Source organism: Anguilla anguilla, chromosome 10 (genome assembly GCF_013347855.1).
Source record: "Anguilla anguilla isolate fAngAng1 chromosome 10, fAngAng1.pri, whole genome shotgun sequence".
Classification (NCBI taxonomy): domain Eukaryota; kingdom Metazoa; phylum Chordata; class Actinopteri; order Anguilliformes; family Anguillidae; genus Anguilla; species Anguilla anguilla.
This window is the reverse complement of record NC_049210.1, coordinates 39,315,953-39,460,131: the sequence shown is the minus strand read 5'-3', so window position 1 is coordinate 39,460,131 and position 144,179 is coordinate 39,315,953. Positions and strand designations below refer to the sequence as shown.

The following is a 144,179-nucleotide window of genomic DNA, read 5'->3' as shown; positions in this document are numbered from 1 at the left end:
GTGTCACATGCTTGAAAACACTTAGAAATGCAGGTCTCCTCTTTAAATGTCCATAGGCATTTTATGTCAGCTGTTTTATGTGTGTTGGTTTCAAGAACACAGAATATTGCAGGTCACCAAAGCGCATAAAGACTGTCCAAATATCTGTCTATTCGGTGAATGACACGGAGGTGAAGAGAGACGCGCTTTGACATTTTGGGACGGCTAATCATCAAACCGGTGGAGTGGATCGGCGGCTCGGGTGGACGGCGCATCGACGCACGCAGACAAAGGCAAGCAATAACAGGCAATTTTGAAACAAAGACGATGGTCCGTTTTTGAAAAGCACCCTTATGGGCCCTTTGGTGCCGACCCTTTTCTCTGGGGTAAATTGAGTGTAAGTGGGGTTTTCATGCCTGGTCGACTACAGGGTAATCAAGGCCTGGAAATTCCGTAGAGGCCTCATTCCCTAAGTGGGCCGTCCCAGATTGGGGACACTTACCAAAAACTCAGCAGGGGAACGGAAACCTTGTCTTTCCCTCCTCCTATGCAAAACAGTTCCATTAGCAGGACCTAGTTAGGAGGAGAATTTTTTTTTTTTTTTTTTGCAGCAGAGACTGGCTGTGGTTGTGGGACAGCTCATTTAGGACACTGGCTATCTGCGTCCCCTCACTGGAACTTCAAGCTGTACCCTTTCCCTATAAGAGTCATGGCAAGGTTCTGCAATCACAGCTCTCCAGGATGGGCTGTTGTTTGATAGGTCAGCTTTTGTCCAATGATCTCAGCTCTCCTGCCAGAAGCTACAACACTGGACCCTGTATCTTAATTAAAGTTTGTGTTTTCAAATATTAAATTTCATGGGAATATTTCAGATACACATTGAAATATTGTGAATCTTCACTTCAAATAAACACATGCCTACTCGTGCGAGATTATATTGCATACAATATGTTAACACACAATGAGGCACAATTAAGTATGGGCCTGTATAGTATTGCAAATACCCAAAGCTACCTGGGAGAATTTCATTGCTCTTTGCTGAAGTTGATATATACAAAACTAAAACAACCAAACCCCAAGCAAAATACACCTGTTCCTTTTCCTTCCTTTCTAAAAAAAACGAGGCATATTGTTTATAACCGTCTTGTTTTCTGTAATAACATTTATAGGGACATTTGGTCTTACACAATTTCCAGATGTACTGTGAGCAAATGTAAAGTGTCTTGGCCAAACAATTTTCTTAGTAGGTTCCCAAAGCAATTATCGAGCAATCAAATCAATGACTGTGCAAGAGATTATGATTATGCATAGCTGAGGGCAGAGTTTAGAAGTGATTTATGATGGAATTTTAGAGAGGCAGGAGATTTGGAGCAGGAAGGATGTACGTCCTAAAATGGACACGGTATCTTAGTGCTTACAGTACAGTTGAGACGAGAAACACGTGAATCAGACAGGATTCTATTTCATATTCATAAACACAAGTGGGCAGTAAAAATGTCACAAGTGAAGAGCTGTAGAACAGGGGCTTTTATGGGGTAAAGCCGCATAAACATTGTTTTTTAAGTCTGCTCTGTCAGTTTGGGTGTGAAATATAGCTCCGTCCTTGATTTGTGCATGTGTCTGCATGGCCCTCGACTGGAAATTTTGAGAACATATGAGAATAAATTTATGCTCAGACTTTATGACTGGAGCATGCTCTGCTCTTTTAATAATAATGACTGATATGAACAGGTGATGTGGGCGGAGTTACCAGTTGGAGGCGGCTCAAACTCCGTCGGAAAATCAAGAGATTGTTCTTTGATGAATTTGGTACGGTGGTGTCAGCCAGGGAGCAAGCCTTTGGGAAGCGCCAGGCCCCAGAACGGCTCTGCGAGCTGTTGAAAAGCTTATCCCCGGCCCTGTGGAACCAAACAGTTGTTTCCCATCCAGAGCCCTTACCTCACTTCATTAATCAGGCTAGCGAAGAAGCCCTGAGCTCAACTCCGGCCTCTCCTGCGTCCTGCTGTAAACACGAGAGCCGGGAAGACGGAACTGGGGCATCCAGCACTGCGGTGCGGATACTGGAAACCACTGTGGGTGACGTCATCTTAACCCCGGCTAAACGGGCGAGAGATGGACGCGCTGATTAATTCGACGAACGCGCTGGCGATGGAAACGGCCTCGGAAAGTTATTAATATTATTCATACAGGGCAACAGAACATCTGCAGATTTATGGCCAGTGCGAACCGACCGATGACAGTGCGAAATACTGTTATTGCTCATGCTGATGTTGTTATTACTTTTCTGGGAACGGGATGAAAAATAAAAATTCATTTGTACCTGAAAGTTCTCACTGAAAATTTAATTCCTCCATGGAGTCGCTTAAGGTGATGCCAAATAATGTCTTGTGTGGCTTACTAAGACTGAGCTATAAAACCTCACCAGAACACACAGAATCAGCCCCATATGTGCAATAACTAACTGCCTTCAGTACCAGAACAACGTGGCCACTGCAGCATTGCTCTACACTGTTAGTGACTCTGGATAAGAGTGTCCACTAAATAAATGTCATGGAGACTAATGTACATTCTCCCAGTCCTCCACATTGCTCTTTGTCTAGTTTTTCTGACCTTGAGATCCTTCATCATCCTTATATTCCATCCACAAGACTTTGCATAACATCTTATCGCATGAAAATAATTAAACGGTATTACAGCAACTTAATACTCCAACATAGCAAAAGACACTAAGCAGAGAGGACCCAACGGACAAAGAAGACTCCCTGCGTTCACTACCCTCAAATTGTGCAATGTTATATGGGCTTATGTTCTGCTTTTCAACCATCCAAAAGCGCAGCTTTCCAATCTTTCCTGGTTCTTTTGGCCCTCGGGGGAAATATCTGATGGAACAGGCTCAGCACAGACACAGGCACAGAATATCTGATGGAACAGGCTCAGCACAGACACAGATTTATAGAGCTCTGCTGGTCATGTTCATGTGGAAAAGCAGAGCATGAAGATCATGAAGACCAGCCAGAGTTTACAGGACATCACATGGGCTTTGGGTACAGATACATATTATGGTATGCAAGGGACATCAGCTCTGTGTTATTAACATGATGAACGCACACAAGGAGGACTGTCCCTATACCATGGCTCCTGAACCACAGTTCTGCGAGAATTCAGTTAGGATACTGTTCCCGAATCATCTAGATCAAAACTCAGCTCTTGGGTTGGGCTGGAGTGGATTTCCCCTCTGCTAAGCTACGAGTTTCCTAGCAACATGAACGAAAACACATCAAACTGGTGAGTCATGTTTTCGGGAGAAAGTCATGTGGGAACAGTTGGTGTGGGTTGGAATATACAGTGCCTCCGATAATAATGGCAGGCGTCTTAATGATATTTATGGATGTTGTTGTTGGTTCTGTCATTTGGAAGTTAAAGACGTTGCTTTAAATTAAGTTAGCTTTTTTTCATTGTGGTTTTTAGAGTCTTTTCTCAGGCTTTGCTAATCACAGAGCGTCTTCTGTGAAACTCTTTGTTTTCAATCACACCTCCGTAAGCAGCACATCATTAAGCTGTAGCAGAACTGACATAATGTTCCAACAGCTAATGAACTCTGTAAAATGGTCTTAATGATCACTTTGGAAAAATGGCTATGAATGCCTTCTTTGTCTAAAACAGCTGTTGATGTTCATGTTTAATGGACTCTGAAAATTGCCTGTCAATCACTCGGCTACAACTAATGCAAGAAAGGAAAGGGATTAAAGATGATCCTTTGAATAATTAGATGAAATACGTATTGTTACAGATGATGAAATACAACATCAGATATTATTAAATGAACATAGTATAGGCCTACTTATGAACACATGATGGTATAGTATTTTTATTAAAGTTATTACTCAATAGAATAAATCAGTTACGATCAACGTAACAGTATTTTTGAAGTACACTAAGCAAAAAAAATAAGCTTACTCGTGGGCTGACGTTTTCTCAGATGCAGACAATGTTGAGTCATTGTTTAAGTGAGCTCATTGCAAGATAGATACAGTAGAGATGAGTGTTCTATACACAGGACACTCCTGTAGACACACAATGATCTCTTGCCTGAGTAAACAGCCAACCGCAGTATTTACAGAACAAATTCTGGCTATTCCATCCTCTTAGCAAGGCCTCACATCACGGGCAATTGCAAATCACAAAAAAAGGTTTCTTAAAACTAAAATGATAGTTTTGGCTTTCTCAGGCAATTTTGTTGTCTGTAGGTAAAACTACAGGCTCCATTTTTCATAACTGTGTGAACCCTGTTATTTTCCATAAGTACACAAGAAGGAACAGAATCAAAATGTTTATGTCTGGTTTACTGTTACGATCCAGTGTAAAAGTGGATGAAAGCGAGAGTTTTTTGTCGAGGGTTTGATTTGTCGAGCTTTGGTCTGTGTACTGCTTTTCAGTTTCATCGTGGTTTCATTACCATCCGTCAGGAATGGACTGATTGTATTTGTGATTGTCTATAAAAATCAACCAAAGCAAAGGCAACTGAAGTAATATTGGCTTGCCGCAAAATGGAAGCCCCAGGCGCTTGTAATTATAACAATGAAGTGATACTTTAAAATGTAATTGAATAAGAGTATATTGAACATTGCACGTATTTGCTTCTTTTGACCTTTCTACAAATTAACGTAAATGCCTCGGGATGGCTTATAGTCCTCGAGCTCAATAATGAGTTCTGTTTTAACCAACTGAGGAGAGGCAAACTCACCTTGATTTGGCGACGTTGGGGGTGGTGGGTGGTTGGGGGTGGGGGGTCAGACTGGAAAGACAACGATCTGAGGAGACAGACGTCTCACGGTCATTTAGGCGAGGCCCCCGAATGTTTGCGTAGGGAAGCTATGCGCTCTGATAAGATCCAGCCTCGGACGGCGAGCGGGCCGGAGATAAAACAGGCCCGGGGGGGTGTCCCCGCGGACGCACGCTCGGTAACTGTATCCAGACTCTATCAATGGCTGCATTGCACCGCCGTGCGGAGGGCGTGACCTCGGCAGCTGTCTCAAGGCCTCCGGTTACTGTGGAGCATAAGGAGAGGGCACCAGACAGACAGCTCGATGCTGGGAAGAAGGTGTGCCTCGAATACCTACTGTATGTCTGTGTGACTTATCTCTATAAAAGTCCAATGTGTGTATTTGCTGGATTAGGCTCTGGGGCTTTTCTTTATGAAGTTCATCTGGAACTCAGGGGCAGTTGCCTCATAGACTAGGGTGGGCAATTAAAATAAGCTGCTGGCCAGCTCTCTGGTGGCATTTTACACCTAAGTCACGTCCTACACCCTTCGTCCAACATGGTTCTCTTTCCATTCTCACAGTGAGGACTTGTTACCACCACATTCAAGAGCTACCTTCTTTATCTTTATCTGTTTCCGAGGAATATGTAGGCCTGGCGTTCCATCATGCTTTGCAGTTTCTTTCCCCCAGGTGAGTTTTCATTCGCTGTGAAAGCTGAGAGGGTCCGCCTCCTGGGTTCGCTTCCATTTCTCACGTGTAAACAGACCCCCTGGGCTGCAATTGACTGGGTCAGCGTGGGTCGCAACGCTGGGTTCCTGCTTCCCACACATTACACAAACAGCGCAAAGAAACATCAGCATTTAATTTGCCTTTACCTGCCCACCTCTGTTTTTCAAACAGTATTGGAGTACATCTGTCAAGAACATTAGGGTAGTGGTGGGAGGAGGTAAGCTTGGGAGAGTAGAAACATATGTCAAGTGCTGCCTGAGAAATCTGGAGATTTCTGTCCTGGCCAAGCCAGTGTCAACCAATCACAGGGTACGATCAGTCTCACTAACCAATTACTGAGCAGGAAGGTGGAGGGGAAAAGTCATTAAAAAAGCCACTGAAGAAGAATACAAAAAAATTGGATGAAATGCCTCTCTTCTACAGTTTATGCATTTACGTCTCTTCAGCACCAACACATTTTTCACCTTCAAATCCAGTTGCATAGGCATCTTTAATTAACTTTTAAAAAATAATTTTGCCATCAATTTTTTATTTCTCTTGGCTGACACTGATACAGTATGCCAAATGAATTTGCCTGTAGCATATGCTCAAAGCCACCTCCTGAGTGAGATTGGTTTATGTATAGTTTATAAGGTCAGTCAAAGTTGAATATTTAGCACTCATGCGAACACAACTTTGTTTCCAGCAGTAATCGTGGGCTATATATTTTCACATAGTGCAAATGAACACAAATTAAAATATTCCTGTCTTAACTGTAAATCACTAGCCATGTTATGAACTGCATTGTAAGCCATGTTATGTACTGTAACCCATCTCTTTTGATTATTTAATTGCTGGAGTGAATTATTCCAGATAAACCTAAAACAAAGGTTAATCTTCCCCAAGGGTAAAATAATACCAAGCATGCAACAAAAATAAAACACCAAGTTCTAATGTTCTGAAGCGACCTCGTGGGGGTCGCTTCTATTAAATAGAATAACACATTTATTCAGGGGAATTTTTTTGTGTGAAGATACAGGAATCACAGCACCAGAATACCGAGAAAGTCATTTCTACATCTTTGGATAAATAATGGACTTTCCAGAACAAAATGCACAAGATTGTCATGCCAAAAAGGTAACAGAGTGGTGTATGCTTTCGGAAACATGACCCAACTGGATTTCGACACCCCTCCCATCACCAGATTATTTCTCATCTTCTTCTTCTTCTCTCTCTCTCTCTTTTTCTTTCTCTTTCTATCTCTTTCTCTAGTGCTCTCATTCTCTCACTTTCTCTGTCTCTCTCTCCTTCCCCTTCTCATGTCTCTGTCTCTCTCCTCCCCCTCTTTCTCTCCCTCTATCTGTCCTCCCCCCCCTCTCTCTCTCTCTCCTTTGTTCTCTTTATACCTCTGTTGTTTCTCAGCATTAATTGCATTGATCAGAGGGGATGGCAGTGCAGCCCACGACAGATCCGTGTCTCAGAACACAAAGCTCACCCAGCAGCGAGCGGGCAGCCGGACTCTCAACTACCCCGGGTTGCTAAGAGATGGTTCTCTTATGTGATTGTCATGTTAAGTGATGCCTGTCTCGGTTTGATCATGACGGATGTTCCTACAGCTCACTTCAGCAGTGAACTTTCACATTCCTGATGAGCCACATGCTGTAAATGGACCCGCCTCACTCTCAGGGAATCAGTGAAACATTCATTCATCATCATTCAGGATTCCAAAGTAAAGGCCTATATCATCTATGATAACATATGTAATCTATGTGAATAAGCCACGTGTATACTGTTTTACTTTTTTGAAATAAAGCAGTCCTTGAATGTTTACCACTCCTCCCATGCCTGATCTGTCCTAACTGTGCTTGCATTACCATACTAACCATTTCTGCTGTAATTGTAGATTTCTTGGGTAATTGTACATGATTATGTAAAAAGATCTAAATTTTTCCTCTATACAAAGCCGTATATGGATAACAGCATCTTCCTGAAAAAATAATTCTGTTCACAAAGGCTATTTGATAGGAGTGTGATCTTCATTCTTGGTCCTGGTGGGCCACTGGGTCTGCTGGTTTTTGTTGTTACTCAGCATTCAGTTGATCAAACTTCATGTTTCCATGATTTTAATCAGCTTATCATTTAAATCAATGTATTCAAACACAAACTGAAAATTAAGAGACTGGTTTATAATTATTAATTAAATAATTAAAAATTAAGACATACATTTAATGAACTACATGGTGCTAGAGAAAACAGACAAGCAAAAATCTATAATAAAAATTTCCAAAGGATGGGACTAGGCTAAGCCATAATTAGGTTCTAGTCAGCAGACAAACAGAATGCAATTTTAATGATTAGCAAGAAAGCTAAGCAGTGCCCCCTGCTGGGTGTCATTGTTGTTGCCAAAACAATGTCAAAGCAGGATAATTAACAATGTTCTGAAGCAGCATCTGTGAATTATATTGTTTTGGCAGACACGATTTAGCATCTTCATGAACACACTGATTTATAATCAGCAATAGGCAGGGTCAAATTTAAGGCCAGTGCTAAAAGAGTTTGCATAAATTATGGAGCTCTATACAAAACACACAATACTTCCCTCAGTATGCCTGCACATCTGACTACACAGATAGGAGGTGAAATCCTTACATTCCATTACCTGTGTGTACACCAAACTGGGTCACCTGGAAGCACATCCATTTCGAATACGTGCTACAATGCATATTTAGCCTACAACTTTTTTCCTTTGTAGTAGTTAATTTTATATAATGAAGTTTACTGTGGGTTTAATATATGTTATGGCTGCTGGGTCTGGAACGAAACGGTGACATTCTAAAGGCCAGTAGTAAAATTTACTACTGATTTAGTGCCCGATGCAGAGATTTGGCTCTATCTTTGGAAAATCTCCCCAAGAGCTCAGGAGTATGACAAACAGCCCAACAGTAAGCCAACAGTGATGTGCGTTTACTGTGCTTTTTAAAGGTTAGCACTGAAAATTTGTCCCTGGATGACTCAGCTGAAAGCAAAAGAAAAAATAATGGATAGATTTATTCCTCAGTAAAGGAAAAGTCCAGATTTGACTTTTTATCCAAAAGATGCCATTTCCTGCAACACAGTGTCCTTGTCAGTGTACCCGAGGATTGATTAGTATTGTTTCCTTCCCGGAAAATTGATATTTGAATCCCTTTCCTTCTCACCAAAGGCTGGAAGATACAGAGTTGAGACAGTAGACCGGACTACAGACACAGTGCAGCCTGTGGCCTCCCATTAGCCTTCAGTCAGCAATGTTACATCGAAGGACCTAACAGTTAACCGCATTACACTGAAGGGCCTATTGGTCAGCAACATTACAAAGAATTACCTCACAGTTAGCAGCTTTACAGTGAAGGACCCTACAGTTAGCAACATTACCGTGAAAGAAAACAATGTTACTGTGGAGGTCACTGCAGACAGCAGTGTTACAGAGAACTACTTCACAATCACTGCCAGGGTTTTTATGGCTGAAATGCATTGTTGCAGGGACAGAGAAGTCTGCACGCAGAGGTCAGTATCTACTATTCAGATCACTTCACTGTGGCCCCTCTGCTCTTGGACTAAACAACCATGGCTAACAACACAACAGTGTTTTAAATAGAACAGCTGTGGTAGTGGTGTACTATTATAGAATGCCTTCATGCCCTTGACTATTGCTATATAATAATTAAGATGAGATATTTTTTTATTACTCTTGTAACCATGGTTATGTCTTTTTGTCTTTTTTTATTGAAGCGTTAACCACATAAAAGGGGTGGGTTGCCATCTAGTGTTGAGAAGGGCTACTACATGCTGTAGGAATGGGAGAAAAACAACTACAATACAGATGTGTTATACTATTAGCATACAAAAATTAGCACATCTCTGCAAGGATATGAGAAACAATGGAGTATTTATGTCTTTATGACAGAATACCACCATTGAAACTATGGGCAGATGTCTATGCCCCATATGAAGGGGGATGACTTCTTCATCTCTTCATGCTAAGAGTATGGGGTTCAACGCCAATACACAGTGTAATAATAAGACATAGTTAACCATTGATCTACACCCTGTTTGGAGCCAAAGTTTACATTTTGGCACTACACACTTTAGTCCTCTAACACGCACTCATTTAAACAAACATATAAATCTTTGATATTATTCAACACATAATTAGTAGCATGAAGAACAGAACTAACAAAAAATGCCTTTGGGTTGTTTGCTTTGGTTGTTGGCTGTTGTCAGTTGTTCTTGATTATGATTGATACTTTGATTGTTGTTAGTTGTTGGCTTTTGTGATTGTTGTATATGTATTATTGTTTGTAGTTGTTGGGTTTCAATGGATGTTGTATATGTGTTCTTGTTTGTGGTTGTCAGGTTCCGGTGGTTGTTGTATGTGTGTTGTTTATACTGCTTAGGTTTTGGTGGTTGCTGTATATATGGTGTTGTTTGTCATTGTTGGGTTGTTGTAATACTTCATCAGGATCTGAAAAGGATTCATGAACCTTTATCGCCTAACCCTGACCCTGACCAGTCCCCAAACTACCTAGGAGCTTCTTTAAGTGCTGGATAAGCAAACACTAAACATGCTACATATGGGACAGCAAGGGGAATATTTAAAATGCAATCATGAATCATTAATGCTGTTTGCCTTTCGACATTAAGCATAGCCTGTGAAAACTGGTTGTGGCTGCTGAGACAAATATTCTTACAGCAGCTGTTGACCAAATAATTTCTTATTGGGTACAAACAAATTTTTTGCAAATTTGTTATTAGACAGGAGAGTCAATAATTTAATTATCTGAGGTATTGTGAAATGGTCTCTTCCACGTCAGCCTCTACAGTACATACATATTTGACCTTTAAATTAATTACTGCCCTATGCAACTCCTTTAGCTTTCTATAAGGAGAGGATGTTTTCCCGTAATGGCCAATGGCAAGTCAACAAGTTTGCAAAAAAAAACTATTTAATGAAAATGAAAAAATTCTATGCAGTTGGAAGAAAGAACGTTTCAAAAGCAAGATAAGACAAATCTAGTAGATAAATTCCAGGTGAAAGTCCAGACTAGTCTGGCATGAAAGATGAAAGTAGCAGTGAACTGGAACTCGTTCCAAATACATGTACAGATCACATTCACACGCAACCCAGCAGTCAAGTTCGTTATGCAAAGTGTACAGTTATGCAAGTCTTTCTGTGCACAGAAATTATCAAAAAAAAAGTTCTGCGGCGCACTGAGTTTGGCCAACTACAGGATCTAGTTCAGAAGTGATGTTCAGCTGTTCTTTCACAGGGTTAAGCTGGTCCTGATGGTCTATTTGGTCTGAATGCCATGGAATGATCTAATGGTGATCAATGTTTCTGGTTACTGTAGTTAAGCGATGTAAACTCCGATGAGTGCTGCAACAACCATTGCAAGAGTTTGCCATTCATGTGAGGTGGGATTTCTATTTAGTCTGTCAGACTGGGCCATTAGTGTATGTAACAGGGTATTACAGAATGCCAGCTGACTGGCTATATTTTGTTATTAATGTGGACTGTCGCCAGAGCACAGCAAGCTGGTAATCCGCCATTTTCTTTTGTTAATTAAAAACCGGAGGAAATCCACTTGGACTTGACCCAGAATGTGCAACTCCTCGAAGTGTGACTCTTCAAGGCCTGTGAAGTGTTTGCAGTCGGTCAAAGGTCTCTTTTGACACAATAACAACATTGATTTAGTGTAGTGGAGTAGAGGAAAGCAGGTTTAGGTATAGGTTGGGTGTTGGACAGAAGAAATGTACCTGTTGAACTGGTTGATGTCTTCAGACTTGCACATGTACTCAGGTACTGCAGTGCCCTAGGCCAGACCAGTGTACATAAAACATGGCCCTCTCACTGCAAAACCTAAATTCAGTTTTAAGAAACAAACTGAATAGACTCAACTTAAAAACATGAATAAGCTGTTGCAACTCAAATAAAAATGGTACAACGTAACTGTTAAATAGCAGTGAAAAGGTTAACGTATTAAGTTTCCCTACTCCAAAGGTTCAAAGAAACTTGTGTCCTTAAACCATTGAAGTAAACTTGACATTTTTTTATTTTTAAATTTACAACAATTTGGCTGCCACTAAGCCAGAGTAATTTCCAAATGCAATTTCATTGCGATGATACCAAGAAAAGAAGATCAAATGTTAAATTGATATGCAGGTTATTGTTTGAAGCCCATTAAAAAATTCTGATTAATAAATGAAGCTGTGTGGAAAAAAAAAAAAAGTGCTGCTGACATGTTGGGTTCTTTCCTCCGATGTATTTTTGCTTGACTGAACGCGAGTGAGCTCATTGGGGGCCATGGGGCTTTGTGTTTGTGCTGGGGAAAAGGGCGTGCATGCAAGCAGGCCGGTGGACCCCTGAACTGTGGTCCAGCTGAAGAAGAAGGTATACGTGAAAGTAGGCCAGTGGACCCAACACGTACCTTTTCAGCAAACCAATTGACCATTACTATGTATTACACCCCACTGTATAATACATTTTTTCACAACTGGTTACTGAATGTCCAGCCAAGATTGATACATGCTAAAACATTACATTAATGAGATAAAATTATTTAACCGATAAAATTAAAGACTGAGTTGATGCAATAGGCTCCTAATCGGTATGGATACATGGCCACTAAAACTAATCTTTTGTAAGGCAATGATGAATCAAGACAAAGCAAATGATAACGAGCCAAACTTTTAATGTGTAAATATGTTTAAGGGGGAAAAAAATGATGAAGAGGACTTACACTTGTGTTTAGCAATATAATTAGGTAGCTATTTATTCATCCCAGTCTTTAATTTGATCTGTTAAACAAATTGTTACCTCTTTGTCTGTAATTTTTTTCAATATTGCACAATAAGCACAATATGAACATTGCATTTTTATTCTTTGTGGCATGCATATGTACAGTACTTATAGCATCATGTGGCTTAAATATGTAAATAATATATCTGCATGAAGCATGAAAAGCACCCAATTAAGAAACATTATCACCTTGTTAAATTTCTGGGATTGGAACTGTGGTTGGAACAAAAAACAGAATGCACAGGGTGCTCCCCAGGACCGGGTTGGGAGCCACTGCCTCAAAACACGAAAAGTGTCTAATTACGAAAAAATTAACTGGAGTTTTCCTGATAAGATCTGAATAATGATATGCATGTCAAAGTGGCACTGGATGTGTTAAGCAACGGGAGGCTTTTATTTTGATAGAGAAAGGACTGTGTAAAAGGACAGCATTAAAATTACTGAGTAGGCTACATTTCGTTTCAGTTCAGTGAGTGAGTCGCGAAGCAACTGTAAGGGTGTTTCTCCAGCTCTTCCTCTCTGTTTAATATGGCGTCAGATGGCAAGAAAAAGGTTGTAGGATTTAGGCCTAATTTTGCAGAACATTGATGTGTTTAATGATGCGTGCCTTTTCTTTACAACTGAATTCAAGAAAACCTTGGTTGCCTTCCCGTGGTATTTAAATAGCTATCGTGCAGTGTCATTGAATTCCATAACGCTAACACTTGATTTTCCGGTTTGTGAATTAGGATGTATTTATATTTGTATTATATGCTTATCTGAACCACAATTTACGCTAATTCCAAATAAGGAAAATAAGTAGAAATGAATTGATCTTCAGAAGTGCGGCTGTCAAAACAGTGACTGAAAGTACTTGTGCACGATGTTTCGACGTGAAATAATTGCAGGGAATACTGGATCGCTTGGATGCAGGTGAAGTTGTCATTGGAGATGGAGGATATGTTATGGCATTGGAGAGGAGAGGCTATGTCACGGCCGGGCACTGGACGCCAGAAGCCGCAGTTGAACACCCAGAGGCAGGTAACTGAATTAGGAGTGAAACTTGGGCTAAAAAATTTCATTCTCAGTTGGCTAATAGCAACAATAATAACAATAATGAATACAAACTCACTATAAAATGCAGAAATAATTTACTTTGGGACAAATTAGTCAATTGCCTTGCTGAAGAGTTTTCAAACAACGAATGATTGCAGTATGCATAATAACTATTATTGACTGTCTACTCGGCTAGAGGTGCCTTAAAGTCGTCATTTTTAATAAGACAAGTGCAATATATTTATTTGTGCTAGTTTCTTTAATGGTAAAGCTACAGTTGCTCGCTAGCTAGGAGCAGAAGTCTGTGACTCTCTAGTTCTCCTTCGTTACATAAGTGCCACTGTTACATAAATTGCCCGCCCCCTCCTTACGCTTGAGGGAGTACCATGCATGACCAAGACATACGGTTCTGCAAAGGGGCTGGAGTAAGTCTAAGGAGATGATTTCTTTGGTAACAATGTGTATTGACATTGTCTGAAATGTGGTTTCTGTTCATACAGTTTCTTTGCTTACGATTACGGGAAAGGAGCTCACGTGCTGTTAAAGAATACTGCATTCGCTGTTACTTTTTTCCAGTTCGGCAGCTGCACAGGGAATTCCTGAGGGCGGGCGCCGATGTCATGCAGACTTTTACATTCTACTGCAGCGATGACAAGCTGGAAATCAGCGGCAGAGTGCTGAACATCACTGTGAGTAACCTAGGAATGGACTCATTTAAAGGAGACTCTAACCAAAACCATCATGAATTATATGGTCACAACCCCCTCCCCACTGTAAATTACACCCTGGTGCCCAGCTGGGTTCAGATGAAGTGCAACATTTCTGGAGCTGCATCAATCATTCCCTCAAATACCGATTTCAAAAATAGTCTCTGATGTGACAAAAATAGACTAGTAGAAGAAATGTAAAGCCCATGCCTCATATCTGAGTTCCCATAAAGCAGTGAGACACCATTTTCTGCTCTTCAGTCTACCTCTAGTACTGTTTCATAATCGGAGAGCTGAACTTTGGAGCAGGGTTACTAACATAAAGGGTGTCTGTTCCTCTGTCCTCATTCTCGACCTTCGTCACTTGTTCAAGAATCACATTGTAATTCAACTTTGTATTTTCATGGTTTATGTGCGTACGTAATGGTATCACTCCTGTGATTGGTTAATCACATTTCAATTGACCCACAGGGGCGACAGATAAACGAGGCGGCCTGTGACCTCGCCAGGGAAGTGGCCAATGAGGGAGGCGCCTTAGTGGCGGGCGGAGTCTCCCAGACCCCCTGCTACGTCGATTCAACCAGTGAAAGTAAAGTGAAGGAAATCTTCAAGAAACAGCTGGATGTTTTCATTGAGAAGAACGTTGACTTTTTAATTGCTGAAGTAAGTGCATTTAATTTTTTTTCCACAACTACAGAACTGAATTTTGTCTTTGGAGCATTTGCGTAGTATTGTTGGTTGAAATTTAGTAGTGGTACCTATGCTATGGTTTGCATTGTATTGAAAAGGAATCAACCAGCGATGAACAATAGGCTGCTCCACAGACCTTCCAAAAGTAGTACATCAGTGTAAAATGCACCAGCTTTGCCATCTTTGAAAAGTGAATTCAGGTTCTCTGGACATAGTATCTGACTGATGGCCTAAGTTCCTCATCTATTTCCTCATTTAAACATTCTTTTTTTTGTCCAGTTCTTCCAGCACGTGGAGGAGGCAGAGTGGGCCGTCCAAGTTCTGAAGACCAGCGGGAAGCCAGTTGGGGCCACATTATGCATTGCACCAATGGGAGACAACAATGGAGTCAGCCCAGGGGACTGCGCTGTCAGATTAGTCAAGGCTGGTATGTTTCACTGTCAGAGGTATCTAGGACCACAAATGAATGCCTTTGGCATTAGTATTGCTACCGTGGTTACTTGTACTGCAAGGGATAGTTCAGTGCTTGGGATATACTCTGTAAAAACATTGTCCAGAATCGCTTGTTTGTAGTCACACCAAAATGGCTACAGGGTGGTGCATTCTGCTTGGACACTATGTTTCTGTGTGTGGTTGCCCAGTGGTATGCTATCCTGATTGAGCTTTGGAGAAGAGCTTCATGCTTCTCTGCTCTCTGATTCGGAGGATATTAATGACATGGACATGAAAATGCATCAAAACGCCACATTGGGCAGAAGGGGGAGGGGGGGGGATTAAATCTGGTTCCAAAAATGGGAATTGTGGAGTTTTAGGAAGTTTTGACATGGCTTTACTTCCCTCATTAAGGCCAGACTGGAAACTGTTGCTGGTTAAAGCAGAAAAACACAATAATTCTTCATAAGGATGGAGCCATTTTCAGAATAGCAATGCAAGCACTTGGTCATTCACTTTTGTCTTTTGAAAAAGATACAACTTTCATGGTCGTTGAAATGAACACGGAATGGACAGGAAATGAGACGCTGCCTATTTAAGTGAGTCCCTCAAATAGACAAAGTGCACTGTGGTTGGACTGAGCTTCAACATGAGGCTGTGTGGTTCAGGTGCCAAGATCGTTGGGGTCAACTGTCACTTGGACCCCGTGTGTGGCGTGAAGACTGTGAAGCTGATGAAAGAAGGTCTGGAGGCTGCTGGTCTGAAGGCCCACCTGATGCTGCAGCCCCTGGGGTTCCACACTCCGGAGTGCAATCATGGAGGGTATCTCACCCTCCCAGAATTCCCCTTCGGTAAGAAATGATTCGGGACACGTTTAATTTACAAGTGCCATTACTCTCAATGTGGAACATTTGCGTGTGTGTGATCATGCAATATCGTTCTTCTGTAGCATTGGAAGCAAGAGCCATCACTCGATGGGACATGCATAAGTATGCCAGGGAAGCGTATAACGCTGGCATCCGCTATATCGGTGGGTGCTGTGGGTTTGAGCCCTACCACATCCGTGCTTTGTCTGAGGAGCTGGCACCAGAGAGAGGCTTCCTACCCCCGGCATCAGAGAAGCATGGGCTGTGGGGTAGTACCCTGGCCACGCACGCCCAGCCCTGGATGAGAGCAAAGTAAGTATCCCACAATCCTCCACAAAGATCTTTCTTGTAACAAAGTAGATTTAAGTGAGGATTGACAATGTAGACCAGTGAGTATATTTATACCTAGAGACATGGGTCTCTTTCTCTCTCTCCCCGACCTCCCCCTACCCCCAAAATTAAAAAGTAAAATTAAAAAACGGTTTGTTTTATCATTCTTTTATTTATATATATATTATTCTTTCACAAGCCAAATCTGGGTCACCTGTATTTTATTTATTTATTTATTTATTTTTAAACTGCTCTGAAACGGGCATTTCAGAGATCCTTTACAGATAATGGATTGATTTTAGGATTATCTATTATCTATGATGATTTCAAGAACCACTGATTGAAAGTATTTTTTGTACAATGTGCCTGTTACTGTGCCTGTTGGTCTTCGTGTTCAAGAATGGGCTTTGCAAATGGGTTAGAATATGGTAAGAGTAGCATTCCATTCTTTTCACCCAGGGCTAATCGGGAATACTGGGAGAACCTGCTACCAGCATCAGGACGGCCAAAGTGTCCATCCATGGCAACTCCCCACAAATGATTTTTTTTTAAAAACTTCATTTTAATTGATTATGTTGGTTCCCTTTCTGAAGCCCTGCTGTTCTTATCGATCTAACTTATTAATTGGTTTTTTGCCCAGATATACATTTTAGCAAAAGATGTGCATTTATAAACTACCAATCTGTATGACAGAACACCAGATTGTTTTAATGTGATTATGTACCAGCTGTGGTTTTTACATGATATTGATTTAAAAAAAAATAAAATGCAAGATACAATATTGTTAGTGCAAACAAACAGAAAAAATAAATCACATTAACAGTTCAGTTATTAGTCCAGTGTTATTTTATGTTCAGTGAAAAAGGGCTACATGTGACCATTCTAACATTGTTTAATGTTCATTTACTGTTTTGACACTCATGTAATTTGTTGTAGAATGTGGCTAAAATGGTAAAAATCATGGCTAAAGTATGCCACCTAGTGGCCAAAATGGCAGCAGAAGAAGGATTTATTCGGTTCCTGCCACTGCTGACAAATGCCAAAAAACATGCCTCTTAATTGTAAAATGCAGGAACTAAATGTAACTTTACTGCCTTTAACAACCATTCTGTATGTTAAGTTTGTTCCTTGTGTATGTCTTGGAAAATGGGCATCGCATGTATTTGAAGTTTTACTTAACAATTTCTTGATCATCGATAATTGTTCCTAATCCACAATTTTTTCATAAATCTGCCAAACACATGCTATGTTAGTATTTCCATAGTAACAACTAACAAACAGGAACAAATAAAAATAATGATCATAATTATTCTTAAATGTTATATTGGCTTGTTTATTGTGTTTGATTATTTAAAACCTTTTGACTTTTTTTTCCCCCTTTCAGACTTTTCTTCTATTGTCCCCAACCACTGTAGTGGCTGCTTTCTTTGGTCGCTTTGTAGTACTTTTACAGTAAATTAAACTCCCCTCTGCTACATACTTTCCCCAAAGTATCCAACACCAGCATTCTGCCCAGAATGATCCACTGATATATATATATCCAGTTATACCAAACTGACATGATCGCTGTCCCACTTCTAGTCCCATACTTTCAACAAGTACTATTTAATTTTAATCATTGTACAAGCTCCATATGTATTCTCCCTTACAAGTGCTTTAAATAGCTCTGTGGCACATTCCTGAACCAGGGTGAACTCAGTAGGCAAATTATGTAAAGTAACATTTCACAGAGCTGCTGGAGAATCCATAACATTTAGCAAACCAAATGACACACAACTTTTATTTTTATTTTTACATAGCCCTCAGGATGAAGAAACAGTTCCAGCCAACACTTCCTCTCAATTTCCATTCGCGATGGAACACGACAGTCTACAAAAACACTATTGACCAAAACAATATTTTTTGCACTGCGTTTGTAAACAATGACTAGTCAAAGTCCTTGTCAAATGTTGAAGGTATAATTTTGCCAGTTCGATGTGCGGTCCTATATTATGACATGAATGTTCCAGTCTGCGCTACGTTCTACGTCATTACGTTCATTGCGTTGCCCCACATGCAGATGCTCAAGTCACTACGTCAGCAAAGCTCGTCAGATGAAAACATTGGAATAGAGAGATGTGGAGAGAAAAATATGACCAAGAAAAAAGAAAATTATCCGGCGATATTTCAGGAGCAAGAACTAAACAATGATGTGACAGCGTTCGCCTGAAAATTCGACCAACTATAATTTGATCGCGAAGCACGAAGGTCCTGTTATTTAAGTTTATGAAGGATTCAAGCGAGGGAGACACTGCAGTTGGAAGGGACGAAGAAAAGACAAAACATTTGACAGCAGGGCTCTCGCAAGCTGCTCACTCTGTGTCGTGTAAACAGACCCTCACACGTGACTGTAACCGTCCGCATTGTCTGGAGCCTGAAGGGTTTTAATGGCAACACAAAAGGGCCTTTGCGTTTATATCAAGTAGCCAGCTAAATAGTTTGGTTGTTAAGGCGAAGCAAGTGGGTAAGATATGGCAACTGCGATGCCAATTTAGAATATTCGTTCTGAGTTGTTAGGAGAAGGGCAAAGATGGCTGTTTTGTGGATATTTTGTGATACTGGCATGATTACCCAACTGGTTAGCAGCTATTTTACTTAATCGGGGTTGTTCACAATTGTAAAAAGCTGTAGCACCAGTTAGTTCGTCAGTTCCAGGCAACGTCAAGTTAGCAAGCTAGCTAACTAAACCATTCTGTATTCGATTTCGCTGTCGGAACAACGGGAAGACTAACATAGTTTACAAGCTTGCCAGTTTGCCGATGTGAAAAGATGTCCTTCACAATGGAAGACAATTTGGAGTCGGGATGGGTTGCCGTTAGACCAAATGTTTTTGAGGAAAAGGAAAAGCACAAATTCGTTTTTATCGTGGCTTGGAATGAGATAGAAGGGAAGTTTGCGATCACATGTCACAATAGAACCGTGCAGAGAAGGAGTATTGCCAAGGATCCAGGAGCCGAGGGAACATTAGTCTCAGTGGCCGGGGCAACCGAGTACAGAAGTTCAAAAAGTCCCGTAAAAGAAAAGGATGATGGTGGCAGTCAAAACAGAACCAAAGGTCGACAAAGCGATACAAATAGTCACACGCGAGGAGCAGCAGCGGGGGTCTCGAGCCCCGTTAAAAGTGACAGTAAGGTTGTGGGGCCAAGGGGCAAAAGCCCCACCGCAGTGCTGGACATTGAGATTCTGGATCCCACTGGTGAGCATCACACCGCAGAACTTGGCGAAGTGGCGGATTCTGAAGACTTTGAGCACAATGTCCGAGAGGACTGTAGCTGGGCTGGACTATTCTCCTTCCAGGACTTGAGGGCTGTTCATCTTCAGCTGTGCTCTGTCAATTCGGACCTGGAACCATGCTTGCCTCCTCTCCCGGAGGAACCCTCAGGGATGTGGACGGTGTTGTTTGGACCTCCGGAGGTCACTCGATCGGAGATGGATACACTTTGCTACCAGCTACAGGTCTACCTAGGTCATTCACTGGACACTTGCGGATGGAAGATTCTTTCCCAAGTGCTGTTCACCGAAAGCGACGACCCGGAGGAGTATTACGAAAGTTTGAGCGAGCTACGACAAAAGGGATACGAGGACGCGCTCCACAGAGCCAAGAAGCGCCTGCAAGAGGTAAGACAAAGCCGACGCAGAGAGCAATATATCATCACTTGGCTGAACAAAGACTCTAACTCTGTTCCAGAGTAGTGACGAATAATAAAATAAAATAAAAGCAAACAAAGCATGAAATTATTTTAGATATTTGGAGTCACATTTTGCATTTTGTTTTAATAGCTATTTTCATCTATTATGATTATGTATCTGGCCAACTAAATTCTATTTTATTCACTTGGCCACAGGTTACCTGCTCGTTGACTTGACATTGGCGCGCAAGATGAAGAATGTACAATCATTCAAACATTTATTGATGGCGTGTTATCCTGTAGTTTTTGTATACGGTAGTGGACGGTTTTTTTTTTTGTTGCTAGACTCATTGCTTGCTTATGTTCAAAGCACATTTTATTGCCTACGTGGCATTTTTTCTCTTATTTTGGAACAGTCTACCAGTATTTTAACAGTTTTAATTGGGAGTGACTGAAATGTTGTTCTTCCTTTTGTTTTGAAGATAAAACAGATGTTCAAACCAACCAAACCCCTTTAGTCAGTGAATTTAAAGCAGGATAAAAAATCAAGGTTGTCCTGATTGTTCATGTGCACTGTTGTAGTCAAATTCCTCAAGGTATTCATGAGTTAGGAAAATCATTTGAAAAGCTGACCTAGGATTGGGCTGCTCCACAATGAGGCTTTTTCCTGTTCTCACTGAGTGAGAACATGCACAGGGTGGGGGGGGGATGGGGAGGAGGCTGGCAGGTGACGTAGCTCTCCAAACACTCGAACACGTGGCCTCTGCATTTTCTTTGTTTCAAAAAAGCCCCAGAGCTGCCATCTGTTGCTTTACATTCGGAGAAAAGTGCTCTGTAGGGCAGAGGCCACTTCCTGAAACGTGTACACTGGGCTGCAGCCGGGGGTGGAGGGGGGGTTTAGGGAGGGAGGAGGGAGGCCCTGGCTCTGTGTTTGAGGTTTATCATCAGTCACTCCAGTGGTTTCCTTATAAAAGAGCTAAGGCCAAGTTGGTGAGATGCTAAAGAGTCCAGTATTCACACAGACAGACTGACTAAAGCCTTCACTCCAGCCTGCCTCCGCTCTTTATTCAGCTCTTTTTCTGCAATAATGTCAGTGCTCGTTCTACATTAGATTTTGAACACTTGAGACATTGTATCAGCCTACTTTTGGTACTTTTTATTAGCACTTTTTTGAATACATTCAAGCTAGGTTCAAGCTTATGGTATCTTTACTCATATTGTACTGGCATGCGCACCGGTGTGTTAATTCTGAGGTACTAAAAGTACTGGGACTGATTTTTGAGGGCACGTTGACCACCGCGGCTTTAACGCCACCCTCAGGGCGCCCTCCACAGACGGTGCGCGGAACTGCCGGACAGATTGCGTTTTAGCGTAGCCCTGCGCGTAGGGAGTGAGCATCCCTCGGTGAGCAGCGGGACCAACGCGGCTTTGTAATGCAAAGGACGTCGCTGAGGTCCCCCCCGGCCCACCAGATGTCCACATGACAGCCGTGTGGAAGGAGATACTGCCGCGCCTGAGAGAGGGAGAGAGAGAGAGAGAGAGCGCAATCTCCTAGTGTATTCCTCAGCATAAGCAGCACTGACTCCCACGACCCTCCTCTTAGTGCCCTTCCATTACATTTAGTGACAGGATGTAACGTGGGCTGTGCAATTGCTATATTTCTGCTGTAGGAGGTCCACGTCCAGTTAGTTGTGGTGTTAGACGCTGGGCTTGAAAACTTTAAGAAATTAAACCCACGGAAGGTGAATGTTTGAATGTACTAAGCCAAACCTGTAGGCCTGAAGAGACATTTGCTTGTTGTGTGTATCTAGCTGAACGTGTTCCCTCTGGATCCTTTTATATTAGCGGACTTTGCGCCTTAAGGGTGTAAATCTCCAGTGGAACTATAGAATTGACCCTGGGGAATTGAGAGAAAAAAAAAATCAGACTGAATTAGGTGTGAAAATGTGATCAGATGCTTTTTCCTGCTGTGTAATTTACTGCGAAGCAGCAACCTTGCTCAGCGTGGTTTAAAGTCAGCCTTGGGAAAGTGAGAATGCCCAGGCCCGTCTGGACAGCCCCGCTTACAAATCAGCAAAATGGCAGCGTTCTCAACTCGGGCAGGTTTCCAAAGACCACTTTTCCTCCTCAAAAGCTGCTTATACGCCACAGCCCAGTTCTCCAGGCTGGCACGTCTCTGAAGCTTTGTATCGATTAGCTTCTTCGCGGCTACGGCTGATGTTTTTGCTCCAGGTAGGTTTGGGGCCTTTCCTGCCGCGCTGCTTGTTTTCTTTTTCAGGAAAAGGGTGTGCTTCCTCATCCCGATTCCTCCGGGTTTTTTTCTGCACGGGCAGAGCTTCCTCTGCTTCGGAAAGAATGCCCGCCTGTGTCTCAGAGTCCAGAGTTTGCCCCTCCGTGCAGGTTTCAGGACCGCTAAGCAGAGGAGGGTTGCATTAAAGACCTTTGAACCGCAGTAAAAAAAAAAAAAACAAAAGGAAAGATGTCATGACCCCTCATGTATAATTAACGTGGCGTAATGCCCACGGCGACTAGCGGACGGGTTTAGCGTTTGTCTGGGCGTTACTCGAGCCGAGGGTGCCATTCTGGAAGAGAGCGAATTACATCTGCCGACACCGTCTGCCGGACCTCGCCCAGGGCTTGGGCCGGGTGCACTGCTGGAGCCCGAGAGCTGGGAGGGTTTGGTGTGGGGGTTGCGCGATGTGGAGGAATTCCACACAGGCACGTTTACAGGAACGGAAAATGTGTTCCACGTGCAACCCGGAGAACAAGATTCCCATTGTATCCGTGTCCCAGTGCACAGAGGGGTGTTGACTTTCTGGTACATCGTTTTTGATACATACTTTAACATGAATTCTGTAATGAAGTAAATAATCAAAACTAAATGAAATGTTATGTTAGAGTTGCTGTTGGTGGAGGTAGATGTCAAGGAACTAAAACATCCACCCACCAGAGGAACTGGTGTGTTGCATTGTGTTGGACTAAACACCTCTGAAATTCATCCTAGTTTTTGGAAATGAGTGCAGTGGATGAGACCTGTCTGAGATGCATTTGGCACTGTAGCTCGATCAAGCCATGGGCAAAGTAACAGACTGCAGGCAAGAGCTGTGCTGAGGTGGTCTTCATGTGTTCAGGTAGTGTTCAGGCACTGTGATGACTGACGCTGGGCCAACTAGCGGAGGATGGGTTCCCCCTCTAATGTCTGGGTTCCTCTTGAGATGTTAAGTGGGATTTCTTTTCTTGCCACTGTTTGGGTGTTTGTTTTTTCTTTCTTTCCACTAGGTTTTCTTTTTTTTAACTCACTTCCTGGATTTTTTGGGGGGATTTCTGGCTCGTTTTTGTCTAATTTTTTTTTCCTGTTTCCACCGAGCGTCTTGGCGACAGTGTCTCTGTTGAGCCCTGAACAAGTGAAATGGAAAGGAAGTGAAACGGAACGGTAGTTCGGTCGTTTGTTCCGTAATCCGCGTAAATCGCTCTGGATCAGAGCATCTGCTGAACGCCGGAGATGTAAGCATTCTGTCAGACATGGCGTGTGGAGATAAGGCTGTAAAATGATCTCTGGCAGCTGGTGTGGGGCGCGTTGGCAAGCCATGGGCATGCTAGGGGGTACGGGGGGGGGCTCTCTCAGGCTCTCTTCTTGTGCCAACCAGGATTAGTCGCGATTTGTTACTCCTGGCCCCCCCTCAGCTGTGCCAGGGATCAGATTTGCCCCCCCCCCACCTGGGTTAGTCCCTAAGTGGCCCCTTGGGGTACTCACTCCTGGGGTCTCCTGCCATGGTGGAAACCATGAGCTAAATCAACGGGACCCCACCCACAAGAACCCCCCCACCCCCTCACCCCCCAGTGTGACAAGGAGGGGAAATTGGTCCAGTGACTCTGTCGGCATGGAAACACTGAGTTTTACTCCAATCTGTCAGCTTGTTTGCTGTTTCCTCTAAGCTGTCTACACGTTTTAAAATATACACAATGTGTTTGTTTGAAAAGAACCTGGTAGGAAATCGCAGCCTTATCTTTTATTTATTTATAGGGGGGTAAAATATCTTTCCTTTTAAAATTATAAAAGTTTATGAATGGGTTGCAATAAGATATATGGTAGCGTCAAGTTGAAAAGCAGTCAAGTCAATAAGCCAATCAATAAACGAGGAGAGAGTTGGGTCTATCTGCGCTGTGGTAATTGGACTGAGCTAGTCATTCTGTGCTATTTTCTGGGACCCTATGGCTGTTGTAACATTTGAAGACCTGTCTCCTCAAATTTTTCCCTTTTGGTAATGTAGCCTACTTCCGAAGTTAAACAATAGCCTATCTATTTTCCTTGTAGTTTTCACATTCTCTGCTGTATGCTCTTAAATAGACGATGGCATTATTTCTGTTGATGGTACTTTCATTTCAGGTCAGGGGTCACTATTGATTCCATGGCTGGTATTTCAGTCAGTATTTTGAATATAGGCTTGCACTAATAACCCAGCATTACAGCTAATTCCAGTTTATAGTAGTCCTTTCAATGAATTACTGTTGACTAAACCGGTATAAACACGACAGCGGCTACCATGAATAACTACTGAAAACTACTGACAAGTACTGAGACCACCCCCTTCCTCCCTTCAACCCCCCCATGCAGAGTGGGAACATTATCTGATATTGCTCCAGGGGACATTTCTATTGATTAGCCTGAGAATTTGAGGATCACTGGAGAGTGGAAGGCTAGTCAGTTGTGCGACTTGTGTGTGTGTGGGGGGGTGGGGGGGTCGGGTACAGTAGTATTCCTCTCCTGTTCAGGGCTGTAACCGGATACCCGGCCGCATTATCTCCTGTCTTTTGGGGGGCTCTGGAGCGTGGGTCTCTGGGGGGGTTTCAGGTGTTTGTGTGCACTCTCAGAATTCTGAGAGAGCTGGGATTGCTCTCGTGTGTTTGAGCTCTGTAGCATACAGTGTGCGAACAATCTCCGGCACCTTCCTCTCGCTATTGGACCCCATTCAACTGGTAGCACCCAAACTAAAACAAGCTTATGAGGACTCCGTGGGCGTGACTTGAAGGACATCTCTCACAAATCATATGCTTTGCCCCCTCTAATCAATTAGCCTAACAGTTAATATGTGTTACCATCAGCACTGCGACCAAAACACAGTGAAAGAAAGGTAGCTGGGGTGCTATGAATTAGTCACTAACAGTTGTCGGCTAACAGACTGAATATGTTCACACTATTTACCAGCTAGTGTGCTTTCAAACCTTCGGGCCATATCAGTACTTATTCACTTGGTTCAACTAAATCAAATATTATAGCTCTTATTTATACAGTAGCCTACGTGTAATAATGGCAAGTAATGAACTTCCTCATTGCGCTGTAGCTAGCCGGTGAGAGAAGGAGAACAAGCTGAGTGAGAATCTGAGAACCCCGTGAGTCACTGGGATCTTGGGCACCATGAACATTTGCACACCTACAGGTGTCTTATTAGAGGGAAACCCGAGGCTGTACCCCGCAAGCCGTCCAAAACATTAAGTATCACAGCTGCCTTGGATTATTGTTTGCTCTATTACAGAACTCCGTGGATGCAGCTTAGAGAACTTCTAACAGTTCTAAAGCACAACTTTTCTGCCCATTCACATAGAATTGCTTAGTCAGCAGAGTACAGGCTCTTTGTTGAGGCTTTAAACACCGCTTGGCAGGACTGACTCCGCTTCAGTGAACACCCCCCCCCCCCGGGGAAGAGTCTCCTTACTGGTCTGCCGGTGTTGCTATGGGGATGCCTGATGCTGTCATTCGAATACACTATAATGGGGTTTTCAACTTCCATATGGACACTACCGATCAGTCATTGTGGGTGAACATGTGTTTGAATGGCCAGTTACTCTATCTGATGTGAGCAGAAAGCGAGGCTCAGCTGGTTAATACTGGTGTAAACTGGCTTCTCCCGGTGAACTGGCTCCACAGTTCAATGTCCGCCAGGAATGCAGGGCAGGTTCATTTCATTCTCATTCATAGCACTATTCTTGTGCTGCATTTAAGCACATTTCATTAGAGGATTCAGCATTGCGATAGTCTACAAAACAAGACGAGAGACAGGCAGACAGACAGACAGACAGACAGACATGGAGGAGAGAGAGCCCCACTAACCCAAAGTAGACTGTGACTTGTGGGGGAGGTCTATATATAACCCTCAGTCCAGAATCACAGGAAGCTAAAGGCATAATGCTGTGGGAATGTGCGAACGGAACGTGGAACAACTGGCTCCATTTTTCTCCTGTAACATCCACTTCACCGACAGCCAGCCAGTAATGTCAAAACAACAAGTCACTGCAGACTCTCTACAAACAGCTAGACCTGTGTCTGAAGAACACTCAGTATTAGCGAAAGCATCTCATCTTTCAGGCATCTCATCATTAAGGCTTTCGCTTGAGCTTTCAGGCAGAAGAATATGCACAGAAGTGCATTTTCAAAGTAACAACACTTTGTTTAGCTTTTTACTCAGTTACATAATGCAAAGGCTGCAATGCCAGAATGCGGACTAGGCTAGACCAAAATCGCCCAGTGTGCCTCCCTTCAAGGACACGCTCCAGGGGTGCAAACTGGACCCAAACCGTGCGACCCAGTCAGCAGACGGAGGCAGGGAGAGAAAAGGAATCCCGTCGTTTGTGTAAACTTCCTGTGGTTTTACGGAGCGGGGAGGACCGCGAGGGACTGGAGGGGATTTTCCGCTCTTTCATTCTGGGTGCGAGACGGACGTGCAGGCTCCCCGGCCCTGTTTCCGTTGGCCCGAAGCCTAGCGGGCTCTGATACCCTCGCTGCTGGAACAGCGTCGGAGCGCTTTGCGCGTAAGCTGGTGGCGCCCCGTTTCTCAGCCAGCCGGGCGTTCCCAATCGTACCTGAATTTAGCGGGTTTTGGGTTGGCTGAGCATGAAAGTGCGCAAAATCTCCCTCCTTACAACCTCTCTATGCCAGGAGGGAAGGAACCAGGCCTATAACAGAGTATGTAGGCCCCTGTAAGGGGGCCTTCACACAGACACTATAGCACTTGTCAGATCTGTTTTTTATTCCCCAAAATTTACTATTCAAATTTGTGTTTTTCTTTGTAGTTGTGTTTAGGTAGAAAGGTGTGAAAGTGGCTTTGTCATATGGATTAGGCTACACTGGCAAATTGTTGGACTTTAGTGTGTTTTAGTGTTCTTTTTCATCAATGCATTATACAGTAGCCCTTCAGTTCCAAAGAGAGTAAAAGAATTCCTCGGAATTAAGCCCGACCCTGCATAGTACAGTCCACCCCGACAGCCCAAGTGCCTTTGGCCTACATTTCCAATGAGATTTAATCTTGCTGGGGCCTCCATGCACTGCACCATTGATTACATTACATTAGTTACGGTAAGTGAGTGGTTTACAGCCTTCTGCTCCCGTCCAGGATTAGCAAATTAGCCGACAGACAGAAGCGCTCCCGCGGTCCAGCTAAGCGGCTTTTATTTTCTCACCACTGCGAAACGTGCGTTTGATTTTTCCACAGCCCTTTGATGCGTTCGGGTTCTCGTGCGCGCTCCCTTAAAGGCACAGAGCCCCCCCCCCCCCCCCCCCCCCTCTCTCTCTCTCACGCGCGCTGTGAAAATAAGCTTGTGGTTTTAGGTTCGGAAGCGAACTGTGAATTAGCGGGCTGGATGTAGCCTGCAGCTTAGTCTTCGGTAACATTATTCACGGCCATATTGTGCTGGTCTTTTCTGCTCACCTTCATTATGTTGGTTATGGTGAGTTATTAAAACCTTTTTGGGTTCCTTTGCCATGTTCAATAGGCTCCCTTTGTACTAATTAAAAACTGAAACCTAGATGTTATACAAAAAGATATAACAGGCAACATAATTAGGAATTATTTGCATGCAGCGATTCAAATGAAGGGGTATGTAATTAAACAATTATGGAAAATTGTCTCCACTTTTCACCAATGAATTTAACTAGTCTTGCAGTTGTTCCTTTTAGACAGTGCTCATTTAAATGTCTGCCAGATGGCGTTTAGGAATTAAAAAAACATTCAATTCTTGCAGAAGTTAATTTGGCCTACTTTAAGTTATAGTAGGAGTTAGCCTGAACGCTCTAAAACTGAGCTCTGCTCTTGTGTCATGGCTGACTGTATTCTGAGCACTTCTGTCAGGGCCATGCAGCCACCCAAGTCCAAATGAAAGTGTCTGCTCATTTTCCTGCTACTGTACAATCTCCTGCTCTAAGCTGGCATAGTGAGCCTATTAGCGGCCATTTTTTCTAAGTGGGCTTTCACAAAAACCTTGCCCCTACCCTTTCTGGGATTCGTAGTGCAGTACGTGGAACACAGTACCCAAACTTGTGAGGAAAGCTACCAGCCTGCATTTGAGACACAAATATTTTATTAAAAATGTAAATACAAAATTATTAAAGCGAATTCCTACAATACAGCAATTCTATGTCTGAAAGTCTTTTAGGCTAAATTGACAAAGGCATTTCAACCTTTAGTTTAAAGATTTCTTTCTTAGTTTCCACAGTTAATGCTATAAAATGTGCTCTTAGTTTTCAGGGAGATAAAGAAATAAATCAACGTTGAATGAATTGAGATCATGATTTTTAATTACAATTCCCAGGAAGGTTGGAAATAGTTTGTATGTTGTGATCCCACAGCTGAGAAACCTGATCATTCTAGCATATGATACATGTGTGAGAAAGAGATGATTGAGGACAGCTCGCTTTAAAATGGGTTATTAGCAACCAAACAGACAAGTTTTGGAGATGGAGCACATTCCTTAGAGCAAAAGGTTTGTGCAGGTTTGCTCTGATGAAAGAGTTCTCATCTCTGCTTCATCGCTAAATGCTGTTGTCCACAGCCTGGCTCCCTGTGGAACTTTGAGTGTAGTTTAGTACCCCTATCTGAGCTGGTCCTTCTTTGAGGCTTATCCTTCTGATGTGCTGGAGGGTGTGTGTGTCTCCTGTCTTGTGGGTAAGCTCAATATCCAGAGCCAGAGGTTCATTAGGGGCAGTGAGATGAGAGAAAGCGTATCGATTCTTCCCCTTTTTCATTCTCAAGCGGGGTTACTTTGCCACCGTTTGAACCTTTACAGGAACATCAGTTCCTTCTTGAAGCTGTCGTTCAACACCGTGTCTGTGATGTCACCTTGCATATTTAAGGTGGTTTCACAAGTGTTTTGAGTGTGTCATCTCTGGCACAGTTTGTACTTCTTCTGTTTCTCACCGTTAACCTCATATCTTCTGGCTGTGCACTCAGCAGTTTGGTAATTACGGCGTGAAATCGACCATGCTGTGCTTTTATTTTTCTACTGTCAGTGGGTGACATTTCGTTGCCTTTCGCTTTGGATGGTAAACAGCTTGCCAACCGGAAGCAGTAGGCTATGTAAAATCCAAGGAGAGCTTCTAGAATGGCACACAACTACAAGAGCAAACAAGAACAAGTGAGACTTGTTAGGATCGAAGACAAAACATTTGCATTCAGCAAGAAAAACGTGTAAACAGTAGGAATTCCCATATCTGAACCTTCAACAGAAATTATAGATAGGGCAGGAAAATGTTTGTGATGAAGCTGTGAGCTCATAAAGAATTGAAAAAAAAATCCAAAAGGCTCAGATGCAGTGGTATATTTGGGGCATAACAGTTCTGAAAAAGTGGCTGCTCTTAAAATAATGTTGGCTTACACGGGGTTGGGACGTTGAATGGCCTGGCAGCGCACCACGCTTCCAGAGGGGAATGCTTAGGGAAACACTCGCGTCCCAGTAGACTGTTAAAAAAAACTTTGACTCACGTGTCAAGTGGAATGCAACGGATATCTCCCCGAGCTCCCGTCTGCTTGTGGCAGCGACCGAAACAAAGCAACCATAGTTCTTGACTGGAAAATTACAACCTCTCAGCTTGTTGCCGTTTGTCCTGGAGAGGACAATCATTTAAAAACAAAGAAAGCAAGCCGAGCGTTTTTTTAATGTTCTGTTACATTTTTCAGCGCGCTGCCAAACAAAAGAACTGACAGTGAAGAATGAGGAATTCAGAAGAAGTTCGCTGTAGTCTAGTTTTGCGGCGGGGCCTTTTTGCGCTCTTATTTGCTCAGGAAATTTCACCTCGCGGAAGCCTTGTCCGCGCCCGTTGCTAGGACACCGTCGGGCGGCCGTCTGTCCGCCACGGTTTCAGTTGGATTTCCTTTTGTTTGAGTCGTACAATAGTGATGCTCTAAAACAAACTGTTTCCAGCGTTGAAGGGAACCTTGTGCTGCCGCACGACTCTTTAAGCCGGACGGATTGTTTTCTTTGCTCAGACACGCACATCGCGTCGCCCTCTCTGAAATAGGCTATGGAAATTATTAAAGAAATTACTGACAGTTATCGAAGATAAGCTCTCTAAGAACAGGATCGTATTTCCAAAATCCTTCAGCGGCAAACCTTTGATGTATTTACTTTTGAAGTGGGTTGCCTTACATTGGCCATAATGAGTTGAATAAATATGCGCATGTCTTCATATAGTAGAGAACTGCTGTTGTCAGTAACTGTATTTGATGGGAGGGTGCTGTGTGGCCTGAGGTCTAGTCTAAAGTCTAAGCAGTAGGCCTAGGCTATAAATTTAGATCTTTTGAGCCAAATTCACTCTTACTTCACTTTCAAAAATAAGCAACAAACCTGTCTGCTGATATTTCTGGCTGTTTGTGGCCTGTGAACTTCCCCTGACTTAACCAACGTTTAACAAACTGCCAAAAGTGCACGAAAGCTTGGTGTGATCTCTGAAGAGCTTTAGGGCAAGACCTGCCACTCACATCTGAGTCAGCCACCTGAAGAAACAGCAGTTGTGCCGTCTCTCCAACAGCTTGCCCCCTGGTGGAGGAAAAGTGTACTTTTCACACAAACGTACATTTTCCTCTTAACTTTAAGAATTTGTGTTTTAAGCCTGTTTAAAAGGCCTGTTTAATGTATCGCCAACTGATAGTGTTTCTAGAGACAGCGTTGTACATTCAACAGATTTTGGGAATCATTTTGTATTTAAATGTATTGTGGTAAAGTCTTAATATTTTTATGCATTCAGCTGTTACTTAAAGGTCCAGGAAACTGGATTCAAATTGTGGTGACAGTTGATTGTCTACAGGTGTTTATTTAAAGTCTTTTAACCCAGTTATAGCCATTAAATTGTAATAAACAAACACTATTAGACTATCGTGACCTCTTCAGCAGATAAGGACATTGTGGGTGTGATATCCTCTGCTCATTAATATTCATATCTGTAAGACATCTCATATGTAAACCATTCCTTATCACTAGGTTAGAGCAAGTTGTCTAGTGCAGTAACATTACACTACCCAGCAACACGAAAGAAAGCAACATAAGCTAGGTTTTACCGTCGTATAGTTAAAACGGCGGATCATTCAGTGTGTAATAAATTTGTAATACTGAACTACTGTACACTAACATTAGTGTACACTGGACTTGGCAGCAGTCTCAAACAGACATTACACCCAAATAAAAAAAGGATTTAATTCCACATATTTAAGCTTAAAAGCTATTTAATTATAGCTGGCTAGCTGTAGGCATACTTACCAATCCATCACGCATGTGTTCTGTGACCACTGGGAGTGTCACTAGTAGCAGAAGTTGGGAGGGAGCTGTAGGGAGGGAAGGCACTGCACCATGCACCAGTGCTAGCTTTTTAGCAAAGTCTTTTTAGCAAAATTTTGCGAAAACAGGGGCTACAAACATTGACTGTGGGTCTCTTCAGTTTTTGGAAAATAAAAAAAGCCCTTTCCACGTGTGCTTGTGTTGAGAGAGTGGAGTTGTGACACCTCCTCCTGCGCCTCTCTGTGTCCCTCAGCTCCTGGAGAAGCACAAGGCGGTGGACAGCATGGTGGAGCTGCTGGAGCTGTACCAGGAGGAGGACGAGGCCTACGGGGATCTGGCTGAGGCCACCACGCAGCTCTACCAGTACCTGCTGCAGCCCTTCCGCGACATGAGGGAGCTGGCCATGCTGCGCCGCCAGCATATCAAGGTGAGCCACTGACCCCGGATCAGTTCAGGCTCCGCTCACACGGGGTAAGCCTACCCTATAACAGTCATTAGGGGGAGAAACTACGGACCCTGGATCAGTTCAGGCTTCTCTCACACAGGGGCACTGACACGCGCTTCGTTGTGTATGCTGATCCTAGATCAGTCATTAGGGGGAGAAGTGTAGCAGAAAACACATAGGTGAATATTCCCGGTGTTTGGTGCTCCTGTCTGAAACAACATGCTACGTTATGTTCCCAAATCCATTTTACGTTTGTCTAACGTTTGTGTAATCCTACACTTTGTGGGTGTTGTTTCCCTGCAGTGGTTATTTTCGCGATCTCCCGGTGTGGACATCCTCCTTGGAACTCAGACACTGGGTGCAGAATTACAGTGTCTGCGTCGCTGAAAACCGCATTTCCTCCCCCACAGCACCGCCGACCGCTTTTACCGCCTCTGGCAAAAACTGCAGCCGCGCAGAGAACGTTCCAGCTCAGAACTCCCCAGGACAGGGCAAGATTAGGAGCGTACGGGGTGGGCCCTGTAATAAGCGTTTCAGTACACAAAAGAATTCTTGCATCTGTTATTATCAAGCTGTTTTTTGCCAAACGTGCTGCTATTAATAGGAACAGAAGGCTATAATCCGACAGTCTTGGCAGGGCTTTGCTAGCACAGTGCTTCTTTTGAAACATCTTTTGGACGTGTTGTTTAAATTAGGAGAGGAAGCTTGTGTGAGAATTCTGTGAGAACCCTGGTCACCCACGTCATACTTCGCAGCATACCTGCCAACACTGACTGAAGAACACAGGGGAGTTTCCTGTTCTTACAGTAAGCACCGCTAACGGTTTAGCCATCGAGCTAACGTGCTAATAGTTAACGTTGGTGAAATATAAGAGAAATAGGAGAGAATTGACAACAGGGGAGGAGGTGGGGTAATAGCTGTAAAATACGGCACTCTCATTGCGAATATGGGTGACTTAGCCGGTACGTTTACAGAGGCCTAAAATGATGAGTTCGCTCTGACAGCAGAATGTTTCAAGTAAGGCGGCTTTCACACCTCTGTTAAAATATGCACCTTTCTCTTAAATCTGCACACACACTATCAGTAATGTTTCATAGTTTTTGAAACACGCGACACCTTTTCAGGAAGGGAGACCCATCATTCAGACTCTTTAGCAGCTCATGTCTTTGATAGAACAACCTCATCTTACGGTATGCGTGTCAGACAGATGTGAAAAGGTGCACAGAATAATGTGGTTGGAGAGGCGGAGAATAAATGTGAATTTTAGAGAGAGGCGGGGCTTGTGGGTGAGGTTGCCAGGTCAGTGGTTCCCTGACAGAAGTGTGCCCAGCCCTTTGGGTATATGGAATGTCTCCAAATACAAAAAGAGTTGTTCATCTTTTATATAAATACTGACTACCTTATATAATGTGATCTTTGGTAATAGACCTATTTTTGATCACCTCATTAACAAACGAAACATTCATCAAAGAGAGTGCATACCGTACATGTACATTTGTGGCTTCTAGCCAGAATGTCTGATACAGAATGTTCACATGCACCTGCTACCTAGTTTAACTTCATACTGATCACCATTGTCAGGTGCTATTATATCAGGCTATGAATCAGGAGGCGTTCACCCCATTCACTGTGCAGGGAAAGCCCTTTTATTGGCTTGCCACACCACTGGAGCTACCATGTTTGAATAGTAGGACTCTCTTCATCCGCTGTTTTCTGAACAATCTCAGTCTCTCTTGTAAAAAGACTACCGGGGGCTAAAGCCAGTTTAATGCTGGTACTGGTGTGTAAGGGTTACAGGATCGGTGGTTACCTGCAGCGATCAGTGTGCATGAACAGTGGTTACCTGCAGTGATCAGTGTGCATGAACAGTGGTTACCTGCAGTGATCAGTGTGCATGAACAGTGGTTACCTGCAGTGATCAGTGTTCAGGATCAGTGGTTACCTGCAGTGATCAGTGCCTCTCTCCCTCCTCTATCTCCAGACGTGGGCCTCCCCAACGCCCGCAGCGCTATTAGCAGAACGTGCCACAGACATAACTGCCTCTCAGGGGAAGTTCTCATACCCCTTAAAATAGGTCCTGCTCAGAGTGTTTGTGAGGGGGTAGGCATGGCCTTTCCAACCCCCCCCCCAAGGCCCCCCCGCCCCTCGCCCCGCTTAGACAATGCAGTGCTAAGTGAGGGAGAGTGAAAGAGTGACGCTCCACATAGCGTAAGCCAGTACAAAGCAAAAAACAAGCTGTCAATCAAAAGCTGTAGACAGCAATGCCAGCTGTTTGGAGGGCGGGGGAGGTGGCACGTTTATTTGGAATTTCTAGAAAATTCATTTTCTCAGAATAGAATTTGGCTCGCATAATTTGGAACATCTTGTTCCCAGCTCCTTTCAGTAAGCAGCTACATGTTGAATACATGTGTAGGCACGTGCTGCATTCAAACGCATTACTGGATGAAACATTTTTTAATGTTTTTTTTTTTTTGTTTTTTAATGATTAAATGAGATAAATATGTGTTTAAATGTGGGTTGAATTGGGTAGGGGGGCCAAGGTCAAACCCCAGATTTTGCTTCTCTTTTATCCCTTCGAAATTCATCCCTCCATCATTCACTGCCAGAGAAACTACGACGCTGCGAGATGTGTTCAGTTAAACCAGCCCCTCCTCCATTTACTACAGGGTGAAACGACATTCAAAACCGTATGCAAACACTCGGCACAAACAGGATTTAGGACTCGAGTGCTTTATCACTTGCTGGGGGGAGGGAGCTGCGTTTGGTGTCTGGATCAGACACAGTGAAGGGAGGACAGGATATTTGTGTCTCATTTGCATACGTTGTTTTTTTTTTTTCCCCCCCTCGACGGCCAGATGTGAACAAACAGACGTGTTGAACACGAAAAACAAAAGAGTCAGTGAGTTCCCAAACTGCCGCCTCGAAGGTCTGGAGTTGGGTTTTAGTCCGTTGCGCAGAACAGAACCCCCCCCACTGCCACACCCACACGTGCTGCTGCTTCAGGATTCCACTGCCCTCAATAAAGGAAAGTTTTAAAGAGTTCTCTAAATCAAGCCTGCATTTTATGGGAAAGACAATAAATTCTGTTAATTGTTTGAAAGGAAATTTTGAACTAAAGGCTATAAGAATACTTTGGTGAGGTTTCCACGCACAAAGAAACGCAGGACTTGTAGTAATCTGTTTTAATTTACCTTGTGGGAAATATACTATATACGGTGTATGTAATTTCGTCAGACCATAGGAGCACTTAGGAGAAATGACAATAACGGCCACCAAAGGTAGTAGTTTTCTGAGTCCTTGCCCTCCTTCTCGACCTTTGACAAAAATGTTTCTGAACTCCAGTACATCCTCAAACATCAGATTTTTGAACATTTTAAACTTGCTGAATTACTGTTGTGGTTTCCATTTTCTGATTTTTATTTCCATGCAGTGATTCCAGGGTTTCCTTTTTCCCATTTTAAAACACAGATAATATTAAATATGGCAACAGTAACATTCCAGCAATTGTTATGTCTTTTTTTATTAACACACATAAATAAATGACATATTTGAAAACTTCATCACAATACCACAGTAACAAAGACAGCAGATTGCATGTCATAATCACAAACAGTTTTATTTTTTTCACTCTCTTGGCTGCTGTTCTTTGTCAGACTCACATGCTATATGTCGTTTCATCCTTTGTTCCTTACAGAATGCACAGCTTTTGAGTTCACACAAAAAATAAACCAAAAGCTCTCAGAACAAATGTAGTTTTGGAAAGTAAATTCATAGCTACGGTTTAAATGTTGAGCCACACATCGCTCTGATCTGGTATTTTGTTTGTCCGAGAAAAAAAGACAAATGATTAAATGAAGCCATCTGGGGTGTTTTTTTTCCAGCTTACTGTTGGTTAAAACTCCCAAGAAATGCTAGCCATAATTATAGACGACGAATGAGCTTGCATGTTATATTTAGGCCATGCGCCTACTAGTTATGGAGGAAGTGCTCTCTCACGTTCAGCAGAACAGCCGCTGTCTGTTGGAGTGTGTGAATCCGCTCAGAGCTTCTTCCCCTTGGATGGCCTGTGTGAGCAGACCGCGTTGATAGAGCCTTGTCTAGGTACACTGAGCAGACGCCCTCCGGCCTTAACTTCGCAACCGAAAACACATTCATCACCCCACACTTGGAACAGGGGTCGCCTCTTGAGTCCGGGAAGAGAAACCAGACCAGCCAGACCGGCCTCAGTGAATTTTCACGGCTGTTGTTTGGGTTCCTTCTCCCTTTCTAACCTGTGAGGAAGCCATCGGCTATGTACTGTCCTTGTTCCACACCAATTAGCCAGTTTAATTAGGGGATGGAGGTGGTCCATCTCTATTGCCGTAGTGAGGACCGCTACAGTAATACAGCCCTTATGGTATGTATTCACCAGAAAACCTGCACACTGACATCATCCTTGTCCTGTGCCTCTGTTTGCAAACAGGCTAGGGAAATGTAAGGATTTAGAGGGCTCGGGTCATGCCGATACCTGCCATAGAATTGAATTTTGTGGCGCCGGTGTCCGAGCGAGATGGACATCTGGGTAATTGAGTTTCGTCCGTCTGCTTCACCGCAGGGTCCACGGCACAGACCAGGCCTGAGGTAACGGGCCTGTTTAGAACAGGCATTCTGGGACACCTACTCCAGTTACACACCGCCTGGCGTTTGTTGCTCATTAGTGCTACAGCGGGAGGATGTTACGCTCTAGAGGTGCTAGAATTCCCAGACGGTTCCTGCAGACTGTACTAGTGCCTCGTACTGTTCCAGCGCGAGGTGTGTTGACACTCGACAGAGCGCTACTTTGGCATGCATGTGCGATTCATTGTGTTGCAGAGGTAGGAGGTAATGATAAGACCTCAAGGTAGTTTCCCCTTTCATTTCCTGGTCTTTCATGGAGGCGGGGTCTAATGCCACAGCTGTTATATACACTAGCCAGATGGTCAGCTCTGTCCTTCCTTCTGTGCTCTGTATCTTCTCATTCTCGCAGGTTATGGTTGCCATGAAGAGTTAGCCTGTATTTCTACAGTAGCTGGGGATGCTTTGCCTTAAACCACGCCTCCATATGAATGATGTCATAGTCACATGAATGATGTTGTAGTGTTGACTGACAGATGGAGATAGCAGTGGCTTTTTTGACAGCAATCTGTCATTAATTATTGACACAAAGCCCCTGTAAAGAGAAACGGGCATTTTAAAGTGCCGTTTCCCGAGGCAGTGGCGTGCTATCAAAGAAGACATTGTAGAAGCGCGGTTCTCACGGCACACGGCGTCGCGCTGCCCGGCCAATGAATGGGCGGAATGCGAGGGATTGTGGGATACGGCCGTGGAGGTGCGTGCCTGGATATGAATGAAACATTGTGGATGGGTCTCATTGTGGGGTTTTGAGTGAGGCTTGTGTTACAGGCAGTTTGAGAGGAACATGAATAAATCATGTGGCCTTTTCCTGCTCGTACATTTACAACCAGTACCCACTGTGCCTCTCTGCTGGGTCACTGTCTCTATAATGGAGCCAGTACACACTGCTCCTCTCTGCTGGGTCACTCTCTCTATAATGCAGCCAGTACACACTGCTCCTCTCTGCTGGGTCACTGTCTCCATAATGCAGCAAGTACACACTGCTCCTCTCTGCTGGGTCACTGTCATTATAATGCAGCCAGTACACACTGCACATCTCTGCTGGGTCACTGTCTCCATAATGCAGCCAGTACACACTGCTCCTCTCTGCTGGGTCACTGTCTCCATAATGCAGCCAGTACACACTGCTCCTCTCTGCTGGGTCACTGTCTCCATAATGCAGCCACTGTATCAAGTCTATCTGATACAAAACACATCTGTGTAGTGTCCAGGGAACTTTGACTAGCTTCCAGAAAGGTTGTGTTTGTACGGATCTTTGCTATTATACCGAATAGGACTGGAACATGGCTAGAAGCTGCATATGAATGTTTATTTGAAAATACCTTTCTTTATAGTAATGTTCTCTGCCTCTTTTGGTATTTTCATGGATTATGTTCACATTTGAATCTGAGGTCAGCTTTGAAGGAGAGCCATGTGCTGACGGTGCAGCTGAAACGTTGTCCTTAGGTACTCTTTCCAGGTTGGCACGCTGGTACGACTCCATTTGCAAATCAGAAAGTTATTGATTTACTAAACGCAGCTGTGGTTCAGAGTTACAGATTGTTGTACAAGCACTGCTGCGGTCATTTAGGAGATCCACTTCCTCAAAGGAGCGTGTAATTGAATACAGTCACTCTGTGAGCGTTAGGAAACATTTAACACTCGGGAACATTCTTAAAACCAGCTTCGGTTTATTTTTAATTAGACCAAACTGTGGAGGCATACGAAATGAGGCTTACTGCCATGCAAGCACATTAGCCTCCCTGTCTATGCCCATTAAAAGAAAAAAGCCATCAGTGGAATTAGACGTCATGATTTTTTCATGATAAAAATCTTTATTAATTTTATATAAAGTGCAGAGTTCAGGCCCTGACACTCGTTTTATCAGTAGGATCATGTTTTATTGTTGGATTGCGTCCACAGCTTGGACCCCGTAATAGCTGCCTACAGCTCATTTTTATCAGTGATGAAAATTGCAGTGCCAAGTGCGCTAGTGCTCCTTTTAGGCCAAAGGTTCAGTTCATCAAAGCAAACAGCCCTGTGTAGTGTTGATTTCTGCCCACTTCATTTTGGGCCTGGACCTGGGGTTCTTCTGAAAACTGGGCTTTTTTGCTGTTGGTTGTAAAGTGCCTTCTATTCCGTGTAATGTTACTGTATGATGTGTTTTTTTTTGTCAAAATGAGCAAATTAATTTTTTTTATTCCAAGGCCAATATGCCATCTATTTAAAGGTATTTTTATTATTAGGAAAGGCTTATCCGTATTTACTTGAGTAGAGTTCATCATTTGAACCCAAAAAATGTAAGATAAGAATAAAGTTTTTTTCTTGATAGTTAACAGTAACAGGCCAAGTGGGTAGGCCTGTGGAATAATTAGTTTGCCCCTGTGATGTTCAGGGTGAACGTACCGTGTGATTTGAATATGCTTGCATTCCTTGCTTCATTGTAGAGCGCTCGGAATGTGTGTGTGTGTGTGTGAACTAGTGAACTACACTGAAAAATAAGCTAATTCACGTTCTGGATGGGGTGACAGCAGGGGGATTTCTCTACCCTAAGTTCCCTTGATGTCTGTAAGTGGCTGTTTGCTCCTGAAACAGCTCCCCCTCGTTGTAGAAGAAAAAGAGGGGTCAATCTTTCAAGTGCCTGAGGGCAATCCCAGCTTCAACTGCAATCCCTGGAGTCAGAGTCTGAAAGGACAATCAACTTGGCATTACTGATAACGTTCTTCATCATGTGTTTCTGGTCTTTGAGAATAATAAGCTTTCAGCGCCCCCTGCTGGTCTTCTCTCTCTGAAGCTGTGGAATTCCAAGTGATAGTGTACACGTCTCCTACGTTGGACCCCATAGCTGAAGGAGGTTTTCACGTTATTTTCTGCCAGGGCAGCAGGCTCGTCTCTAGGCAGCCCTGTCTATGATTCTGTAAACCCAGTGCTGCCTGGCCTGGTTTGGGCTACGATCATATGTGACATGAATTCCTTCCTCTTGGCATAGCAAACGTAAATGATTGATTTGCATTTTCATTTTCCAAAATAGCTTGAAGGTGTTCGTCTCTCTCTCTCTCTCTCTCTCTCTCTCTCTCTCTCTCTCAGTCCCTTTCGCCCCCTAGCACAAACGGCTCTTTGTCCTCTGTCCACACAAATGAACGGTATGCCTGACTGCTAACGGTCCGGCGCGGGGTTGGGAGTTCTCCCAGCCTGGGCTCAGATTACACCAGCTGGCTTAGCCCAGGCTCTAGACCACCTTGGTGTAACGGTCCTGGGATCTGTTGGTGCACTGTACAGTTTGTTTGTCTGCATGTGCTGGGATCATAAGCATTTAACAGTCGCTCATTCACCAATGCAGCCCTTGTTGACTACTATACTTTAGCTACTGTGGCACTAGGGCTTGACTGCTGTAAGTCATTTGGCAAGCCTTAGCTTCCACACCATGCGTGTTCTTATGTAGAATCAGCCAAAGTGAAGAGTTTTAATGGATTCTGAGTTATAAATGTACACCCTGCATGTTGGTATCTGCTGACAGGAGAAGGCCGTGATTGGTCATTGGAAAGGTTTTGCTTCATACTGTTTTGTTATGAAGAGCTCACAGGGATTAAGGACCGTTCAGAAGAATAGAACCATGTCAGACCTGACCACACGCTCCGTGTTAAAGGAGAAAATCCAGTGAATTTGTAAAAATAGATGCTGTAGTCTTAAACTCTAACCGACTCTGATAATTGTCTTTCCATTGTTCCGTTAAGATGCTGCTTGCATCATGAAAATGCAAACTGCATCTTTGCACCAATTGTAGCTTTGCAGTTGTACAAAAACTGGGATTATATGGGCCAGACTGTCATTGAAGCTTTTTTTTTTGCATGTTGGTTTCCTGTTTTTAATGCAATTGCTTCAAAGTGCATCACCATAGGTGTGACCAGTTACATAAAGCCGTTCAAAACTCTCAATTTGTGTTTAATTTCTGCCACTGTTATAATTACATTTCTTTGACAGAAAATGTAAATCAGTGCAAAGCGTGTTATGAGCAGAAGATTATTGGCACGCGTTGCTGCTTTCATCACGTTTCGTAATTGGGGCACGCAAATCCACCCTTCTGGCGAGAATATCGCGTGTCTGTTTCCAGCCGACGTAAGCGAAGCGCTTTTGAGTTCCACATCCCCGTTTAAGCGTATTTTGGCCGTGACATAGCGTCTGCCGCTCGCGACTGCTTATGCTACCGCGTGGAGAGAGAGAGGACCGATTACCGTGGCGACGAGACTGTCCCGGGGATGCGGACGACGCGAGATTTGGGCGGATCGCCTAGAAACGACAAAATCAAACGATTAAAGAGAATTCGCCATCGCGTGTCTGAGAACCATATGCGTCCGCGACATCTGTTTGTGCTTTAGCGCTAATATTAGCTTGTGGGTGTGATTTCTAGAGGAACGTGAGCCCATTAAAGGCTGCTGGCTATTGAATGTCTTATTCTAGCTTTAATGCCCAAACTCTGTTAACTTTGCTTTTATTTAGCCTACTTTGTAATGTAGGTTACCTTTAGGCTGAAAATGAGTAGGTGAAATAATAGCATCTCATTCTATCCGTGGTGCGTTTCGAGCTGCCTCCTCCATTTCCGCTTAACGGCCTCGCTGTTGCGGCTCTGACTGCCTGGTTTGGTGCAGCTTCAATCCTAAGAGGGTACAAGTCCAACCCACTTAAACCTCCCTTCAGATTTTTGTTATTATATAATAGTCATAAATAGACTGTCGGAGGGAGCCTGTCTCTTAACAGATAACCGGGTGGATGGTGACATGAGTACCCCTCCAACCCTGCCCCCGCCCTCCCTTAATAACTACGCTAACTCGGGTCTGAAACCCTGGTCCTGGATTAATCACTCTGAGCAGTTGATTACACTGTTAACTCAATTCACTTGGTTATTTAGGTCTGAATTGGGTGCTGATATTAGTAGACTTGTCCCCTGTCCTAACCTGACCACGCCCTGTTTCAGATCTCCATGGAGACGGACTACCTGGGCCCGCGTCGGTTGGAGGCTCTGAGGAAGGAGGACGCCGATTGGCAGAGGAAGGCTCACGAGGCCGTGCTCTGCATCCAGGACTTCACCGTCAAGTACTTCGAGACCACCGCCCGGGCACAGAAAGGTACGCTTTGCCGCGCGCCGAGTGAATGATCTGCCGTTCCACTGCTAGCGACGCTAATGAATCTCTCAGATTAAAACACATAACTCACGGTCAACAAAGCACTTTGATTTTGAACTAGAAAAAAGCCTTCCTATTTGTTCCAATAGTGTTACCTAAACTGTAGCTTTTGTCTGACCATGCACTGCCAACCTTAGCCTTTGAGGGCCCCTAAACAGGATTTGATTTGGGGGCCCCCACAGCCCGACATTATAAATAATGTACTGTATATATTGTAGAATAATTTGGAGGCCCCCTAACAGTCGTGGGGCCCTAAACGGCCACTTATTTGGCTTATTGGGTTTGAGCTGGCTGTGACTGTGATGCTATGTGCATGATGTCGAGGATGACATCTTTCATAACAAGGGTATAAAAAAAACAATATTTTTAAATATGAGATATCCAGAAATCATTGTTGTCACATTCATAGCCTGTGCTTTGGAAAAATTAGATTAAACGAACAAAGAAAATTAAACGACTGTGGAAGCGTATAAGGGTTATAAAATGCTTATGAAACTTATACATGTTTACTGCTAATAGCAGCCCTGTCACAGTGCAGCACTGCATCAATCGACGTACGTCCCAACCCTGCTGTCTTGGTACAGATCTAAACGCAGAATGCAGGATTAGGAATTCATTTGGGGAGACATCGATTCAGGCCATTGATTTTCTATGTTCTAGTTGTTTCCTTCGGTGTTAGTTCATTCACAAACAAAGGCAAGAGAGTAATAATGATTTGAAACTAGATTACAAGCACCATTCATTGAAACAGTATGGGCATGTGCATATTTTCTGTTTCCTCAGAAGGGAAATAGTGATTTCTCAAGCACGCTGGACAGACACTGCAGTTGTACAATATGGCCAGCAGGTGTCTCTGTGTATCAGCATTGAGTTAATACATCTTGAGTAGGCGTCTTATTACCATACACACAAACCGGCATTTCAAACTAGCACCTTCCATATTAAAATATACTGTCAGTACATTATGACACGTGTGGCTCTGTACATGTGTGTGCTGCAGTAGAATCAGAGAGGGATCTGTGTGTGTGTGTGTGTGTGTGTGTGTGTGTGTACCAGCATGCACGCCATTATACTGATACATGAGAGCACAGGCTTGTGTCTATGTTTGTGAGAGCGAGATGGAGGACTGTAATTGGGTGTCTCCACACTAATGCAACCATGCGTGCGCGTTTCGCGAGCGCGTTTAGCGGGCTGACTGAACCCATGCGCCGCTGCCTCCGCAGCCGCGTACGAGCGCATGCGCGCCGACCAGAAGAGGCTGGGCAAGGCGGCCTGGGCCGCGGCGGTGCCGCGCATGGAGAAGCTGCAGCACGCCGTGTCCACGGAGACGATGCAGCTGATGAGGGCCAAGGAGATCTGCCTGGAGCAGAGGAAGCACGCGCTGAGGGAGGAGGTACCCACAATGCACCGGGACGCATATCATTTAAATAGTACACACTTGCATCATGCTGCAGCTGCGTCTAGTTTAAATCTGCTGCATTTAGAGCATGTGCTGCATTTCAGCCCTCAGTAACGACTGGGAGAAACACAGATTATGAAATCGCATCGAGCAGAAAACCATTTTGCCTTCTGTTCTGACAGGCGGTGGTGTGTTCTGTGCAGACCTGGGCCAAATACGTATTTATTTTGGATTCAAATACTTTTCTACGCTTTACTGATCTTGTCTGGTGTATTGGAACCAATGAAATACTCTCAAGAAGTGCAAACCCCACCTTCTGATCAAATTGGCAGGCTCTATTACACCAGGCAAGATCAACAGAGCTCAGAAAAGTATTTGAATCCAAAGCAAATACATATTTGACCCAGGGCTGGGGTGTACCCGTGTGTTCTGTGGTTAACGCGCACGCGTGTGTGTGTTCTGCGATTAACGCACGCGTGTGTGGCCCCTCTCTCAGATGCAGGGCCTGCAGGGCGGGGAGGACGCCATGTCACGGCTCCACCAGCTGGAGGCGCTGTACTACGAGCTGCAGCTGCAGCTGTACGAGATCCAGTTCGAGATCCTCAAGTACGAGGAGCTGCTGCTGACTGCGCAGCTGGACAGCATCCGGAGGCAGATGATGGGTGAGTGACAGGCTGTCAATCATGGGCTTCGCTCAGACTGGCTGAACATAGAAATGCAAGTTTATTCAGCGCAAGCTACTTATACGCTTGTTTATTTTGGTGATTGACAGCCATTTTTGGAGAGGGGGCCAACTATGCCTGAATTTTATTGTTATAAAGCACTGTTATTTTTAAGGAAAAATTTTAATTAAATCTTAGCTAATGAGGAGAAGAATATCAGACAGGGACTTTTAACATGCAAATCCAGTACATTCCACTAGATTTTACTTTTTAAAACTTTTGTCCCGTCCGCTCGTGTATCTGTAATAACGAGCAGACTTTACTGGCCTGTGCATGAGGACACGCAGTGACCGATCCAGAATAAGCCCGAATTCACACGCCACTTCTCAACACCCTTCCGATCGCTTTCTCTGGCTGCCCACATTCGGTTCCTGCCACTCACACTGGCACACCGAGCTGTGAATGTTACTGATAATGATCGCACCACACTCTCCAGCCAGACCTCTCTGTTCAGAGACCTCTCAATTTCACACAGTTCACAACTGCAAGAAATATGTGTGATGTTGCAAAATGAGCAAAATGAGACTTCTGCAGAGTGGGGTGAAACTGTTTTATAAGACGGTAGTGTACATAGCATACACCAGACCTGGGTCAAATACGTATTTGTTTCCGATTGAAATACTTTTCTGTGCTCTGTTGATCTTGCCTGGTGTAATTGAGCCTGCCAATATGACCATAAGGTGGGGTTTGCACTTTTTTTTGAGTATTTCATTGGCTCAAATACACCAGACAAGATCAGTGAAGTGTAGAAAATAGAAAACACGAATACGTATTTGCCCTAGGTCTGGCACACACACACATAGAAATATGTATCCATGCGAGTCATTGTCCTGTTTGTGATAATGGGAGCGATGTGATTGTTGTTGTGAAGAGAAACACAGGGGCGGGGCTTGTTGAGGAAGTGAGTCAGCACTTTTACCGTGGGTGCGAGGCCTTGGTCTCTGGCAGCTGTGCGATTGCGCTGTGTTTGATCTCTGGTGACAGCGGCCTTCTGCCAAGCTCTCTTTCTCTCTACGGCTCTCACAGCTGCGAGTGAGCGGGTGAGATCTGTCAATCACGCGTTATGTAACCATGGTGAATTTCACTGGTCAGTAAGGTTACGCGCAGACAGGTCACCCCAGGTGTAGGTTTTTCCATGATTGGTGTCGTTACGCTGTGAGGTTAAAATGCTGGTGTATCGCTTATTTCCAGGGCAGATGGCGTTGCCGAGGGTGACGCTTGACTTAAGTGCTTTGCTAACAGGTACTATGGCAACGTTCCAACCGGGATTCAAACCCGCGACCTTCCGTTTGCTCACCCTTTTGATGTTTCTCTTCCCGAGGGCAGGGTTTGAACAATGGGGCACTACTTTAGCATTGTTTTATTTTACAAGGTATTCATTTAGCAGATACTCTTCTCCTAGTTGTGAACTGCAGTACACAATATCCATTTGTACAGCTGGATATATGCTGAAGCAGTTTAGGTTAAGTATCTTGTTTAGGGGTAAAATGACAGGCCCAGGCGGGGTTCAAACCCGGAACCACAGACTCAAGCCCAGTTCCCTAACCATTACACTACACTGCCTCAAACTTGACATTAAACATCCAAATTCAGCGGAAGAACATTTGCTTCTTATCGGTGCTTGTAGGAACACAAACATGCAGGATTGACAAATGGAAAGGCAATATTTACTGATGGGTAAATAAAGTGGGCCAGACACATGAATAGCAAATGTTGTTCAAACTATTTAATGGGTTAAAGGGGTGTAGATTATATTTCGCCCATTTCTGGAATTTGACAGCAGTGCATCCAGCACAACCACATATCTAAACTGCAGTGACTGAAAGTGTGTGTGTGTGTGCGTGTGTTTGTGTCTCTGCGTGTGTGCATGTGCGCGTGCGCGTGTATATCTGCGTGTGTGTGTGTATGTTTGTATGTGCGTGTCTCTGCGTGCGTGTGTGTCTCTGCGCGCACGTGTGTGTGTGTGTCTGTATGTCTGTGCGCGCGCGTCTGTGCGTGCGTGTCCGTCCCGCAGAGAGGCAGGACGAGGTGGTGTACTACGACACGTACGAGAGCCCGGACGCCATACGGGACACGGAGGACGGCGTCCCACAGAGGGAGGAGCTGCACCGGCTGCAGCAGAGGACCCGGCAGCTGGAGGCCAGGAGGGGGCGCATCACCGCCAAAAAGGCCTACCTCAGACACAAAAAGGTACGGGGACCCCGCCTTACCCGCAGACAGTGTCACACGCACCCTAATTCTGGGACCGTGGCCCAGGTCATGGAAGTGTGTGGAATTGTGGGTGTTATTCTGGCCTGTGCAGAGGAGCACACTGCCTCGCTCCCACACACACGACTCCCGTCCATCACCGTTGGACACTCCACTGGCCTGTCTGTCAGCGCGACCGTGACGACCCACATAGCAGCGATGCGTCGCGCGTAAGGGGAACCGCGCTTCAGCGAACACGCTTCAGATCAACAGAGCGGCCTTTCTCACTGCGGCTGAAACGTGTGTGTGTGCGTGTGTGCGTGTGCGTGTGTGTGTGTGTGTGCCTGTGTGTGTGTGCGTGTGTATGTGTGCGTGTGTGTGTGTATGTGTGTGTGTGTGTGTGTGTGTGCCTGTGTGTGTGTGTGTGTGTGCGTGCGTGTATGTGTGCCTGTGTGTGTGTGCGTGTGTGTGTGTGTGTGTGCATGTATGTGGGTGCATACGCGCGCTACATCCAGTAGAAAATGGTCTTGGGTCATTAAGCTGAAGGGAACAGTAGAAGCAAGTCTGGGTTTTTTTAATACTGTCTTTGGCAGTGTAATTGTGAATAAATTGTCATTATTTTTGACAGTAGATAATAGTGTCAGTGCTTGCAGTCTTTTAGGAATCTTATTAGATTTTTTTGCAGCAATGCAGAGAATTTTTATTTATTTATTTTTTTCATAATACATCTAATAAGTAGAGAAATATTAACTTTGAATGCTTGAAACTTTTTTAAAAGAATATTTTCTTGTTGAGTGTGTTACTTATTCATCAGAATTAGAATCATTTATCCTATAATTAATATGTAATATTTTCTGGGTTGAATTACTGAAAAAAAACCAAAAACAATATAGGTCTTTTGTGTAATTATTTTTACTGAACTGAAGTTCAGGCCTTTGAATACTTGTATGCTGATGTAAAACATGTATTTCACATTAAATAGCACTTATGAATTGTTATACTGCATTATCAGGTGAAGATATGCATTGAGCACTGTGTATCATTACGACTCATTCTGTTCATCAGGAAATCTGTATTGCCAATCACAATGAGAAGATGCAGCACCGGCAGGATAACCAGGGGGACTACACAACCCAGGATGCCTTGCAACAGGTACACCTGCATGTCGTGTGAACTTCCTTATAATAAGCGTATCATCTCAGTTCCTAATGGCCATACCTAGTGTGGCTCCGTAAGAGTTTCTATTTGAAAATAGCATGCTTTTTGTGCCGTGCTCTCAGACACCGCACAGGGCTGGCCATAAGATTATTAATCATAGTGAGACCTGAAAGCACTTCCTCCCTGGGACACACTTATCTTCTAATCTGCACAAGCTCTCCTGTTGTGCGTGAGAGAGGACATTGCGCTTGTGAATGCACGAATGCGTCAGGAGCGGCAGAAAGGGCAGGGCATTTCAGGGGTCAGTGATCTAAAGGGCAGCCTGTTTTTCCAGCGGAGAGACCAGGAGGAAGAGGAGCGGAAGAACAGCGGGGTGAGCGAACGACAGAAAACACTGGATAGACTGCGCAGCTTCAAACAGGTGAGATGAGAGGAGAATGTTAGCAGCACTGTTGGTTGAGGTTGAGGTTGCAGGTTCCAATCCCTGGTGGGCGGGTACAGCCATTGTATCCTGCAAAATACTTGGATTGAACAACTGTATAAATGGATAAATATATAAAATGTGCACTATGGAAGGGACTCAAGATATAGGTATCTGCTGTGCAATTCAAAAGTAAAAGGGATGCTTAAATTCACTGTTATTGTATGTATGTTGTTTGTAAACGCTTCTGTAGCGGTACCCAGGTCAGGTGGTGCTGAAGTCCACGAGGCTCCGGATGGCGCACGCGCGGAGGAGGAGCGGCGGCGCCTCCTCCTGCGGGAGCGGCACCCCGGATCAGCCGCGGTCGCTGTGCGCCAGCGTGCAGACGGAGGAGAGCGCCGCTTCGCTGATCCCGGGTCAGCCGGGGGGGTACGCCGCCTCGCACCGCCAACTCGAAAGCGCTTCGTTACCTCCAGGGGGCGCCGCCGCCGCCTCCTCCCGCGAGGCCCCTTCGGGCGCCCCCGGCCCCGCCTCCCTACCTCTGCTGGGCTCGCCGGCCGTAACTCCGCCCCCTCCCCCGCCCCCTCCGCTGCCCCCGCCCCCCTCCTCGTCCTCGGAGGACATCGCCGGCGAGGGGCAGCCCGGCAGCCCCGCCCGCTCGCCAAAAAAGGGGGGGGAGGAAGGGTCGGCCACCGTGGCCCCCCCCGCCGCCCGATTCTTCGACAGCGGCCAGCTGCAGAACGCCAGGAGGAAGCTGAGGAAGACCAGCGCCCAGGAGGCGTCCCAGCGTAGGAGACGTGAGTACTGACTCTAAACCCTAAACCCTAAGACCTATACCCTAAACCCTAAACTCTATACCCTAAACCCTAAACCCTATACCATAAACCCTACACCCTAAACACAAACCCTAACCCTAACCCCTAAACCCTAAACCATATACCCAAAATGTCTCATTAGCCCCAGTCTTAGTGAATCATGGACCAGGATAATATCAGCTGCTTCAGTGCATTTCTCTCGCATGCTGTGTTCACAAGCCAATAACACACATTTAGATTTCAGAAGCTTAGTACAGAATTAAACCAGACAGGGACATTTTTTTTTTAGATTGTGTATTGATGATTGTGTCTGTGGTGATACGTACTGTAGAGAAGGCCTGGAAGGGTTCAATCCCTCTGCAGGACATTTCTCTCATGAATTTTTAAGGAGATGTAGCCAGATGCTACTGTTTTCCTCAGACACTGTTATGTGCAGCTTTTCCATAGCTGAGGAAAATGCGGCCATCTTTGTTAAGGAGAAGCGTACTGGTTAAGCCTGTTAGGGATGAGATCCAGTGCCGTCGGTCTGCCGAATTCGCCCCTGAGGTGGCCTCTGCCCTCCGTCCCACAGTGAGCTCCCCGATGGACGAGGTCCTGGCGTCGCTGAAGAGGGGCTGCTTCCACCTGCGCAAGGTGGAGCAGCGGGTCCCGCGGCCCGACCCGGACGAGGACGACGCCGACAACATCCTGGTGCAGATCCGCAGGGGCGTGAAGCTGAAGCAGGTGCAGCGGCGCGAGCTGCGCGACCAGCTGGGCGGCCTGCGGGACTCCGCCCACCCGCTCACCCGCAGCATCCACGAGGCGCTGCGCCGCATCAAGGAGGCCTCGCCCGAGTCCGACTCCGAGGACGAGGGCCTGCCCTGCGCCGACTGGGAGTGCTAGCGCCCGCTGGCCCCGCCCACTCAAACCAGACCCCGCCCCCTGATCCCCCCTTCTCTGACAAAGGCTAGCTCTCCCCCACAGATAGAGCTCATTGCTGTTTTTTAGTCCGTTATTTCTCTTGTTGATTTTGTAGTTATTTCTAGCTGCCCGTTTGTCCTGATAGAGCTGGAGCTATACACTGCAGATGATTTACAGGAGCACAGCAGGTCCCTTCTCCTCTTTCTTTGCGGCGTTCTTACGTGTGAAATGAGTTAGTGGGGTCTCTCCCCACCCGCCGCCCCCCCCCCACACACACACACACACACGGGCCCTCAGAAGGACCCGCCTCCCACGTGACACAACCGCTTCATTTCACTGAATTCAAATTCCTTTGCCATGGGATCAATCAGCTGTAGAACGACCTCTGACACTGTCAATTCTGACACTTGTTAATTCTTCACTGTCAATACGACCTCTGACCAATTTTGTTTCGGTCATTTGATCAGTCTCCAAGGGCCAATGGCATCCATAAAGATAGGACTCTCCTTGAAGAATCGTAAAAAAAAAAAGATTTTGAAACGATACAATTTATTTGTTGTGTCACAACCACAGAAAAGCAGCATAAAAGACAGTTTATCATAGTTATGGTGCAACAGAGTACCTTAAGGCAGTTCTGAGTATTCATTCCTCTTATGTACAGTATATGAATGCCAGTTCTGTGAGGGAATGGTATTATTGTGAAGATGCACGTTGTAGCAGAACACTACTTTGAAGGAGCTCAAACCTAGTCTGCAGGCCTATTTTTAAGAAAGACATCATGAAGGCTTGTTGTCATCGAACGTCCCGTGCTGTTTTGTGGACACAATCAAAAAAGGGGATGTGTAGCGTTTAAGTACATTTTGACACGCAAATCAGCGCTTTGAAGGAAAGGTTCGTCTTCATCATGTTTTATCGTGTTTCTCCATCATCATCGTCGTGTGGCTATTTCTTTCAATAAGACTTCAGGAAACTCAAATACTTAATATTTTTCACCTTTCATTTAACTGGTTAGTTAAATGGCTAATTTTTAATTTATTTATTTGTAGTTTTGATAACTGAAACTCTGATATTATAATTAAGACCAATCTTGACCAATGGCAAACGGTTGTTACCAATGTCCTGTTCAAAGTAAGGGCTGTCAGTTGTGAGTTTAATAATAAAAAAATATTTTTAAAGAGAAATATTAGGTGATACATGAAGTAGTATATGAAAAGAGCACCACCATTTATTAATATTATTTTAGACTTGTTGATTTTAATTTTTTAAATCCAAAAACTATTTATCACATTTATTGATATATGTCATATTTTGGTTACTGTGTGGAGGAATGTAAAGTTCTGGGCAGGGCAGTGTGTTTAGGGTAGAAGCTGAGTGCATTGTTGCAGTGACTGACTGACTCAAGCTTTGGCCACAGGACCATGGAGCCTCAGTGACTGACTGACTCAAGCTTTGGCCACAGGACCATGGAGCCTCAGTGACTGACCGACTCAAGCTTTGGCCACAGGACCATGAGGTCTCAGTGACCGACTGAGCCAAGCCTTGGCCACAGTGCAGTGACTGAATGAAGTGTGATTTTTTTTGTTGTCCTGGTTTGGAACTGACAGACGGGACCAGACTAATTGCTTTGGCAATAACTAATATTATTAATTGGCCGACCCCCTGAATGCTAAGAAGTTAAAATATATCGCTGAGCATTAGTACAGATATTAAGGTTATACTATTGGAATTTTTTGTTGGGTTGACGTGATTGCCACGCCCTGATGCTTTAAAGTCAGTGGCAAGGAACAGTCGACTCATTGAACCCCCCACAGAAGCTGATTGTGGTTGAATCTTTTAATTGTGCGCTACTTGAATGTACTGGCTGTCGCACGGAGGTGCTGCTGGAATCCATTGATCCGGAGTTGAGCACACTGTAACCAAGGCACACCCATCAGAGATAACAGTGTGGGGATCAAGATCTTACGCCTCGCGACAGCGTGTACAACACGCCAGCTGAACTCCAGGCTTCCAGCTTCAGGCCCAGTGGAAACAGCCTTCGAGGCTAAAATCTGATAGATGTGACGCCTTTCTTCATATTTTCATACTTTTAGGAGTATGGGAAATAATTGTTTGGAATACAGTAAAAAAAATAAAATAAAACTGAAGTAAAATGGATGCAGTGTTGGACAAAATTAGTAAAACTGAAATGTATTTGCAGAATGTATTTGGTTACTAAGTTCTGAGCACTGCTTGCAGGTTTACATACTGGTTATAGGCAGATTTTGTAGTGCATCCAGTGTGCTAACATTCCTGAATTAGATTTCTTCCAAGTAGCTAAACATAGGGCTGGCCCAAGGTTAGATGGGTAGATAGGTTAGCTAGCTATTTAAATGCTCCTGAAAATCATGAAATACGACATCTCCTCCAATCTGGCTATGAGAATTCATCGCTGAATTTGGGGCTCTCCGGTGGCTGATTTTGTCATTTTTGAACTGCGTATCCTAGCTTGTGAATAATGGTAATTCAGAATTGATTTAGAATCCAAAGTTGGAATTGTGCCTGGTGGGAAGGTGCCGGTGAGGATCTGACAAAACCCGCAGCAAACCCAGAGAGCTCCTCGCCACATCCCGTTGTCCCTTTTATTTTGCTGCAGTGCCGTCAATTACTGACAGAACGAGGAGGGAGAGACAGGAACCCTGGTGAATAGGCCCTGTGATGGTTTCACATGCGAGCAAAACAAAAACAGCTCTGATTGACAGACATTTCTCGCCCGTGTTATTGAGAGGGGAGAGAGCCGTTATGTTTGGTTTTCGGGAATGCGACAGTGGGATTGTTTACCGAATAAAAGCAGTGGCAGCTGACGCAGAAAGCCGGCGATCCATGGCGTGGACGTCGCTATACCTCGAGTCCGTTGGCGGAAATGGCGGGAGAGGGATGCAGGACCCTCCTTGCTGAAATTGCGGTCACCGGAGAAGTGTTTACCTCCAAAGCCCTTCCTCTCCGTGCTCGGGCCGTGCGGGGTATAAAACCCATTTGTTTTCCCAAAGCTTACGTGCCTGCCCTCCTAAAAATCTGATTTTCGCAGCGTCCGAGCTCACGCAAGGGTGGCACATCTGTTTTCGCCTTCAGAAAGACGAGAGCCCTTCACTATCGAGTGTCCTAGACGGACGTGGTTGCCAGGACACGGCTATCTCAACCCGGGTATGCCAGTGACGGGCAGGGGAGTTATTTTAATCCGAGTTTCCAGATTTCTGAGCGCCGAGGTCTTCCACTGAATGCTATACAATTACTGTAATATGTAAATTGCCCCTCTGGTAAAACTAAGGCCAGATGGAAATAATCTGTTTCAGCAGTACTGCGTTTAGGAATGGTAATCCTTTCTGGCCAGAGAGCTTTGTGAAGAGGCTTCTGCCTCGCTAAATCTTATGATGTAATCTCCTGCAGGAAATGCAGTTCATTGAAAGACGTGATTGAAATGGGGAAAAAAATATTCTTTCGGTCTAAAATTTTTGTATGATTACGCAATGTTTAACATTTATTTTGTTCTGCCCACGGTGTTGTATTTGGTTGGGACTGTGTTCATTTGAAATATCATGTCACAGGATTACAGAAGGTATTTTACTTTTATTTTTTATGATAGAAGTGAAATCAAAACATTCAGCAAAATCACAACATTCAGTTTCACAATTTAGTTTCCATAAACTCCAGTGAAGCAAGTAGTTCTTTTCTTGTTCAGGGAACCAGTGGCAAGCATTCACAACAGATTTAGGCTAGCCTTGCATTTTGGCGTGTTCTTTTTGTACCTTTATTATCATGTGTGGTGTTTTACTTAACCTGTACGTTGAGTTTTTTTGTATATGATTTGAAGTACTCTTCATACTTTTCCTTCTCCGTCTCCATGTGATGATGAGACGCGATTTGGCCTGAGATACACGATCCACTGTCTCTGTGAGTTCACCCCGGTTCAGGCCGGTGTAAGAGGTCATCTGCTTTCAATCAAATTAGTCTGCCGCGTTGTTCTGGTCTAATCTGTTCAGAGTGAGACTGTACCGCCTGGGTCTGCTTGAAAGAGCACGCTTTCCCATATGGCTCAGATAAGAGATTTTACGACTCAAGCTTACACGACAAGTTTATCGCTCTGGATTTCATGCTGAGAAACTGTGTTTGGCGCTGACTGTAGACCACACAGTACTAGAATTCAGAAAAAAATGGCTTTGTTTAGCAGGCCAAATGTTGCAGATGGGGATTTCTGAGCACGTAACAGCTTATGATTATTACAGTCATGAGTGCTCGAACAAGAGCAGGTTCTTGGTGGGCCACGATGTGGGCGGCAACATTGCCTCAGGACAGGTCCTGCGTCGGACGTGATTGGCTCCTTGTTTTTTCATCTGGTTCCAAGACGGGCGGCTAACTCCCACAGAGAATACCTCCTGCTTGAGGAAGCAAACACTCTTTCAGTGTCCAGCCCCAGCGTGGTTTCTGTTATTTTTGCTTTTCTACATCAACTCAATCTTTTTACCTTAAAATGAAATTTCCAATCTGATTTCTTTTAGTCATTACAGCTTTTAAATTGCAGTATTTTATTTGGTGGTTGCGATGTTTGTTTAGTTGGTAAAGGGATCAAAACCAATATAGTTTTATTAATACATTTTTTTTGCACTGTTAATCCTTAACTTTTAGTTGTGTTGGTGTTTTCATTTTGAACGTGCTCTCATATTATGCAGATGAAATTTCACAACAACACTGAATATGATTAGATTGCAAAGTTTGTGCTTGTGGTCAATAAACAATTGACCGTTCCAGTGAAGAAAATCCTTTTTGCAATTCATGGTTTGGCTTGTCAACACCTTTGCTTACATAATAAGGACCTGCCCAAGATTACAGCCATAGCTGGAAGAGCACCATAGGGCAATCGAGGGATGGGATATACTGTATGCGTGTGCTTTTAATAGTATTTTAACGACTTTGAGTGTGTTAGTTCTCTCCTTTCCGTTCCTTGCGTTTTTCCTTGTGAGTTCGGCGTGAGCGTTACCTCCTTTGGTTGACTATGCCAGCAAAGTGAACCCAATTGCTTTGTTTTGCGTGAAACGTCGGCGTAACGTGTGGGCAGACGGTAAGCCTTCGCGTTCGTTACCTGCTGTTGCGCCATATGGTTCTCCACGCACGCCAGAACACGCATGTGAAAAGCCTACACGCTCGAGACTCACAAAGGGAGCTTAACGATCAATTAGCCAAGCTGTGATTTTTCTTTCGTCCCATTGAGAAAAAAAATCTGCGCTGCCTCCCTCGTTTTCTCTCTCGTTTTTTATTTTATTTTTATATACCGAAGTTGTTTCTGCATCGTCTTTACGCATTTTTATTTGGCTCAGGCCTAGTTTCTTCATTATTAAGCTTGATGTGTAACCAGCTACTAATTCGAAGTCTGACTGATTTGCACTGAACATAACGACGAAGTGTAATGAAGCGAATGTCGATCTAGCGGAGGAAGCGTTTACTGATTTTCGAAAATCTTTTTTTATTTAATCCAGTCAAAGGTGGTTTGATTATTTTTTTTTATTTTTATTTTTTTGCTGCATTATTATGACATCGGTTCGGATGATAATGCAGCGCAGAGGGCAAACAGAGATATATACGGTGAGGGCGAGCGTTCGAATGCGAACGCGCTGACGGCTCGCTGGTTGCTGATCTGAAGTAAACTGAAGAACATTTTAAGGAGACAGAATCGTGCCGCTCACTGCACGAGGCTAATCTGCCACACGGCGTAGCGCATTTGCTGACCTCTCTTGAAAACTGACATACCTTCAATAAACCGTGCACCCTTGCCATTGGCACACTGCTAGTCGTTTGACTATAGATGTACTGTACTGTGTAAGTCAAGTACCTTCAGTTCTTTTTCTGTTTGTAAACTTCTCTGCTGTTTCGCTTTGATTTTTATATATTTTCCCCCAGATTTTGTCTCTGTATTATTTCCAGATTACACTACAAAGTTTGACCCAAAACATTGAATTTTACGACTTCAAATATCTGTGGTTGGCCTGCGATTCCCATAATCCACCTCCATGGGTTTCAGATTTGCCAGTCAGTAGGTATGTGCAATATTGTATTAGAAATAGAGACAAAGAAAAAAGAAACATACATTACATTTAAATGTAAATTGTATTGTACAGGAGTAGCACTGAGATATCACAACGCATTTGTTTTATTGCCTAAAACGAAAAGACTATGTATTTATTGAAAATAATTTCTAGGAAAAGAGGCAAGCATTTCTATAGCAATACCATTCAAATGTAAATGAATCGCTCAATTTTCCTTTTTACTTCTTTGCCTTTACTCCGCCTAACCTACTATTGTATTCTTTAACACTGCTTTGTATTCCACATCTACTCTTTTCTCCTCCGAGGTGTATAAACCTTGCATACCAAGTATGAAATCGACTCTTTGGTAATGTAGCACCATTTGCGCCATTTTGGTTCAGACGTAACGATCCATTGGTTTTATTCAATAAAGAATATTTATTTGATTTGATTTGATTGCGCGTGTTGTTTTTTTTTCATTATTGTCACCTTGCCTACGAGAAATAGCACATACTGTATAGCTGTGCCTGTTGTGTGTGTGTGTGTGTGTGTGTGTGCCTATGCATGTTACTATACATACACAGACACGGAGTATGAAATCGGTATTAGAAATAAAGATTCTGGGGTGAGACAAGTTCATGAGGAGGCTGATTTGAACCTGTATACAACTGTGCCGTGTCGCTGCAGGTTTGATTCTTGGCTGTGACACTTTCTGTACTGTGATCCCAGCTCTGTCTTTAACTCTCTCTGCTTTCCCATCTGAAGAAAGTGTAAAAAGCACAGAATGAGGGTGGGCTGCCTGCTCTCCTTTTGGAAGGGGGGTGGGGGTGGGGGCGGGGTTTGTATGAAAAGGTTAACGGCAGAATCGGCCAAATTTGTCTGCATTGAACAGCTTGCGTTCGTGAAACAATTCGACATTCCTTGAGGTGAATTTAAAAAGCACAATTTGTTCAGGTTTGGCCACTGTCACTGTATTTAAAAATAGAGCTGGCAGTAATGCCTTGATTGGATTCTTCCGGAACATAATGCCTTGACCCTGCCTCGGAACACAGGGTAGAGAACAGTAAGTACACACAGCCGGTCCTCTCTGCTGCTAATAATGCAGTACAAACTGCCTGTGAACTAACAGGGTGAAACTAGTTAGAAATTCCGTTTTTTTTTTAAATTTTATCTGGCAGTTATGTTTTTTTTAAATCATTTTGGTGACCCAATGTAGCATTCATTATGTCTTAGAAATGCTTACATAATATCATTTTCATAAGCATACATACGTATTTTATGTATGCCTGCAATATGAGCTCTTTTTATTATCTAAAGCTAATCACAACGCTGTGAAGATTCACTACTCAAGTAGTGTTTAACTACATTCTAATTGCACGTGTAAGAATAATGCTTACTTCAGCACACATTCTGCTAACAGCTCCATTCAATTGGTGTAAATGAACCAGAACTGCTACGAGCTCTTAAACAACCTTTCTAGAGTATGTCTTCTCTGCATAATCAGAGATTTTTGGAAGGGATAAACGGCAAACTGTGATGGAATAATCTACTTAATGATGTATTGTTGTACCAAGGGCACTTTGAGCATTATCACTGCACGGGGAATCATATTTGGGTTTTTTTTTTTGTATGAATCAATAATTGCATCACATAAATACTGAATTTCTTTGTTCAAGTGGCTGTTTTTTATTTTTGTTCAATTGATCTGATTTTAAATAGATAAAAAATATTGCCATATTTCACACCTATAAATACAATTATAATACCCAAGTATCATATTTTAGAAAAAAGAGAGAAAAAAAAAGCAAAAATCATTTGAGGTCTAAACAAAACCACCTTCATTTCAATATCTCTTACAATAATCATAATTATTATATTAATATTCAGCGAAATATCAGAAAGGTGAGGGAGTCAAGTCTACCGTTGCTCTTCCGGCAACAAATGGGAAAACATTGCAGATTCAAGTCCTGTATACAGTAGTTCAATTTTTTTTTACAAGGAGTATAAATGTGATTTATAGACATATAAAAAGAACAAATATATAGAAATGAAAGACTGCTTTATATTCACTGCTGACCAATCTCAGCACTGCACTGGAGCGGAGTTCCTTTGAAGTGAGGGTCTCGCTGTACTGTCCACTTCAGGGAGAGTAATAAAATACCTGATTGGGAGAAAGCATTGTTTCCCAGAAGCTCTGTCTCTCTCTTGTATTGCTCAGTGTATTTTCGTCTCTTCTGTACACTAAATCCACACGCGCTCCTCTCCGCAGTTGTCGTTCTGTTGAATTGTGACTTTCCTGTGTTCGTCTCATCCAGGATCTGGCAGGCAGTCACATCTGGGAGAAACAGAAGCCTTTTCGGATCGGGGGGGTGCTGGGTCCCCAGAAGCAGCAGTCCGCACAGTCGCTCCTGACGCGGCTCCTATTTTGTCAAGGAGCCGATTTGGAGGAATCCTCTAGAAAGCCAGTGGAGGGATTCTGAAGAGGACAACGTATGCAATCTCCATCGTTCCAATGTGCCGCCATAGCTCAGGTTGATGATGTCCGTCATTACACAGAAATCACAAGAGGAAAACAGAAACCAGTTGGTGAAGGTGTACCTTATTAATTGATAAATTTTAAAAGTTCTTACCTGCTTTATAGAGGCACAATACGCAGAATATACCACCTCTTGAAAATGTAAAGAAACCAAAGAAAGACCATATTGAATATTTTCTTAAAAAAGAATTCTACCAACGTAAAAAAAAAAAGTCAGTAGAAGTTTGTCGTTCGCTTTACGTTCAAATGGAAACAATGGCGCTCCTGCTGGGAAAGGCGGGAAAACGCAGGCAGGCAGGACTCCCTGGGTGGCCCCTCCTTGAGTCTGTGTGTCGTGGCGAGCACTGCGTGGGGTTACTTCGCTGAGTTGGGGGCGGGGGGGGCGGCTGTAGCTCATGTTGGTGGGAAGCTCTAGCAGATGTTTGTTGGGGGCACAAAAAGCTCTAACTGATGTTGATGGTGGTGGGGTGGGGGGGGCTCTAGCTGATGTTGGTGGGGGGAGGGAGCTCTAGCTGAAGTTTTTTGGATGGGGAATGATCTCTAACTGATGTTCGTGGGGGCACAGGAAGCTTTAGCTGATTTTGGTGTGGCGCACTGGGAACTCAAGCTGATGTTGGTGTGGGGGAGGAAGATTTAGTTGATGTTGTTTGGAAGGGGGAGCTCTAGCTGATGTTGGTGTTGGGCGGTGCTCTAGCTGCATTCAACGAGCTTGGCAAGGCTGTCCCGCAGTTCGGTGAGCTCGAAGATCTTCCCGTCCAGGATCTCCAGCAGGGTTTTGAGGTTCTTCCTGAAGGCCTCCTGCTGCAGCTGGCTGCTCTCCAGCCGGTTCTCCACCTCCCTCAGCTGGGCCTCCAGGTCCTGGTTCCTCATCTCTGTCTCCTGGAGAGAGGCACAAGTGCATTGTGGGTATACTGGCCAGGCCAGGGCAGCCTTTCATCAACAACAGCAAACCAAAGGAATCAATAATACAGCATCTTCTCAATTCAGTCTCCGCTCCTGGCATGAAAACAATGGATTATGTCCTGCTGCTACAAACTCAAAGTCACAGTTGGCTAGTGGCTACTAACACTGAAACACCACACGAGTGATACAAATGGGTCTGAATGTCTCATCTATCTCCACCCTTAATGGTTACAATATAAATGCTGGAATGAAATATAGTTTATAATCATTACTAAATGATATATTATAAATAAATTATACTCCTTGTCTGTCGAACTCCACTGATACATGATGACCATTCTGGTAGACAATGGCTGGTAGGGGAGTGCTAAGGCGATGATCCTTTTCTCTGTGAATGTATCTGATATCTGTGGAAATGAAAATTAGCGCACCTGTAGTTTCTCAGCGATTGAGTCTCTTTGGGTCTGCAGCTGGTTGGCATTCTCCACCTCATCTTTCAACCGTTCCACTTCCTGCAGCAATGCAATGCAATGCAAACTCAGTTCATCAGCTTTGCCAATACATTTCACAAGCTACTCTCAATCTACATAGACAGTATGGTGGATATTTTGACCTTATTAAATTTTAAAATGCAGCACAAAAGAAAAAATTGACTTTAATTTTTTAAAATAAAAAAAGCATTGTTGAATTCAAACTTTTGTAGCAGTCACCTATCCTATGGTACTTGCTAGTTTCTGTCCATGCATCTTTTCATTTGTGCTTGGTTTGATTATTTCCTAGTTTGATTACCTCACTCGATTTGAGATCCCTTTGACTCAGCACTTGATTATAGGGCTATGTGGATCAGCTGTTGATCAGTGCCTTGATGACTGTCAATTAATTGGTCATTAAGAGCAGCTGTGGTGTATTTTCTCTTGCCCAATGAGGGTGTGACGACGCCCTTCCTGTTGGCATTAAATGAGGCAGGAAATTACACATCCAGGTTCCTTCTCTGATCCTACCACCTCTTGACTATTTTCCCCTGATGTCAGTAGTTTTATTTTAGCTGGCAATTCAGCTGGGCTTTTAGGAACTTTTGGTTGGGATTTTCATTGCTTTTATTGTCAGCTGTAAGATAATTTGGAAGCCTTGATATTCTCAAGGTGTTCTATTCAAAAACACACCTATGCTGGGTCACCTTTGCTAGGGTGACTAGCAGATCTAGACTTGGCTAACCATTGCAAGTCTACTAGTTTAAATGATTGTCTACCCCTGCAGGCTTAATTTTTTAATTTAAAGTTATGCTCTGACAACCCTCCTATTCACAGAATTCCTTGTTATTTGCTGTTCAACAGAAAAGGCTTTATAATTTATATAAAAGTTCCCTTTATATAAATTATAAAGAGAAAGGGAGAAACTCAATTCAGTTTTCTTTTAAGCTGCAGAGGAATTTGTTTATTGTACATTGAATAGGCATTTGTTCATTAATGTATATTGAAGAGACATTTGCCATAATGTTTTTTATATGAAGTTATTCATCCTTTCCTTATTTTATGTTGGAATTAAATATTCTGACCCTTCCTGATCAGCTTGGGTTTGAGGAAAAAGATCTGACACACTTTGACAGTGTCTCTTGAATATTATTCAAATTTCATAACACTCAAAATAATGCATCTTGTGGATGATTCACTCCCCCTGGAAAAATGTCATTCACACTTGAAAATCTGAAAAAAAGATGTAGCAGGCATTGCAAGTCCAAGATGCCTGGCAGATCCAGTAGAGCAAAGACTGAAGTTCAAGCGCTGCACAGCCAAAATCAAGACAAATTCACAAGTCAAATCCTTAACCCAAAAACAAGACAAAAATACTGAAAGTAAAATGCAATACCCGCATATACATGGAACTGAAGCTTTAAATTCTTTTACAGGGGACACAGAAGTTAGTGTTCATATTATCGTTTACAATTTAAAAAGAGCATGAGCTGGATGTTGAGGAGCACCTCTTCCTTGGCTTTCAGCGTGGACTCCAGCTCCTCTATCGTGTGGTTGAGTTCTGTCTTGTGTGATTTTATCACGTTGGTCTGGCCGCTCATGCACTCCAACTCCGTTACCTACAGACAGACACAGACAGAGTAGCACGCTACGCTAAAGCAACACTGACCAATGTGCCACTGCCACCCAGGTTTAGCACAAAATCCAGCACTTTATCATTACATAATTTCCATTGCTTTGACAGGGTTCAAAAGGATGACTTCATATTTCATTGTAGCTATTCTGCAACATTAGTTTCTAATGTGAATAAGATTAATAAACTATGTTAAATGATATCTATACATTATTTGTATCAACCATGCCCATTGGCCCTTGATAGACTAGAAATGCTGGTAGCATATAGCTAGCAACTAAAGCTTTCCTTGCCCTTTATTCACTCATAAATCCATTCTGCGGGTCTTCAAAATGCAGGTAATATTGTTACGTTTGATTTGTGTCCTTGGTGTAGTAATAATAGTAATCATTTACTGGGGGGCAACTACACCAGGAGTCTCGTAGTACAACAGCCATTTGAACAATTGAAGCAGTAATTGGAAAATTTCCAGTATTAGAACAGAATAACATGACCTATTTCAACAACATGCTCACCCGTTTGTGAAGTCTCTCAGCCTCCTCCTGATAGGCTGCCAGCTGTTGCTTCCACTGTTTGACATTGGCTGTCGACTCCAGCAGCGCTGCCGTCAGCTTGGCGTTGTTGCTCTTCAGCGCCTCTAGCTCCGCCTCCCAGTGCTTGTTGATGGCAGAACTGCGGACAGCCAAACGCAAGACACAAGCCATTATGCCACACGGCGACGAGTTCGTTAAATGTCGTAGTATGAACTCCGCTAAAAAGGTCAGCTATAAATGTCTGCCTCTGTGCGCATAACTATTCATACATTTCACCGCTCTCATCAGAGAGATTTACAAATCTTACACGAGACAACAAATTTAAGGTCATGAAAAACAATTCCCCGCATGCTCTTTGGCGTGTTGACGACTTGAGGAATGGGTCCCAGGCCTGGACCGCGTTTAGAGGCCGGACCCTGACCCGTCCAGATTGACCATGAGTCTAAATTAATGTGACAGTATTGAGTTCTTTACAATGCTGACCTTAGCGCAAGCTCCGGGCTGCTTAAATGCAGTTTGACTTCCTAAAGATCTGAAGACGCCGTTCTGCTGTAGTTAATTTTGGTGACAAATGGTACCATTCCGCAGTCAGTGGTTCAAATAAACTTTTAAAAAAGGGGGGGGGGGGGGGGCAGGCGGGTACCAGCAGACAAATGCACACTGAGGAACAGCTGCAGTAGGTATCCAGGGTGGGTTTGCAATGAAGTGCAGAGGAGAACAGGTCAAATTCCAACCATAGAATGTTCCATTCTAAACGTTTCCCAGACAAGGTACATGCATATATAATTTTATTTCTTTTATTTTTCTTTTATTTGCTGGCAGTAGGACTATATCACAACGATAATTATCGAATGCAATCCGGATCATCACAACCATGTAGTGCATTTCCTTTCTTTTTGTCTTTTTTAAAATCATACCTAATAAACACAAGTACACCCTGGAGATTTATCTATCCATCCATCCAAACTTCAGAGGCCTCAGAAATGCACCACTAACCTCTAATGAGTGTTGATACGACTGCCAATCAGCAACAAGGCCTTTCAGCATCGATGTGACTGACAAAAACACATCACATGATCACATGGAAGCTGTACGACCTTGCTGCCGGATTGGCTGTCTTATCAACCTTAAAAATCGTCTGTCATATCAATCTAATCTTAATAGCAGTGTTTCTGGAATTTTAAAAAGAAAATGGTTTAGAGCTGTGCAACATGATATGAAAATAAAGAAGCTAAAATGATATTTATGCAAAATCATGTCTTTTCAATAGCTTATGAAGCATGTTCTTTTTGTGCATATGGACATAAATGAATAAACAATGTGACATTTGCAATCAACAGAAGGCTGGAGGTGCAAGCGCAGACACTATGGTACATATGACTCACCAAATGACATCATCAAACGCAGGCTGCCTAACATCTGTCATGTGAACATTTTGTAACAAAGACAATATTCAACATATTGAGTATCTTTGCATAACAACACTGTGCCATCTATCTCCTCCAGTGGCTTTTGACGTGCCACTTTCCACCCCTCGAAAGAGAAAAAGAAAAAAATTATGATGGATAGATATGGGAATGAACATTCTCTGAGGGATCAAGTGAATTCTCAAAAAAGGATTAATTTAATTGGTGATTATAAGTTCCATTACCGCTGGATGTTAACTATAATTATCTCCCAGTGTAAGAGATGGTTAATCATGACTCATAGAAGCGTGAGTCCAAGCCAAGGCACAGGACTGATAGCCTGTCCATCTCAGACAAAAAAAAAAGAATCTCTGTAGCCAACACAACTAAGAGGGGTTTTGGTGGTTTCAAAAATGCACTCACCTAAAAAAACAAACAGAATTTAAACAATTTTAGGGAAATAATATTTACCCAGAGTCTCTGTGTCAATCACTACTAATAAACACAAGTACACCCTGGAGATTTATCTATCCATCCATCCATTATCTATACCCACTTATCCTGGGCAGGGTTGTGGGGGGTGCTGGAGCCTATCCCAGCATGCATTCGGAGAAAGGCACCCTGTAGGGTTAATTAAATACTTTTAAAAAAGTGAAATAATAGGTGAGATCCGACACTCAATATTGCAACAAAAAAAGTATTTTCAACTGGAATATTATTTCAAAAATAAAACTAAATCTCTCATTTCCACTGTGGATTGAGCACACCAGAGAGAGACAACCACTAAAGCCAGGGTCAAATACTAAACATTTAAGAAAGATGATGAGAAGCGTGGGACAGCGAGCCCCTAAAAAGTATCAGTGCCAAAGGACCAATGCCAATGCATCAAGGGATTAGGGTCTCTTTGTTCCAGGTATGAATACACTGCACATAAACCTAAACAGCCCAGGGAGGCTTCAGTCAATCATTTATGCGTGAATGCATTTCCTGTTCTTCATATCATATCACGCCACAAAGATTAGCGTTAGATCTGAGCAGGCTTTCAGAGTGCGAACGTGTCGCTACGCCCGCTAGCTGGCTTGCCAGGGTTCTGTATCCGCTGGCTGAGCCTGAGCAGGATTCTCCTGAGTTAGCCTGAATGACTTCAGACATGAAAGACTGTTTCCCCCACTCACTCTCGCTCTCTCTCTCTCTCTCTCTCTCCGGGGCCCACTCTCTGCCGGAGGGCACAAGTTCTGAATAATGACGATTTTTGAGGGCTCAGCGGTCCCCGCTTCCGTTCCCCCGGCGACAGCGCCCTCGCCGCTCCGTCCGCCCCCTCCCCGGCTCCGCGAGAGGGAGAGAGCGAGGCGCTAATTCGCGCGGACCCACGTCACCCTCGAGGCGCTTACGCAACGTCGCCGCCCCCTCCGCGCCTCCTCCCCCGCCTGACGCAAGCGCCCGGGACGACACCTCTTCCCACGGATCCCCCCCCCCCCCACCTCCCCCCTCCCCTCCCGCGGAGAAAACCCGCCGCGGCCACGTGGACCCGCGCTGGTTTAAAAAGCCCAGCGTCTTCGAGGGCCGCGAGAAGAGCAGTCAAGAACTCTCCGGCTCCAGCTTTTAGAGGACGCGCTTCAGCCGACCGCAAACAAGCTCCACGCCGGAGCGGGATCGAACCAGGGACACCGGCTGAGAGCGCGCGATGCTGTCTCTTACGATCTCTCGTCTTTTTCAGGACGCAGTCGAGAAGCGGTGATCGCGGTATTACCGGAATACAAGAGGGAATCGCTTCGGTAAGTGAAGCCTAATCACATTTTCACACTTTTTTCTCTTTTGCTCTCCCGTCTCGATCGGCACAATGACTCCTGAGTGCTGCTTCTCCTCGGTGACATGATCTGCTTCGACCCGATTGAAACGCGGATTTTGAAATTGATGTTGCTCGCCAAAGGTGCGTTCTAAGAGTCACTGCTAAATGATTGAACTTAATTTGTTATTACTCACAGAACTGGAATTGCATTTTACATGTTCCGCTGAAAATGTGATAATGCTTATGTAGCTAAGATCCACGGACATGGGGGAAATGGGGAATGAATCTTTCAAATTCCCACTTAAAGCAGCAAAGAAGGTGGGTTGTTCTCTTGCATTATTGCGAAATTAAGAATTTATTTTTATTTGGAAATAAGTCTGTATAAATAAAATGTACTTCCTTTAACATGCTATCAATGTTCCACAGCATGAGACTGCATCTCCATCATTTTCCAGTTATATACATGTTTTAATAACATCAACTGAAATAAATGCTAAATACAAAATATTGTTTTCCTTTTCAATGTTTTACTGTTTTGGTTTAATAAAGATCTACTGCACAAATAAATCATTTATTCATTTGCTCAGGTAAGTTGTCCAAGGAAATTTGCATATTTTGCAGGTGATTTAAATGGATCTGATTCAACATCAGACATGAACATAAAGAGGCAGCAAATCTACCATGTTATAGAGTACATCGATCCCCTGACTAAAACTGATACTAAGACACTCAATGGCACTACAAACCAGAAGCTCATGCACTCAGCATCAAGGGTACTAATCAATTACTCAACAAGTGATACTGGTGAGATTATCCAGGTACGCAACGTAACATACTTGCCAAGTATGCATATATTAAAAAACTATTACATTGACCAGACATTGAACATAACTGACGCAACTGAGACGCTTACATATTCATCATCACTGATATGAATCAGATACTGAGTTATTCATCCTCACTGATATGAAGCAGATGCTCAGATACTCATCATCACTGATATGAATCAGATCCTCAGATACTCAGGAACACATCATCATCAAGACAATCAGAGGCTCTCATATTGAACACCATGGCCACTAATCAGATGTTCATGTTTTAAAGAGAACACAAATGGAATAGCGGATAACAAAGTATCTGTTAATTAATATGAAATCCAGAAAATCTTGACAACAGAGCAAGCAGCCAGTAAAAGATTCAGATTCAATGTTTCTTCCCATTCAGAACACGGACATAAACTCCATCCTACATCAGCCAACACCTCCGGATCGGAATACATACACACAGACTGCTGATGCCAACACAAAAAATCAAAAGAAAAAGTCAAAAGGAGAATCGTGTCAGGCTCTTATAAGTGGAGGAGAGGGGGCTTACAGACACCTACATGCGCACCTGAAACAAGCTGTGAAGATCAAAGAGAACACAATCCAGGGACTGACTTATACAATGAGACTTTAGTCCATTAGCTCTTTAAGTTGTGAGGTCAGAAATACGTGATTAGAATGTCCTTCACTGAAAATTGTAATGCTGATGTAACAATCACTACCGGTAACCGAAAACAATGAAGTTCTAGAACACTGAATTTTGAATAAAAAACATTCTAAAAATCTACTCATCAAAGGGTTAAGGAAGGAAGAACCCTATGAAGAGAACATAATCAGCACTGTTTTGTTATTAAGACAATTTAAAAAAACAAAAACAATAAAAAGCTGAATGTTGATATAAATGAGGCATTGTCAATGGACACGCCCACAGCCAACAGTTAAAAGGTCAGCCTTAGGAGCACACAGAACGCTTGATTGACAGCTCTCTACGGGAGTTTTTCACAGTCCCACACATACATCGTAGCAGCACACAGAGCGCATGACTGACACCCCTCTACAGGAAACATCCCAAAGGGCCACAGAGCAATGAAAACAAAGCTGAACCATGCCAGAGTCATGGTCTCAATTCAATTACCCACAATGCCTTAATATTTCTGCACTGTGAGGCTTTAAATGTCCAAGGGATGAAGGGGACAAGTGGCCTCCCTGATATTGGATCCCAGATCCCAGATGATGTATAGAAAACTCAGGTGGATTCCCTGAACCACCCCCCCCCCCCTCCCTCCACACAAAGCAAACTGAGCATGCTCAGTGGAGAAGTTAGTGAGTGGAGAACAATCCCCTGCCCACCACCCCCTTATTTCACTCCCACATATAAAAATGTCAAAATGCCATGAAAACCTTGTGGCTTATTTTATAAAGACACTGTGCTTCTCTGATTGCATCTACCCATCTTCAATATCACAGGTGTCACAATCCAGTCCAAAAAATACATTTTAAAACACATCACATTTTGTGTGTGTGTGTGTTTTATTTTTATTAAGACAGATACAAAGCAGAGAGGGTAAGAGATAGAGAAAGGATCACAGCTCAATAGGTAACATGGCCGGGATCAAACCCATGCCCACACGCATATGGCTCATGAGGCCACCACCCTACAGACTGCACAGACGTCTACATTGGCTGTACCGATCCTTAACACTCCTCCTCTGCAGGGATCCTTAACACAATCAAAACCGTCTCCTCAAATAACTGCTGCAGAGCAAAGCCTGCAGCCGCATGAGCATGCAGCAAAGTGTCCAGTGTTCATTCAACTCTAACAGTGTTAAATCAACTCTACCAGATAACATTTATATTCCCCATTGGGTTGAGTTAACACTGGACATTTTACCGTGCAGCTTCCCGGAATAGCCTGTTATGTGGGAGCAGAGCGTTGCACTGGTGCCACTGTGACATTTCCACAGAGCGTGTGCGATGGCGCAGTCACACGGCCACAGGCGCCACTGTGACATTTCCACGCAGCAGTCACACGGCACTCAAGCATCCCACTCGCTGGGGGAGCGCAGGCGTGACGGGATTGAGCCGCCCGCCCACCCGTCAGACGAAAATAGGACCGGCTTCCGGAACCTTCCGAAGTTTCAGCGCATTGAGGAACGTTTACAAATCAATGTGCCCACACTGTCTGCTAGAGCAACTCTAATGCTAAACCATTTCCTTACAGAATTACTCTGAAGAAGAGTTTACAGGCGTATCAGTGACTCTGGGCTCCAGGTCTTATATAGCATTAATGAGTGAATTACAGTTTTGTTACTATTTTGTAATAATAATAATAATAACAATAATAATAATAATAATAATAACAACAACAATAATAATAATAATAATAATAATACAAAAAAGTGGATGAAAAAATATCTAATTATTATTCAGATGATTATTATGTCATTAGTCTAGCGGTATATACTGCAGTGACTCACAGTGGTGTCTACTCTCCAGCACATTCCCCCTCTCCACCTCCCACATATACAATTATGTAAGTCATTACATAAGACCAACAATATCACAAAACCCCAATAAGGTGAGAACTGCAGCAGATTTGTGAACAGTCCAGGAAACACATTTAATAAATGCACAAAGTCTGATGTTCCACATGTTCTCCTAAGGCAGACTTAACGTCTGACCCCAGCACCGGCATTAAAATACAGAACAGAAAGTGCGACTACATACAAACATGAGAATACAAATAATAGAAATATTTGATATAAACAGTACAACTTCAAGTGAAATAATATGCCCAAAATAATCCCAATTTCGATACATAATTTCTAAAAAGACTTCTAAATCTCATTTTGAAAGGTAAAGAGAAGAAACTGACATGATTTAATATACTTCTGGATAAGAATATATAAAATTGCAATAACAAGTTCTAGTTGATCTACTTCATTCTGATGATAACGATAATAACGATAAACAACAGAGAAATACTTAAAACACTTCACTATCCATAATCACTGACCTTCATGTCATAGTGAAATATTTAAAATGTTTACATATTTGCATTTAAAATAAAACCAACAGATTGAAGTAACAGTAAAAGGAATGTATTCAAATTTGCCAAGACATCAGAAAAAGTTGAGGATGAAATTCAGTTATAGTAACATCTTCTACCCTTGACGAATGGCACCTCCATTCTAGATCTGTGTCTAGAATGAGAAGACTCAATATGTTTTTAACTCTTGTCTGAAAAACAAAACATGACAGATTGATTTTTAAAGTAAGAATCGGAACATAACAAAAAAGTCACAAAAACTGCATTTTCTGTATCTCAAAAATAACAGATAGAAAGCATATCATTGACAGAAGTGAATTTTCTGTCAATTTGTTGGATGACAGAATGTTTTGTATAAATATACAGAGAGAAGATTATGTCAGGAAAAATCACCACAGAGGACCATGTGATTGGCCCATGAAATAGACAATAACCAATCATGGTCAGTAAACAAAATATCTACATAAACCTTCTTAGCAGATGACTCCATCTTGCACTGTGTACTGTATATTTTACACATTTGTGAGAGTGAAAAGTATTTTCATCAGTGAATAGAAAAGCTCCAAAGACCAATCAGGCTCTTTTCCTGAGTTATGAGGATGCTGTTATTACAGTCGCTGGGCAGATATTTATCTCAAACCTCCCACCACTCCAAAAGTCACCACCACATCAACTCCCTCGAAAGGAGCAATATGTCAGATTTTTTTTTGCTAAGTGCAGTACTTTGATGTGCCTCACATATGTTGCTTAGTTTTCTACTTTGAGAACAAGGGCACATTTTATTCCTTTAGCTGTACATAAATAAATAAATTATAAATCTTACTAACAAAGTGATTTGGGCATGAATGGTCAGGAAGTGCTTTTTAAATGTGGCAGTCAAGTCAAATATGAAAGATTTATAGTCAAGATATGTCTCAACAGAAACTCTTAAGAGCAAACAAACCAAAATTAAATCAAGCGCATTTCCACACATTTTGCTTGGTTAAATGTAATACGTTGATGGTTGAAAAATATTAACAACATAGTGGTGTATGAATTTGGTTTTCTAGTCCTTGGTATCATTTTATAGGCAACTGAAGCCTTTCATTACTGAAATAAAATAATTCTGAAGCTGATTTGTCTTCTTCGAGTAAATTAAATGCATTTTCATGTGCTACAAAGTGTATCAGTGTTGAAGCAGTTAGCATTACAAAAGAGATGACTTATCATCTCCTACAGGGGTCGGTCTTCATTAGCCATGTGCACTGGACAATGTTAGGCTTTTTTCGATTTTTGATGTGATTTCAATAATTTCATTAAAACTAATGAAAGGATGAATGGATCGAGCACCAGACTAAATTCATTATGACTAAATTCATTATTCATTAAGGAGTCTGCAGCCTCGGAACTGGAGGGTTTGCTGAAGGGTTTGCTGGCTTTTGTTTTCACCATAAAATAAACGACCAATTCAGACCCAAGTAACCAGGTGAGGTGAGTTAACTGGAACAAACTGCTTTTTTAAATTAATCAATTAAATGCTGTGTAACAAAAAAAAAAAAAAAAAAAACAGCAGGCCCCTTAGACCTGCAATATTAACAACGACAAAACGACGACGTTTCCTAGCCTTGGCCTGTTTGTTCCTCAGATCACATGGAGGCGGAGCTACTTCTGAGAATGCCGGAAAAACGGCCCACCGTGGTCCCTCCCCCTCTCCCCGGTCTCCCTTCCCACTCTAAAAGATCGTTTTGCTCTCCTGGGCCGTTACCTGTGTGGGAACGGCAGCGCGTTCTGCGTGGGCTCCGGCCGAGGCTCAGAGTTGGGGCTGGCGTCCGGGGTGACCCTCTCGTCGTCCGTGCCGTTGATGCTCTCGGGGGTGAGCGGCGACTGAAGGTCCCCGGCTGCTGATTCCTGTACGGGGACGCAAAGAAGGCGGGGCCTGGGTCATGTCCTCTCATTCAGACAAATCAGCACATTACATCACAGATGAACCAACAAAATCAGAACTACACAACATCCTAGGCATGACATAACAATACTGTAACTGCATTGCAGTAGTGACAGGCGACCTTTGACATGTTTTTCTTTCTGTACTGTTTTCTTGAATCTGTTGCCTGCGTTTAAGGCTGTTTTTTGAGCTATGTGAATTAATCATTTATTTGTCTTCTTTCAAAACTACTCATTGCTAAAAAATAAAAATAAAAAAAAAACTTAAAAAACACTGAACTGATATCATTTCAACACATTTAAAACAAAATCATCAGAGGATGTGTATTTTTGAGAGTGTAACCCCGAGGGATTGCAGGGCATTTGATATGGGTTAGCTAGCATGAGAAAACACTATTTGCAATTTCAACAGCAAAAAATGTTGCTGCATAAATCTTTCTGTCACTTTTCTCCCAGGTTTCAGGAGCTCAGGGGATATTTTTTTTTCCCTGTGTATTCAGTGAAAGAAAATCTGATGACCTTTAACCCCTGTACATTTATTATACGGCTCTGAAGCACTGTGCACGGTATGGAAACTGTACCCAGAATGGGCTGCTCACAACTAAGCATCAGCAGTAAATTTAGTTATTGATTTAGACTTCCTGCGGGTACATCCTTGCTTTTAGTCCTCATACAGTTGCTAGTTGTTTGAAGGAAATTACACTTGCCCAAAAATACTCTTACTGTAAGACACAGGGCCACTGTAGCTATATGTTCTAATTTAACAATGTAGTTTCAGAACATATTGACAGTATTTAATATTCTTTATTTTTACTTATTTCATTTATTTTTCTTGTTGGTTCTTGAAAGTATTTGTCCTGATGGGGAGATGGGCGGGGGGTAATACCTGAGAAGGGGTGCTGGTCAGCTCCATCTTCTCCTGGGATTTCTCCTTCGCTAACCGCGCGGCCTCCTTGAACTCCGCAAATTTCTCCGCAAACTGTGAAGATGGAAACAACACTGGTGCTCAGACGGGTGGCGGAAACGACAGGACTGAGAAGCCAAGCGATGGCCAGGACATTTAAACTGCAAATCAAAGACATAAATTGGCAAGCCAAATTAACCAGAAGGCTGAAGATTTCAGCCCCAGGAAATACCAGGCATTTGGGCCGTTCAAAAAACCAGGCTGCACTGATCTCAGGTGTGATACATGAATTTCAACTTCATCGTCATCGCAAATCCATTGAGCTGCTCGATAATCTTAGGAGATACTGTACGATGCAAACATGAAGGAGCAGTCAGAGGGGGGCTGAACATGCCTGTAAATGGTGAGTGCTATTTCGGTGCAGGGCTACTGCTAGTAGCCTTGCCCTGCGTAAGCGAGCTAAGAGATCAAGTGCTGCTTGCACCCCCCCCCCCCTTTCCGTCCCCTCCACCCCCAGGCTTTTTTAGCACCCGTGTGACATCAGCACCGGCAGATTCCGATTTCAAGTCAAGCGGCGGTCGATACGGTTTAATCGCGGCCCTGGAGCGCGGGAGGACTGCGCGGATGGTGCGGCGGGGCCATCGCCCCCCCTCCGTAGTTTCTCATTCGTACTCGACGAGATATTTGACGAGAAGACGCAGCCGTTCCTGTGAGGTGCATGCTGGGAAAAGAGGGCAGGCGGGCACGGGGATGGGATAGGCCTGATAAGACCTTTCGCGCTGAGATCCGCTGTGACGTTCTGACAGTTATTACACACTCGTTAGTTATTAGACAGCTGAACCGGTTCACGCTGATGCGTTGTGTTACAGGGTCTTGTCGAGTGCTCATTTTCCTGGTAGTGAAATTACTGCCTTAATGAGTGTGACTGAAAGGCCGTTTAGATTTGAGGCACTTTTAATTTTCTAGAAACCCTCACAAGAGAGAGACTAGCAGTTATTAAAGTCCTCAGCATTAAAATTAAGCCAATGAGACTCCGGTGTTCGGTTACATTGCCCAGAATGTGTGTAAGCATTTTTGTGTACAGCATTTGTGTTTTGAGTCTGAGTGAGATAAAGAAAATAAATATATATATTTATATAGCGATTCAGGGCTGGGGAGGGCCTCAGGATTACGTGGTGAACAGATGCAAAAATAGGGGTTGGCTTGCTGCCTTTTATTAAGTACACAAACAAAGAAATACCAAATATCTTAAAACACAAAACAAGGAAAAGCAACAAGCTATCCCATGGGGCAGGCCGGAGGGGCAGGTGAGACAGAAACTGTTCATACAGTAGGTAGCCTTGTTGAGGAGTGACACCAGGCATGAAACAGCACAAATGAAAAACCCTGGTGGGTTAGCACCAACCCTGTGGGTGATAGTAGGGGAGGGGTCTGAGGGGCATGTGCTTTGCATATGAGCCTGGACTGGAGTGGATGTACACCATCTCGCAAAGTGATTGGCCTTCTGACACCGTCTGCATGTCTGGCCACATGCTGGCCAATCAGGTGCTCCCGAGGAGCGTCAGCTGGAACCGCAGTCACCGCACCGATGGCCGAGTGTCAGCTCGCAGTAACAGTCTGTGTGCTTGGGCTCCAGTACAACTTGAATACTACATGTGCATGAGTGGGCCTGCATGCATAATGCCTCCTGTGTGAGTGTGTGTGTGTACCTGTGAGTGTGTGACCACTGCTTGTGTGAGCATATGTAGGTGTGAGCGTGTGCATGACGCACAGTCTAAGGGAGGTGTGTGTGTGTGTGTGTGTGTGTGTGTGTATGTGTGTGTGAGTGCGTGCGCCTGTATGACGCACAGTGTGTGGGAGGCATGTGTGTGTATGTGCATGTGTGTGTATGTGGGAGGTGTGTTTGTGTGTGTGTGTTTGTATGCGTGTGTGTATGTGTATGTGGGAGGTATGTGTGTGTATGTGCATGTGTGTGTACGTGGGAGGTGTGTTTGTGTGTGTGTGTGTTTGTATGCGTGTGTGTATGTGTATGTGGGAGGTATGTGTGTGCATGTTTGTGTATGTGGGAGGTGTGTGCGTGTGTGTGTGTGTGGGAGATTTCCAGTTGCGTGTGTGTGTATGTGTGTGCGGGAGGTATGCGTGTGTGTATGTGTGTGTGGGAGGTGTGCATGTGTGTGTGTGTGTGTGTGTCTGTGTATGTGTGTGTGGGAGGTGTGCATGTGTGTGTGTGTGTGTGTGTGTCTGTGTATGTGGGAGGTGTGCATGTGTGTGTGTGTGTGTGTGTGTCTGTGTATGTGGGAGGTGTGCATGTGTGTGTGCGTGTGTGTGTATGTGGGAGGTGTGCATGTGTGTGTGTGTGTGTGTGTCTGTGTATGTGGGAGGTGTGCATGTGCGTGTGTGTGTGTGTGTGTATGTGTATGTGGGAGGTGTGCATGTGCGTGTGCGTGTGTGTGTGTGTGTCTGCCTGCCTGCGCTGGCTGCAGTCTCCCTCCCGCTCTCCCCGCAGCAGTTAATCATGGAGCGGGGGATGAGTGTCCCGCGGCCCGGTGAACACGCTCCGCTGTGGCGGTGAGTAGGAGTTCCCCTGACGCAGGCACGGGCCGCCACCCACCTTCATCAGATGGTGTTCCGAGGAGAAGCCCAGCCCGTACACCGTGTTGGCCCGGCTGTCCGCCCACTGCCCGAACTTCTGCGACGTCTTGGTGAATGTCATGTTGGGGGTGATGGTGCTATTTATTATTGCCTGTGGATCCAAACACCAACAAACATATTAGCTATTATCCTTGTAAAAACTATCAGTATTAAACTTGTACTGCAGCAGAAATTGAAAGATTTATAATGCACCACATGCCAATTTTATATATACTTTCAAAAGGGTATAAGAATAATGAGTGCTTAACTAATTAACTGTATTATACACTCAGTCGGTTCAATCCAATCACACAAGGGTTTGTTCTTAAATGTGGGTTGAAAATCTTCTAGCTACAAATTTTCCACTAACCTGAGCAACCACCGAAATGGTGACATTGTAACAAGTAAAGGTCACAATTAAAGTGACAATTTAGCCCACAATACAATAGGACTCATGGTTGGCTTAGTTTTAATGTCCCCTTTCTCACTCATCATTTGACTGCATAATACTTCCAATATTTCCCCTCTAGCAGGCTGCTAGACTCTTATTAAATCATCCATCTCTCCTTCTCCTCGTTCACTATATAACTCCACTGTCCCTCAGATATGTTCATACCTTACCTTTGTACCTTACTGAACCCGTGTTTAGCAGTTGTCTACGACCATGAAATGCACTTTTTTGTACGTCGCTTTGGATAAAAGCGTCTGCCAAATGAATGTAATGTAATGTAATGTAATGTAATGTAATACCCTCATTATACCAAGACCATGTGCACACGTGTGCATGCAGTTCAGCTGAGCGCAATCACCATCATCATCATCATTGTCACTGTAAAAATACATTTATTAAATAAGCGCCTTGTACAGCACATCATAAAATACAACATCAAAAAGAGCAGATAGAAAGATTGGAGAAAAGCAGGAGCCCCTTTAAAAAAATAAGCTCACGTCCAGTTAGAATAAGCCCAGCCAAAATTGAGCCTCAATAAACTATTTATTCCAAGTTTTGATTTCTCTCGGACACACACTGTGAGTCAGGTTTTGTTCTGATGCATATGTGGGTATCAGGAGATTACAAAAGGTAATCAAGCGCAGCACTGTGCACATTACGATCTGTAGTAAAAAGCTACGGCAGAAACTAGCGACTATGAATGCAACAAAACATTTGAGACAGACCTCAGAATTGGCCAATGATTCACTTATTTGAACCAAACTGAAGGTGATATTATTAAGGCATATAAACAACTGGAGCTGCTCAAATGTGAGTCGAATAAGTACTCGCCACATTCTGTCATAACCCTAATTTCATATCCTTGTGCCGGCACCCCAGATGCATGACTAACGCCCCCTACACCCTCCGTCAGACACCCCCCCCCCCCCTCCCCCCCCCGTCACGTGGAGAGGGGCGGGCACCACACGTAGAGGGTCTGAGTAGAGGGAGCTGGCTTCACCTCAAACGCCCCTGTGTGACTGTGAGAGTCTCTGCTGCCCAAAGCCACTCATTTTCACCCACTCAGTCTCCACGCCAGGAAAAAGAGAGAACACCCCCCCCCCCCCCCCCGCACCACCACCCACACACTCAAATACAATCCTTCACACAGTACAACGCAGCACAAATCTCTGTTCCCTTCCAGGCTGGAAATGTGCCATACCAGATAGTCACAAATGAGTGTGTGCACACTAACCAGCACAGAGAGTTTCAGACCTGTTATTGTATGAGTGACGATCATGCCACGTCATTTGGCCGATAGCCAGCACATAGCCTATCGTGGATTGAAATCAGTATAGCGCAGTTGCTGTGATGCCCTATGTAGCTGTTGGTCTGTAAACAGGAAAGAGTGGCTGAAGACAGAGCTCCACCTGTGGTACTGGTGAGGCAAGCGGACCAGGAGTAGGGGGATGTGGCCCATCGTCTACGGACTCAAACAGGATGGAATATAAACCCACAGTGGGAATATTTCTCTCTCTTTAAAGGGCAAACCGACCAAAGGTCACTACCACTAATGGGCCAACCTTATCCACAATACTGAATCGTTCAACTTGTTTGTGTGTGTGTGTGTGTGTGTGTGTGTGTGTGTGTATGCATCCATGTGTGATTTTAAAGAATATATATTTTAAAAGAATACAATACTTAGTGCAGGCATTCCAAAAACACAAGGCTGTGAATGGTAGACCAGTGGCTTTAACGTAAAACATTATGGCAATATTCTGACTTGCTGAAGCTCTATGGATTTATATATGACACACGCCATGGCATGCCTGAGAGAGAGGGGGGGGGGGAGAGAGAGAGAGAGAGAGAGAGAGACTGAGAGAGAGAGAGAGAGAGACAGAGAGAGAGAGAGAGAGACGGAGAGAGAGAGAGAGAGAGAGAGAGGGAGAAAGAGAGAGAGAGCTGACCCCTGTCATAACCTGCCCTCACCCCTAAACTCAATCACGGCCACCATTCTCAGTGTGCTCATACTGCACGTGCCTGCTCAGCTGATCAATCGTTTGGTAAAGGGAGGCACGCAGTCCTTTTCGATATTAACGATTTTTTTTTTTAAACCCTCGCTGTTCCATTTTCCCCATCCCTGAGTACAGCTGCGCGAATCTCATCAAAGCCCCTGCGGGGATCCGCTCGCGCTGTCTAATATCCTCCCCTCCGCGCTCTCTCCGCCCGCGCAGGGCAGAGCAATCGCTCTCATTAGACGCCAGCTAATACAGACGCATGGACTCGGGGAACCGTTGTGCGTTTGTCACAACCACGCGGAAGGGGGGGGCGGGGGGGGGGGGGCGAGAGCTGCGGCCTGCGCGCTCTGACGCATCGCTAACCGACGCATCGCTAACCGACGGCTCATTCTGTATTCCTCAGGCTCCGCGAGGGAGCCGACGACCACGCGTCCGCGCGTGGGCTACGGAAGCGCGCCATGTATGGAAATGTAATTCAGGAGATTAAGCCCACCTCGAATCTGATGTCTTACTCCAGTCTTCCCAGTCTATTGTTTTTGTATTTGTAATGAAATCCTGTGGTATATTAAGTGAATTTACATTTTTTTTCCATACTGGCAAATGCAAGAGGGGTTTAAAAGGCATGCGATGTGTAAAACTGGAGTATGATGGTGCGGAGGAAGGAGACGATTTTTCATGACTACGTCTGACGCAGCCAGGAGGCAGGCAGTAGCTGTAAAAAAAAAAACACGCGACGTTGTTAAAACGCACACGACCGAGCTAGCGGCGAGTTCAAGCCCGTTAGCATTCCTGCGCGTACAGCGCGACGCAGGCAGAATGCTAAGCGCCGCCTCGGCCCGGAATTTTCTGAACCCGTCTATATCGCAAAGCCGCGCTGCAGCAGTGGCCTGTTTTCGAACCCGTGTAAATCACACTCGCGCGTGCACTGTAATCACATCAGAGTGTGAGCATAGGGCTCCCAACATGGAGGCATGTGTACAGGGGCATTGCCAGGGATTTTGGGCCCCATGAAAAGATCCCAAAAGATCTCAAAACTAACCAGGCTGTAGCATTCTAGAGATAAATTGGCATTTTTATTATTCTTTGATGACAGCTAAACAAGGATGAGTATCTGGATCTGTCACCTGAAAGTTGCAAGTTTGAGTCCCTGGCTAGACACTGCTCCTGCTGCACTGGATCGATGGACGGCATGTTAAAATATATGCTTTATAGGCCTACATAACCCTGCTTAATGCACCCGCTATGCTAATAAGCAATATATATTCAGTAATAATATAGCAATAATATATTAAAGGTGATGTGGTGTATTGTTGTGCATGAGGAGCACTGTGTTGAGTAATAAAATTATATTGAGGCTCAGGAGGTTCTGTGGCACATTATTTATGTCCCTGAAAGCCAGAGTTGGGCGATGCAGGATCTCTTTACAGCAGGGCAGAGCATAGGCACTATTTTAACCACTCTCCGCTCACAGGAAGTGGGAAGAAATAGGAGGAGTGTGGAGGTGCCAGAAGTCTGAAGCATCTCTCTATAGCACACAGAAAATAGCCCTCTATAGTTCTTCAACAGCCTCGGTCTTGAGCTCGATGGGTGTTAAGAGCAAAGCATTCCATTACATTTTTAACAACGGACATCACTGCTGTGCAGTGTGCTAGCTGCTAATCTGCTAATGCACATTAACAGCTATGAAAAGTACCAGCCATGTAATGGATGAAGAGTAAAAATGTGCACCTGCTTTAATGCACTGTTATAATGAATGGCACCCATTATTTAAAACTTCTCTGTGATTTTAATTTCCAATCACTCAAACAAATTAACACCTCTTATAATGGGGCTGCAAAGACACAGTAACTTTCATAAGAAGATGCAGTAAGTCTCTAACATGTTGTCATACAGCAGGCTTCTAGAAACTTCCAGGTGTGAGTGACTGCTTTTTGTGAAGTTTCCATATCCTGGCCATTGGACACACATGAAATCTCAATCACAGTCAACGTGCTGCCCTGGACTTCGCTGCCTATTTAAATCTGCTGGGGCCATTTAGGCAGGAAATCTGCTCCCTGTGCTGACGGTGCCGGGGACGCACACCGAAGACCGAAGTGACGTTTGGGGGCTCAGCAAAAAAAGCGACATATCGGATCGCATCAGAAGTGAAATACTAACCTCGGTAAGCATCACTTTGCGTTAGGATGTGGCGGAGGGATTTTAATAGGGACTTGGCCAGAGCATAGCATCAGGCCTGTTGCACTACCCCACCCCTGTTTTAGACACTATTACCACCAAAAAGCATGGCACAATTTGAGAACAAAGCACACACGTCATCTATGGACATTTTTAGTTATAAGTGGCTTGCACATTTGAATGGAAGCACATATATCTTCAGGTCAGAACTGAACTCACGTGGCTTTCAGTCCAAAGGCATAGAAGCTTTTCTTACTGTTCCCAACGCAAAGCCAGCTAGGCCAACCAACAGCTTTAGCCCCATTAGCCAGCGGTAACAAGCACATCAGGTTGACAGAGACCCCACAGATGGCAGGAGAGCAGAGAGCGGAGAAGGGCCGGCTCACCTTGGTCCCGTCCAGGCTGATGATCCGGTAGACGTTGCGGGTGCTGTCGTAGAAGTAGGAGACGGTGACGGCGTGCTTGCTGGTGGGCACCCAGTTCTTCTTGGTGTTGGGGTCGATCTGGAAGACGTGGGCCCGGGTGCTGTAGATGGGCTGCTCCCTGAAGGGCAGGAAGAAGAAGTGGTGAACCTCCTTGTACCGCAGGGTCGTGGTTTCCCCTACCGCCTGGGGTGACTGGGCCCTCCCCGGCAGCCGGATCACCAGCTCGCCCCCTTGCATCGCGGGTCGAACCCGGCCAAGCACCCCAAATTTACACGCAATCCAACCGGAGCCGGTCCGCACTCCCCAAAAAAAAAAAAAAAACTGAGTTGCACCTTGCAGAGCTCTGAACGACAGTACTAGATCTTCTGGGCTCTGAAGGGAATGCCAGCTGTTTGGTCTGAGAAGGGCTAGCTAGCTAAATTTAGCACCCTGGCTACACTAATCTGTCAGAGCTCCACCCCCCTGGTGGATCATCCCATAGACACACTGCCCCCCATGCCTGTACAGAGGCACAGAACCCAGAGTTAATCACACATGCCAAACCCCCTGACAGACAAGACAGTCAGCTCCTATGCCAACAGTAAGCTTTATTTACTTATGATTGGGGTAAGGGACAAGAAATAAGAGGACATTGTTGCATGGTTTAATTACCAGGAGTGTCCTTCTCAGAAGTTCAAGAGGAACGTACTGTGTCTACATTTCTCTATATCACCATTTTGTAAAGGGCTAGGTTTTCTGGAGCAATTTGAGCAACTCCAGTGGCCTGTTCTGTGCAGAGCAGAGCCTTGACCAGGTTACCTAATCACCTAATTTGGTCAGATGTCCATTGGTCTAATTGCTAAATGCTTAATGCACCATTGTTGAAATGCCCGGTGGAACAATGGGCTAATCAGGTGCCTCAGCTACAGTCACATGGCTGTGAGAGTCTGTTTATGACTATCAGAGCACTTTAACAAAATAATGCCAATGACACACACAGACTCTCTCTTTCTCTCTATCTCTCTCTCTCAAACACACACACACACACACACATTTGCATACACACCGACACAGCGGAAACTCCTACTGACAGCACGCACTGCTCTAAAAGGTATCCACAGACACACAAAAGGACACCAGCAGCCCTGTCCTTACATGCCCATTGCTTTTTCCACACCAGCTCCACCAGTTTAGCGCTATGCTATCAGTAAATGGGCAGGAGAGGCAGTGAGATTTACTGACTGAGCGAAACGCTTTGCTACTCAAAGGTTGCAGAGTTCATATCCAGGCAAACTGTACTCTCGAGAACAGTGCTAATACTAGACTCCTTTATTAGCATAATTAGCTCTCCTATATGTATGCAGATTTGACTCGACAAATTCATGTGACTAGCCGTTCCATTGTACAGGAAAAACATAACATTTACTTGTGAAGTTAGAGACAAGCATTTGATTCAATTCAGGAGCAAGCAACATGCAGTACGGCAACAGCACTCCAGCCAAACCATTAAATTTGTTTCAGTTCTTTGCCTGGCAGATGCTAAGCTCTTAAATTTCACACATGTGTAATCCTTATATATGGGTGGTTTTTATTGGGCCAATTACAGTAATCCTTATATATGGGCCGATTTTATTGGACCAATGACAGCGAAGGACCTTGCTCAAGGACACAACCAGCAGATCCCCACCTGGGATTAATACCCAGTGCCCCCCAGTGCTGTCATCATACACCACATTTTCCAGGCCAAAAACGATTCCGTAAAGAATGTCTGGATTAACATCGCGTGGCGTGCATTGTCCAATCGGCTGTGGCGTGGCTGCTCTGACCGACGGATGCCAGGGGTGGGTGTGGTTGCTGGCATGTACTAATCAAATTCGGCATTGTTAGTCCCAGGACTGAACTAATAGCCATATTCAATTCCATTACCACGGTTCTAATCAGCTGCCATCGCCCTGATGTATGCACGGCAGGAGAGGAGCAAGGGATTGTGGGAAGGGGAATGCGCGGGGCATGCCAGAAAGGGAAGAGCTTACGCTGCACTGGGGGGCTGACGGTCTCTGAGCAACATCAAAGGTGCCCTGCATAATCACAATTAGCATTCACCAGTGATCACTGCGCTTGGAAAAGAAACAAATGAATCACACCAAAGTGTGTTGGGCCTTAGCTCTGAGAATTTTTAAAAAACATTTTTATGCAAAATATCAAAAACCCTGCAGGGGAAATGTTTTTGCAATTGGGAATGTAGGCCAAACACCATTTATGCGGTTTTGTGTGGAATTTCCATGTCTTTCAATATCAAATATACCGATCCTTTTAAGCATCTCTTCCCAGGACCAATACAATGCAGGATGTGTGTGACATGTCCAGGGGTACAGTGGAAAAAATCCAGGCTAGATGGCTTGCGAGCAGTGCTCAGACACTGGTTTAAAATATGGTTCAATTTACACATCTACTGTAAGTTTCCATATCCCAAAACCACACTCTTACTCTGTTGCATGTAGCTGTCATCTTTGATTTTTTTCACCATATTGTGGAAAAAAATATTGATCTCCTCTAGTTGCAACTCCTCTATTCTCTCCTTAACATTACTTGCTAGTAGAATTAATCCTTAATGAATGAATTACCATAGAGAAAATATTAAAACTTCTGCTTAAATTATAATATACAGTCCCTGGAATCTCTGGACAGCCATGGTAATTAATAATAAATCCCGAACAGTTCCTCACACAGTCATATATTGTATCCCGTGGGCATTTGATTTTAAGATGATTGCAGCTGCTTATTTCACATTTGTAATAATTTCCTCAATTAGCTGACAGAAATAGCATGGATAAGCAACTAAACAAGATGATGCATGAGGTCTTACTTTAATTTTCTATTTTCTTTTTCATAATTTTTGCAAATGGGAAATGAATAATGCATTGGGAATTGCAGGGGGTTTGAATATGACCTGGAATTTGAGAAAGCAAAACATATCCCTTTTCTTCTTCTGCTTTTTCCAATTTCCAAATTTAGAATGTTTTATATTATATATATTTTTAACAGCACTAGCTGCTGCAACATCTGCAATTGATCTGGAATACACAGACAAGCCTGTGCTCTCCTCTACAGTAAAGCACATGATGTGGTCGCTGCTTTTTATATTGCAGTTTCTAATATGCGTTATGGGAAGACACAAATCAGAGGAAGACACTTTGCCTGCAGTTCAAAGGGCAGGCTATCAGATCGACCAGCAGGGGGTGATAGTGAGCAGTGAGATGCTGTAATCCCAGCCCACTGAACCCCCCCCCCCCCATCACTGGAACACTATAACCAGCTGAACGTCATCTTGCGTGGCTGCCAGCCACAGTTGGCGCAGTCATGGTCCAGATTTGGGCATGGGGCCCATCCATGCACTAGAACAGTGCCTTAGCAGGATGATGCAAAACATATCTTGAAAAATATTCAGCGATTAATTTATAATCTTTTCTCTTTAAAGACGAAAAAAATCAGTCTATACTGCAGTCTATTCACTGTCCATATATTTGAAGCAAAGTGTGAAATTGCACCTCTCCTGTTACCAACACTTCAGAGGAATTCTGATGTTGTGTTGCATTCTGGGTGTTGATTGACAGCAAAGGTACATTGAAAATTACCATATTAAAATGCCATGACCTGTGTTCCTTCATTGCCAGAGGCCTTTTATGGTAGAAGAATGGATGTTAACCTTTCTTCAAATTAACTGGGTTCTTCTATAAAACCTATAAAGAAGATTTTACCGTGATATTAATGAGAGACAACCCCCCAATTTTGAAATGGGTTTGCAGTTTATGATCAGAGAGCAATTACATTATTCATTTCGCTGTTCAATCTGGCCTGTTGGGTCATCAGGCAGGACTTTTGAAGGACAAAAGAATCATTAAACACCATTTCTGTCTTCCTGACCCATGAACGGAAATTACTGGTTAAGCGTGAACATAAACCATAAAATGATTAGATCCAGACTAAACCAGTTGTTAGAGAGATTGTCAACAAGACCTAACCCCATCACAATGGACCACAATGCAACACAATAGGAATTAAAATACATTTATAAATGTATTCATTTTCGGGGTGTCTCCCAAATGTCACCTAACAAGGAATACTTAATTATAATCAATTATTGAAAGTTATCATTATATTTGGCAGACATTTAGTATTTTCTAGAAGATTCCTTCATTTACTGCACCGTGACTAAATCGAACCAAAAAGTTTTGTAGCATCAGAAATGTTTCTTGGGCACATTTGAATGACGCACACATCCCACATGTCACACTTAGATCAGCAATGTCACTCGAGGCAAGAAAGATGGAAAGCATTAAAAATTAAACGCCTTGAAAGGCATGTTCCCAAAAAAAGCTACTTTACCTTTTTACCAAACACGTAAAGTGCATTAAAGACTGCATGGCTAACTGGAAATGGCAGAAGGGGAGATGGAGATGTTCTGGAACGTTCCGTGAACAGGACAGCCCTGCTGTGAGCTGTCAGCCAGTACTGAGTGTACTCCTCTCTGCTTGTTTCTTAGGCCAGAGGGAGACCACCCCCCCCACTCTGTTTTACCCAGGGTAGCTCTGGCTTAAAGTCTGCGGAACATCCAAGCAGCCAGCCAGTGCCCCCCTTTTCACTTGTGCCTATTAGCCTGTGGGAAACGACACAAAAGCCACATTACATGACTTATTTATTCACTCGCTGGAGTAAATTTGGGCTGACTCTAGTTTTACCTCCAGCATGCGCTGAGCCATGTGTCAAAGTTCTTTCTTTCAAACTTTGAGTTAAAGTACTGAAGGTCCATTTTCAACTTGTTCAAAAAGTGGTCCTGTGTACAAGTGCAATGGATGACACACTTAGTGTAGAGTGACGACTTCACTCAGGTTCTGTTCAAGTTCTTCTTTCGGATTTTCACAGACTGAGATGTTTTATGTGCATCTGACTGCTCTAGCTGACCCACATCTCTTATGGGACTGCTATACATTCCCCTCCGCATTTCATACGCCCCAATTCCACACTGGTCAGGTCCAGGCAGCGGTAGAACATGCTGGACAGATTGCAGAACTATTAAATAAAATGTGACACTAAAAGATGGTTGATCATTGCTGTCATCGTAGGTGATTATAATGTCAATCACTCGGTGTCAATAATCTGCTATTTCTCATGAATGAACAAGTGTAGTTCAAAATGTTCACACTAAATATAATGCACCACAACACATGTAATCCCTTGAACTGGCCTACAACCGACTATGTACAGAGATTAGGCATTTTTACTTTGAAATGTTTGTGAACAAGCATTCATAATCTGGTTCATCCCGAATACCGACATTCAGTAAATCAGTTCAGTGAAAAAGTACTTTTTAAACCAGGAGCAGAACAACATCCAGTCGTATTTTCTAGATAGGAAATGGAAGCCTTTTGAAAGTGCTACCTCAGTTGACTGTAACAATGTTCAATCTTCAGCTTTTCCAAAGACCACATACTAACAGATACATCACCCGAAGGAGAGCATTCAACTCTAATGGGTGACAATACATGGACAAAATGAAAAGGACGCGATTTTCCACATCGTCAGTCTTTTTAAGGCGACGTGCAAGTTCTGCTTCGTCGCCTCCCCTCTTGATTGCACGGCTTTTAATTAGAGTGTCTAATGATTCCACCTCCCTGAACACGTCCTGTAAGACAATGGCAGACGTGTCCAAAACGCGGCGCTGTCTGTAGCTGCCTGCGCCGTTCCTTTGTTAAGGGACGCCCGTAAACCCGAACGGAGGCGTGAGTCATGGCGTAGCGTGCTAATCGGGCCCAATTAAGCGCAGCGGTGTGACGTCCCTTATCAGCCGCTCCGCCTCCGCCTCTCTGACATTGAAACAATCTGATGTGATTTTGGAAGGCAAACAGGAACCCAGCCAAGGGGAAAATAACATTACCCAATTTAACATTCCACGCAGAATGGCCAGTACGTGGCCGGGAACACAATCCATTTTCCGTTTTTATTTTTTAAGGAAAGCGGACAGTCCACCCTCCTAATGTTTTTTTCCCCCACTTTATTCGGAAAGGAGGAAAGTAAATTGTGATAAGACCGGAGCAGACAGGGTGCTGTGGTGGTGAATCGAACCCCTAACCCTACAGGGGTGTTTGCACACATGAGCCACCCTACGGGCTGCATTCTCTCCAAGCTCATTTTAAAGACATCAACAAACAATAATTTTTAAAGAGTCTAGATTTGCAGGAGGAAGACAGCAAATAACAGCAACAGTTAAATTACAGCAACAGGGTTGTTACTTCTGACCAAAGTGGAAAAGCTTGCTATATTTAGGATACTGTCTATCTAATGTATGGAAGATGATCAGATAATGGAGTCAAAGCATGATTGATTTTTGAGAGCAAGGCCTATTTGTTCCTTTAAAATTGTATGTGGAATTACACTGGTAAGTAAGATAGATACGAGATACATTTTTAATTAGCCTGAGAAACACTTTAAGCATCTCAGACTGTACCTCTGTACCTGCAATATGAAATCAGTAAGAGAATGCATAGCAGGGTGGTATTCATTATACAATGTGTTGAAGTGCACATTAACTCAACCTGAAAAAAAACATGCAGGATCGCTCAGAAGCTGTGGGTCAGGGGTCATTTCATTTCATTGGATATTCGGGTGAATGACTCAGAATTGCACTGCTCATCCTAACACATTAGTATCTGTTACCCGCCCCCACAATCTCCAACACTCCGGTCTCATTGCTATGTTACAAAGCCCTTGGCTGAAATGGTCACTTACACAACAGCACTGCTTATTGTTGGCGATGTAAAAGGCTAGTTAGCCGTCCTGGTGGAAAATGGCGCATGTTAGCGATGTACGGGCAGTTTTCAGCTCCCCAGTTTGGATTAATGGGTTTAGCACCTTGGCCCAAAGTCATGGCTTCCTGATTGATGAGATTTGGTTGTACTCTGAATCCACAGTTCATATATAAGTGAAAGGAATGCTCTGCTGAGAAACACACGGGTGTTTGCTGGTGGGACTAGAGAGAGATTGAGAGAGAGAAAGCGAGAGAGACAGATAGCGATAGAGAGAGCAAGACAGAGAGAGAGGGAGTGAGAGAGAGACAGAGATAGAGAAAGAGATAGAGAAAGAGAGAGAACGATAATGAGAGCGAGAAAGAGAAAGAAATGTAATTCCTGTCCCTAACAGCTGATATTCCTTTTTTGTCCCGCAGGTCTCGGACAAAACCGCAAGGTCAGAGTTCACAAATTTGGCGGTCGAAAGGAATCCTGGCGGACGGGAGCGCAGCCCCGCGGAGCAGTTAGCACGCTAACGGGGGGAGCAAGCGGAGGATTTAGCACGCGGGCAATGAGGCGTGGTGGGGGAGCAGGTGACAGAGTGTGAATATATTAGCTCTGCGGAGAAAGGCCATTACTCCTAATGTGTTTATCTCCCTCACGCAGAGCCGGCCATTGGGTTGCGTTAGGGCCTGGTGCGCTCGACCGCGGCGAGGGGGGCGGGCCGGCCAGATTCGCTCCGCGTCCGCACGCCCGCGCGGCGGCGGCGTCGACGGAGGCCGCGGTACGCCTCGTACGTTATTATTACCTCAGCTGCTAAACCCGCTAGCTCAATTTAGATTTACGGCGAGGTATCAGCAGGGAATCCGCTATGTCAACTCATAATAATAGCAAAGAGAAAAGCAAAAAAAAATAAAAAAATAGCCCTGGTGTAGATGGATTGAAATACATCATATTTTGCTGTCGGTCGTTGGTTCAGATTTAATTTTGTTATTGAGACAATAGAGCCTGTTGCCACAGCCGTTATTAGACTTTAATTACTGCCCATTATGCCCTTCATAATTCAATCCCATGGAAACTATCAAGAGAACTAGCATTTTCCCTAATGAAGGCAGTTACACCTATTGCAGTGTTGCAGAACACCTATATTTACATTCAGGCATTTAGAAGGAGCTCTTATCCAGACCGAATTACATGGGTTACAATCCTAACATGCAAGGTAGGGGTCACAGTGCCCTGTGCTACCTGCATGGCTATTAAATGTGAAATGCAACATTCATGTTTAATGCTAGTAAATCAATGTTTTTCTCTATGCAAATAAATAACTTCATGTTTCCTCATAATGCCAAAGTTATATCTGTTTTGAGTGTATATCTCAAGTCTACACAGTACACACCACAGAAAAAATATATAGATCCAATTATGTAGCGTCAGTATGAAAACATCTCTACTCTCTGACTCTATTTTGACAAGAAATGCGAAAAGCTAGCCAAAAGTCCAAAGCTTTGGCAGATATTATTAATCTTGTTGAATGCCATATGGGATCTCAAACTATACATTTGAAATACTAAAAATATAAAATGAACATACGAGAAAAACTGGCAGGGAGTGTGCATTTTCAGAGCACAGTCAGTGTATTACCACAAGACACAGTGTTGGTTCTGTGTTGCCGTGACCCCGCTGTAAAGCATTAATGGTGCTCAATCTTCGTGTTAGCGTCACAGCCAAGGAAAAAATGCCAGTCAATACTGCTCGGTTCCTGAGAGGATGTCCTCATTACAGGTCAAAGACAAGGCACCCCCCCCCCCCCAAAGGTCTTGTTGTGTGAAAACAACAAAAAAACAAGCTGTTCTCTCAACAGCGCAGTTGCTGTGTAATGCACAAAGGCCTACAATGCACCTAAAAAGGGGGAGAAAAACAAGCCAGTTTTAGCACCGTGGTTATTTTTAGGAAGTGCACAAAAAGTGCTTGTGTGCTGCACTCCATTCAGTCCTCATGATCAATACACATACAGAGGAGAGGCGAGGAGAAGAGGGAGGAAAGAAGAGGGGGAGATGAGAGGAGAGGAGAGGAGAGGAAAGGACAGGAGAGGAGAGGAAATGGTGGGTTGAAGAGGAGAGGAGAGGGGGAGATGAGACAAGAGAAAAGGATGTGAGAGAGAATTTCTCCATCACATTACACAGCCTCTACTCTGAGTTCAGACACCCTGATTGTACATTGAGGGCCAGTTAGAGGGCACCTACCGCAGGGCAGTTCCCTGAATAAGCATCTACACCTTACAATGATCCATTTCATATGCAAGCCTCATTGGAACTGAAGACTCGTTTGAAGTTTCCGGAAAGTGCATATCCAGCATAGACCAGCTCCGTGGGCCACACAATGCTGATTTATACATGCTTTGTACATCCTGCCAAAAGCTTGCCCTGAGTTTTATTTTGTCACAGAACCCACACTGGCACCTTTTTAAATCATAAGTCTGTAAAAGAAATGCAGACTGACTGTTTCTTCTTGTACCCTGCCTCAAACCATAAATTTAAAAAAAAACTAAATTAATAGCATTGGTTTGGAGGGAAAGAACATAACAGCCTCAACGATTCAAGAAAAGGCAAGTACTATTCCAAGAAGACATTCTCATTACAGGAATACTGCTTAGCATAAAATGGAACAATTCTACTAATGGATATTTCAGCAAATTGCCAATTGAAGATAAAATAATAGTTCTTTTATATGTCCAACATTCTGTCAGAGTTCTTTCCCAGAAATACATCTAAAAAGTTTGTTACCTTAAATAGATTTATAAAATATACAGTATGTGTCAAATGTGTTATGACTGATCAACCTGGAAAACCTTGATCAACAGTAGGACCCATATTTCAACAAGACCTCTATTTAACTCCTTATATGCTGCTCTAATGGACACTAGCTGAAGAAGGAAGAATTATTGCCTTTGAATTACACACTTAGCGCTCATATTAGAATTTTGAACATGCACAGTAAAGCAGACAATATGGAATGGACATTGGCTTTATGATGGTAATCTTTTGAACATGTGTAGGTAATGCGATATTTCACTTAGCTGTACTAGCTGTCTTGTTCACCTTAAATTACAGCACTAGCCACTACCATTTTGTAGCCAGGTATTTTTCAGATCAGTTCATATTCCATACCATCGGGTCTGAGAGTAGATGCGCATATGTAAATATTGACAGAATGGAACATGAACAGGTCAGCGAAATGCCTGGCTGTCTGGCCTTGTATCCTTATGTGTTGCAGTGTGTCAGTTCAGAGAGGTTAACAGCTCAACGTTAACGCTTAATTTTGACTGACTGAGCATCGCTCCACCAAATCACATGATCAAGAACGAAAGGTTTTCAGCCCCCTAGCATTATGACACGTGTTCTCCAGGGACTCAGGCAACACCCATCAGCCCAGAAGCACTGACTACCAATGAGCTAAAACCAATGAGTCAATATCCAACAGATATGTTCCTCATTCACCCCAACATCCAGCAAAAACAGGGGAGCCCTCATTTCAAAATCACCAATGTGGCTTCGCAGGATTTTGTTAAAGTGCATTCTTCTCCTGAGTGTATTTTTATGAGCGTCTACGGTACACCCCACAGAGAGCCATAGCAAGCTCCTTGGAGACAGAAAAGCAACATGTAGACCCAAGGGGAAATAACATCATGGATCAGTGCTGTCTATTCATCCCTCTGGAGTGCATCATAGCAGAATATGATCAAAGAATTACCATGTAAAGTCCCTGAAATGCTATGCTGTATCTGTGCACGTGTTTGTTAGGTACGTACCGTTTTATACACGATGGTAACGGTGGTTTCATTCATTTTACAAAGCTAGGAATTATCCTGTCACTACTGTGTTACAGCAATGATAAACAACGGCTCTGATACACATGATGATGAACACAATAACAAGCTAATTAAAGCGTGAGCGTGAGCACGCAGAGATGACGCTCATCGCTGATGTACAGCACAGGATATTCACAATGCATGCCGCTTAATGTTCAGATTTAGCACTCCTCACAGGAAAAGTGCTTTATCAAAGCCTGTAATTTTTGTGTGTATCCAGCAGAGGGCAGAAGTTGTTCAACAGCAAACACAGCCCAATTCTCATGAATATGTATGTTTTTAGAAAAAGGAGGTAGGAGTGGGCGGGGCTGTGGGGTCTGATTTTACACTTTACATGCGTTTTCATTCACAGGAATTCACTGACCAGAAGAGGGATGTACCAGAAGCATGCACAGACCTCCAGGTTTTATGCTGAAGAACACTTGAAGAGTTAACTGTCGCACAACAGCCTGTGTAGTTTCTTATTTTTTTCTGTTTAAAACCCTCAACCCACAAGACTAAGAAATAGTAATGAAAATTCTTGAAGATACATGAGCTGTTCCCTGGAACTCCACTAGTCTAAAATCACAAATGAATAATGCATGATGTCATCTTCAATACATTTCTCATCATTGCCCTCGTGGATGAAATGGTGGTATAAAGGTGTGCACAGTCTTTTTTATCATCTGCAGATTGTAAGATTCTGTTTTTTTTTTGAGCTACATTCATGACCCAGAAGTTGGGAAGGTGCCACCAGAAATTCTCCCTGTTTTCTGAGGTTTGTCAAACCAGAAGAGGATCAAACGCTATTTTCTACACACAACATTCAACCAAGATCCCTACCGCGGTTTACAATGAATTAATGAAACAAAAACACATTTCTGGTAGCAGAGTGCATGCATTGATTTACTCTCTTCAACATACATCTATATATAATTATGCTGTCTTTTTACAAATTCCCAACAATAGTCTCCTAACCCTTAAAATGATTATACATTAAATCAGTAAAATGCATTTATATTATTTTCATAAAGCATTTCTGTCTAAATAAATTCTAGGTAAATACTATCCATTTAATGAGATTATGTGTGTGAACTTTATAGATGCAGTCGTCAATCATGGTTTTTTCCACAAAGGTACAGCAAGCTTTTCTTGATTCTATATGGTTTTCTCCAAGCATGTATGGCTCTAACACATCTCTGTAGAGATCCAGCATATTTAAATAAATAAATGTTTATTAAAGCTAAACTATCTAACAGATGTAGGTACAGCTAAAGGCAAGAAGCTCCCGTGTCAGCTGTTCAGATCGGACGGAAACGTACTGATGTATTTGACAAAATGATTGGCTTCAGCCACTGTGAACATTAACTCCTCCCCTTCTCTCATTTGTGAGGTAAAGCCGGGCAGCAAGGACGTAAAGGTTTCCCGCATCTCAAACCTAAAGCGGCCATTTTAACTTCTTCCCACCCCTCTAGAAGAACTGAGTTAAGCCTATTGTATGAAATAGTTGCTTTTTTTAATAGAGATCCATTAAGCACTTTATTGATCCATAACCAAACATGCAGTGCCAGCCTAGAATGAATTGGATCCAGGCTTCATGAGGAGAAACGCTGATAGCGTGAGTGGAATTTTAAGTTGATTGCACTCCGGGCGAAGCCAGGTCAGTTATGCAATATGCAGTGTCTCTGCTCTCTTTCAAGGGCTTACTGCCTGCCAAGCCAAAGTGATGAAGACTAGATTTCCAAAAGTATGTGGACACCCCTTTAAATTTGTGGTTTTGGCTATTTCAGCCACACCCATTGTTAACAGGAGCATGAAATCAAACACATCCATGCCAGTGACAACTAATTATTTAACATTAACATGGTGATCTAGAGTTAGCCATTAGTAAGGACCATTCAGTATTGTATCAACAGAATTGGCTTGCATATAGACATGGACCAGGGGTGGGCAAGAAGGGCCATATCTACTTCTTGATTTCACGCCAACTTCTGCTCTTGATGATTTAATTAGCCCAATTGCATGCGATTTGATATTTTTGATAAATGTATTGATAAGCCCATGAACGACAGCTGATGAACATCCCTACTAAATGTTTCACTTTTTTATAATCTACGAGTGAAGTAAGATTGGTATACAGAACTAATTGGGTAATTTAATTGGGCAATAATTTAAGGGTAATAAAAAAATGTATGCACAAAAGCCCTTCAAGAGTAGAATTACCCTCCCCTGTCCTAGACCTTGCTCTTATTTAGACAAGGGACAAATGCCATTGTAAATAACTTATTAGACTGGCAGTCTTTCCAAGGGTGACAAAGTACTTGGGCCGTGTAAAACCATCGTAAACCTTGTGCACTGCCCCCTTGTCAACTCGGTGAATGTGTGATCCACAGGAAAAAACACATTACAGAGACGTCAAAGTGGAATGGATTAGCTTAGTCAGAGAAGTGAAGAAATATGACCCATTTACTGAGTTATAAACATTCCATGTCGTGTCATTTCTGTGATGATGATGGGACTCTATAACGGCACACAACTGGATTTATATTTAGCTTGTCTGTAAGCAGTACCATTACCATGATTTCAGGAACTGAACCCACAAACCCCTGAAACTCAATACTTGAATGCTAATTCTATGAACAACACTCAACACACCTTAATAGACTCCAAAGCGGAAAGGTTAAGCGGCTAACCTTATCGATATTGCAGCTACAAATCCGGATGAAAATTATATTAACATCAAATTCACGGAGAACAAGAAGCATTACTGGGGATTCAAAACAGAACCCTTTACCAGAGGATCCCTGGATTAGTCCTGATGTATTGCCATTAATACAGAGCTTGCACACATCCACAGAGGTCACAACCTTCATGATAATGGTTATGACAACAGTGGACAAAACATTATGTTAAGAGCACAACTCCTTTTGACTGCCGCAGACAGCAGTAGAGCGCACGTCCTTTACAAGTGAAATCATGTTAAGCAAGCTGGGGAAAACTATTGTGTTGGCAAAATGCAACCTGATTATGGGAAAACAGAAGAATAAATAGAAGGTGAGGTGCATTGTGGGAAGGATAATGCAGTTCCTCAGACATTGACCCCAGGTTAAAGGAGTTAGACGCCAACCTTTGGGCTTGAGCGCTTATGTAATATAAGAATATCATGAAAAGGACTAAAATGAAGAATGTGGTATGTGGCCGAGGTGGGTAAGTGCAGAGAGAGAGAGAGTGAAAGAGACAGAAAGAGAGAGAGAGATAGAGTGAGTGAGGGATGGGTGGGAGGGAAAGCGCAGAGAGGGAGAGAGGGAGAGAGGGATGGGTGGCTGGAAGCATAAGCGCAGAGAGAGAGGGATGGGAGGAGCAGAAAGACAGGATGTGGGGGATGAGTGAGAGCAAGTGAGAAAGCTCTGTTCTTCCAGCCTCCCTCTATCCTTCTGTGTGGGTGATGAGAGATGACAAAGCCAGATTTCTGCATTTTAAACAGGGAGAAAGGGGAGTCAGGAGATTTTCAGCACTATTTTTAAGACAAAACACAACGTTAAAACCACTCAAACTAATTTTTTAGACCCTTTTTTGGATGGAGAGAAGTAGGGGATCCTCTTTAAAAGTACATACAAAAGTACAAAATGGATACAGTTTAGAAAATAAAATACATATATTTGCTTATTCATTGTTTTTTACCTAAGAGAAGAGAAAAGACTGCCATATACAGTAAGCAAACTAATAAATGTAGAAATGGGATAAATTTCTAGTGTGTCTCTAGCTGAAATGAAGGCTATTCTCTAAATTTCAGGGTCATTTGGACACACCACAAAACAAATAAAATCCATTTGCTCTTCAAAATCATCTGGGGAAAATGCGAAAGCTGGCAAATTCAGAAATGAGCGGCTTTAGGGGAAGTCAAAGTGCAGTATAATTGAATGCCTAAATGTCCTCATTATTGCAGCTTTTAAACTCTCACGAAACCGAATAGTCTAGGCTTTGGCTAACCTTTGTGCGAATGGCGACTGTGTTCAATAAATAAATAAATTCTGAAAGTGACCTTATCTCCAACTGCTTACAAATCCCCCGGCTCAAAAAACCCTGTCATGACTGAGGAAGTTCAGAATGCTGGTTAATCCTCTCTCCTGTTGTTCCACTTAACATGGAGACAAACGCAACTTAAAAGCTTCTTTCTGAAAAGCGTCACATATTTTTGTTGCAGCTGAGTTGTGCTGCATTATTCATAGGTTTTATAACAGGCTCCCATAATGCACACATTTGAGAGAGACAACCGCTGAATATGCATCTCTGCCATCGTTAAGGGACTGCACCTAGCTAGCTCAGTGGGGCTGGCCCAGTGCAAATAGCATGGCAGCTGACTTCTGACATGCCAGTGCCTAGATAGTGACAGTGTTAGTGCCAGTGTCATTGGCAGTTACAGTGTTAGTGCCTATATCAGTGTTAGTGGCAGTGCCAGTGTTAGGGCCTGCGTCAGTGGCAGTGTTAGTGCCAGTCAGTGCCAGTGTCAGTGTTAGCGGCAGTGCCAATGTGACACGAGGAGCTGTGCCGTTGCCATTGAGGGACTAAGCAGCCAATCGGGGGCTGACAGATAAAACCTACACTTACAAGGCACGTCACAATAGTGCTACTGATTGGTGCCAGACTGCGGGTCCTACCGAACTGAACCAGGCCAAAGCAGTGCCGGGACGGTTCGGGTCTGCAGCTACGGCTGAAAATTCAAAACTGAAGAGACAAGGGAGATAAGGTCCCAGAAAAGCAACACACCGGCCACAAGACAGCCTGCACGGTCTCTCACCGCTGAAGCTATTTTGGTTATTGCTGCTTTAGCAGCTTCGCTCTATTAATCTCTTACTTGCTCGCTCACGTTCTTTAGCGGGTCAAGACTGCTCAGCTCTTCAGCGACCACAGAGATACACGGCCTGCCAAAGCTTTTACTGTTTGGCCCAATGGCAGAATCAGCTGTTTAGTCCTACGAGGTCACCGCCAGGAGCACAGAAGGTTTGAGTCAGAGTACGCTAATGTATACACGAAGAAGCTGATAATCCTCCACACCTGGAATATCTGACACAGCAGGAAGAGCTGCAGTAAACATACCTTGCAAGCTCTTAATCAGGGTATGGCAATTTCATTCCAGCAGGGCTGGTGTGTATGAGGGTTTTTGTTGCCACCAATTACACTGGTCTAATTAGCTAATTAGCGGACTACACTTGTGCTGCTTTAACTGTAGACTAGACCTAGAGTTTCATGTTCTAGTTTCAATATCAATTTCTAAATGATTGGGCTAATTAAATCATTAAGAGCAGAAGTTGGAATGAAATCTAGAAACAGATATGGCCCTTTCTTACCCACCCCTGCTCTGAATGAAAAGTGACCAAAATAATGGATCATTGATAAGGGGATGGACCAATAAAAAGCAACATTTGCGTGGAAAGTGGTGAGTACTAACACAACCTGACTAGAACAGGTCAGTGCTCGACTAAACGGACGTTTCTGCTAATCAACAGACTGTCCCTAAAGTTATGAGAGAAAGAGAGGGCTGGAGAGAGACAGAAGGCGATGGGGGAAGGAAAGTAAAAGGAGGGAGGCGTATTGGTAGAACAGCTCTCCTGTGATTCACATCGCCACAGCACCCTTTTTTAAAACATGCAGCGTCTCCTGATATTCTGTTTCATCCCCTGTCTACCCCAAAAAAAAAAGCAAGTTCACCATCAGCATACAAAAATCTTCCTCTTTTATATCGCTACAGTGAGAAAGCATCACAGGAGGTGAGGCTTGTCAGGGAAAGCATAATTAGCCTGAATTATGGATGAGACCTACGATGTTATACCTATCAGAGCTCATTCTTCACAGTAGTTATGAAGAATTAAACAATGTTGCACTTATTACAGTAATTATTTTACATGGAACTACACTGTCCACAAATTAGCCCGTTGAAAATTATATTTATTATGCTAGATATATATGAGAAAAAAATGAAAAATACGACGTGGGTTATTCCAAGGGAGAGATATCCACACCTGCAGGTGGTTTGCATGAAAAAAAATTTTTTTGACATTCAAAAAAAGACGTGCGCAAGCAAAACATTTTTGGGGACAGAATAAAAGGAAAAGGGGATGCATTCATTCGGGGAACTTGCTGCCGGTGTACCTGCTATGTCCCCATAAACCTACATCCATCTAACTTCCCAGAATGCCGTGGGCATCCCTCCGCTGTTCCACACATCAAAGCCTGCTGCAACCCCTAAGCCCCCAAGTGGAGACACTGCTCTGTGCCTCAGAAAAGGAACCGTGTATTCTCTTCCAAAGTAAACCCAGATAATCTGTTTGGTTGGCCGATAAATCAGTCCTGTCATGACCAGTATATTGGTTGTGGTGCGGGATGGGTACACCCAACTCCCTGCTGGAGACTCACAGAAATGTCATTTCAGGTTCAGAGTGGACTTGCATTCAGAACAGAAACTGAATGGTACACAGGTTTATGCTACAAGAGAGCACCTTTGGGAGGTTTCGACTTTCCAATCACAAGAAACATGAATTACTGCAGCGTCTATGTTCTCACCTTGTATCTGGGAATAACCAGTTTTAAGTAACCCAGGAGAAGGAATCTATATTTTCTAAATCACAGTTAATGCTTTTCTTCAATTTTTTTTTTCTTCTTCTTTCGAGCATCTATATGGTCACTGGGGGGCTTTTGAATATATCCCATACATTGTCCAAGTCATCTATGCTGTCACGGGTATTCAGATATGCATGGTAAAACATATGCAAATGCCAAAGTATGATATGTTTTTGTGTTGAAATACAGCCCAGAAAAGGCTGCAGTGCATAGAGACTGAATTGAGCAAGCGGGAGAACAGTGCAAATTGAAAGACCAAATCAACCTGAAAAAACCTACACTACTCGCTATACTGTATGTATTTAACATACACATTTATCCATATTGCGAAAAAAGTTGATGTGCGCATCCTACGTGCAATGAACAAACCATAATCACTAATAGTCTCAGTTCTCTCAAGTCTGTGTTCCTCAGAAGTGATGTAGTCACTGAGACTGCGTAAATGTAATCTGAATGTGACGACAGCTCAGCTCTATACCATATGCAAGAAGAGATCAAGTAATTCTGTTCAAAGATTTTGATGTATTATGTGTTCAGACTTTTCTGTTATATTTTACAATGTCGTTCATAAGTACAATATGGAAATATTAATCTATAATGTAGGGGTGTCAAACTAAATTCCCAGCGGGTCTCAGTGTATGAGGGTATTTGTGGTTTTCTTTTCAGTCAGCTGCCAATTAAGGCCTTGAGAACAAGGTGTGTGGATTGCTTAGTCAATAAATGACTTAACTGAACTACTGGTGCTACGAACACCCAGAAAACCAGCAGACACTGCCGCCCTCCAGGACTACAGTTTGACACTTGCGCTGTAGTGGAACAAAAATGATCTAATTTCAGTCAGGACAACTCACATATTTAGATGAAATATATTACTGAATATGCAAAGTAATTATTTTTGGTTTGGCATTGAATGGATCTGCTTTAGATACATCTGCAAACACCAGCGTGCAATAACCTCAAAATGGGAGAAATAAGAACCCCCACCCCCCCGTACGTACAGGATCCAGACAACAGGTGGAAGCTGGGGTGGTGGAGGCTGAGCACAATTCTGTGAGCTGCAGCAAGCAAAGCCAGCAAAAAATCAGCGCTCCACAGCACTCCATTAGCGATGTGTGCACGTCATAGGCTATGGGTATGAGAACATGTAGTGATGTGTGTATGCGATTGGTTGAGCATGAAGACATGTAAGGGTGTGTGTATGTGTGATTGGTTGAGTGTGAGAACATGTGGTTTTCCTGACCGAGCTTGCTCTGTGCATTCCATGCGCAATGCTCATTTATATCAAAATGGCAATATATGTGATAATGATTAGACTACAATAGATTATCTGAATGGTCTGCTCTCATGATCAGACATTCTTATGTATTTATAGAATGCAGACAAGTGATCCTGGTTTCTCTACTCAGTTTGCAAGCTGAAATGATTATTTCATGAAATATCTCAGTGCATTCCTAATGATCACAGATGAAAGCATTCATCTTGGGGACTCGCAGGCAAACAGTAAGGTGCTGAAGCAACATGAAGTCACGTGTTTTAGACACATGATGTGTTGATAAAGGAGGCAAAGAAAATCATACAAAATTTTATGGTATCAGCCTATTTATTCTAATAACCTGCAAAATATAATACAAAAACACAAGAAGACATGATGTTCCTCACCCACCAGCTGAATGCATAAAAATATATTTTAAATTACAATTGATGTCATTTGCAAAAAGAAAGCATAACATCCATTATTTTTTTCCCTGGCGTATAAAAATGGAAAATAGAAACATTTGTCTTAATTATCTAGGCTTAGGGTTAGCAGCTGAAACGCAACTATTATGACTGAATTTTAAAAAGCAATCAGGGAAGGCTATAACTGTGACAATCCGTATTTATGAGATCTATAAATAAACAGAAATAAACAACCGGAATGACAGAATTTGGAGCAGAAATAATGGCCGTATTCTCCATACGTACTGTCTCACAGTGAAGGTCGGTGATTCCAAGGTCATTTACAATTAGAAATGAGACAGGATATTTGTGAATTATGCTGCACAACCTCATACCCATGCTAAGGCCCATGGGCTTCCTGTTTTTAACCCTGGCCTTATTTAGAAGTCTATAATCCATATCCTGGAGTCCCTCATTGTGCTTACAAAAGAGCTCATACTGTTTTTGGATATTAAAACACACACATCTACAAATTCAACATAAATCTTGAATTTTCTGTTGCTAGGATACAGTTGCTAGCTTAGATATTTTAGATATCTGGGTTTCTTTCCGAGAGACTAAAATATATACACGTTAAGTTCTTACCAGTCAAAGAATAGTTGATTTCTTCCCCGTAAAATCTGCTACACCAACTTCCGTAATATAGCCTGTTTCTGTTGATTGGACATAGAGGCTAGCTTAGAATTGTTCGATATCTATGCATATAAACTGTGTTAATATTAGTAAAGTATCATACATGATGCCAGCAAATATTACATTGTTTTTGTTTAAAAATATAGAGATAAATGTAGTAGTGCTTAGAAAACCAATTGGATGAATATAGATGTTTAATCTATCCACAACTCTACACAAAAACCATAAACTTTTTTTTTTTTTTTTAATATATATATATATATATATATACAACAACGTCTTTAGAAAACTCTGGCCATGGAAAAATATTCACTGAAAAATAGTACGTTCACATGAGATTGGTAAAGTCACATGAAGCTTGTTAAAAAATTCATCGCACTAGGGAATACTGCAGAAGTGAACCGGTGGGACTTCACAGCAGGCTGATGGCCATTTCAGTCACAGAATCACCATTTTACAATATGAGTCTTTTTGAAAAAGACACTGGGCAATGCACACTGCAGATCCACATTTGATACTGAGAAATATTTTGACAAAACAAACAGTAAAGAAAAGTAACAGATCCACTATACTAAATTATAGGGTTTTCTGCATGTAAAAAATGCATAAGATTCAGTATTCAGCATGACAAAAATAAAGAACAACAAAAAAAGCAACTATGCATTAAGTGCATACCTAAAAACATGAGAGATGTCCGGTTAAATCAGTCAAGGGTTTGATATACTGGCTATAGGAGATATTCCAGTTTCCACAGAGATAATATGGGGATAATGGCCTTATTCACCGTTTCTGATTCCTCAATGAAAAATCCCACAATGCAGCTGGGCTTCTTTCCTCTCCCTGGAGCACGAGGAGGGATGAATTACCGTACAGCACATATCTGCGATGATGCAAACTCCTGCCTCCTACGTGTCAGCAATAAACGCTTTCATTAAAAAAACCCAAGGTCCCAGTGCCGAGCCCGTCTCTTCAGTTCGCCGGAGGATTCTGGTCTTATTGGGGGAGGACTGTCTCATCACTGGGACTCATAATGGCACCCACGGCCCTCTGCGAAAAAAGCTGATTTTTAAAACTGAGCTACCACTGTACTCAACGTTCAGCAGTAACAATGCAACACAGAGCTAAACAGGAACTCGTTAATTTCCATTCGGGCTGGTCCTCCTTGAGATTATTGCCTGCACAGGATCTGGGATGTCCATACATCTATCCATGGATGGATGGATACTTGGGATTAACAAGTTTTTAATTGTATAGCCTGACACTCAGTTCATTGAGGAGGAGGGAGAGACGTTGCAATACGGAGCCACACGGGAATGCTCCATCCCTAAATGGGATTTGTCCTCTATGCCGAGGTGTTAATTAATTCAACAGAACGGGAAGTTATCAGCTCTTACTTAAGGAACCAGAGTCATTAATCATACAGAGGTCTAAACCGTCTCCGAAATACTCAAAGGTGATTTAATGAATGGTCACGCTTTGAACAAACAAAAATTTGAGGAGAGCTTTTGTTACTCACTTCAAAAATGAAAGTTGTGTCAGCAAGCATAAAGGCAATTTAAACCTAATCTATATTACATAACTGCTGTTGTAGCAGTCTATAGCTAAAAAAGCTGTTTGGGGGCCTATCAAAGACACGAACGCCAGGTGAACAGATTAAGGGGTAAATCAAACACGTCTAATGAACAGCATGGCTGCATGTCAGGGACTGCAGTCTCACTGGAAAAAGTCACATTTCTACAGACCAAGCTTTTCAGTAGCTCAGCAGTACCTGAGGTGAGCTGGAGAAGCTTCCTGAACAAATTAACCTGTGCCCACAGTATATTGTCCAGCCCAGCCCTATATCTGAGAGTAGGTCAGCCAGGAGGAAGAGGTGTCCTTAGCCCTATATTAGTAGCCCATTTTTGCACACATATCAAGTAGTTCAACGTAGAAAAAACAGACTTACTGTATTCATTACTGAAATATGTCAAATCTGCACATAGTAATTGTAATTCATGATAATTTTTCTGATCTCACCAAAGTGGGAATATCAAAAGAGTAAACACCAGGATTTATTCATCCACCCAAGGAAACTGCACAAATTTGGCAAATGATCTAGCCGCTAGGCACTTCCCCTGCTTGGGGGCTCAACAGTGAGTGAGGTAGTCAATCACAGTGAACATCTGGAGCGAACTGTACCTGCTGTAGCAGCTGACCAACCCTCAGGTGGTTTCAGTGTGGAATGAGACAGGCAGGTTCACTTCCTGTGTAGCAGAACATTTACATGCTAGTGAACTGAAAGGCAGCAGCTCAGTTATGGGACAAGTCTACAGTGAAAGCTGGACCGACACAAAGGAGGGGAAAAACATAAAAGATCCCAAAAATGTTGTTAAAAAAAAAAGTACCCAAGGTAATATCCACGCAATGATTAAAGCTCTACAGCGACTTGAGTCCGGCTGTAAAAGGTGTGCTTCTTCGTACTCCCGCTTCACACAACAGGAACGAGAACAAGCTCTTACGATGCTTCCATTTCGGAACGCACGCTGAAAGGCCAGCATTGTTATGTGGCACAATACGGACGGCGATGAAACCAACTGCCGTCTCTCTCACAGCTCTACCTCTCACTGCGCCAGCATTTACTTAAAGTGATCTTTCCCATTCAGCCCGTCTCAGCCTGAGTGTATCTCAGAAATTGTTAGTGGCACTTTGCAATCCCTTAAAACGAGGTCTATCCTGTACTCTGGATGACACTACGAGTGCCTCACAAGCTGTTACACTCCACATCGTGTTACTGAGGGTGTCGTATCATCAGATTTATTCTCGTCTACAATAATGTTTTTGCTGTATTATAAACATTTGATCGCATTAAATACATCCATCTGTCCATCCATTATCTATACCCGCTTATCCTGGTCAGTGTCATGGGGGGTGTTGGAGCCTATTCCAGCGTGCATTGGGCGAGAGGCAGGAATACACCCCGGACAGGTGGCAAATCTATCACAGGGCATATTAAATACAGTTATATCATTACTTACAGTACATTTACTTTATCTCAGTCTTTTTTTACTGAGTAACCACATATAAGATGCTAAGGCTTCACTTCTGAATTATGGTTGATTTTCATATCTAATTTTTCAGTAGGTGGTCTGGAGGACAGAAACACTGTATCCGATGGAATGACAGTACACTGCCCCAATCAGCATACAAAACTCGGCTAGCTCCTTATCACCATGACAACAACCACATGACTTAAGCCTAGCCATGAGGTGGGGCTGTCCACTAGTCTTGCCATTTCCCCACATCGTCCTTCTATTAAAGCAGGTTCTAAAGTCTCTATGGACCCCAAAATATCACTTTAATTTTCTTAATGGAGTCTAGTACTGTGAGGGAGATTCATCTTCCATGTTTTGTGGTCAAGCTATGTATTGACAAAAAAAAAGCTTTATACCAAGATTCGATACAGCTTCCTGACTGAAAAGCATAATCGCATAGCATGATAGCCATAGCCATTTCTGTAATTCTCACAAGGGATGTGTAAATGATGCCACAATTTGCAAAAACACTGCTCCTACTAAAGGAAAATATGTCCACTGAACTTACTGCCCAGCACATACTATGCTAACATTCATGAAAACCATTATGTTTGACACCTTTTACTCATCTTTGTTCTCAGATAACCAGAATATTCCCAGAAATGTCCCCATCGTAGAAGCACAGGCAAAGCCTGCTTGGTTTCGGTCAGAAAAAAAAGTGTGTGGGCGGCATTAACTCTGCACTTTCCCCCCTTCCCCTCTTCTCAAACCGAAAGGCTATTGACAACTGGGCCCTCTGAGATTTCTGCACCACCCACTCACTGGCCCACATACTAACACAGCTCAGTTAAACACAGCCAGGATGAGAGAGACAGAAACTCGCAATCGGCTGGGCGCACATAGCAGGAATGTCACTGCGAGGACAGAAAGATTACAATACATTATTTATTTGTTTTTTGAAGACTGCCTTATCCAAGGCGACAGCCAGCGCATACATTTTGCATCTGTACGGCCGGGATTTTCCCGAACAATTCGGGTTCAGCACTTTGGCTCTAGAGGCGAAAGCGTAGTTTCAGAACTGGCTTAGAACCCGCAACCCTATTTATCTGGTGAAGGAGTCCGGCACGCAAACCACTGCGCCTCACCACTGATAATTTTAAACGGGGAGATAATCTATTTCTGTCTGCGTTCCTTGTCTCCCAAAACCGACAGAGCTACCGCTCGAATTAAATGTCTTCCTGCCCCGCCTTTCACATGCATGTACCAATCAGGCTCAATGAAATCTAGTGAGACAAAATGGGAAAAAAGACAATGGTTACAAAAAATCAATGGTAAAATCCACAAACGAGATTGTGTTGAATTTTCATTTGACGTCAGTTCATTTTCTGTGCCATTAAACTATTGACAGGATGAAATGATTTATTGACAGCCCTGTGTCAGACCAATTCATGGTCCTCTCTTGGAAATGAGAGGCGAAGGATCACCTGATGCTGACTCTATCCATTCAGATTATATCATTTATATCATATTATTATTAACTTCCACTAAGCACATTAAAAAATGACCAACATACAACTCAGCATACAACATGAACCCCCAGTCATACAAAAATACGTAAACTTTTTTTTTCAATCGTTGAAATGGGTTTTCCTCGGTTAATATATAGCGAAATAGTGTACGTTCAAAAATGTATCTGAAAATTTTTACATCAGTTTTTACATTTACATGATTTACATCAGGATATCAGCACATAATTAATACGTACATGAACATAACCCCATTTATAAATAGTTGCGCTCCACAAATATAGCGTTCAGAAATAACCCTCGGTCAAACGTTCTGTCACAGCACAATTCAAGCTTGCATCTCTGTGTGATGGAACTGTAACACTCCAAATAACATCTGCCTTATGACTTAGGCAGGAAATAACGCAAAGCTATCTACATTAACAGATGTTAATACTCTACCAATGAAGACTGATTTACTAAAAGAAAAAAAAAACTGACAGTTCCCATAAGTTACATTTTACTCACAAGACAATGCAGCTAATTGTTCTGTCAATACTTCATACGGTGAGAGACAGCTGAGGAGGTACTGGACTCTTTCTGTGCAAAGTCAAGACAGCTAGGTTGGGTGTGGGATGTAGGAAACAGATTTCTTTATTATTATTTTAGTACTGCAGTAAATTCGATTTTTAATCACATTAATTAAATATATTAATGTCATATACAGGACACCAGGCATTTTTGTGTGTTTTTGCAATGGGGGGGGGGGGGGGGGGGGGGGGCTAATTGTGCTAAGCCGAAGCCCCATGAAATGAATTCCTGGCAAAGTCGCTGCCCTAAATTGATTTATCCCTGCCGTGGGTAATACAAAGGGAGTGCAGTGATTGTGCACTTCTCTATCGGGGCTGTGTGTGTGTGTGTGTGTGTGTGTGTGTGCGAGCACACGTGCGAGTGTGCGTGTATGCGCGTGTGTGGGGGGATATGTGCCTTTCTGCGTGTATATACCAACTTATAAATACACACAGTACATCTCAATATAAATATACACTCAATTTCCAACACTAAGCACTTGACCACCTGATGTACAGTAAAGGGGTAGGAAGGGTTTGTAATAAAACAGGACAGTTTTACTATGAGGAGCTGTGTGCCTGTCTGCTACCCCACAGACTGTTGAGGACACTGAAAAGGTGGAGGTTTCACTCTCCTTAATGAAACTGTGCCGTGTGTCCCCGCGCTGTGCCGAGCCACTGAGCAGGGAAATGGGACTCGGAGGCTCCCCTCGCAGAGCTATGAAACACTCGTTAGAGAGGCGAGGCCATTTCTCTACGACACGGACCGAGCGGCAGCCATCGCCGAGCGTTAGCCGGGGTTTAATCTCACGTCGCGTGGCAGCGCCGAACCGAGGCATACAGGTGTGTGTGTGTGTGTGTGTGTGTGTGTGTGTGTGTGAGTGCAAGTGTGTGAGTGCATATGACTGCGTGTGTGTGTGTGTGTGTGAGTGTGCAAGTGTGTGAGTGCATATGACTGTGTGTGTGTGTGTGTGTGTATGAATGTGATGGTGTGAGTGATATTAATCAGAGGTGTGGAGAAGGGATGGGAGACTGCATTGAAAGTGTGTAAAATGTTTGTCCTGCCAGAAACTAATAAAATATCAGGAGCGACTGGAATCTACTGAGTGATACATACCTGCAGTACTGCTGTCTTGCCCTTAACTCCATAAATACAATTGCAATTTGTTTCAATGTGGATCAGTGTGCACTGTTATAGTTGAAGAGAGTACAGTGCTTCCTCTTCTTTATTTTTTTACAATTTTAATTTCTTCTCCCTATCATTTTAGGACTTAAAAATCCTTACAGAGGACAAAATCTTTGCATGGTTGTGAAATGCAATATTCAAATTCCTATGCTACTCATGACCTTTACATTAGTGAATGAAAGTCAAGCATTGTTATCCAGAGTCAAATGCAATAAGAGGTTAATTTAATTTGAATAAATTCTGAATCTTGAGTTTGTGTGGATGGCACACTCACACACACACACACACACACACACGCGCGAGCGCATTTTGAAGCATTCAGAGGAATAAGCCCAAACACTAAATCCTCACAATTCTGTTACCCATTACATTTGCAAGACTCTTTTTGCTTAAAATGAATATGCTGTGAACGTATCCCTGGGAAATTGAAAATCTGTCTGTCCAGTGTTTATTAAAAACAGGTGATGAGAATAACAGCAATTTTGGGACACTAATCTCGGTTTAGATTTGGGTATAGAATAAGCTAATCTCATTCGATGATTATCTCGAGGGATGCCCTCGCCGGACGGCATGTTCTAGATGAGTTATCATAGAATCGAAAGTGATACCTGAGGCTTCGGGAACAGTAGATCTAAAAAAGCAGAAACATGCCCAAAGCCACTGCCCAGAGGACTACCGTAACCTGAGATGACACGCGCATTCTGAATCGATTACACAAGCACACCCAACACCGCTACGGAAGCTCTTTTACAAAACAAACCCCGCGAGGCCACTCCATGAGAACATTAAATAATGTTACGTACCGGCATTTACCAGACGCTCTTATCCAGAGCAACTAACACAACTTATTTTTTTTTTACATAGCATCCATTTATACAGCTGGATATATAATGAAACAATTCAGGTTAAGTGCCTTGCTCAAGGGTACAACAACAGTGTCCAACCCAGGAATCGAACCTATGCACTTTAAGTTACAAGCCCTCCTTACCCATAATACACTGCCACCCATATGTGAATACATAAGCTCTTCATTCACTACACCAGCATGACCACAAGTGCCTAATTGAGTGTATACAGACAGAATCTTCATTGGTTTTAAGGGATATGCAATGTGATCTAGGGCCAAGAGACAAATCTTTTAAATCTGAAGGTTTGTTAAAGACGTGTTAAGATCATAACAATTCTGCATACACCGCATTGGTAATCCCCACTGCAGAACATATAATCAAGGCAAGGATAGGAACAAATTGAGCGGGAATAAAATATGAATGAAATCAAAAAGTGCCAGATTCACTAAAGCCCTATTCATAGCTGGTGCCAGAGTTTACAGGAGTAGATATCGCAGAGGTGATCTCTAGTGTGATCTGAACTTAATTGTGTAACATGGCCAACTAAAGTCAACACACTAGTGCAAAAGCCATTAGGACAATACAGACTAATTTCATAGAAGCAACAAACACAAATTTCTCATGCTATATTGTATTATGACCTTATTATGAAACATGCATCTTGAATTAAACCTGCATTTAAAAAGACATTAAATAACAGTAAATAAATTACCTAGTTTATTTATTTATTTATTTATTTTTTTTTTTTTTTTACAGTAAACAGTTTTACAGATGTAGATTATGCATAATTGTTATTCAGCATGCTGTGGTTTGCTCAACAGCAAGGTTACATAAGAGTCTAAGTGTCAAGCTGACAACTATAATTTCCTTGTCTCCAATTCAGCGGGGCTCTCGGCCTTCCTAAAACAGCAGAAGCGTCCACAGCCCGCTGGATTGCAGGGGAGCCGAGCGGCCGGGTTTACCGAGGAGCAGTGGGTTCACTGGAACTGCCCCAGCAACTGAACCAACGCTGAACGCGATCTGCCTCCTCAGCCCCATACACTGAGCAGGGAGGCTCGCTTCAAGGCCTATTGGATTACAGCGCAGATACTCTCCTGACCATAACTCACGGAGAGCCACTCAGCCAGCCAACGGTGGGACGCGCGGAAAATGCAGAGTCAGCAACACGCTGACCTGTCACCAGCACGAGCACAGAGAACTGCCATTTCTGAAGGCAGGGTGCCTTTAAACACTAACACGGGGGGCGGGGGTCATTTTGGAAGGCACCATCCCTATGAACACTAAACACCCACATAATGCCCTGATCCCACCAGGCTGTAAATGTAAATAAATCTACGCTTCTATGTGCTTTAAAATATAGTCAACGGACGATGGTGTATTTTTAACTTAACAGACAGCATATTTGGCTAAAAATGGCAAGGCTCACTGTGCAATATAGCGTGCGATCCAATATCTGTCTCGTCTCCTTGGAAACATACAGCCTGCATGTCCATGGACACCCTCTCCAGTTGTGATAAAAGATTGTGAAATATTGAAAAATGCTGTAATCTGTACCTGACTACAATCAGTGGATGGGTTAATTCTTTCATTGTTTAAAGCATCCTAAATTGCAAGGAATGCCCATCTTTCAATGTACATATTTACGTGGCATTTCCTCTGTAATTCAGCTAAGATGCAACATGAACATGCATATTGTGCAATGTTTTATTTATTTTTATTTCTGCAGCTGTGACTAAGCTATATTTATCATTCTGGGGCTATGATACTCTGCTTAAATAATATCCTTGCTCTTTGGGGGACGCCATACATATGAGCAATAACAATCGTTATTTGCTCAGCACCTCATCTTACAAAAATCAGCCCAAAGCGCTGCACATGAAAGAAAATAAAGAAAAAAATGTGGCATGGTTAAAATAGAAATAATAATCAAAAATACAATTAGTCAATCAAATGTAATGAGTAGTAATAAACATGGGATGCATTAAAAACAGATGCAAAAGTGAAGCATTGTAAAATCAGGAGATAACACATGAACTTAAGCAAGAAAATAAAAACAATAGTGTGAATTAAAACCAGCAACCATCGATACATTGGAAAACAAACTACAAAACGTGATTTTTCAGTTTGCTTAAAAAAAATTGATTGTTCAGCCTTCCTAATATCAAATGGCCTAGTGTTCCATGGTAATAGGAACATAAAAATTAACTAAAACTAGCTGTCTAACCCAATTACCTCAAGTAACTAAGGAAATACAGAAATTATGGTCTCAATAGAAGATTGTTTCCCTAAGGATACTTGAATATCAAGGGTAGGCTTCTTTTTTTTTGCTGAAATGTTTTTAATTGATTTCTTAAAATGTATTTACTGTTCTGCACTTACAATGTTTTCATCATAATAACCCCCATAGGAATCCTGACTTTAATCTGCAGTTTCTCCCATGTGTAATAGGCCCAATGTTGGATACTTTTGATATGAGTTATCAAGACATGAGAAACATCTGTGTGAACCACACGCACAGACACCAGGTTCCACCTTGACAGCTCTTCCCAAATCTTTATGCAAAACATAACTCAGTGCACTAATTGTGTTTAAGCTCATTTTGACTTCCCCCTTCACCGTGGAGCCTTTGAAGTAAGTGTTCCAGAAAATGGCATACTTTAAAAGACGAGATTCTCATTGTGAAGTAGGCTAGCTTTTCCTACACGACTGGATTACAGTCTGAGAGCCTGAACCAAAGGCGTCCGCAGGTTTTCTTTTCCCAATGAATCCTCTTTGGGGGAGTCTTAAGATACAAAAAGCTCCTACACTGTTCCAGATCTGGAAGCAGACCTGAAATAGCAGGATGTTGATACTAAGTACTGTATCCCTTATTACTTGACTCTTGCACAGCTCATCAAGCTGTCATTTCATTTGTTCATAGAGATTGTCATCAACGACTCCTTCAGTCTCCTCAAACTTCACTTTCTAAATCTTGATCTTTCTCATCCTGCTGAACTCTTGTGGTTGACTGCATTGGCCACCAGCATTAGAAACATGTAATATATTATTAGCTTACCCATTTCTGTTTTTTAAATCAAAACTCTTTATTCAACACTTTACCTTTTCCCTTGATCTCTCATTTCTCGTCTGATGTCATGCCTTAAATGTACAAGCATCATCATCCTAACATGCAAAGATTTTTAACCAATATCCAATGATTTGTTTCTTCTTATCATGCTTTCTCCTTTCTATCCGACCCCAAGCGCATCACCTCGCCATCACCCTATCTTACATTTTCCTGATAAAAACACGGCCGATGTTCTCGGTACCGCAAAAAGCATTTGTATCTGCGAAATTCCCGAAACCACAGCCCACGTGCAATCATTTCACTGATAATACAACGAGATACGAGGTCGGAAGAGACGGAAAACTCATATGATGTTATCACGAGAATGTTTGCGCGAGCAGTGCAGATCACAGATAGTTGCTGTCTTAAAACATGAGAGAACAGAGAGTCTTAACTGGATAATGCTCCACAGCTCTGTCCTCCAGTAATGAGCATCTTTTATATGGCTATGTAACTACAATTGCAACTGATAAAACTGTCGCTATATATCCATGCCTGCAGTCTCGGTAAACAACCAGATTGTAAAGGCTCTAGGAGTTTAAAAAAAAAAAATCATTTCCATCAATTTTTTTGCTTGTCATTCTTAATAGATTACTCAAGAAATATTTCCATTTTACTCGCTATGCAATTGTTGGTGTTGGATCTCAAGCCAACCATTATGAATGTCTGTTTTTCAGTCAGTTTATGTTTTATTGAATTGTGTTCTCTGGAGATGAATATTTTTGGATGGAAAGCCAAATGTGAGGTTATTTCTATGTCTTCTGTTGTAGGAGACTTAGCTTCCTGGTTCCATGTGCCCTGAAATCTCTAGTATTGCTTTGCTTAGAAATAACTGTCACTTTGATTCTTTACTAAAGGGAGATTCATGCAGACATCAAAATGCTATCTGACACACACACACACACACACACACACATACCAATGAAATGTATGTGATATATTGTAAAATACTGAACAAACTCTCCATCAATCGTATGTTTCAGATGAGGCACTGAGCTGCATGTCAAGTTTCACATCAGCTCCTTGACCTTATCTGAAAACTACTTTTCAAAACATTTATCTCCACTTGAGTTGGCATAGCACTCCGTTTTAGCAAAGCTGCTCTTTAAGTGAAAGTAAACGGTATTCAACAGAAATTCAAATATTCAAATACAGAATAAAGGATACTCAAACATTAAAAAAATGCATCAAAAAGACGGTGCTCACAAAACTTTTCAAAAATGACAGACTGTCCAAACAGAACAAACTCCTCAGATTAATGTATTTAAGTGGTGCTTCTGACAGTACAGGTCACTGTGTCATGCAATTCTGCTTCAAATGATCACATCCCCTTAATTGCTATATTTAAATAAATTAGGCCCATTATGCATAGGCTACATATGTCGAAAGGCGTATCTGCGGTAGGCTACAAGAGATGTTTTGATAAGATGATACATTTTCTGCCCTCAGCAATGTAGGCTACTGCAGGACATGCCCCTTCGATTTATTTATTTATTTATTTATTTATTTATTGTTCATGGATTCAGTGGGTCACTGTTGGCGATTATGGCAATACGTTTACCTCAACCTACTACAGAGCTGGTCGAGTCCACCCACAAAGCTGTATTAAAAGCTGTTCGCTTAAAAATTGGATGGTGTAAGGAATAGGCTACAGATAAAGTTAAACAACATTCATCCTTCTGTAATAATTTGTCTGTCGTAATGAATATCAGCAAACACGCTCCATCTCATAATAGAAAAATAAATGGTCGGAAATACACAAATATGCGTAAACGTCGTAAGTCGGCTACTTACCCCATGCTTGCTTTTATCTTTAGAAAAATAATGATCCGGTTGGTGAAATGAAAACGATTGCTTAGTTTAGAACTATAAGCTACCGTATTTCCTCCAGTATGTCGCTTTGGGTTTTAAGGGATGTTATGAGATTCGGTTTCCTTCAGTAAAACATGACTGTTTCAATTCAGTTATTTAATGTCGTCGGCTTCCAACCAAATTCTCGGAAGAGTATCGGGACTTGACAAGGAACATGGTGCTAAAGTTGAATATAATATTCATTGTTTTGCTCACAGAAAAAGATCATGTCCGTTTCTCGTTCGGAACTGTGCATTCTCCACAAATGCGCTACATATAAGACATTTGCTCTGAAACCAAATTCAAATTCAATTCCGATGGTACGCAAGCAATCTTCAAAGTAGGCTTGCAGTATGTTCTCAAAATGAACGGGAGCGCTTGGGTTCGGTGGAAAGGTGCACTGACTGTTCGCGCTGTTGCCTTGTCTGATCTCCAAATGACCCTTAAATATCCACTCAGTCCGAAACACAAGGTACAACTCCGCGTTCTTTCATAACGACCTCTGATATTTACTTTCCAAACCTGACGCCACAAGCTGACCGTAACAAGCTACAGCGCAGTTTTATTCCCGTGAAAGAAGAATATGTTCTTTCCAGTCTCCACTTTCAGTTAGCCGGTTATATTGCCATTCCTCATTCATTCGTATTGCGGTTCATATCTCCATCCAATCAAAAGACTTAGTCTCAGAGGTATGTAAAAATCAAATTGCCTAAGCAAACAAATAAAACATCCGTGTGAAAATATAAATCAAATTGTCCTTCGCAATGAGCTTTATTTCCTCGGTTTCCAAAAACCTAATCCTTTCGCACCAATCCATGTATTTACTAGATCACTGCAATGTGGATTCGCCTTTATTCAATATAAAAATAGAATCCTACGCATATCAAGGCTCGAATGAGGTAGGTACAGAGGGAGAACATTTGATATAGGCTATTTATACCAGTAACTTAATTTTATGCAAACATATTGAACGTTGCTGCTACGACTGTTCACAAGTCACATCTGTTCCGCTCTCAGTCAACATCGCTGTAACTACCCGTTGGTCACTGACAGTGTTAATTGCTCTACGTCACCACGCCACCCTCCGCACTGACGTCACTGTGCGCTCTTGGGACTGATGTCATTGGCGTAAAGTAGTGACGTGAATTCTATTCAGGAAGCACTGCGTGGGAAAAATAAACGCTATTATAGGTCTTTAAATTAGAACATGGACATGTTCTTACTGTGATATTTTAAGAATTAGACTGGATCCACAAATAAATATTTTTCCTTCTTTTTGTCTAAAATAGACACATTTTGACTCAAACTATTTCACTTTCTCCAGGTTGAGAGGCGCTTTCAAATGACAAGCTGGGATCAACGATGAGTGAAGACTTAATAAGGAAGCATACATTATTTTATGAATAAAAGCAACAACGTTAACTTGGCTATGTTTCTGTGATGGTCGTATTACTTGAAACTATCAACAGTAGCTTATCATATGGTTAAATGTAACTGATTTAACTGGTATTTGTGTGAGTTACTGCATTCAAAATGAAGTAATTGTCACAGCCACGCCCAGTTCAGCCCTGCTCATTGTGCTCAACCTCACCTGCTCATTAAGTGCACCTGTAACTAATGTTTCAATCAGTTCCTGGCTACTTAAGGACTCAGTCTGCATTTCCTCATTGTGAGGCATTGTTCTTGCGACTCTATTAAGCCTGTACTCTGCCTTACCGTGTTTGACTACTGTTTCTGTCTTCGTTTATTAAAAAGATTCTTTTCCGCACTTGGATCCCAGTCTGTTTCATTACAGTAATACACTGGCTGAACACATATACAGAATAGTTCTTATTGGCAAAGAATAAGATTATTCTTTTTAGTTATTATCAGGGGTTAAACTGAGAAACAGACAGTTTACAGGAATCAGCCCAGTCGTTTAGATGGGATGGACAGGCTGGACAGAAGTACTTGAGTAGGAATTGCCATGGCATTTTAAATGGTATGCAAGTTCCCAACATGGTAAAATGTCAATTACTGTCATGTTCTCTGTATAGCTTCTAATTTATGCTGGTAAAATGAAAGGGCAGTTCTGAATGTTCAGCATGGCAAGAAGATCCAGTCTTATTGGAGATTGAAAATTCTTATTCTAGATTCAAAAATGATCCTAAATTCTTACATACTCCCTTTATTTTGTAGGTTTTCTGACATTAAGCATTGTTTGCTTTTTATATTGTTCCTTTTTTCTTTCCATTTTTTTTAGTGCCAAGATTGAACGGGAGATGGATTTACTGCTGTGGATAATTTCCAGGGAAAACATCCTGAAGAAGCAGAGCTTTAAATCTGATGCCATTTAGAGGTCTCCCACTACCCCTCGTGGTTTGGACGAGCATGATACTACTTATCACAAATATATCCCACTCCACCCAGTAAATTACATGGTTGTGTTCCAGCATCAATGCATCCAGTAATTTTCTGTTTTCATCTGCCATGGACAGGGTCATTTAGACATCCAGTAAATTTCAGAAGTCCAGCTGGTGCACTGCCAGTGGGCCTGACTCCCATGTATAACCCATATGTTGTTGCTTTGGAATATGAAAAAAGACCTGCCTTTTCCCTTGTGTGACACTACCCATGCCAAATGTTACTGTGGGAAGTCATGGAAAGGCTTAGAGATTGTAAAATAATTTAGAGAGGTGACATTTTTTTGGTCTTCTATATTTTCTAGCTGATAAGGCAGTTGAACAAAAACATGTATATTCTTGTATATTCTGTGTGTGTGTGAGCGTGTGTGTCTGTGTGTGTGTAGGTGTGTGTGCGTGTGCATATGTGCGTTTCAAATTTCTGTTTGCATTCCCTTTAATTTCACAATTAATACCGTAATTATGGTTGTATAGGTCCAGTAAGGACCATACAAGCACATCTGTTCTTCCAGAAAATCAGTGTGATTAGTCATATCATTGACAACAGTGTGTTTGAGAATGAATGCCATTGCTGACGCAGGTTTTTGAGGTTTAAACTACTTGCCTGCTTATGTATAGTTTCTGTTTTAACCTGTAGAGGGAGCTAGCATCAAACTATAACTACGAACGTGGATCTTCCAGTGTTTACTTTTCTTCAGTATAGTGTGTGTTTATTGTTTAGTTACTTCAGCATATTCAAGGAAAAAGGGAACATGTAAAAACAAATATAGCATTTATTCAGTTCCATTACTGTAGTTCATTGCATAAATATTTTTCTTCAACCATGCTATTTTAACTTCCTGTCAGTTGATAAGATAAAGAAGCAACTGTATATTAGCTTTGCAAGCATTGTTAAAATGACATTCATATATATATATATAAGTCCCTTCCATGTTATGCAATTAATTTCCAAATTTTTCATAACCTATAGGTCACAGGTTCTATTCCCAGATACTGTAGGTCACTGCCGTTGTACCCTTGAGCATGGTACTTAACCTGCATTGCTTCAGTATATATCCAGCTGAATAAATGGATGCAATGTAAATGCTATGTAAAAGTTGTGTATGTCACTCTGGATAAGAATTGCTACATTGCTTTTAGAAGTGGTGCTGGTGGGCCACTAGGGGGTGATCTTCCCTCCGCTGCAACTGAGCCACAGAGCAGTGATGGGGACACTGGTGTAGGAGATAATATGCAAGTGTAATTGGTGGATTACCTCTGACAGGTAGTTTGTATTTAGACTGTGTGGTGCAAAGTACAGTACAGTACCACAGAGAGAAGTGCTCTTGTATCATTCCCCCCACCCTCCAGAGATCTTCCCAAGGAACACTCTTTCACTCTTTTTTCATCTTCACACTGCTTATAGCTGGGCTGACTCAAAGGATGGTTTTAGCATTTTAAAGTTAGCGCTTGCAGAGCCACCTGCTCCAGAGGAGGCCACAGTGTTGTGAAGTCTTATGGGAAACAGATGGATTTCCCAGCCCCATTCCTTTGGGTAAACTAGCACAGTCTTTAACATTGATTAGGGAAACAGTCCAAGCATATGGCATTTACATTATCTGCGGAATAATTACGAAGGTCAGACATTAGAAACTGAAATGTAAGCAAAAATGCCAAGAAAATCTAAATAGAGAGATTGGCAACAGCAGCCATGGGGTTGTCAGTTTTCAGACTGCTGATTTTAGTTTTAGTTTTTATTAATGTTATTGTTAATCCCAGTTTATGAAAACATTAAATGAAAATAGAAGATACATTTTCAAAAAATTTCAAACTGTAAACAAAATGAATATTGCATTGAATGTAAATGCAAACTCAAAGCGAACATGCCGCAAATCTCAAGCGGTGCTGTCTCACCGTCATACATTCTCAGGAGTAATAAATAATACATGTTCTTTCATCAGAAAAAGACATAGATATTATGATCCAGAAATGTATTGTTTTTTAATCTGTAATATCATTATTTTATATAATAAAACTAAATAAGTCTGAAATATTGCAGTGCATATATATATATATATATATATATATATAACATTTTTTTCCACACTTGAAACAGCTAGGTCGGAAAGTTCTATTTTCTTCCATGAAGTCTATAAACAGCTGTAACCATCATTTGGCTCACCAAGACAACACTGTGGTTGGCAGGGGCACAGTAAATGCCTTGATATTCCCTGATTGGCTGGCAGACTATCCTTAACTGCACAAACTATAGCAATAAGTTCACAAAGGTACCAGTACCAGGAGCTAAAAGCAGGAAGCCACACTATTAGCATTTAGCTGCTGATACATTACTGTAGCTGTTCACTTGTTCACCTATAGAGCTTCTTATAATTGAGATACACATAGTGACATTCCTATCCTGGAGAAAAGATGAGCAAAACATGTATATGTCTGGGGGGGGTGGGTAGCCTTAAAAATTAGTGCTTTTTTAACTTTTTTATGCTTTTGTGTAGCACCTGGAGGATCAAAGATCACACCAAGCACTTGAAAATCCGGGTGTAATCGGACTGATGTGGGGCAGCGATTCCTTTCTAACATGAGCTCTGGGGTGGCTTATACCTTGAAGGGAGCTCGATATGCACCTGAGAATGAAAGCCGGTGTTGCTTTTCAGTCCCCAAATCCCAGCCTCCGGGCCTCCATTTCACATGCAGGCAGAGAGCGACGGCAGCAGGTGACGCTCTGACATTCGGCCTTTGGCAACACCAGCAGGGCTTTGATGAATGGCTTGTTTATGCGCAGTGCGCTGCTTGTAAATGAAGCCCGCATGCCACCATATCCAAGTGGATTTGGGGCTTTTTAACCCCCCTCCTCCACGGCAGCCGTTGTTGACGGTCCGTCTTATTAGGGAAGAGTGAGTGTGTGTCGATGAATATTAAGACGGTGTAATCCAGGGGATTTGATCGTTTGTTCTGGTGTTTTTTTTTCCCCTGAACATCCAGTATTGAATTTAAGCAAAGATTATTTGCTTGCAGTGCTTGCACATCATCACTAGTTATATGATCACTGCAATTATACATTTTATATATATATATATATATATATATATATATAGTAGATTTGCAGTGGAAACTGACTCGATTGACTTTAATTGCCTAGATTAAAGGAATCCCCATAAAAAGACAATGATGCATCACAAACTTATCTTAAAACTAATTATTTATGTCTGCTGATAAATTTATGGACGATAAACCAAAATCACAGGATAGCACGTTGATACTATTTCAATAGTATGGATTATTTTCTAACAAACAAACAAAAAGTAAATAAATAAATAACATCACAGTAAAATCAGTGCCCTGTACAGCCACAGAATGTCCATATCTTCATGTTTTCTGTAAAAGCATCCTGAAGGAGTATGTTTCACACTTCCGCACCCCTGGATAAGGGACCTTCTTCTGAAGGTAAATGAGCAACCTTAGTCATAGCTGGGGTGTTCTGGACAGGTACTCATTTTGCATTGAGTCAGAGATTCAATGTGAAGCTAGTTTTTACTGATGCAAAAAAAGATACTGTACGTGGACCACTACCAATATGTAAACGAATATGGCCTTTACTAGGCTATGCACATTGGATTGCAGTGGGTGTATTTTTAAAACTCTTCGAAAATGTCTTGTATTATTTTGATGTTATTGTCATTGGTCAGGTATATATCAGAAAGAAAAAAAATCACTTATGTGACGAGATCAAATTGCAGTAACATTAAAATGTGTTCTATAACTTTTGGGCTTCGCTTTAGTTACCACTTCATTGGAAGAATTTCAAGACCTTCAGTGCAGCTGTAATTGGAAAAAAAAAAAAGTTTTGCTTCGATTCTGTTGATCCGCGTTGTGCGCACATAGTGCGTAAACATTCGATAAAAAATGTGTATGGTTATTCATTTTTAACATGTTTTTTAACACATCAACTTCAATTACATTGTATGCGGTGGGAAATTATGTTTCCAGAGAGCTCAATGATTTAATTGAAATTATTTAATTATTTGAAAGACATCTACGTTTTGTGCAAGGTAGAATATGGTCGGAGGTGACGTTCTTCACGAAGTCACAATCTCTCCTTTTGTTCTACTACTAATAGTATTGCATGAATACATTTTGATATTTTCCCCAAAGACAAACAATGACGTCTCCGCTGTGCTTTTATTGTTGTGTTCTCGTTTTGTTTTCACTCTACTAGTTACACAAAATTTTATGAGTCCCGCATAGTGTAGATAGCCTGGTGGTAGAGCGCAGTTATATTTTTAGCACAGGGTAGGAAAATGGATCTTTAAAGTTGGGTTGCGCGGTGTTTTGTGACACTTGGAAGTCCACCTCATCTCAGCACAGAGGTATACTATCAAACACCGGTCTAGTTACTAACAAGAACATATGCATTTTCCAGAAGTACTTTAGGTCGTGAATGGCAGTTATCACTCTTGTAAACCTATTATTTGTGCGCGACTTACAGCATGACCGTCGAGGCGATGCTGGGGTAGAATGATAAACATAGGGGGCAGTGAGACCCAGTGGCATTTTTCATATAACGAACACCCCCAGCAGGACAGGGGAATACGGTCGACTTCGTTTCTATTTCTAGAGTGAGCTGATTCAGACACGGAGAGCGTCCAACTTGGAATGACAATTCTAGAGCCACACTCCAGAGGACAAAAAGGGGCTTAAAGGAAACTGAAATAAAACAAAAACGGTAAAATGGATAATAACTTACAAGAAGATGGTGACAGGATCGAGTCCGAGATTTCTATCACAGAGTCACAGGATGACCCATCTGGGGAAGATGTTAACGACGAGGAAGATGAGGTCGAGGAGCTCCGCAACAGGTAGGCTAATTGAAATATTTTCACTGTCGAACTAGCTTGCATTTACTCGCCAATTTACAAATTAGTAAATTGATTTGACTAATTTACTAATTTGTAGTTTACGACTATGAAACCTCTTTTCTGTTTCTGTTGCTTGATTAGAAAGTGTTGGGTGTACACCTAAGGGATGGTAGCAGTTGATAAAAACAGGGTATGTCGGGGTTCGAATATTAAAGCCTTGCACAGAAAGATGGTTTGAATCCTGAGACATGTTGTTATGGTTGTGCAGTGAAACATGTTGTTAAACCTGAATCAATTGTTAAGGCAATTTGGCCTTATATAAATGTAAAATGGTTCAATACAACTGTGTAATGGGGAAGATATTGAAATAAGACACTTTTTATTTTATCTTTATTAAACGGAGGCTTCGCTTGTGCAAGTGGTAGTGGAATTGTGATTGAATACATGCAAATGGCTCATTTCAATATATATCTAGGTCCCTATATATGCAAAACAATGCATTGTGATGGATATGATACACCGTGTGGTGTCATCCTGTAGGTTTTTAGACCAACCTAGTAAACTTTTAAATATTAAAAGTAGTAAACTACGATTATTAATATGTGCATGCACTCAGCTGCTATCCTTACTTGTGTTTTGTAGGACGATCTATGTGTACATTGTGGAATCCATTACTAGGATTAGAGTAATGGGGAAATGCTTTTCTCAGACATAACAGATTTGAATACAAGGCCCTCGAAAGACAAGCCAATCTCACTCAGTAGAGCAGCACACTCACTGAGAGAATATCCATTTCCATAGCCTGTCCATCCATGAAAGCAAACTAGCTGCTCCTGCAGTTCAGTGGAAAGTGAGAACCATGATTAAATGCTCTACGTTCAAGTGGTTTTGATGAGAAAGGAGAGAAGAGATACAGCGTGGTGGTGATGGTTCTGAACAACAGAAACGTGACGAGGGGCAGATGGTAAAAAGTGTGAGAGGGGTACATTGCACACAGCCTTAATAATGTTATTTAATATCACATGCATTTAGGCCTTCCAGCGCACTGTGTTAACCTTTCATAATTCAGATCACTTACAAGCCCTGCCAGATGCAAGTCTAGCATCTATGGATCATTACTTAACCACTCACCCCCACCTGTTTACAACAGTTACCAAGCTTTCAGTTTTTTGAAACCTGCTGTGGTGCAATCAATCTCATGCTAGGAACTACATTACCACATTTTAAGTCTCCTCATTACTCTTTCTGAGTTAAAGTTTTTAATGGGTAGGCCAATGGAAATCAAAATATAGGTAAATATTGTGCCAGAAATTGCAGAAGTTGCAAACCAGATTAATACCCTGTGGGTGCCTGACATATCTGCAGCTAATGCAGCATTAGTCAGCATGCCTTGCTTCAGGTGGGATCAAGCCAATTGTACCTTTTTTATGTATGCTGGTCCCATCTGGTGTGTGTAAGGAGTGTCTTTACTGACTGCTCCAAAATGTAGGTTATGTTTTCCCTCCGATATATGCAAGCCTGTGATGTCCCTGCTATATCGCCTGTACCTACAGAGAACCCTGCAGACCAAGTCCACACTTAGTACTTGCCTGTGACTATGACTAAATTATTTACTCAGGCACCTACAAGAATAGTAGTCTCTTAACTTTAAAAATAATATTTGTAGTTAAATTACTCTTATTTAAAGGGCAAAAAAACAAAAATAAAATCAGTTGTACAGTACTCTGTCATGAGATAAATTATGAAACTACTAAAAATTCCAAGGTATCATCTCTTCTTAAATTCCTACATAGGAATTGGACCTTCCCAGGTTGTAACTGTAAATCACTGGCTGCTTTATGCAAGTACAATTATGAAAGTACAATAAATCCATCTTTAATCCAACAGTACATATTTAAAAGCTAACAAGATGCCCAACGGGGTACAAATGCTATTGCACATATGAATTGAGCAAAATGATCGCAGCAGTTCCCTGGATGAACCGTGGCACGCTACCCTAATAAAAAATTAAACCATTGCCATTAACCTGCTCTCTCCTTCTGTTGCTTTTGTTGCAGTTTAAAGCAGATAGTGCAGGATGAATCCGTAAAGCCAAAGCTCCAGTGTGTCATGATGGACCCCTCCTTCTCCATGGTGACAGTGCAGAGCGAGGACAGTGGGATTGTGTGGGAGACGGCCTCCAGTCGCTGCTCCACCCCCTGGGCCTCTGAAGCCAGCTCCACGTCAGAGGCCTACAGCCTGGAGGGCTCTGGAACTCAGGGAAAAATTGTGATCATCATGGACGAGGACAAAATCATCAGGAAAAGGAAAAAAAAGAGCGGCAGAGGCAAGCTTGGAGAAAGATTGAAAAGGCCATCTTCCAGAAATTTCCCAGGTGGAAACGAAAGACCATTGATGACGGAGGTTTCGGTACCTAATGTAAGACCTGCAAACACAGATGAAAATGGTGAGTCGAAAATGGATAAAGAACAGGAGTTATTTAGCCTTGTCTCTGAGGGCTATGAGATACTTAACATTGTAGTACCTTCAAGACTTCCTACAGTCGATGAAGAGGACAGCACTGAACTGGCAGATAACTTATCTTACTTGGAGGAGAACCCAAGGATTAAATCAACTCCAAAATATGAACAAACACAAGAAGAAACACAAGCAATGGAAAGCAGTGCTAACATTATACAAATAGAAGACAACGGCCAGGTAATAATACAAGTGGAAACCGTTAATGTTGAGCCCTCTGTCCCTGCCTCTACTGAGGACACAGCTGATAAAAAGAAGGATGGAGCCACTGACATGGATTATTTTGAGAAATTTACATTGTTGGATGAGCATATTCCGGGTGAAAGTGTCGACGCAGAGGAGAAACTGGAAATGAGTGAAACTGAAGCAAACAAAACTTCCCAAAATTACGAGAAAGCTGGCGATGGCCTGTCTGATGACACCTTTGTTTTTGTTACTGACGTTGAAATAGCGAGCGAGCATCTCGATGAAGTGTTTTATGGCAGTGGACGCGATGACGAACATGACGTCAACAGGCAATTTGAGAATGAGGAAGAAGACAGTGTAGACGAGAGAGAACCTTCAAAATGTCCTGTGAAGGAGAGTGGTTCAGCCTTGTTTGGCAGTGAAGAGACTATTCTTACACCAATTTTCCTGCCCTCGGGACCACCAAAAATCATAGATCCCATTCTTCTTGAGGAGCCGCCTGCAATGTCATTCCACTACACAGATCTCTACGAGGATGCGGTGGGTGTTAGAAAGAAGGAAGAGGAATTTTCGGACGTGGAGAGTGTGGTCTCTGAGAAGTCTTTCCAAAGACGGCTGTCTGACTCTGACGATGCAAGCGGGTATTTGGAAAAGTTTATTTTAAAAGACGAGACTCCTGTGACTGAGGATGTGCCTGTTGCAGATGATCCTCCTGAAGGGGGCAGATTGATATGGTCACAAAGCGTATTTGAGCTCACGGGCTGCCTAACACGTGTAGAGGAAGAGGATGATATTAAGGAGGAAAAAGAAAAGGGAGAAAGTACAGAAAGTTTTAGGAGAAGCCCAAGTCCACGTGAAGTCTGTGAGTCAGTCAACAAGATGTCGGAGGACAAAACCGAAGATTCAGAGATGGCTATTCAGCAGGAGGAAGTAGACATGACAGGGAGAAAGAGTCCAGAGGTGTGTGATGTTGAAAAACCAGTTGAGGATAAGGAGAAAGAGATTGAGAGCACTCAGCCTTCAGATCGTCTGGCAGAGAAGGAAATAGAATTTCAACCTGAAGAAATATCTGAGAAAAAAGCCAGTGTTAAGGAAACGGTCACAGATACAACAGAAGGACTAGAGGTAGCTATAAGTCCTGAAACCATATGTGAGGAAATAGCCCCCAGCAAAGAAGAAAATCTGATAAAATCTGATGAAGCTGCAGTAGATCAGGAGACTGAAATTATGGATCAAGAAATAGCCCCTGAAATTATAGTCGTAACATCTGAAGAAACATGTGAACAAATAGCCAGTGGTAGGGAATCTGTAGAAGATACAAACAAGGAATCAGGTATAGCTCACTGTCTCGAAAGCGCAGTCCCAGACACTGATGAAATTAACAGAACTAAAGGGGAGGCTATAGATCAGGAGATTGCAATTATGCAGCAAGAAATAGTCCCTGACTTGACAGTTGTTAAGCCAGAAGAGACCTGCGAGGAAGCAGTCACTGATGAGGAAATTGCCAAAGAAAAGGTAGAAGAATCAGTAAATATTGAGAGGAGTGAAAGTGTACATGAGGAAATTGTCACTGACAGTGAAACTATTCAGATAGAAGCAGTCACTGATGAGGAAATTGCCAAAGAAAAGGTGGAAGAATCAGTAAATATTGAGAGGAGTGAAAGTGTACATGAGGAAATTGTCACTGACAGTGAAACTATTCAGATAGAAGCAGTCACTGATGAGGAAATTGCCAAAGAAAAGGAGGAAGAATCAATAGATTTTGAGAGGAGTCAAAGTGTACATGAGGAAATTGTCACTGACAGTGAAAATATTCAAATTAAAACAGTCACTGATGAGGAAATTGCCAAAGAAAAAGAGGAAGAGTCCGTAGATGTTAAAAAGAGTGAAAGTGTACGTGAGGAAACTGTCACTGACAGTGAAAATATTCAAATAGAAGCAGTCACTGACGAGGAAATTGCCAAAGAAAAGGTGGAGGAATCAGTGGATGTTGAGAGGAGTGAAAGTGTACATGAGGAAATTGTCACTGGCAGTGAAAATATTCAAATAGAAGCAGTCACTGACAAGGAAATTGTCAAAGAAAAGGTGGAAGAATCAGTAGATGTTGAGAGGAGTGAAAGTGTACACAAGGAAATCGTCACTGACAGTGAAAATATTCAAATAGAAGCAGTCACCGACAAGGAAATTGCCAAAGAAAAGGTGGAAGAATCAGTAGATGTTGAGAGGAGTGAAAGTGTACACAAGGAAATCGTCACTGACAGTGAAAATATTCAAATAGAAGCAGTCACCGACAAGGAAATTGTTAAAGAAAAGGTGGAAGAATCAGTAGATGTTAAGAGGGCTGAAAGTGTACACAAGGAAATTGTCACTGACAGTGAAAATATTCAAATGAGAGCTGAACAAGAACATGTAGATCAGGAAGCTGAAGCAACAGATGTAGTTGTGGAACCTGATGAAAAGATCAAAACTGAAAGTGAGGAGCCAGAATGCTTATCACATGAAATAACCTCTGTCAGTGACATTTCAAGAGGTGATACAACTGCTGCAGATGTGGAGAGCAAGGATGAAGTTAATTTAAAAAATGAACCTCCAGAAGATATTTGTGTAGTCACAACAGAGGAAGAGGTTAAAGAAAAGCACCCAGTTTCAGCAATAGAAGCAAGAGAGGACCTGGTTGAACAGGATGTCTCAATGTCAGAAACTGAACAGACATCCAAGGTAGAACCTCAGTTTCCACACAGAACATCTGAAGATGGCAACACTTATTTGATCAAAGAGGAAGAGGAGGCCATTTTGCCGGAGGACAATGGGCTCCTGTTTCTTGATGATGGGAGGAATTCTACTGAAGCAGTGGGAGAAGCACAGAAAGCTCAAATTCATAGGGGAACAGACAGAGAGCTTCTAAATATTCATGAGTGGCACAGAGATAATCAGTTAAAACCCGATTCAGGACTCGCTGAAAAAAGAGAGAGGATGTTGCTTAGGCTGTCCCCATTGGTTATGGCTGAAGCAGTGGAGGAAGAAGAAGGGGAGGAGGAGGAAGGCCTGAGGCCTCCGCTCAGGAGTTTCTCCCCTCAGGAGGACCTGTCTGCCTTTGGTCATGAGGCCATGCTCTCAGCACCTGAGCCGTTCCAGTTTCTACACCATGACGAGGAAGTGGCCGCAGAACTGGATTATGATATCATCACCCAGCAAGAGGCAAGCGAGCTTCCAAAACTGGAGACTGAAGTAGTCAAAGAGACAGAATCCCCGGAACTTCCCGATGAAGCCCTTGATTCCATGCAAGAGGTCGATAGAGATCAAGGGCTCGAGGCAGACTATGAAATCATTGAATCCTTGGATGGAATCCCCCTGTCTGAGGCTGAAATGGTCGAAACCGATTTGAAAAGAGAAAGCTTAAACACCTTCTGTTTGGTCTGCCGGTGCCCAATTTCAGCTGAGGATAAACTTTCTGGTGAACATCAGGACCATGAAGTCACGACTGTGGAAAAGGCGTATGAGGAAATAAGGGTAAGAGTCTTATTAATTTCTTAATTTCTTGAAGAGTCTTCATTTTCATGGCATGGGCTGCAGGGTGCTGGATTCTTGATACTGGGCCCAGCGCATTACCAGTGATTAGAACAGCTCTAACATAATCAATATTATATAAATCTTTGAATACATTATATGTTGTATTGAGTATTTGACAATAATAAATTATAATAAATAATGTATCATTGATTTTTTTTTTTATCCAGTCAAAAGCAAAGAGCATCCTGGGTAAATGCTAGTCAAATGGCATCCAAGCACTTGTAATTTGCTGCCATCATTTCCTTAATATTGTACATCACAGTTATTGCCTCTGGCGTAGTGGCCAATTATTTTCAGCTTCTGTGGAGCATGCTATGAAGATCATTAGTCAGATGTGCAGGACTCTTGTTTCTTTTTTACTGCAGTTCAGTAAAAATGGATCAAACTATGTTTGGTATATATCACTACAATAATAACACAAGGCACAACATAGGCATTTAATGAAATGGGGTGAATTTTTTTCTCTCTATCATTTTAATGTGACAAACTGAAAGATGGTCAGAAGATGTGCTACGCAAGGTCACACTCTGTTTACCCAGTAGACAGTTTCCGCAGGCCTTTAGTACTACTGCCCAGAACACACTGTACAGCGTTTCCCACACTGGGAGGTGTGTCATCATCCTCTGCTTTGATCGGTGGAAAAAGTCATCTGTGACATCATTTTATGTCCATGACTGACATCTGATCTGCCTCCACTGTCTCCCGGGTGCCAGCATTTGAAGCACACTTATCTGCCATCAAGTTCAGAAGTGTACTTCTCTAGAGAGACTGTGTGGATGCCTTTCTCTTTCCTTTATTTATCTCTTTCCTGGTAGCACTAATTTCACTGCGCCTGATCAAATTATATTAAAAAGTGCCTCAGGACAAAATGTGCGTAATTTCCACGATTCATTTTTATTTAATCAGGCGATTCATTTGTGATTCCATTTTTCAATTATATTAACTTAAATGGAGGAGAAGAAAGCAATATTATGGCACCCAATCTGCTGATTTGGCTTTCAGGATGTGAAAATGAAATATAGAACATGGAATGTTAACTGAACAGAAAATATATTTGCTTGCTGCCTTCTCTCATCAAATAGCTGTATTGAGTGAATTAATGTTCTCTAGAATGTGAAAACACAAGCAGCCACTTTAAAGAACTCAGTAGTTCAATGAACAATCCACTAACATGGAAGTGTGGCACCAAAATTGTGCATTTTAAAGAGGAATAAGGTTGTCAGGGACAACTCAGAATGGCTCAGCATCTGTCATGACATTCTACCATTAGATATTCCGAATGTTAGCTTTTTCCAAATGTGAGTGACAGAGTATGTTGGGGAAAATGTCCTTTGTAGACCGTGAGCAAGAGACTGTCGGTGGGAGCTTCCCTGCATGTTGCTTGCCTGGGTACAGTACGAGAGAGAAGGGAGTGAAGTGGCCAGTTGGTGTCCTCTCCTCTGCCCAAAATAGTTATAAATTCCCAGCCTCCCGCCTGGGGCTGCTGACGGCTAACCACACACCTCTGTGTGGAGCTTTCTTTCCTCTCCATTATGGTGAATGGACTGCATTTATATAGCACATTTTCCAGCACCAACTGCACAAAACGCTTTACAATGAATGCCTCTCATTCACCCATTCACACACCACCGGCTATCAAGGCAGCCATGCAAGGTGCAAACCAGCTCGTTGGGAGCAATCGGGGGGTTAGGTGTCTTGCTCAAGGACACTACGACACAATCAGAAGACTGGGGCCCAAACCGACAACCTTCCGATTCCCAGATGACAGCTCTGCCTCCTGAGCTAATGTCGCCCCCATTATGGAAATTCTAGCACCGCTGTAATGCCTGTTGAACCTAACAAACTGTTTGTTTTTCCCTTGGAGTCACAGATAGAAATGTAATTCTGAAATCTATTTCAGTGCGCCTGCATGGACATTTCTGTCACCATTGAAGCCGCTGGCTCGGTAGTGTGTGCACAGAACAGCTGTGGAAGGAACGGCAGGAAATATCAAAGATGGCATGCCTCTTATCCGCCTAATGTTCTGGAAATAATTTTGTGCTTTTATAAGATTTACGGCCTGATTTCTAAAGACCTTAAGCATGTGCAAAACCGTATTGCATTGATGTTAATGTTATAAAACCTATAACATTACCAATGATTGGTAAAGGTATTTGTATTGCACGAGTCGTTGTTTGTGTTATTAGTTTTGCCTGTGCTAAAAAGGTTTTGCACCTGCTAATGGTCTCAGTTAATCAGACCCTTAATGTTTACTTGGATATCAGCTGGATTTGGTTTCTCACTTATAGGTAATGGCTTCAGACATTGATTTTCCCTTCAAATAACAAGATGTATCAGTTCAAATAAAAAGTATTTTCAGACAATTGAATGATATTCTACATGTTTTTCAGAATAAACTGAGTGAGCGTATTTCCGTCTTGCAAGAAAGATCAGAAAATGTTACCGACCTGGTGTCGGAACTCGAATTGGCATACAATTCAGTAGAGGTAAGAGAAGTGATTATGCATTTCTGTCCTAGGCATGCTATGTGGCAACAAATCACCTTGCACTACCATCTTAAAGGATGCATGTGTTAGGCAATTGAATTGATACACTGATATCAAAGTTGGTACAGATATTTATATTTGACATCCCCTGCACGCTGGCTTTTTAAAGCTCATGGGACAGGCCTGTATTACATCACAAGGCTGATCATCGCTGGTTAAAAATAGGCGATCGTTTGGAATGTCAGGCCTGTCTTACCATCTAATGTGTCACTTCAGTTTCATGGGCCTTGTGAGTTTATTACATTGAACCTTGAAAGAGTAGGTTTTTTGGAATGTTTTGTTTTTTCAAAATTCTAATGGTTGGTGTTCTAGAACTTTATTTTTTAAAAACCTTTATTTAAATGCCAAGAAACCTGTGGCTAGCAACAGGATCTATTACCAGTAGTGATTGTTACATCAGCAATAGAATGTTCAGTTAAGAACATTCTCATCACATATTTGTTATTCGTACACCATAAAAGGATGAAGGGTTACAGTTATAGCACTTTTTCTTATTAATGCAGGATCACTGCAAAACCAGCGAGCAGCGTCTGGACGAGCAGAACGATGAGATCATGAAGATGGTGATGGATCAGTACAACGAGATGTCCCAGAACATGGAGGAGGAGAAGAAGGCAAAGCTGGAGCAGCTCTACGATCGGATCGTCTCTTTCCAGGAGAGCATCGACTCGGCCAAGGAGGCCCTGGAAAAGTCCACCAAGGAGATCGAGGAGACGGATCCACTCACACTTGAGACTGTGAGTCCAATATATTGTCTTTATTTGATAACTGAAACACAGAGCTTTCTAGGCATATCGCTGCAGTACTAGTGTGTGTTGTTCAGGACAGGGTGCAGTCCTGCTGCTATCATGATATCTATGGTATCAGACAGCTGGTCTCACAAGAGCCATGCAAACCACAATTTAATCCCTTTTCCATTATCCTGGAGCAGTCTCAGCTTCATAACACAATAGTTTCGATCAGGATTAAATTGGTTAAATTGACCATTAATTCATTGGGGCAGAAAATTACCTTTTGTAGAAGTGGAGGTATGTAACTCTAGCTCGAATTAGTATTTACAGTATATATTTACAATGAATGACTGAACACTAGGAATTGCTTCTGTTTTTTCAGCTGCTGGGGTTACTGGACCTGCCATGACATTTTACTCCCTTTTCTCCAGCAACCCAGTTTTAATGTCAGTCATTTTTAGCAACTTCCGTTGCTCAAATAAACCAAAAGTTTGCCATTTCTATTTCAGTTATAAAGGCTTAATGCAAACAAACCAATAGGAAATTAAGAGATGTTTTCCATTAGGTGCCATGCATTAGTATGTTTTCATGTCCATTATGTCTCTCATTGACTGTATAGCCTGATAGTCCCATCATTGTAAGATACACACGATCATGATGTCATCATGTACCAGTATTCTCTGCACGATAAATTGGTGTTCATCTAATCTGCGGGCTGTAGGTTCCTTTACCAGCGTCGCCATTTTCCAGAAATCATTTATTTAATCAAATATTTCTCCTTCTTTCCTACCCCCAGTCATCCAAAGACATTAACACGAGGTAACGGAAATGCGTTTGTTATACCCGTCTACTTAATCATAGGAATAATGACTTAGCAAGCCTGATGGGATAGCTTGTCTGAAGTGCATTTTTATGTTATATGCATGTTGTTTCGGTCTGTTGTGTGATATTGCTATAAAAGCAACACAAACAATATTTTATGATGCAGAGATGTGTCTGTGTGTATTCTACCTTTCTGGAAGCATGCTTTAATGCTTTAAGTTGGATTTTAATGTACTAACCAAGTAAGGCAGAATGAGGCAGAGCCATTTCTCTGAATGGAAATCATGAAATATGTAAAGTATTTGTAAAATCTGTAAACTGTAAACCTCTCTGTGTTCTTACTGGAGCTAATAACAGCCTCAGTAGCATTTGGTCTCATCAAATCTCATCAGCTTGGCTGTTGGACTACATATTACATATAGCACACAGAAAGTACAGTAATGTTAGAGTTACCATGCACCATCCGGAATTCACAGAGGAAACTACAGGGATGGGACAGGCCTACTATTACGATTAGGATTTTCAGTGACAATATCAGTGTTATGTTGTTATGTTTATATTGTTTTAGGTTGCAAACCTGCATGTTCTTGGGAATGTTTTTAGGAGAGTTTCAATATAATATAATATTCACGAGTGTGTTCAAAGTTACTTTGAGCCTTGGACTAATTTCTAATTAAGCATGCGTTTTCGTGCATTTACAAAAATCTAAGATCCACAGTTGACAACAATACTTGTTTGTTACTGTTACCTTATCTAAAAGGAAATTGCTATTTAAGCAAATGTTTAATTTCTGTGTAATTGATGGCTAACGATATGATTTTTGGACTGGTTTAAGATGATTTTCCTCATCAGTTTTCTAATGGCAATTGTTTCACGTTGTTTGAAATATTGCCTGACACATATACGTGATGTTCATGTGTGTATCACAGCTATATCATCATTTTGTAATAAATGTGTCATATTTTCTTGCTAACACAATCATTTCCCTTGGTGAAATATGTCTAATTAAATAAAAGATAAACGACTCCAAACGGCTTAAATGGAAAAACCAGGAGTTCATAATTCACAAGTCAGCATCTTAAGTTTATTATGCATATGTTACATTGAATGATGTATTATGTATTATTGAATGATGGATATGAAAATGAAAAGATATTTTTGCAATTCTGGGGGTGTCATCTTTTTTTAATTTGAGATGAATTGCAATGCCCTTAATTGTTGTTCTGTGAGCTAAGTTATACATCCAAAGGCTTTATTAAGGTAAAACATACTGAATCTCTCATGTTTCAGTTAACCACAGTGTAACAAAAATCCATCCTTCGTTAAATGAGCAGTTGCTTTGAAGTTTCAAGAGTATTAAGGTTTTGTGAGGGGGGTAGTGATAGGTTTGTGAGGGGGGTATTGATAGGTTTCTGAGGGGGGTATTAATAGGTTTTTGGGTCAGTATTGATATGTTTCTGATGGGGGTAATAGGTTTGTGAGAGGGGTATTGGATAGGATTGTGAGGGGGGTATTTATAGGATTGTGTCGGGGGTATTGATAGGTTTGTGTCGGGGGTATTGATAGGTGTGTGAGGGGGGTATCGGTAGGATTGTGAGGGGGGTATTGAGAGGTTTGTGAGGGGGGTATTGATAGGATTGTAAGGGGGGTATTGATAGGATTGTGAGGAGGTGTTGATAGGTTTGCCTGTGTTTATAGCTTGACCACTGCTCTGGATGCTGCTCTATCTTTGGAGCTCACCCCCAGTGCATTCCCCCTGTTTGAAGACTACGCGAAGAGCCCCTCTGGAAATGGCCGAAAGGAACTGAAAGGAATCCCAGGTGAGTGAGTGAATCTCAGGTGAGTGAGTAAATCCCAGGTGAGTGAGGGATAGAGAATCCCAGGTGAGTGCGGAGTAGAGGTTTGTCAGGTCTTCTGAGGATATAAATAGAATTAATTAAAGGACTGTTTTATGACACAATTCATATTGTCTAACTTTTCAGAAAACCCATTTACGAACAAATTTGATTGGTCTGAATTGTCAGTGTTATTTTGTGCTGCTGTGTGCTATTGTAGCTCTTCAGCTTCTTCTGTGTCCCCCAGTCCCTCAGAAGCCCCACCTACAGCCACAGGAGCCCAACTCGGCCACCAGCACCTCCGTCACGGTTTACTGGAAGGTCAACGAGGGTGACATCATCGACTGCTTTCAGGTCTACTGTATGGAGGAGCCTCAAGGAGGTACAGCCACCAGATAAGTTGCAGTAATTGCAATTTCGTATTCCATTCTTGATTTTGCTGCAAACAACCTCTGCAAGCGAGCATAGAAGATAAGGGCAGATCCTTATCTCGATGATAATGCTTTCCTGTTTTCATTTTACAATAATACATTTTCAGAGGTTTCCTACAATGTGAGAGTGTCTCCATTTTATTAAACAACAGCACAGATCAATGAATCAATGCGTTTGCAAGTCTGCGATAAGAATCTGAATCTCATAATGAGTTAACCTTAATCAAGACTTTTCGGCAGTACAGATAAGTAACTGTTTGCCCTGCAGTAAAACTGTTAATTGAGTTGAAAGCAAATTAATCTCCCCTTTCTGGCTCCCAAGGTTTTTTGTGTTTTACGTTGGTTAAACTTAGCCCCTGAGACCATGTGAATCGAAAAGAAATATGTAATGATAGCACTGTACTCTGTGATTCTGAGTGGGAGATTTTTTATTGCTTTTACACGGCGTTAAATATATTCCCCAAAGTGCTGTGATTTATATTGGATGCGGCCTTCATAGCTTGGCCTCTGCCATCTTTGTTCAGTAGTTAATTAAGTGAGAACACCAGTACTCCGCACGTCACAGTCACTTGACTCCCTCTCAATTGCCTCTCCTGTCCTTAAATAACAGTAGGCGCTGAAGGGTCTCACAAAGACTGGATTCATACAAGCATACTGGATTCATACGTGCAGACTGGATTCATATGTGCAAATTAGATTCATATGTGCAGACTGGATTCATGTGTGCAGACTGGATTCATACGTGCAAACTGGATTCAAGTGTGCAGACTGGATTCATGTGTGCAGACTGGATTCATATGTGCAGACTGGATTCATACGTGCAGACTGGATTCATATGTGCAAATTAGATTCATATGTGCAGACTGGATTCAAGTGTGCAGACTGGATTCATACGTGCAGACTAGATTCATATGTGCAGACTGGATTCAAACATGCAGTTTTACAGCTGTTAAATTATCTCTGAATAATATGTCCCGGTCCCTTTGTTAGAATTGTGATCATAATAACAACATTAAGGGGAAATGCAAGCCATCAGCAGTGCAATTTTGTACAGCGCTTCTCTGTGAAACATGACTTAAGGGTGGGGTAGCTAAAAATACAATCCATCAAAGACCTAAAACATGGTGCAGTGGGAATTCCGGAAGCCTCGTGCTGGTGCTGGTGCACTCCTCAAAAGAATCTTTGTGAATGGTATCCTAAGCAAGCTTCTCCCTTTGCAAACGGTGCCTGTGTTTTTTATGAGTGGTATCTTAAGCAAGCCTCTCCCAATGGGAGCGGTGCCTGTATTTTTTGTAAATGGTATCTTAGGCAAGCTTCTCCCATTGGGAGCGTTGTCTGTATTCTTAAATGTCTTTTGACCTTTAACCCCAGCCGTATCTGAGGAGTACAGAGTAACGGTGAAGGAGAGCTACTGCACACTGGAGGACCTGGAAGCAGACAAGTGCTACAAGGTGTGGGTGATGGCTGTCAACTACACAGGCTGCAGCCTGCCAAGTGAGAAGCTGTCCTTCAAAACTGGTGAGTGTACTGCCCTCCACACTCTCATAACCAGTCAGTGTACTGCCTTCCACACCTTGAGAACCAGTGGGTGTGCTGCTGTTCACACCTTCATCAGCTGAATTCTCTATCCGTACACAATTTTCTCTGGACACTTTTGTAAAGTCACTCAATCAGATTTCAAGTAATGTGTGTGATTCATGATGCATGTTTTTTATTTATGCTTTCTTGTCACACAAACATCTTGTCTTTGTCTTTGTGTCTTTGTGCACTATGTGTTTTTTTTTTTGCAGTAATTTTTCCTAGTATGCATGTCATCTCCCCTTTACAGGTTAACCAAAATAAATCACATCTCAATTTCACATTCGTCCCCAGCTGAGATTAGTGCTATAGTTAGCATTTGATGATAGCCGCAGGGTAAAGTACTGCTGTGGCTGAGGGCAGCCCTCACTGCCTTTTACGTGCCTGGCCCTGGGGATCTCCGTCTGCTGCCAAATGGTGGAACCCCAGCATCGAGTGTCGGGGCGCTAACGCGCGGAGGGTACAAGCTGCGGTCTTGTGTTCCAGCACCTTCTGTTCCCGTGATCGACACGGAGAAGTGCACGGTATGCTGGGATTCCGCCATCATACGCTGGAGCCCCACTCACCCAAACGCGGTGGAAAGCTACACCCTGGAGTACTGCCGACAGTACGCCTGCGAGGGGGAGGGGCTTAGGTGGGTCCCGTGACATTGCGCGCACATACACACACACGCATACATACATACACACACACGCACACACACACACACACACACACACATACTCACTCCTCTGCAGGAAAAATTAATTTATATGGAGCACTTTGTGCTCCATGCGTATACAAATAATAAAAGCCACAGGAGTGGTGCGTAATTGGATTAACATTGCTCAGGGATATGGAATGGATGCAGTCGGTAGGCATATAGTATTTTTCATTGCACCAGTGACTCCTGCTGGCCGTCCAGGCACCTGTGGCTAGCCCTGAGAAAACGCGTATGAATGGGTCTCTGTGTGTGCGTGGCTTGTGGCTGCTTAAAATTGTATTTAAAAATAATAATAATAGAGGCACACATACATAAATAATATATATGTATATACAGTATATAATGTTTTTGATTTGTACTATATGTACAAGGTTTGATCTGTACACACATTTTCCCATTGTTACTCTATTTAATTTGTACATTGTGTATTGTGAAACAATTTTTTTGCTTTAAATTGCATTCTACTGGGTTCCTAATTTCCAGTATGTTTTTTTTTGTTGCTTCAAGTATTTGTTCTTGCCTACTACCACATGAACTCCTCTGTTCATCCTCAAGGTCTAGACAATCATGTTAAATATCGTGATTCTCACTCTCATCGTCTCCATAATTATCTTGTCCGGGTGCATAACGTCTTCGCCACTTTCCCAGTCATTCTTCTCTCTTGGTCCCCAGAGGGCAAACGGGAACGTCATATTGTAAAAATCTGTTAGCCTCTCATTTAACCTTGCGTATATTGAGGATATTTCCACCGACCGCGCTGTTGCTTTGGACAGGTCCATATCTGGGATACGGGAGTGCGAGCAGAAAGTTCTGCTGCTCGCAAGCGAGAATTACCTCTTCTACATCAAAGCCGCCAACTCTTTCGGTGCCAGCGAGCAGAGCGAGGCCGCGCTCATCTCCACCAGAGGTGAGGCTCCGGCGAACACCGATCCTTTGAGAGGCGTTATGAGACCACCGCAGCACCCAGGGAAAGTGCTTTGTTGGACACCTGCCCTGTTTGTGCTTTGTTTGTCTGGGTAAACATAAAAAAAGATCTTTCTAAAAATACAGTTATTTCAAGTTTGAGTTAAAATAAGATAAACGTGTGGAAAATAATACAAACCGCTGAGCGCTGAGACCAGCCCGGTAACCAAGTGCCCTGTGTGATACTTCAGCTGAGAAATTCACACGTCATTCTGTGCATTTTTTCTCCCAGCACTGCTTCTGTCTTTAAATCCTTCTGGATCAGTCCGTCAGTCTGACAGGCTGGCATACCCTCTGTCTGGGTGCTGCATGATTGACTGGCCAGCTATTCTCTTTTGCCGTCTGCCTGGGTGGGCGCTGCTTTTCTGAGCCGGTTTGATCTTTGACCCCTGGGCTTGTCCAGGCACCAGGTTCCACCTGCTGCCGGACTCGGCCCCCCCGGCTCTGGAGCTGTCTGAAGACCGGGCCACTGTGTACTACCACGAGGAGGCCTTCAACCAACGGGCCAACATCAATGAGTAAGAGCTCCACTCTGTCGCCATATTACACCGTCCTACCGAAGCCCACCCCCCAGCACTGGGGCTTCACTGGGGGGGGGTTCAGCTGCTGTAATTTATCCTCCTCCCCCAGGTGCCTGAGTATCCAGGGGGAGCTGTTGCCCCCCCGTGGGTACCACTATTGGGAGACGACGGTGGGCAGCAGCGACGCCTACAGGATCGGTGTGGCATATCCTGAGACGGCCCGCGACAACCCACTGGGGGAGGACAGCACTTCCTGGTGCATTCACTGTGTTCCCACGGCAACCAGGTGAGACTACCGTCGCTTTACACATGTTCCACGGCCGCCCGTGGCTTTACATCGCTTTCTTTCAGCAAGACTGGCTGCCATGGCGACAATAGGAAGACCAAATAACTAAATGTATCAGAAGTAAAATGGCCAATGTTTATTTGTTATTTAGACAATGGAAAACAAACTGAAACAATCACTCAGCCAATCAGCCTACAATAAAACTTCCAGATTTGAAAGAGTGACATTTTTAAAATGTGAAAGAGTGGAATTGGATAGAGCATGCAGATGAGCCTAGTGTGTGTTTAGGTGAAGCAATGCAAATGACGCTAACAGCATTCCTGGATTAATTCTGTAGCCTTACAGTACATCACATTTATTTAGCAGATCATGTTATCCAGAGAAACGATTATATAAAAGAGGATAAGTACATTCCCCAGAGTTATATTAGCAACACTGTCAGACCTGGCCAACAACAGTCACCCAACCAGAGTGTGTATGCACTGCAGCATCAGGTAGTGATTATATGCCAGTTGTTGTTGGTATTTTTTTATAAGGTCAGTTATGTTCTCATGTCTTTGAAATCTTGGGGCTTGAATATCTGCTAAAAATATACCCTCAAACATTCACCGTCTGGGGAAGGCTGTTAATCGGATATCTATCAGAGATGTTAAGTAATGTACTCCCCTGTCCATTTGTGACCGTAGCTGCAGGTTCGAGCTCCTCCACGACAATGCGCAGACCGCCATCTTTACGGTGGAGGTGCCCACAAGGATCGGCACCCTGCTGGACTTCATCCGCGGGCGGCTGTCCTTCTTCAACGCCCAGAACGGGCAGCTCCTGGGGTCGCACTGGCACAGGTTCGCCAGCGGGTGCCAGGCGGTGCTGGCACTGGAGCGGCCTGGCGCCCTGGAGTTGCACATGGTCTCGGAGGTGCCCGAGTTCGCCAAGCACTAACCCGTGCCAGTCTCGCTCTCAGTCGCATCGACCCAAAACACGTACGCACCAACACGTACACCCCATCGGGGGTCGGATCGGAGATGAGAGTCGCTGAAAAACAAGTCAGGAGAAACAAGGAAGAATTTTTTGCTAGTTTGCTATGTTTAGTACTTTAATTATGCTCGTGTGATTGTGATCAGACATTTATGAGTATAGAAATATTGCTTTACTGATTTATCACAGTTGGGTAGTACTGTATCCTTCATTTTTTATGTAGATGCCAGCATAGTGTTTAGCAGTGCAGTGAAGCACTTTCTTTAGCTAAGGTTATGTGCAATGGTTAAGATGGTTCAGGGGAAAAATAAATGTAAATATTTTTAAACAAATATCATTTACAGTGTATTTTATTAAAGATAAGAGGGCTTTCTCACCGTGTTTGAATGCCTCCTCGTTGCATGTTGCATAAGCGGTGAGTGATGGGGGTAGTGAGGTCTTATCGCTCATCCTGTGAATTGACCTATCACACGTTTCCTCAGTTCTGATTTCAGCCATTATTGCTTTCGGGGGGAAAAGTGATTTAAATCGGTTAACATCTGTCAGAGCAGGGTAATGTGGGGCAGCAGCCTCCATCATGGGAGAGCAGACTGAAGGAGACCATCACCCCAAAAAACAGACTGTCACCCTTTCATCATGTGAGGCTGACAGTGACACAGGCAGCCATTTTCATAGAAGTGACGAAGAGACGATGACGGGTGATGAAAGTTGTTGGGGTATCAATTTGGCGGGTGCTGAGTGAAGAGATATTAGCTTCTGTGTGTGAGTAATAGCATTATTAGACTATTTGAGACCTCAGAGACTATCTGTTGAGAATAAAATTTTACATTGGCTGGAAAAAAAATCTGAAAGCCTTAATCATAAAATTTTTACAGTTTACATATAAACAAGCAGAAGTAAATAAATGCTCAATAAAAAAAATAGTTATTAGACAAGTACTAAAGTCAAGACAATAGAAATTTGAATATGTAGCAACTGTAGTGGAACAATGCAGATTGAGGACAATGCACAAGTATTGATTGTTTAGATTCTTGGTGAGACAGGGAAATGTAATTATTTTGGGAGAGTGCATGAAAAAATTGCACTTGTGCTTAATTTATTCTACAAATGCATAGATGCACACACACACACACAAACACAAGCACGCATGCACACACACACACAGGCACACACACACACACACACACACTTCAGCAAATGAAGGCAGATTTGACTCAAGAATTAACAGTTGTGTGTTATGTGTGTTTCAGATGTAAATATGATCAGCAGTACAGTGAGAATCACTTAGCGTTGGAGTGTGTACTAAAAGTTTTACTGTCTGAAAAGAGTGGTGTTTTAGTTTGTCTTCACAGCTGTCATTTTCACCTTTTTTTTCGGTTCTCGGCACTTTGGAAATATTTTTTTTTAAACCAGGGCCACTTCAGATAAATGTTTTCGGAACCAAAAGAAGAAGTATCGATTTATTATTTTATTATTGTTGTTTTTTTGCCTATGACAAAAAAAGGCTTTTGCCGTAAAGCAGGGTTTCATTGTTCCCTGTGGAAAATCTGATCTTGGCCTTAATCTTTGTATTTCTTTTCAACATGTGTATCCAATTATTTTGTTTAAATTATATTTTGTACACAAAGTAAAGGCATATATAATTGGTTTATAGCGTATTTCAGATGGAATCTTTGACAATAAAAGATATTGTTTAGGCTTTGTTTTAAGCAATTATTCTAATTGCTTTCCATTAACAAAGGTTTCTTAAAGCAGGGTTTGAGGCTATTTTTGATTCTTTATTGTATCCATGGCAATAGCTAAATACACATTACGTTTTTTTACTATTGTTACTGTAGGCTAAATCAAACCAATTTTAGTCATCCTCCCTCTCTAACTCATAGTACCATACTGAAATTTACAAGCTACCCACTAGGCACATTTTCATAGTTATAGTTAAGTGTTTTGTTTTGTTGTGAACAGTTATTTTGGTCAGTTGCCAAACAGAGATGTTTTTTTTTATAAATGAGGGAGTGAGAAGAACTGCATGTATATTAGACTTTAATTAAAATTTTTTTGACCTTTTAGCAGAAACGCTGAAAAAGGTAAAAATTGCTAAACTCGTAATTAATTTTTTCACCTGCTTGCCAGTTCTTCATATTGTCCTGTGAATACTGTGCTTTATGTAAATACCCTTTGTACTTGTTGTGGTGCTATGGTTTTGTTTCATTTTTTTCCCAGAAAAATCTTCATAATGTTTGATGTTCTCTGATTTAGGACTGGAGGTCTGGGGTGGGGGTTAGGGGTGGGGGGGGGGGGGGGGGGGGGTCAGGGGGTTGTGGAGGGTGGCTAAACAGGGATCACTTTTTACATTGTACATTGTGTATTTCTGAATTGTATAGAAGTCCCCCTTATTACATAGATGGTCATAGGTTAATAGAAAAAAGATGCATTTATATACATTTTATTTGTTGAATGAATATTGTATAATTAATCATCACTATGAGAAAGTATGTTTTTTCTAATTATGCTGAACATCAGTGATGGCAGAGTCTTATATAACAATTATTTTTATAGACAAAAGACGTTATTTATATAAATTGGCAGATACTGTATCTTTGGGTCAGTAATCTTAGATTCTACCAGAATCGATTAGAATTTGCTTGAAGAATAAAATGTTGTTTAAGACAGAAGCATAATTGTGGTTTTCGGTTCTAAAACCACTGTCCTCACAGCCAAGAAAACAGGATTGGTGTGAGATGTATAATATACTGTAAACATCAAGAAAATAAAACAGACAAAATGATCTTAACAGAAATAGGGTAGCTTCACAAGCAAATAATACTCTCCTAAGGCTGGACGCAAAGCTTTTCAAGAGCAGCCTTACTGGTCCATATTGTTGTGAGTCTTGGTTGGTCAGAGTTAAACACTGGGTTGTTAACTTTTATATTGTCTCTTCCCTGGACATTTACCAGAAAATGTAAGGATAAACTCAAATGGACATTTCATATGGTTCTCCATAGCTGAAATACTAATTATTTTTCAATGACCAAAGTATCGTTTGGGAAACGTGACATCCCTCAGAGCAGTCTTTCATCTGAGTGCAGTTTGCATGGGTGTACACACAAGGAGGCCGTGGTTGTCGTGTGTCCTCTGTGTGTGTTTGTGTGTGTTTTTTTTTTCTTTCTTTCTGGGGACAGCTGTGTTTTATGAGTGTCTTATTTTAGATGCCGCAAGACACCATGCAGCAGCACTGGGAAACACTTGACTTAAACTGACTCTCCAGGGATGTTCAGTGCGGTTGCTCATTGGATGGTGAGAAGAGGCTGACGGTTCAGTTCAAGCCACAAACGTTCTTATAAGTATGATTGAATGTACATTTTATATTGCTTATGTGTGCATATAGTAGACTGTTGGCACTGTATTTGAAAGAAAGGTTGCAGATGAAGGCAGCTCAACTAACCCGTCGGAATTTGTTAGTTGAGGGTGTTTTAAAGCCAAAGCAATATTTGTGTGGACTTTGTTTTCCTCTGTGGCTGTTCTCGGTGAACTTACTTGTGTGAAAAGTTTCCATTTTGTGCAGATGTTGAAAGTTGTTCTGACTCCACATCATTTTGACAGAATGTGATCCAGTTGAAAAGACATAGGTTAAAATGAAATGGCAATAAACGAGGATTGAGTTCTATGACCAGTCTCCTCTTATGAATATATCTGAGTATCTGCTTCCTATAACTTTGAAGTTCTATCATATTTCATGATGCTTCTTAGTCTGCACACACTCCTCAGTTCATGCTGTAAAATAGTTCAGATTGTAAATACTTGTCATATAGTCATCTTGTTTTCCCTGAGCTAAAATGTTATCCACTATCCTATGTGATATTCCATATACGACACTTGTGTGCGTCAGCTGTTCTGGCACATTAGTCTGCTTACGATTGGAAACAAATAATACTGAGCATTTTCCATCATAAACATTTGAAGATTTTACAGATTCCGACCACTAGATGTCACGCTATAACAATTTATTCAAAGGCTATATTGTGACTGAAGCAATAATAAACCTGAAACCTATAGCTCAAACATAATGCCATTTATTTTTAGTTATTTTATGTTTCACTCCTCTTTAAATATTAGTCCCATTATCTGAAAGCGTGTGTCCAGAGAAAAGCGCCTGTAGTTTTTCAGCAGTTCATGAATTCTTTCATTGCAGTCCTACCTGCCGCGAGTGTAGGCCTACTGCTTATTCGAATGCCAGGAGGTGACTGGGGTACTTCCACAGAAGCAGAGACCGATTACGCAGGGTTTCCATTCCCAAACACACCCTCCAATAATGGCACCGCGCACGTAAATTCCGTTTGAGTGTCGACCGTACGTAACGATAGAAAAATTCAACCGTGATGCATTTTCAGGAGTGGTGCAATGTTTAATGATATTCCCCGCTGCTGTTCACTTTTTGTCGGAATTTTTGACCAGATCGCATTTCTCTAATTAGACCAGAGGAATGAGGGGATATTAGTGCAATATTTTCAGTCGGTTACTGCAGGACGACATGTAAAACAGATGTTTCATTAACTTGTCCCACATATTATCAATGGGCATCTCCAGTTTTCGTGCTGGGATCGTAGAGAAAAGAAACGTTGCATGATCAAACGACTGAGACAAGTCATATGGTTGTTTGATGAGGGAGTTATTGATTAATTTGCTCCACACATTGTTTATTATTTTCATGTTGCCTACGGTTCAAGACACAATGACTGGAAATCTGTGTAGGTTTTTATATTGCGCTTCCATGAATATTCACCTAAAACTACTTATTTAGATGTTTATGTTAGGGAAACGGGAAGTTTGTAGTAACTCTAATATTTGAATATCTTAATGACATGTCTGGTTCTTTGTTGCTGTTAGTTCTGAATAACTATATAATTATAGATATTTTCCTTGATATTATTTAAATTAAGTTCTGTTGGCTGAACTTTAAAGTACAGCCCTCTCTTACTGTAAAGTGTACTGCCACAATGGCACCAGGGGTTCTGGCTGTACGTCCACAGGAGATTGATGTGTTCAGAGCCTCTGTCCCTCTATCATATGCCAAAATGCTCTTAACTCTCATCTCCCTCTTGTGCTAATCCCAATTCCTGAACTGCCAGATAACATGTACCGACTGTGTTCTTTTTGGTGCAGAGCTCCTTGATCACTGTAGAGCACAATGACAGTGGGACAAGGGCCAAACATGTCCAGCTGCAGACAGGCCTTTGGATAAGGAGACCCATTAGACCTTTTAACGTGTGATACCAGACAGAAATGCAGACGCCTCACATGGAACATTTTGTTCCAAACTGGAGAAACTACAGACACTTCCTGGCATCGCACAGGAAAAAAGAACCTGCCAGACAAAGACTGAAAGCAAGGAGTGGAATGAAACTGAGCCTGTCCACTGCATTTCCAAAAAGCATATCGCTCCAAGAGGAAGGTTCTGCCGTCTCCAAAAATGTGGAAATTCCTTTGTGTGGAATTCCAACATTCCAATCGAGTGCCTACCATTTTGGCCTTTTAGACACCACTTCACAATAGAACACAATAAATAAACTGAACACATGGGCAAATGACAGGAAAATATGCCCGAGTATTCGCTGATATTTCTGCAGACTGACTACACAAGCAATTTAGGAATCAATATAAAGCATGTAAAATGATATACCGTGTGGTCAATCTGAATAGTTGACCCTCAGTTCATAGAAAATAATAAGTCCCTTAAATCTCTGATGCTTTGCTAGAGTAGAACAGACTAATACATGCAATGTTTGCCCCGACAGGACAGTCAAATGACAGCATTCATGGCCACGTTTTCTCTCCGACGTTGGCTTATACTGCACGAAATGCTGGCCGAGGTCGAAAAGCAACGTCTTTCGGCTCCAAAAGCGTGGAAACGCATTTTATTTTTCCAAAGGAAATAATTCAATGATTGCCGTCTGAGCACAGCACGTCCCTTGTACTTTTATAAAATCGACGACATCATTTCTGGTAAGCAGGAGGGGTTCTTTTCCATTCCCTGGACATACGCTGGCAACCTCCACAGAGTGGCGGATTAGCAAACGGCTGCTTACCTCCTACGTGAGATGTCCGCACCAAGTTCCACAGAAGCACTAGGCCTACTGCCCTAGAGAGATGACGAGAGAAAAGAGCGCTTGTGTATTTTTCATGTAAAAAACGTACTGAATACGTTGCTGGGATCGATATTTGAATCCGAAATTCAGGATTCCTGAATTCCTGATACATTTCCCTTCATTACACGGAGTATCAGAAGGCAGCACATTCAGTTCATGGACAGGTCTGGTTTTTGAAGCTGGCCTAATCGGACCGGCACGCAGACGAACAGGTCTTATGGGGCCAGACAGACAGATGCCGCGTTCCACAAAACTCCAAACAAAGGATAGACAGAAAAGACGAGTGTCATGCATTGATATTTGTGGTCCGGGAAGACAAAATGTCCCCCCTAGAGGACGCTGGAGCGTCTTGCTGTGAGCTTGTTTATGGCTTAATGAAAATCAGACCCTGTGAGGACTTTCTTTTCGCACAAGCCTTGTCCTCTAAGCTGACCTTCAAGGGAGGAATGCCAGTTTCAGGCAGCTGAACCAGAGGGAGAGTGTGCAGCTGTGTGCAGCATCACTTGCTTCATTACAGAAAACATGGGCTTCCGGAAGGTAGCCAGCTCTGACAGAGCTTCAGTGAAAGGTGCTTCAGACTATGAGGTCATTTTTCAAGTGTCCAATGTGTGCAGTTAACTAAAACAATGCTGAGAAATGTGTCAAACAACGGGAAGGCCATCATTCCGTCTGTTTAATTTTCCCCAGAGTAGAAAGTGAACTACAGAGGTAACAGCTTTTTTAATATAGTGTCTTGGTTTTATTTTTGCAGTGGGATCTTACAGTTGGCCAAAAAGTGCATTGGAAAAAGTTATTTTAGTTTGTCAAGTAATGTCAATATTATTCTTATTTCAGGTGACCAACGAGAGTGAGCTTGCTTAATATTTCTAAATAAATTTTCTAAATAATAGTGTTCATTGGCATCCGAAACAAAAAATGTCTTCATGGACAGACAGCTCAGGAAAATTACAACAGAAAGAAGCTATACAACACAAAAGATAGGCACACCCTAGTTTACTTTGACAAGATGTGGTGCAACACAAATATGATGGAAACTCCAAACACAAGCAAAGCACTTACAGTAAATTAGATAATATAGCCACATTCAAAGTAACTAGGGCAGGCAATCCTTCATATATTCAGGTCATATCTACTCCATAATGCAGAATACTGTATATAGTTAATTGTGCCTAAATTTTAGACTAGTTAGATGTTTAGGTAAAATGAAAATTTCCCTCCCCAGACATACATAACATACATAAAAGGCATGGCGTAACATTAAGGACACTGAACACAAAGTGATAAAATATGTTTTAAGGTACCCTGTACAGCTATACAAGGCAGCAAAAAACATGCACTATATACACACAGCCCTTGGAAAACTACAAAAAAAAGAAAAGAAAACTACATTAAAATGAATCTAATATACAACACAAAGGCAAAAACACACAGCAATGCAAACTCCAAAGGTGGCACGAATTTTGGAATTACAAACTATTTGAGATGTCTCTTTATAAGATGTCTTATCTTCATGTTATATGACAAAACAAAACAGCATAAGATTTTTATATAGAGAAAAGAAAATATTTGACAATTCACAATAAACAAGAAAATATGTTGAAATTGGGCAAAATGCGATCTCGGATTTCCATGTTATAAGAACATGTTTAAAAATCCTTAAACATTCTTAGTCCAAGATATTTTTGTAATGACCAACAATTTATCAAAAAATCATTTTTGGTGTGTTTTGTATCTGACATAGCCAAATCTATTCAATCACACTCCAAGATAAAGCATGAACAGTCTAGAAGTTTGCAGACTGTACTATTACAGAAAGTACTAGAGTATAACCAGAAAAAGGAAATCCACATTACTGGAGATCCTTAAACACAGGATGATGAATATGCGATTTAAATAAATAATAGCCAATTATATCACTGCTATCCATCAATCCTAATAGCATTCTAGCTAAAGGGAATCATTGATAATACATTACCCTCATCAAATTATATCTGACTCATTCTAAGCAATTAATGTCACTGGAAAATACAATATTTCATATCGTTATGAACACAATTGTGTATATCTACAGAATTAAAGGAAATATTTTCTGTTAAACTTTGTTGCCAGACATACAAGAGATGGCTGACGTGCAATTACCAATAAGAAAGGAGTCCTTCCATTGTAGAATGAACCTGCAGCCAACTGCTTTAATGTCCAAAAAATGTCACCTTCTGTTCTGGACAAAGCACTAACCCTTTTCCCAGACAGCATAACACAGCTGAAAAACACACTGTACTACATGAACAAACTGGAATTGTGTTATAACGTACTGCTCTTTATTTAGCTAATCACACAAAACATGTAATATT

At 42.5% G+C, this 144,179-nt stretch overlaps 4 protein-coding genes across 8 annotated transcripts; 3 read left to right on the top strand and 1 right to left on the bottom strand.

Moving 5' to 3' along the window:
• Positions 1-12,676: 12,676 nt before the first annotated feature.
• Positions 12,677-17,662, top strand: LOC118237452 (betaine--homocysteine S-methyltransferase 1-like). Its single transcript, XM_035436173.1, has 8 exons — positions 12,677-12,837; positions 13,173-13,305; positions 13,897-14,009; positions 14,499-14,690; positions 14,997-15,144; positions 15,818-16,000; positions 16,099-16,327; positions 16,805-17,662. Exons 1-8 carry the CDS (start codon positions 12,814-12,816, stop codon positions 16,884-16,886), a joined length of 1,104 nt encoding a protein of 367 aa, XP_035292064.1. The 5' UTR covers positions 12,677-12,813; the 3' UTR covers positions 16,887-17,662.
• A 722-nt stretch (positions 17,663-18,384) lies between these two features.
• On the top strand, positions 18,385-49,791 carry LOC118237451 (junction-mediating and -regulatory protein-like). Its single transcript, XM_035436172.1, has 10 exons — positions 18,385-20,002; positions 31,808-31,981; positions 41,604-41,754; positions 43,035-43,204; positions 43,707-43,872; positions 45,947-46,122; positions 47,185-47,271; positions 47,612-47,698; positions 47,952-48,495; positions 49,085-49,791. The coding sequence occupies exons 1-10, from the start codon at positions 19,154-19,156 to the stop codon at positions 49,393-49,395; spliced, it is 2,715 nt and encodes a 904-aa protein (XP_035292063.1). The 5' UTR covers positions 18,385-19,153; the 3' UTR covers positions 49,396-49,791.
• A 7,333-nt stretch (positions 49,792-57,124) lies between these two features.
• Positions 57,125-111,800, bottom strand: LOC118237106 (homer protein homolog 1-like). 2 transcript variants are annotated; one of them, XM_035435548.1, is made up of 9 exons: positions 110,713-111,800; positions 79,077-79,233; positions 74,048-74,179; positions 71,419-71,511; positions 70,354-70,496; positions 61,524-61,680; positions 60,884-60,994; positions 59,337-59,417; positions 57,125-58,881 (listed from the first exon to the last, which is right to left on the bottom strand). In XM_035435548.1, the coding sequence occupies exons 1-9, from the start codon at positions 110,715-110,717 to the stop codon at positions 58,693-58,695; spliced, it is 1,068 nt and encodes a 355-aa protein (XP_035291439.1). In that variant the 5' UTR covers positions 110,718-111,800; the 3' UTR covers positions 57,125-58,692. The 2 variants fall into 2 exon arrangements, with proteins under 2 accessions (XP_035291439.1, XP_035291438.1); XM_035435547.1 differs by lacking the exon at positions 110,713-111,800 and having other exon boundaries at positions 79,077-79,417.
• A 5,720-nt stretch (positions 111,801-117,520) lies between these two features.
• Positions 117,521-135,829, top strand: cmya5 (cardiomyopathy associated 5). 4 transcript variants are annotated; one of them, XM_035435638.1, is made up of 14 exons: positions 117,521-118,024; positions 120,082-122,971; positions 123,086-124,237; positions 126,688-126,783; positions 127,347-127,580; positions 128,371-128,393; positions 130,095-130,216; positions 130,479-130,613; positions 132,034-132,180; positions 132,727-132,874; positions 133,717-133,850; positions 134,310-134,424; positions 134,537-134,713; positions 135,400-135,829. In XM_035435638.1, the coding sequence occupies exons 1-14, from the start codon at positions 117,897-117,899 to the stop codon at positions 135,647-135,649; spliced, it is 5,751 nt and encodes a 1,916-aa protein (XP_035291529.1). In that variant the 5' UTR covers positions 117,521-117,896; the 3' UTR covers positions 135,650-135,829. The 4 variants fall into 4 exon arrangements, with proteins under 4 accessions (XP_035291529.1, XP_035291528.1, XP_035291530.1 ...); XM_035435637.1 differs by having other exon boundaries at positions 120,082-124,237; XM_035435639.1 differs by lacking the exons at positions 132,727-132,874; positions 135,400-135,829 and having other exon boundaries at positions 120,082-124,237; positions 134,537-134,669.
• The last annotated feature ends 8,350 nt before the right edge of the window (positions 135,830-144,179 follow it).

Excerpts from the sequence above, each read along its gene's own strand:
- LOC118237106 (XM_035435547.1), bottom strand. The coding sequence starts at position 79,352 with ATGCAAGGGGGCGAGCTGGTGATCCGGCTGCCGGGGAGGGCCCAGTCA. Across the intron at positions 71,512-74,047 it reads CGGAACACCATCTGATGAAG|TTTGCGGAGAAATTTGCGGA; the intron begins GTGGGTGGCGGC and ends CCATCTTCACAG. Across the intron at positions 60,995-61,523 it reads CTGAGAGACTTCACAAACGG|GTAACGGAGTTGGAGTGCAT; the intron begins GTGAGCATGTTG and ends GTCTGTCTGTAG.
- LOC118237451 (XM_035436172.1), top strand. The coding sequence starts at position 19,154 with ATGTCCTTCACAATGGAAGACAATTTGGAGTCGGGATGGGTTGCCGTT. Across the intron at positions 31,982-41,603 it reads TGCGCCGCCAGCATATCAAG|ATCTCCATGGAGACGGACTA; the intron begins GTGAGCCACTGA and ends GCCCTGTTTCAG. Across the intron at positions 43,205-43,706 it reads AGCACGCGCTGAGGGAGGAG|ATGCAGGGCCTGCAGGGCGG; the intron begins GTACCCACAATG and ends CCCCTCTCTCAG.
- cmya5 (XM_035435637.1), top strand. The coding sequence starts at position 117,897 with ATGGATAATAACTTACAAGAAGATGGTGACAGGATCGAGTCCGAGATT. Across the intron at positions 118,025-120,081 it reads GTCGAGGAGCTCCGCAACAG|TTTAAAGCAGATAGTGCAGG; the intron begins GTAGGCTAATTG and ends CTTTTGTTGCAG. Across the intron at positions 134,714-135,399 it reads TGTGTTCCCACGGCAACCAG|CTGCAGGTTCGAGCTCCTCC; the intron begins GTGAGACTACCG and ends TTGTGACCGTAG.
- LOC118237452 (XM_035436173.1), top strand. The coding sequence starts at position 12,814 with ATGGCGTCAGATGGCAAGAAAAAG. Across the intron at positions 13,306-13,896 it reads AGTTGAACACCCAGAGGCAG|TTCGGCAGCTGCACAGGGAA; the intron begins GTAACTGAATTA and ends ACTTTTTTCCAG. Across the intron at positions 16,328-16,804 it reads CAGCCCTGGATGAGAGCAAA|GGCTAATCGGGAATACTGGG; the intron begins GTAAGTATCCCA and ends CTTTTCACCCAG.